Source organism: Coregonus clupeaformis, chromosome 31, assembly GCF_020615455.1.
Source record: "Coregonus clupeaformis isolate EN_2021a chromosome 31, ASM2061545v1, whole genome shotgun sequence".
NCBI classification, from domain to species: Eukaryota; Metazoa; Chordata; class Actinopteri; order Salmoniformes; family Salmonidae; genus Coregonus; species Coregonus clupeaformis.
The window spans coordinates 30135034-30279212 of record NC_059222.1 but is presented as its reverse complement, the minus strand read 5'-3'; the positions used below and the strand labels follow the sequence as shown (position 1 = coordinate 30279212).

Here is a 144179-nt window from a genome sequence, read left to right as displayed (position 1 = left end):
TCATCCCCCTTGGCGTTTTTCCTCATTTTAAATGGACAGACACAAAATAGTCCAAATTGGTGAAGTGAAATGAAAAAAATAACTTGTTTCAAAAAATTCAAAAAAATAAATAACAGAAAAGTGGTGCGTGCATATGTATTCACCCCCTTTGCTATGAATCCCCTAAATAAGATCTGGTGCAACCAATTACCTTCAGAAGTCACATAATAAGTTAAATAAAGTCCACCTGTGTGCAATCTAAGTGTCACATGATCTGTCACATGATCTCAGTATATATACACCTGTTCTAAAAGGCCCCAGAGTCTGCAACACCACTAAGCAAGGGGCATCACCAAGCAAGCGGCACCATGAAGATCAAGGAGCTCTCCAAACAGGTCAGGGACAAAGTGTGGAGAAGTACAGATCAGTGTTGGGTTATAAAAAATATCCGAAACTTTGACCATCCCACGAAGCACCTTTAAATCCATTAATAAAAAATGGAAAGAATATGACACCACAACAAACCTGCCAAGAGAGGGCCGCCCACCAAAAGCTGCAAAGCTCCACAGTGGAGATTGGAGTTTCTGTCCATAGGACCACTTTAAGCCGTACACTCCACAGAACTGGGCTTTACGGAAGAGTGGCCAGAAAAAAGCCATTGCTTAAAGAAAAAAATAAGCAAACACATTTGGTGTTCACCAAAAGCCATGTGGGAGACTCCCCAAACATATGGAAGAAGGTACTCTGGTCAGATGAGACTAAAATTGAGCTTTTTGGCCATGAAGGAAAACGCTATGTCTGGCGCAAACCCAACACCTCTCATCACCCCGAGAACACCATCCCCACAGTGAAGCTGTGGGGATCGGCAGGGACTGGGAAACTGGTCAGAATTGAAGGAATGATGGATGGCGCTAAATACAGGGAAATTCTTGAGGGAAACCTGTTTCAGTCTTCAAGAATTTGAGACTGGGACAGAGGTTCACCTTCCAGCAGGACAATGACCCTAAGCATACTGCTAAAGCAACACTCAAGTGGTTTTAAGGGGAAACATTTAAATGTCTTGGAATGGCCTAGTCAAAGCCCAGACCTCAATCCAATTGAGAATCTGTGGTATGACTTAAAGATTGCTGTACACCAGCGGAACCCATCCAACTTGAAGGAGCTTGGGCAGTTTTGCCTTGAAGAATGGGCAAAAATCCCAGTGGCTAGATGTGCCAAGCTTATAGAGACATACCCCAAGAGTCTTGCAGCTGTAATTGCTGCAAAAGGTGTCTCTACAAAGTATTGACTTTGGAGGGGGGTGAATAGTTATGCACGCTCAAGTTTTCTGTTTTTTTGTCTTATTTCTTGTTTCACAAAAAATATTTTGCATCTTCAAAGTGGTAGGCATGTTGTGTAAATCAAATGATACAAACCCCCCAAAAATCCATTTAATTCCAGGTTGTAAGGCAACAAAATAGGAAAAATGCCAAGGGGGGTGAATACTTTTGCAAGCCACTGTATCTGTATGCAAATACTGTAGCTAGGAAACATTCTCCATGCACTTGCATATCACTCAGGACCAAATTTGACGTAACACTTACTGGAAAGATTCTATGGATATTCTTGGTAAAAAGGCACAAAAACATATTTCATATATATCTATATCTATCTATCTATCTATCTATCTATCTATCTATCTATCTATCTATCTATCTATCTATCTATCTATCTATCTATCTATCTATCTATCTATCTATCTATCTATCTATCTATCTATCTATCTATCTATCTATCTATCTATCTATCTATCTATCTATCTATCTATCTATATATATATACACACTTTTGTACCCTAGCACTACATAGCTGATTCAAATAATCGAAGCTTGATGATGAGTTGGTTATTTAAAAGTAGGGTGGTTGGTCGGGTTGGATGGGTAGGCGTAAATAGCAAACATCTAGCGACCCAAAGGTTGTGTGTTTGAATCTCATCACGGACAACTTTAGCAACTACTTACTACTTTTTAGGTACTTTGCAATTACTTATTATGTTAGCTAACCCTTCCCCTAACCCTAACCTTAACCCCTAACTCTAACCCCTAGCCTAGCTAACGTTAGCCACCTACAGTAGCTAACATTAGCATTAGCCACCAAGCCACCAAGCTAACGTTAGCCACAACATAGCGACCTGATTAGTCAAAAAGTGAACTGCTGATTAACCCTCCCCAGTTGATTGTCCCTCTAGTAGGCTACAGTTCACTAATAAATGACCTGAATAAGGCAGTATCTGCACTTCCACTGTAGTATCTGTCAGACAAGATGGCCCTTACTATTTCCTGATTGCCTAGTCACTTTTACCCCTACCCACATGTACATACTTACCTCAATTACCTCAATTACCTCGTACCACTTGACTCGGTACAGGTACTCCTTCTATATAGCCTTGTTATTGTTTTTATTGTGTTTTTTTAATTAAACAAATATTTGTCTTACAGCATTTCACTGTAAAGTCTACACCTGTTGTACTCTGCGCATGCGACCAATAACATTTGATTTGATTTGATGTGTGGAATAGAGGGAGAGAGGGAGGGGAGGGAGAGGGGATATTGAAAGGGGTTTGTTTACAGTTTTCAGTCTGCTGTAGTCCCCTCTTCATCTCGCCACAGTCTTCTATTTAGAGGACTATGCCTCTACCCATCCTCTTCCCCACCACTCTCTCTCCCTCTCCCCTTCTCTATATCCCTACCATATTCCATCCTTCTCCCCAGGCATCTGAAACTTTCTCTTGTATTTGATGTTCTTAGTCTGCTGTGTAATTTAATCTCAGTGATTCCCTGCAGCCGCAGTCTCTCTCTCCCTCCCTCCCGTCCCCCTAGCTCTCCTCTCCTCTCCCTCTCTCTCTCTCTCTCTCTCTTGCTCGCTCTCTCCCCTTCTCTCTATCCCTACCAGATTCCATCCCTCTCCCCAGGCATCTGAAACTTTCTCTTGTATTTGATGTTCTTAGTCCGCTGTGTAATTTAATCTCAGCGATTCCCTGCAGCCGCAGTCTCTCTCGCTCTCTCTCTCTCCTACCATTCAACCTCAGCTCTAATAATAGGATACCCAGGCAGTCTCCCCTCTAATCTCCTTGCCAGTGTGTGTGTGTGTATATGTGTGCGTGCGTGCGTGCGTTTCTCCTCGCCTCTGCAATAAGGCTTTGTTTGTTTTGGCCACTCAAAGCGCAGGCTAACTTTCACTCTGCTAATTGTAATGGTTCAGTGATGTACAGTATAGGGAGACTAATATAAGAAGAACCAGACCCCTAAAGCTTTTATGTTTAGTGTTACTTTAACACATTATATGGTCTATACTTGGCATGTAGGTTTGTCACTTATGGGTAGCACAAATTGGGATATGGGGGAGGGGAATGGCAGGGTATATGCAAATTAAATAATGTAGTATTTACTCAAGTTAAAAAGTGGAGTGTTTTTGTGGACTGTAGTGGTTTTGCAGACATTACTGCAGTATTTACTACAGTGCTTTTGGGGGGATAATACTGTAGTATTTACTATAGTATTCTACAGTACATTTACATTTTAGTCATTTAGCAGACGCTCTTATCCAGAGCGACTTACAGTTAGTGATTACATATTTTTTTTATTTTTTTATACTGGCCCCCCGTGGGAATCGAACCCACAACCCTGGCATTGCAAACGCCATGCTCTATCAACTGAGCTACATCCCTGCCGGCCATTCCCTCCCCTACCCTAGACGACGCTGGGCCAATTGTGCGCCGCCGCCAATGAGTCTCCCGGTCGCGGCCGGCTGCGACAGAGCCTGGATTCGAACCAGGATCTCTAGTGGCACAGTTAGCACTGCGATGCAGTGCCTTAGACCACTGCGCCACTCAGTATACTACACAAGATCGAGGGATGCTATAGTGTGTAGTATTTTACAGTATAATACAGTTTACTACAGAATTCTATAGTAAATACTGTAGTATTCTATAGTAAACTGTAGTATTTTTTTCATGTGGGTTTCCTTGTCTCCTTCCCTTCATTTTGATCTGAAATAATTAGACAGATAAACGCAGGTGCCCAACATATTACTTTCTCCATGTCTGTTTTTTTCTGAGATGAAGGAAAGGTGAGCATGTGGTGTGTTGTGTGTTATCTGAGCACCTGTGTGTGTCGAAATTCCCTAGACCTAGAGCAGTCCAACAAGGAAACACCCTGTGACCCACAGCAGGAAAATTCCTCTCTGACTCATATACAGGCCAGTGGAATTCCGGTCAGTCAGGTGCTCCGAGGAATGTTAGGAAAACCATCCATCACCATCCATCTGTTTTCGTCTCTTTTCCCCTCCCTCTCTTTCCCCCTCTCTTTTTATTGGCTGAGGTGGGAAGAGATATGAGGTCAGGCATACGGAGAAGTATGTAGAAGAGGTTGACGTTTCCCCCAACCTCTGGTCAAGTGTCAGATCTCATATCACCCCTTAATAGTTAAGGTACCAACTTAGTGGCCTTGTGGTTAGAGTGTCCGCCCTGAGGTTGGGGGTTTGATCCCCCGCCAAGTTATACCAAAGGCTCTCAGCATTAAGGAGATGGATTGGGGGTAAGGCCCTGCGACAGATTAGCGTTGTGTCTAGGGGGTGTACTTGTACATCAAGCTGCCTCACGCTAAAGAAACAGGAGATAGGCTGCCCTATGGGCTGTTCTGGCTCAGACAAAGCTTACTTGTCCAAGGCTTACTTTATTACTGGTTAAGGTTAGGATTGGTGTTAGGGCTATCCTACCACCTGATCCTAGATCGTACCTTGAGCTCTGAGAATGCGGTGTTTGAAGCATGAAAATACTTACTTTTTTGTCAGTGTCAAAGCAGTGTTGTTTCCCCCAGCCATGTTTCATTTATGTCTCAGATCAAAATAGAAACAGTGAGATGGTGAGTGCTGAGCTGAACTGTCATCCATCAACCTGCTGTGGCTGTGCTGTGTGACTGTGTGCTGCTGTTGTTGCATTGTGTTCAGAGAAGGAAGAAGGGGGGAAATCAGTGGCGCTGCAGCACTTAGAGCAGCGTTGGTTTCTCCTGCATTTAAATATTTCAGCAGCACAGAGAGTAAATGGCAGTCTGATGTGCTGCTATACCATATTCACTAAAAGGTCAAGGTGGATGGAAAAATCCAACATCTGGGCTCGTTACCCGCAGCTCTAGGAGGAGAATCTGTCTGTCTGCTGAATGGAATTAAGCCAGCCTCAGATTACTTTCAACTGTTAGTCCACAATAGTGGATCTTCTATTCCCAAACTTTCTGTCGCTATTCATAGCAAGTAGCTCTCTCTGCTACTCACATGTAGGCCCAGTACTGTATCTATAATGGGTGGTTCCTTAAAGATAACAAAGGAAAACAAACATAGATGTCATCTATGGAATGTGGAAACTCCCAGCCCTAGCAAACATGACCAAATTGTTCTTTTTGTGACACCCCCATCTATGACCTTTTACCGTGTTACAGGCATACTTCTGGGAATATTCGTTCAGTGCCGTGGCACACCTATATTCTTCAGATTCCTTCTAGGGCCAGCAACATTGTCTTCCATCTGATGGCGTCATTCTAACATGAAACGCGTTGCCAGGTCAGTGCAGATGGCCGTCACGCTATCTGACATAAGACAATGGGGCCAGCAATAGAGAATACAATATAGCTCTGGTTTCGACACAGTCTTTGAAAGATGTTGTATTCTTGAACAGCATGTAAGTAAGAATCAACCTCATTCTGTGATCAGAATCAAGGTATTCCAATGCTAATCAGTTATAATGATCAAATTGTCCAGGACTAATATCATGTTTAATATGAAGAGAACATGGAACTTTCATGCATTGGTCCAACACATAACTTATAACCCAGTCATGCAGACCCACAGTCTGTAGAGCGGTGATGTGAAATTAACAAGCAAACCTCAGGAGGAGTATCAATATGGAGTATGAATCTGAGATTGAGTTGGTAGCGATGACCTACAACGGTGAGCTCCTCTTAGACAAACAGATGTGTGGAATTTCAGATGGACCTGAGAAGGCATGGAACGGATTAAATGTTTGGAACTGTATTTGGCTCTTCTTCTCTGTCTGTCTTTCTCTTTTTTCTGTCGTTCTCTCTCATTACTCTCTCTCTCTTTCTCTCTCTCATTACTCTCTCTCTCTCTCATTACTCTCTCTCTCTCTCATTACTCTCTCTCTCTCTCATTACTCTCTCTCTCTCTCTTTACTCTCTCTCTCTCTCTCATTACTCTCTCTCTCATTATTCTCTCTCTCTCATTACTCTCTCTCTCTCATTACTCTCTCTCTCTCATTACTCTCTCTCTCATTACTCTCTCTCTCTCTCATTACTCTCTCTCTCTCTCATTACTCTCTCTCTCTCATTACTCTCTCTCTCTCTCTGTGCTCTCTTTCTCCATCTCACCTCTCTGTGCTTCAAGGATGTACACTGTACACACATTAAATATAAACTGAGTTATGTGACAGAAATGTCACCACATTTAATGAGCTTTCATATTCAATGTTTATCACTTACAAGCTCAATTTAACATCCGTGTGAGTTGTTTGCTTCTATAAAAATAAAGTTACGTGCTGGAGAAGCCTGCATGCAATACTGCCGTAACAACACTGAGTAACAGTCTGAAATTGCGCGTTTAAATTGCACGTTTAAATTCAGCTCTAATGCAGCAGCGGAATTCCAAAACAGACCAGATCAGACATGCAACTGTAAAGTCACTCTTCCATAGCGTGTGAATGTGTGTCCTTCCAGCCTGTGTGTCTGTGTGTGTCCTTCAGCTCTGTGTCTGTCTGTGTGTGTGTGTGCGTGTATGTGTGTGTGTGCGTGCGTGTGCGCGAGCATGCTCCTAATCATTCCCCAGTGTTAAGATTTTCATTAAAGCATCAAGTCTTTCAGCCCAGGGTTCAAATCACCGCCCAGGCAGACAGACCCATCGACGGGGGGTGGCGAGGAGAAATCTGATGTCAGATGTCTCTCTCTGTCTCTCTCTCTGAGACTGTTTATCAGTGCGATGTTATTTTTTGCCTACTGTCCTCATGTCTCGTTTGCATTGGCCTTTTCTCCAGCAGGTTATTTGCTCTGTGTAATGAACTGAGAGTTCCTGCTTTGAAATCAATAGACCTTGTTGGCCACTGCATGGCTGCTAATGGTGTGCATATGTGTGTGTACTCCTACTCTGGACCTTGTCGTATTACCTTGTCCTGAGCCAGAGGATTTGGGCTCTGCTCTCACCCATAGAATTAGGATTCTTCTCTTTCAGCCTCCTTCCAGCTTCATCATTGTCATCTTTCTTTGTGACATGTACAGGGGGAGTCAGGAGGTGTCACATTCCATTTGGTTCCAGGTAGAACCCCTTTTGGTTCCAGGTAGAATCCCTTTTGGTTCCAGGTAGAACTCTTTTGGGTTCCATGTAGAACCCTCTGTGTAAAGGGTTCTACATAGAACTCAAAAGGGTTCTACCTGGAACTAAAAAAGGTTCTTAAAAGGGTTCTCCTATGGGGACAGCCGAATAACCCTTTTAGGTTCTAGATAGCACCTTGTAGGACGGTTTCCTCAACCTTTATTATCAAGAACAAAGAGGTCATTGAAACAGGATACAGAGACCTAGAAACATGACCTCTCTCTCTCTGACCAGGAACTGTGTTCCATTACTTTGTATTACTTTGTTTCCTACCCTAGGATTTGATCACAGGGAGAGCTATGTCTTTTAAAGGTTATCAAAAATCCCTCTCTTTCTTGTCTGACATTACATTATTGGTTTGTTTTGGTAACTAAGGTTATGCAGTTCAGTCAATGTATTTGTATCTGGGTTTCGAACCTGGGTCTCCTGCACGCCACAAGTCTGTGTTATCGAACTAAACTAAAGCATAGGCCTTGGCTCGGGGAGATAAAACAAGTTTTCAGGTCTCATTTGTCATCACAGATTTCCATATACAGTAAGTCAATGTACACATACAGTGTGCACTCAACGGACCTTAGTTAAGCAGAGTGCATTTGCACCATCCTACGTCCACAATCTCTTTACATTATGTTGATTAACTGTTGTGTTTGTTTATGTGTGCTGGTTTTTATTGCACTGGTCTCGGTATAAAGTGACCTTGTTGGTTATTGATGTAACGCTCTTCACGCTTTTATGGAGTGTAAAATGAATGAGCTGTCAGCTGTGTGTGTGTGTGTGTGTGTATCTGTGTGTGTGTGTGTTTTTCATGCAGGGGGGCCGTTAAGTGCGTTGCTCTGCATTCTAAAGTGATGTCACATGCTATGCAGACCAACATGCATTGGGCTTATGGGGTGGGTTGACGCCACAGATGGCATGACTAGCTGGGATCACCGTTTGGCAAAAACTCAAACGACACAAAACTCCCAAAGGTTTATATTAATAATGATTTATAACATTTATATTCGGCAATATTATTCAACATCATTTAATTTTATATGCATAATGTTAGTATTCAACAAAGTACATTTTATATGGTTTATGGCAACGTGTTTTCATTAGTAAGAACTACATTACACTGTTTTTAAATGATTAACTCTGCTAGTTTACTGCTTGAGGAAATACCAAAATAAAATCATAAAAACATGATGTAATTGCAATTACAATAATTGCTACCACGATGAAACTATGTCTTAAAGGCAAAACAATAAAACGCTGAACAGATTACATACTCTGTAGAAAACCATGTTTAATGCAGGAGATGTTTTTGGTGCCCGTATGAATGAAACATTAGCGCACCTTGTTTATTCCCATCCTTCAACCACAACTAATTTCCATTGCAGGCAGTGCATCTCAAAGCTTTTTAAATTAAGCCTTTTAAATTAAGGTTCTGGTGCATCTCATTGTGAATAAAAAGTAACATAGGCCCATTTCACTTCCTTGTTGTGGACCAATCGACAGGAGTTAGAACCCAATCTGACCCAGTCAGGGTCATGTTCAGTCGGTGGAAAACCAATTGAAACGGAATAAAACGGGGAGGTAGCCCACTATCTGAACTTGTCCATTGGGTTAAGTTGAGTTAGTAATTGAAATCACCTTTGTGGATGGGAAAGTGCTGTATTTGCATATTTTCTATCATGGCAAGATTGAGATGACCTATTTCCTTGCCCCTATATTTCCCATACCCCCCCTCTCTCTCTCTCTCTCGCTCTCTCTCTCTCTCTCTCTCTGTGTGTGTGAGAGCAACTGGCTGTGTACCAGCTATTCAAGCTGGATGAATTACACAATAAGATGCACTATTCAACCCACACTCTTTTTTCCCTCTCTTTCTTTCTCTTTTTTCTCTCTCTCCATCCATCCCATGTGTGAGGGAGATTTGGTCCATTGTGCAGAGGTGCTTATACAAGGCCATGGCCTCTCCATATGGCAGCAGGCAGGCAATCTGACAGGCCATTAATGATTACATGGAGCCTCACATTAGCATTCTTCAGGTCTAACATTAGTATTCTATCTGAACAGGAACATTTGTTCAGGGGCTTCTAGTGTTCAAGGGCCGTATAATGGATATTAGGTATGAGGAAAACAGATATGCGTCATCAATGACGAGGCCCATTTTTTACCTTAGCAACGACCACTGTACAAAATCCTATAACTTTAATCATTAAACCCTCACTGAACCCTCTCTCTGGCTACGACATATAGACAAACTCTGTGTGACTTTTACTGCTGAGGTAGGCTACCATCCCCCATCTCAGCCTGACCCCATTGTCCAGTGGCAGAGGCCAATTCCCACCTCTATGTTAGGGACTAGGTTGCCAGGATATTAAGTCAGCTGACCTGGTCAGCCAATCACAGGCCATATCTGGTGGGGTAACAGACCCATATTCCTGCCTGTTCTTTAGTTGGACACAAGGGTGCAGAGAGACAACAGGTCAGAAGAACTCTGCACCACCTCAACACAACTCACCACAGGACCCTTCCGATAAGGACAGGCCTCCACCCTGGACCTCCTAACCATGTGTTAGTGCGTGAATGCAGACAAACAAAATATGTAATGGGTCCTCACTCAAAAAGATGTTGCATAAAGCTTACTTCATTTTTTATTTTTTTACTGCATCAGGGATATCGTAAACAGACGTTTCAGCTTTGCAGCCTTCTTCAGTGTGTTGGTAAATTTTTATTTTTATTCAAAACAGAATTTGTAAGGAACAACCGATGAGCAGCAGGTGCTTCTAATCAGGGTTGCCACTCATCTGCCAATCAGGGATATGGCTTTTCTGGTCTACCTGTATACAAGTTAGTCACAAATAAATACAGAATTATAGGGTATGGGAGCGGGTATGGGAGCGGGCACAAAGGGCAATTCATGAATCAATTGACTTACAGTAGTCATCTGCTCACTTCGATACATTATATCAATTCATGAGATAGCTTGCCACAAAGGACATCAGGATCAGTCGTTCATAAATATGTGGGACTGACTCATAAACGATATGCAAAATCTGATATGGACAGTGTTCTTGTATAACAGTCTAAATTTGGCCTATAGGAAGGAGGCGAAATCTAGTTCTTTGTTTAAACTGTGTAGAGATGGGGCTTCCTGAGTGGCGCAGCGGTCTAAGGCACAGCATTGCAGTGCTTGAGGCGTCACTACAGACCCGGGTTCGATCCCAGGTTTTGTCACAACCGGCTGTGACCGGGAGTCACATAGGGTGGCGCACAATTGGCTCAGCGTCGTCCGGGTTAGGTGAAGGTTTGACTGGGAGGCTTTACTTGGCTTATTGCGCTCTAGTAACTCCTTGTGGCAGGCTGACTTCAGTTGTCAGTTGAACAGCATTTCCTCCAGCACATTGGTGTTAAGGAGCACGGTTTGGCGGGTAATGTTTCGGAGGATGCATGAATCGACCGTCACCTCTCCTGAGCCCATTGGGGGAGTTGCAGTGATGAGACAAGATCGTAATTGGATATGATGAGAAAAATGGGGTTAAAATACAAAAAAAATCAACTGTGTAGAGATATTTATATATACACATGGCTTCTCTTTGGAGTAATTTGTTGTCGTAATCACCTCATCTGCGTGGTGGGTGAACTTTTTCAACCCCGATGCAACACAATTTATTAAAATAATGATTTTGTTCTATAAAGTGTCTCGCATCTGGCGAGGTGATATCTTAGTGCATGAATGACCATAAAACCACTATCACTAAACACTATCACTTTCACTTCCACCTAGTCCACTTCCTGTTTGCTGTGTGTGTGCCTCTCTTGTGTGGCAATACACGTGTTCTGTACACCTGTCTCCTACTGGTCATTTCCGTCCTCTTACCGGGATGCTCGGACAGTTGCACCTATAATCTAAACCAGCACCTCTATCGTAGACCACCACATTGTGGCGCTCTTTTTCAACCACTAAGGGTAAAGAAAGCTTCAGAACCTTGGAAAACCAATTCACTTACATGCGTTTTGCTTGAAATTAACATGCTATATTTTTTGCTTTAAAACGTATTCATGCTATATTAACTGGCTGGACAATCAACCTGGTCTCAGAACATTTCGTAGTATTCTGTATGTAAATCTGAGACACTCCATTTAGTATGATATGTTCAGTTTCATATGGTTTGTATACATTTGAGGATGTCCATCACCCATTTCATATGATATGTTATGAATTTGCAAAACGTACAAATGTTATGAATTAGCAAAACGTATGATACTGGCTGCCGTTTTACGGTCTCCTAACCAATTGTGCTATTGTGTGTGTTTTTTCGCGTTGTTTGTAACTTATTTTGTACGTAATGTTTCTGCCACTGTCTCTTATGACCGAAAAGAGCTTCTGGATATCAGAACAGTGATTACTCACCTCTTACTGGACGAACAGTTTTTCTTTAACGAGTCGGACAAGGTCAAATCCCCGCCGTTCACACAAAGAAGAGACAGAGATATAGGGGACTTAGGTCGGGGTACCTTGTAAGGATCCGACGGCGAGTGGGTAATCCACCTCTACCATCGGTCCTATTAGCCAATGTGCAATCATTGGATAATAAACTGGATGAGCTCCGATCAAGACTATACTACTAACGGGACATTAAAAACTGTAATATCTTATGTTTCACCGAGTCGTGGCTGAACGACGACATGGATAACATACAGCTAGCTGGGTTTTACGTGCATCGGCAAGATAGAACAGCTGCCTCCAGTAAGACAAGGGGTGGCGGTCTGTGTCTATTTGTCAATAACAGCTGGTGCACGAAATCTCAAGGTTTTGCTCGCCTGAGGTAGAGTATCTCATAATAAGCTGTAAACCACACTATTAACCAAGAGCACTATTTTCATAGCTGTCTATTTACCACCACAAACCTATGCTGGCACTAAGATCGCACTCAACGAGTTGTATAAGGCCATAAGCAAACAAGAAAATGCTCATCCAGAGGCAGCACTCCTAGTGGCCGGGGACTTTAATGCAGGGAAACTTAAATCCGTTTTACCTAATTTCTACCAGCATGTTACATGTGCAACCAGAGGAAAAAAAACTCTAGACCACCTTTACTCCACACACAGAGACGATTACAAAGCTCTCCCTCGCCCTCCATTTGGCAAATCTGACCATAACTCTATCCTCCTGATTCCTGCTTACAAGCAAAAACTAAAGCAGGAAGTACCAGTGACTCGCTCAATACGGAAGTGGTCAATTGACGCAGATGCTAAGCTACAGGACTGTTTTGCTAGGACAGACTGGAATATGTTCCGGGATTCTTCCGATGGCATTGAGGAGTACACCACATCAGTCTCTGGCTTCATCAATAAGTGCATCAATGACGTCACCCCACAGTAACCGTACGTACATACCCCAACCCTAAGGACCCTGGGACTAAACACCTCCCTCTGCAACTGGATCCTGGACATCCTGACGGGCCGCCCCCAGGTGGTAAGGGTAGGTAACAACACATCCGCCATGCTGATCCTCAACACGGGGGCCCCTCAGGGGTGCATGCTCAGTCCCTTCCTTTACTCCCTGTTCACCCATGACTGCATGGCCAAGCACGACTCCAACACCATCATTAAGTTTGCCAACGACACAACAGTGGTAGGCCTGATCACCGACAACGATGAGACAGCCTATAGGGAGGAGTTCAGAGACCTGGCAGTGTGGTGCCAGGATAACAACCTCTCCCTCAATGTGATCAAGACAAAGGAGATGATCGTGGACTACAGGAAAAGGAGGGCCGAGCATGCCCGCATTGTCATCGACGGGGCTGTAGTGGAGTGGGTTGAGAGCTTCAAGTTCCTTGGTGTCCACATCATCAACAAACTATCATGGTCCAAACACACAAAGACAGTCGTGAAGAGGGCATGACAATGCCTATTCCCCCTCAGGAGACTGAAAAGATTTGGCATGGGTCCTCAGATCCTCAAAAAGTTATACAGCTGCACCATCGAGAGCATCCTGACTGGTTGCATCACCGCCTGCCGGACAGAGGGTAGTGCGTACAGCCCAGTACATCACTGGGGCCAAGCTTCCTGCCATCCAGGACCTCTATACCAGGAAGTGTCAGAGGAAGGCCCTAAAAGTTGCCAAAGACTCCAGCCACCCTAGTCATAGACTGTTCTCTCTGCTACCGCAGGGCAAGTGGTACCGGAGCGCCAAGCCTAGGTCCAAAAGGCTTCTTAACAGCTTCTACCCCCAAGCCATAAGACTCCTGAACAGCTAATCAAATGGCTACCCGGACTATTTGCATTGACACCCACCCCCATTTTTTACGCTGCTGCTACTATCTGTTTATTATCGATGCATAGTCACTTTACCTCTACCTACATGTACATATTACCTCAATTAAACAGCTAATCATGGCTACCCGGACTATTTGCACTGCCCCCCCCACCCCATCTTTTTACGCTGCTGCTACTCTGTTAATTATTTATGCATAGTCACTTTAACTCTACCCACATGTACATATTACTTCAACTACCTCAACTAGCCGGTGCCCCCGCACATTGACTCTGCACCGGTACCCCCCTGTATATATAGCCTCCCTACTGTTATTTTATTTTACTTCTGCTCTTTTTTTCTCAACACTTTTTTGTTTTATTCTACTTTTTTATAAAAAATAAATTCACTGTTGGTTAAGGGCTGTAAGTAAGCATTTCACTGTAATGTCTGCACCTGTTGTATTCGGCGCATGTGGCCAATAAAATTTGATTTGATTTTGATTTGATTTGAATTACCTCGACTAACCTGTGCCCCCCGCACATTGACCTCCTGTATATAGCCTCGTTACTGTTATTTTATTATTGCTCTTTAATGATTTGTTATTTTTCTATTTTGTTTTTGTCTTTTTTTACTTCAGTTTATTTTAGTAAATACTTAACACTTATTTTTCTTAAGACTGCATTATTGGTTAAGGGATTGTAAGTAAGCATTTTGGCGCATGTGACAAATAAAAATAGATTTGATTTGATTTGTATGTTACGAATTCTAGCTAGGTGGCTAACGTTAGCTAGCTGGCTAACGTAGGCTATGCTAGGGGTTAAGTTTAGGAGTTAGGTTAAAGGATTACGTTTAGGGTTAGGGTTAGGGGGTCAGCTAAAAGGGTTAGGTTAGGGTTATGGGAAGGGTTAGCTAACATGCTAAGTAGTTGCAAAGTACCTAAAAAGTAGTAAGTAGTTGAAAAGTTGCTAATTCGCTAAAGTTGTCTGTGATGAGATTTGAACTCGCAACCTTTGGGTTGCTAGACGTACGCGTTATATGCCCACCCATCGACCTTGACGTACCACCCTTATTTCGTTTTTGCCTTAAGTAACCATCTGTCTTATGCAACCATAACAAACATAACATATCAAACTAATTTGAAATGTACATTTACTATGTTACGTCTAGTCTATGAGACCAGGCTGATACAATAGATCCTTTGCTACAGCACCACTACACAGAACAAAAATATAAACGCAACATGTAAAGTGTTGGTCCCATGTTTCAAGAGCTGAAATAAAAGATCCCAGAAATGTTCCATATGCACAAAAAGCTTATATCTCTGAAATTTTGTGCAGAAATTTGCTTACATCCCTGTTAGTGAGCATTTCTCCTTTGCCAAGATAATCCATCCACCTGACAGGCGTGGCATATCAAGAAGCTGATTAAACAGCATGATCATTACACAGGTGCACCTTGTGCTGGGGACACTGACCAGGTCCTGTCTTTACCAATTAGCCAAACATAGTCTCTGTTCCTAATCTGATCCCTGTACTGTATGAAGTGTATACTGTTCAGTTGTAAACTGCTCAAATGGTACACTGATGAGAGTAGAGGATACTGTGGAATGTAGGAGTCTAGTGTGACACACACAGTCACACACACACACACACACACACACACACACACACACACACACACACACACACACACACACACACATTGGAATGTATGACTGGAGCGTGCTCTACTAACTCTCTTGAGTGCCAGCCCAGGCAGGTCAGGTGTCAGTAGGTGTCAGGTGAGGTAGGAAGTAATCAGAGAAGAGCAGGTCAACAGACACAGGCTCCGGTCTCAGCTGTTTAGGTTAATGTTTCCACTCATGCCCCAGCCCTCCACTCAGACAGTACACCTGTTAGTATGTATTCAGGAACAGGTGAATTCAGGTTGAGAGCCCTGGGGTTTCATCCCATGGTCAGTTTAGCATAACCTGAGTGCAGCAGTTTTAACACTGAGGTATTCTTTGTCTTTAGTGATGCTAACATTTAACACAGCCTCCAGACCTGATAGACTGTTATTATTCTGGCTGAACATGTGACCGAAACATTTCACACCACAGTTCAACTGCAAGAGGCAATTAAGTACTAATTTGTACTTGTTAATTTGAAAATTCAGAAGTCACATCATGCGGAAAAAAACAACACGCATACTGAATATGCGTGTGTGCGTGTGTGTGTGGGTGTCTATGCCTGCGTGTGTGTCTGCCTGTGCGTGTGTGATGTGGTTGGGGGGCAGAGCATGTCACATGCGAGTCCTTCACACAACCCTGTGTACTTTTTCAGGCTCCCCAAAATAGAACTGTACTTGTGTCGCCCCTCAATGCCTCGTTATTTTAAGGGTGGGAGACATGGGCTGCAGGGAGCGTCACACACACTCTCTGGAGCCTCTATCCCTCAGTTCTTTCTTACCTCGATTTTCTCTTTCCTTCTCCTTTCCCTGTCTATCTATCTCTCATTCCCTAACCCTTTCCTTCTTTAATTCGCCTTCTCTCCCTGACCTTTTCCTCACTTGCTCCACATTAGCTGTAGCAGCTGTGATTTCTCTCTCTCTCTCTCTCTCTCTCTCTCTCTCTCTCTCTCTCTCTCTCTCTCTCTCTCTCTCTCTCTCTCTCTCTCTCTCTCCCTCCCTCCCTCCCTCCTCTCTCTCTCTGTAATATTAGCAGGCCAGTTGGCTGCAGTGTGATTTATTGGTGGATAGACAGACAGGCTTCTGGTTGTAAACAGAGGTGTTGAACCCTCCTGTTTGTTTTCCTGCATTGGGAGACCAGAACGAATCACAACGCAAACTGAACACTGAGCAGCAGGACACAGAACAGGTGCTTCAAGCCTTACGCACAGTAGGGCGGGGATTCAATCTGATTGCGCTTGTAGACAATGCTCCATTTAAGGGGTTAAAGGTACTTTCCGATTGAGCTTACATCTGCAGCTTTTTACCGTGAATGCGATCTCCACTAATGCGGTAACGCTGCCTTTATAAGCCACGATCGGATTAAATCCCATTCTAGGAACACTGGATATACAATAGAAACATTTAGTCTCTCTATGAGAAAAATCTGATGGCTGTTAAGATATACCAAAACAATAAAGGAGTGCCTTTGAATCCAATTACCCTTGAATCCAAAGAGCACCCTCTCTACTACTATCTAGAATTATTAGCTAAGTAGCACTCCTACCACCAACCATTCTGTACAGAAACCAGCCACGCTGAGCTCTATGTACAACAGTCAGTTAGTGTAATGTATTTTAGCCCTGGAGGTGACCATTATAGACTGCTGTCCCAGACTGCAGTGCCAGCAGGCCAGCGGTCGAAACAGGTTGTTTTTATTCATGAGTCATGGGCCTGAATATACTGTCAGTCTCGTGACTGACTGTCAGGTGGTGTGTGTGTGTATCCTGTTTCAAAGGGGATCCTATTTACACCAACACACACAGTACCTAGTCAAAAACAATACAGTAAGTCAACTAGTGGCAGAAAGGGATCCATAGTTTCCTATATATCCATATAAGGGCGTATCTTTACATGACACCTGATACTGTCAGAACTTTGATCATGTGAGGTAATGGACTGAAAGAAATGGCAGTAAAATCCTGAAAATATATCTTCTATATCTTCTGGTAAATATATACAGAGTCATACTGTATATAGCCATATGTACAGTGGGGAGAACAAGTATTTGATACACTGCCGATTTTGCAGGTTTTCCTACTTACAAAGCATGTAGAGGTCTGTAATTTTTTATCATAGGTACACTTCAACTGTGAGAGACGGAATCTAAAACAAAAATCCAGAAAATCACATTGTATGATTTTTAAGTAATTAATTTGCATTTTATTGCATGACATAAGTATTTGATCACCTACCAACCAGTAAGAATTCCGGCTCTCAGAGACCTGTTAGTTTTTCTTTAAGAAGCCCTCCTGTTCTCCACTCATTACCTGTATTAACTGCACATGTTTGAACTCGTTACCTGTATAAAAGACACCTGTCCACACACTCAATCAAACAGACTCCAACCTCTCCACAATGGCCAAGACCAGAGAGCTGTGTAAGGACATCAGGGATAAAATTGTAGACCTGCACAAGGCTGGGATGGGCTACAGGACAATAGGCAAGCAGCTTGGTGAGAAGGCAACAACTGTTGGCGCAATTATTAGAAAATGGAAGAAGTTCAAGATGACGGTCAATCACCCTCGGTCTGGGGCTCCATGCAAGATCTCACCTCGTGGGGCATCAATGATCATGAGGAAGGTGAGGGATCAGCCCAGAACTACACGGCAGGACTGGTCAATGACCTGAAGAGAGCTGGGACCACAGTCTCAAAGAAAACCATTAGTAACACACTACGCCGTCATGGATTAAAATCCTGCAGCGCACGCAAGGTCCCCCTGCTCAAGCCAGCGCATGTCCAGGCCCGTCTGAAGTTTGCCAATTACCATCTGGATGATCCAGAGGAGGAATGGGAGAAGGTCATGTGGTCTGATGAGACAAAAATAGAGCTTTTTGGTCTAAACTCCACTCACCGTGTTTGGAGGAAGAAGAAGGATGAGTACAACCCCAAGAACACCATCCCAACCGTGAAGCATGGAGGTGGAAACATCATTCTTTGGGGATGCTTTTCTGCAAAGGGGACAGGACGACTGCACCGTATTGAGGGGAGGATGGATGGGGCCATGTATCGCGAGATCTTGGCCAACATCCTCCTTCCCTCAGTAAGAGCATTGAAGATGGGTCGTGGCTGGGTCTTCCAGCATGACAACGACCCAAAACACACAGCCAGGGCAACTAAGGAGTGGCTCCGTAAGAAGCATCTCAAGGTCCTGGAGTGGCCTAGCCAGTCTCCAGACCTGAACCCAATAGAAAATCTTTGGAGGGAGCTGAAAGTCCGTATTGCCCACGACAGCCCCGAAACCTGAAGGATCTGGAGAAGGTCTGTATGGAGGAGTGGGCCAACATCCCTGCTGCAGTGTGTGCAAACCTGGTCAAGACCTACAGGAAATGTATGATCTCTGTAATTGCAAACAAAGGTTTCTGTACCAAATATTAAGTTCTGCTTTTCTGATGTATCAAATACTTATGTCATGCAATAAAATGCAAATTAATTACTTAAAAATTATACAATGTGATTTTCTGGATTTTTGTTTTAGATTCTGTCGCTCACAGTTGAAGTGTACCTATGATAAAAATGACAGACCTCTACATGCTTTGTAAGTAGGAAAACCTGCAAAATCGGCAGTGTATCAAATACTTGTTCTCCCCACTGTATATTTATCTATTGTACTGTCTACGTCTGAGTGTCTGTCTGTTAGGCGTTTGTCAGGGCAAGGTGTGAGAGGAGAGAGAGGAAGATCAGAAAGAGAGAGAGAGAGGAGAGAGAGAAAGAGAGCGAAAGAGAGAGAAATAGAGAGCGAGATAAAGAGAAAAAGAGGAGAGAGTAAATATAGAGTTTGTCTTCGTACTCTGATGGATCAGGGGTACACTGGATTACTGTTGTTGAGTTCCTCTGCAAACATTTGAAGATATCCCCTCTAATCCCTCACACAATCCCCCCTCCTGAGGCTCAGGTTGTGGTCCGCATATCGTGTGTGAGGAGTTTGGAGTGGTGGTTGCGTGGGCCTGCCTGTTCGACCAAAATGCCCTAGCAAGCCGCCAGCCTACTTGAAGGTAATAGCGCTCACCATTGACCCTAGTGCCGGTTTTGAATGCAATTCTAGACGTTGTTGGGACCTGGAAGGATGTCTAACTTTGACTTCAAACTAGAGCGATCTCCCTGGCGTGGGGCATCAGCTCTTCACTGGCACCACAGCAGCTGTAAATGTGTGAGATGTGTTTGTGGTGTGGTGTGTGTGTGCGTGCATGTGTTTGTGTGAGTGTGTGTGTGTGTGTGTTTGTGCCTGTCTGCCTATCTGTGTGTGTTTTGTATGTGTGTTTATGTGTGTGTGTGTGTGTGTGCATGTTCATGTGAGAGAGGTACAGAAATAGAGTTGCTGTTGTTGACCAGAGTTGTCCATGAATCACCCTCTGCTCTCCCTTCAGGTTTACATCAACTCTCTCGCTCTCTCTCTCTCTCTCGCAACCCCTCCCCTCTCTGTTTCTGTGTCTGTTTCTATGTCTATCTCTCTGTCTCTCTCTCACTCTCCCTGGAAAACAGAACCTAATACACCACTTCACTGCATCATCACATGACAGGGGTAAAATAAGAAGTAGCTACAGTAGACTGGTCTAGGGTATGGCCACGATTGTGTCAGTAACTACCATACACCTCTAAAGACACAAACTCCTCATAATTCTCCCCCAGACAGGTTTCTATATGGTTTATAAGCCTGAAAAGACTGTCTTTGAATTCTTTCAGTGTCACTCATTTAGTGAAATGGGATTCTAGCGCAGCTGAAAAACAAGGAGAGTCAATCAGCTATAAACACAGGCGGACCGAATCTCAGATGTATTATACACCAGGGGACAGGCAAATGGCAGGTCAAGGGCAGGCAGAGGTCAGTAATCCAAGGCAGAGTCAAGCATGGACAGAACGGCAGTCAGGGTCAGGGCAGGCAGAATGGTCAGAACCGGGAAGACTAGAAAACAAAATTTGAAAAAGGGGAAAACACGCAGGACCTGACAAGACAAGACGAACTGGCACAGACAAACAGAAAACGCAGGTATAAATACACAGGAGATAATGGGAACAAATGGGAGACACCTGGTGGGGGATGGAGTAAGCACAAGACAGGTGAAACAGATCAGGGTGTGACAGCTGCAGCTCCCATTGCTTGACTCTGTACAGAAGGCGGCCATAGGTCACTACAGAGTACAGGCTCTCTCTTGAGGAAACGCTGGCTAATTATATCATCACACATACAAGCTCAGTCAAGTGTGAATATCATGCACACACGCTCACACATGCGCACGCACACACACACAAACGTACGCAAACACACACACACACATATGCAAACACACACAGACACACACATATGCATGCATGTGCACACACACAAACACACACAAATGCACGCACAGTCGCACACACAGACACACACGCACAGCCTTATCCATTGCGGCAACTGGAAATGAAGCCTGATTTGACCCAACGTTTCTGGAGGGGTTCTATAAAAGGGAACACTCCTCCTGGAGATTGCGTAATGTCTGTGATGTCAGCACTGTGCTCGTCACGGCAACCAGTGACGTTGAATGGCAAGAAAAAGCAGAGAGTGAAACACACACACTCAGATGGAGAGACAGAGAGAGAGCGAGAGTGCCTGTGAGTTGTATATAGCTAAATCAGTAATCTGTATGGGTTATTGAGTTAAGCTGAGCGTGGTTAGCCATGGCTGCTGTTCAGTCTGACTGGCCACTGACACCACAGAGGAAAGCTTCATAGAAAATCATGTGGGACAGTAAGGCACACACAAATAAGAATGTGAACGTCACTGACTCAGCATTCATTATGATCTCTGTCTCTCATTCTCTACAACTGTGTTGAAATGATGCTGTCATATAGTACATTTAAACCAACAACCTATCTATCTAGGTCGTATAACCTAATTGCTGTTATATTAGGCGAAGTCAAAGTGCATACACGTTTCAACTCAGTGTAATTTAGATAGACTGAAGTTGTGAAATTGTGTATAAGGTCATTTAGATCACAATGTTTGAGTGCTGTGGACATCAACATTGGGTCTTATTAAGAAAACAGCTTTTTGTTTGTCGACTGGTTTTGCACCAGATAACTAAACAAATTCTCACTGTGTCAGGAGAGACAAAGCATGCACACACGCACAAAAGCAAATAAGAAAATATCATCATTTTGATATGTAGCTAGTCATCATTTAAGAACTTCTGACCACAGCCAAGTAACAAGAAACTTCTTTGCAGAACATGTTTCATATTTCATATACAGATGTAGGATCTTCATTTGAGATAGTTAGCTACAGCAGGAACGTAATCCTGCAGCAACAGGAAATGTGAATTGTTATGTGGATTATAATTAATGGACATTTTTCTAGGGGTTGAAACATTTCAAGTCTGAAATTTCAAAGTGGAAATTACTAACTTCAGAAGCCTTTTTAAACCTCAAATACACTACAAGTTTTAAATGTCCTACATTGCAGGAATGTTCTCCTGCAACAAGGTGATCGAATTAAGATCCTACATCTGTACTTATATGACAAAATCTTGTGTATATACCAGTATGTCACAATCCACTGGTGACGCAAATAGTAGAACTAATTATTTTTATGATAACTATGCATCCAACATAACCGCACAAAAAAGCCAGTCAAATATCTAAACCAAGTAGCATTGTCATGAAGTGCTTTGTGCCAAACAGGTGATGTAATCACTGGATTGAATACTGATGACAGCTGGTTGAGTAAAATGCCTATTTTTCCTGTGTACGCTCAGTAATCTCTCCATCTCTATACCTCTCCACTCCTCTCCACTCCTCTTCTCTCTTTTAATGTTTGACTAAAAGCCTAGAGATAAATCCCGAAATAGAAGGGCAGGAGAGAGGGATGAGTGAGTCATCCAGATCATCTGCACTGATATATGTGTGTGTGTGTGTGTGTGAATGTGTGTGTGTGTGTGTGTGTGTGTGTGTATGTGTGTGTGTGTGTGTGTGTGTCAGGGGGGAGAACACGGTGTACCCTGGCAGTTTTCCTGGCCAGTGTTCAGCTACAGGAGTCTGCATGCAGCAATGTGCCTCGGGGTCACCGACACTAACATCCTCACCCCTCTCCCCCATCTCTCCCCCTTCCTCTGTCATCCTACCCATCATTACCCCTTCCAACCCCCTGCTCCCCCACTCCACCTCTCATTTTCCCATCCCCTCTACTTACCCCTCCTACTTACCTCGCCTTCTCTCTTCCCCTTCATGTCTCCCTATCTCCCTCTCTCTCCGCCGTGTCCTCTAGTATCTGAGTGGTGTAGTGGAATAGGTCATGTGAGGAGAATGTCGTCTGCTGTGCCAAGCTTGTAAGCTGGCGCCGGTAGCACAGAAACAATGCCTAAAACTTTTCCACCAGAACACCACACACGCATGCGCGCACGCACAAACACAATTATGTGATGACCTGGCATAGCCTAACAACCCTACTCTCTCTCTCTCTCTCACACACAAACACACACACACACACAAACCTTCCACCGCCAAGGACTCTGTGGGAAGGGAACACACTGTTGTAGTCTAACCAGACTCTAACATGGGAGCATGAGGTATGTTGGTGAGTACAATCTGTGTACCTTCTGTTACGGCCTTATGAAGCTATATGGAGGCCAGTATTAACACTTAAGGTCCAATTCCATGAAACCAGATGGGTGGTCAATTGTTTGAATAAAGCATCTTTATATTGTATTAAATTACCTGACAGTCCCAAATTGCCCCTTTAAATTAACTGACAATCCCCAAAATAAACTAGGTTAATAAGGGAAAAAAAGCCATGAAACAACAAGGATGGAACCTCTGAGCGATGCCTCAACTTTTCGGACCATTTTCAGCCCCATTCATTGAATCCCATTCCACAGTCATGCTTCTGATTCCTCTCACTCTCTGTTCTTCAAAGCTGGCAATACCCTCATCAGTGTGTGTGACCCTCCTCAATGTGTGTGTGTGTATGTGTGTGTGTGTGTATGTTTGTGTGTGTGTATGTGTGTGTGCGTATGTGTGTGTGTGTGTATGTGTGTGTGCGTATGTGTGTGTGTGTGTGTATGTGTGTGTGCGTATGTGTGTGTGTGTATGTGTGTGTGTGTATGTGTGTGTGTGTGTGTGTGTGTGTGTGTATGTGTGTGTGTGTATGTGTGTGTGCGCGTGCGTGCGTGGGTCTCTGCTCAGTGTGATCACTCAGAAAGAGGCTGTTCACCTGTTCAGAATTCTCATGTAATTCTACTTCAAAGCTTCTGATCCGAATGCTTCTCCCTCCTCTGAGCCCACTCTCTGGTCCCTAGTCAAGACTAATAGGGAGGGAGGGAGGGAGGGAGGTAGGGAGGGAGATAGAGAAGGGAGGGAGAGGGATAGAGTAGTGAGTGATAGAGAAAGAGAAAGATAGACAGATAGAGAGGTGGGAGAGGATGAATGATGGGATGAACAAGGGAAATCAGGGTTTAAGAGCTTTGCTGTTCTTTAAAAGGAGAAAATTATAGGCAGCCTGCAAACAATGGAGCAGAGAGAGAGTTAGGAGTCAGCCGAGATGTGACCATGTAGGAATTAATGAAGTTCTCAGACAGACGATACACCAAAGAGGGATTTTACAGTCTACAGGCTGGGCCTGAGCCCCACTCCTATAATTGTATTTGGATAAAATGTAATATTCCTTTGCCTCAGATCTATTTTGCTATTATAATTACTGATTATAAATAATGATTTTCCGAGCTCCGGCTATTTGTCATGCAATTATAACTGTGCAAGTCCATACAAGTTTAGTTATTAAGTTACATAGGTACTAAGACTCCATTTGTATTAATTTGTAATATACTGTATAGTCATTATTTTAAAGGGACAAAATATACTTATTCATACTTCATTCATACAGCCTCAAATCAGACCCTATGACACTAGACCAAAGATAACAAATACAGCTTTGTTATACTATATACTGCTATTCACATTCATTGCCGTCACCCAAAAAGAAGAAAGCCAATAAAAAACCAAGAGGAAACAAGAGGATCCAGCCGACACCTACAGTTTGAAAATGTATGCACTCACTAACTGTAAGTCGCTCTGGATAAGAGCGTCTGCTAAATGAATAAAATGTAAAAAATTTATGCCTGTGCTTTACACATATCAATAAGATACAAAAAGCATTAGGAGATTATTGTTGTGGTAGCTAGGCTGTGCTAGTTTTCTCTCCATACTAAGACTTGACTGAAAGATAAAAAACATAATTAAAATGTTCTAGTCTGAAGAGACTAACAAAATAACACAAATCTGTGAATTCCAAGGAAACTGATACAAAAGCAATAGAACTGTAAGTGGAGGAAAAGTGGGCTGGACACTATCTGTATGAGACTGAGCAGAACCTGCAACAGGACAGATAGATTACTGTGTATTAATTGTATCCCCTCTCTCTCTCTCTCTCTCTCTCTCTCTCTCTCTCTCTCTCTCTCTCTCTCTCTCTCTCTCTCTCTCTCGCTCTCTCTCGCTCTCTCTCTCTCTCTGTCTGTGATGGAAAGATTACATAAGAGAGGAGTAGAGATGGATTCAGGTCGAGGGGTGGAGTGCTGGTGTGACTGATTAGACCAGACACTCAAATGGACAGGCTCCAGCTATGGGATGTTAACCTTGTCCTGACCAGGGCCAGAGGCATGGCTGGTTGTACAAGCTGTTCGGTCCATTCCACTCTACTGGACTGTTCTATTCTAACCCCAGTGTGTACTACTCCAAAAATAAACACTATAAAGGAGAGAGAGAGCAATCACATATGCACCCCCACACACACACATGCACGCGCGCAGGAACACACACACGCATACACACATTTTGTGTTCTGTTGAAACTGTCTCTTTTGAGGTAGCATCTTCAAGCAAAACTAAAAGCTAAAAATCCCACTAAGAGCCACACTCACACTCAAATCTCTACTGCTCTGACAAACACACATACTTAAATATTTCACTGTTACTTCTGTGATGTGTTTATGTAATAGAGCTTACTGTAGCAGCTTTGTTGATGTAGTCTTGACTGTTCAGTAGATCACCACACATACAAGACCTGCTTTATGATTCACTCATGCTTGAAAATGCTCTTCAGATGTTGATGAAACGTCACAACTATGAATTTTGACATGCGATTTTAATGCCTTGGTGTTGCTATATTAAGCTAGTGTTGTGTATTAACTACACAAGTAAAACCAAATGTATTTTAATTCACTGCTTTAGTTGCAATTAGTTGTAATTATTTTCTAGTTAACTAATGTGGTTGTATAGTAACTAAATTGCATAAGGGCATGTTAAAGTGATGTCCAAATCCATTAATACATTTTCAAATCAAATCAAATCAAATGTTATTTGCCACATGCGCCGAATACAACAGGTGTAGACATTATCTTGAAATGCTTACTTACAGCCCTTAACCAACAATGAATTTATTTTTTAATAAAAAAGTAAAATAAAACAACAACAACAAAAAAGTGTTGAGAAAAAAAGAGCAGAAGTAAAATAAAATAACTATAGCGAGGCTATATACAGGGGGGTACCGGTGTAGAGTCAATGTGCGAGGGCACCAGCTAGTTGTGGTAGTTGAGGTAGTTGAGGTAATATGTACATGTGGCTAGAGTTAAAGTGACTATGCATAAATAATTAACAGAGTAGCAGCAGCGTAAAAATATGGGGTGGGGGTGGGGGGTGGGTAGGGGGCAGTGCAAATAGTCCGGGTAGCCATGATTAGCTGTTCAGGAGTCTTATGGCTTGGGGGTAGAAGCTGTTGAGAAGCATTTTGGACCTAGACTTGGCGCTCCGGTACCGCTTGCCGTGCGGTAGCAGAGAGAACAGTCTATGACTAGGGTGGCTGGAGTCTTTTGAGGGCCTTCCTCTGACACCGCCTGGTATAGAGGTCCTGGATGGCAGGAAGCTTGGCCGCAGTGATGTACTGGGCCGTATGCACTACCCTCTGTAGTGCCTTGCGGTCAGAGGCCGAGCAGTTGCCATACCAGGCGGTGATGCAACCAGTCAGGATGCTCTCGATGGTGCAGCTGTATAACTTTTTCAGGATCTGAGGACCCATGCCAAATCTTTTCAGTCTCCTGAGGGGGAATAGGCTTTGTTGTGCCCTGTCTTGGTGTGTTTGGACCATGATAGTTTGTTGGTGATGTGGACACCAAGGAACTTGAAGCGCTCAACCTGTTCCACTACAGCCCCGTCGATGAGAATGGGGCGTGCTCAGTCCTCCTTTTTTTTTCCTGTAGTCCACAATCATCTCCTTTGTCTTGGTCACGTTGAGGGAGAGGTTGTTATCCTGGCACCACACGGCCAGGTCTCTGACCTCCTCCCTATAGGCTGTCTCATCGTTGTCGGTGATCAGGCCTACCACTGTTGCGTCGTCGGCAAACTTAATGATGGTGTTGGAGTCGTGCCTGGCCATGCAGTCATGGGTGAACAGGGAGTACAGGAGGGGACTGAGCACGCACCCCTGAGGGGCCCCTGTGTTGAGGATCAGCGTGGCAGATGTGTTGTCTGGGGTGGCCGTCAGGAAGTCCAGGATCCAGTTGCAGAGGGAGGTGTTTAGTCCCAGGATCCTTAGCTTAGTGATGAGCTTTGAGGGCACTATGGTGTTGAACGCTGAGCTGTAGTCAATGAATAGCATTCTCACATAGGTGTTCCTCTTATCCAGGTGGGAAAGGGCAGTGTGGAGTGCAATAGAGATTGCATCATCTGTGGATCTGTTGGGGCTGTATGCAAATTGGAGTGGGTCTAGGGTTTCTGGGATAATGGGGTTGATGTGAGCCATGACCAGCCTTTCAAAGCACTTCATGACTACAGACCTCAGTGCTATGGGTCAGTGGGCACAGGGACTATGGTGGTCTGCTTGAAACATGTTGGTATTACAGACTCAGTCAGGGACATGTTGAAAATGTCAGTGAAGACACTTGCCAGTTGGTCAGCACATGCTCAGAGTACACGTCCTGATAATCCGTCTGGCCCTGCGGCCTTGTGAATGTTGACCTGCTTAAAAGTCTTACTCACATTGGCTACGGAGTGCATGATCACATAGCCATCCGGAACAGCTGGTGCTCTCATGCATGCTTCAGTGTTGCTTGCCTCGAAGCGAGCATAGAAGTGGTTTAGCTCGTCTGGTAGGCTTGTGTCACTGGGCAGCTCGCGGCTGTGCTTCCCTCTGTAGTCTGTAATAGTTTGCAAGCCCTGCCACATCCGACGAGCGTCAGAGCCGGTGTAGTACGATTCAATCTTAGTCCTGTATTGACTCTTTGCCTGTTTGATGGTTCGTCGGAGGGCATAGCGTGATTTCTTATAAGCGTCCGGGTTAGAGTTCCGCTCCTTGAAAGCGGCAGCTCTACCCTTTAGCTCAGTGCGGATGTTGCCTGTAATCCATGGCTTCTGGTTGGGGTATGTACATACGGTCACTGTGGGGACGACGTCATCGATGCACTTATTGATGAAGCCAGTTGACTGATGTGGTGTACTCCTCAATGCTATCTGAAGAATCCCGGAACATGTTCCAGTCTGTGCTAGCAAAACAGTCCTATAGCTTAGCATCTACGTCATCTGACCACTTTTTTATTAACCAGTCATTGTTTCTAGCACTAAAGGTCGAGGGCAATTGTGTGGGTGTGTGTGTGTCCCTAAGTGCGTTTGTGTATGCGTCGAGTGTGTGCACCGTGTGCGTGTGTGTGTGTGTGTGTGTGTGTGTGTGTGTGTGAGAGAGAGAGTGTTGTTTAGGCTATGCCAGGTCATCACATAATTCCATAATACGGACAACACCAGTGAAGTGGAAGTGCTCATTAACTTAAAGGGCTTAAATAGTGAGGTCCTTAGGCTGCGTTTACACAGGGATCCCCATTCTGATTCTTTTTGCATTAAGAATTGGGCTGCCTGTGTAAACGCAGCCTTAGTAGTGTCATCTATCGTCTGTATACACAGAATACATCAGAATACATCAGTCCTGCACTGACACCTAGTGGAGAAAAATCCTTATTGCATCACTCTGCTGTATGTCAGAAAGTTCGGGGTCAGGTCCTTAGTGTACAAGAGCAAGTAGTGCACTATGTTTTCCTTTTTTTATTTTTTGTTTTTCACTCTCAAAATTACAATTGGATTGGATGTTCTGAGTCCATGTCAATGGTCAAATAAATCACATCAGAAGGCCTTTTTGGGGGGGTCTGGAGGAAAACTAACAAATAGATTTTTGATTGTAATTCCCCTTTAACTGCACATCTTGTGAGGGAGGAATGTGCCATCTAATGTTGGTTCTGTTCGCTGCTGCTCATTTCATGACAAAGTTTGCAAACAACAAATAATAGATACAAATGATATACTTACTCATGATTAACTTCTGCCAGGGAAGCCTACTTTGCAGTTAACATTTCATTGAGAAGGTTTTGGGGAAAGTATTTCTGTCAACCCACAAGATGGTTATCACATCAACTGGCTACACACAGAGTGGTTGACAAATGCGCGCACCACACAGACAGACAGAGGCATTATTGCTGAAAATGAAGAGGCAGATATTGTGTTAGGTTGGCTTTTTAAGCCAATAGTGGCTAACCAGGGGTGGGATCATGTCAATGTTGCGTTGATTATAGTAGCTGGGAGCTTGCGGTGTTGGATACTTGTGAGATTTGTTTATGACAGTTTGTGATGGAACACATGAAAAATTGCATATACTTTCAGAATTGTTTGGCGAGCTACTCATAGGTGGGCTGCAAGCTACTGGTAGCTCGCCATCTACAGATCCTGTTGGAGACCCCTGCACTAGAAGATGCTGTGGAACCAACTCTCTCTATAGTCAGACAACAGCACCTGCAATACACTATACTTAAGTATAACACTAACCCTTTATTGTGTTCTTCATTGTTCCACCAAATAGAATTAGGAATGGATCCAATTTGAATCTAATTTAAACAGCAGCTGAGTAACATTAGCTACTGTACAGTATATTCTCAGAAGACATAATTTTGCTGTACCTTTTCAATATTTAATGATATTTCATAATATTGCCAGACCAGATAAGTTAACTACAGTATCTTTTCAACAGAACTTGTCAGTAATATGGCCATACCAGATGTAGATGATGAATCTTGGGGGCGAAAACCACCCTGCTAGATGATCTGTTCTGCAGACACAAACATACCCCAGGGGAGAATGCAGAGGGGTGCAGATAGAAATATACATGTCAGAGAGGACATGGCTCTCAATTCTTCATTAATTGATGTACATTCTGTTTAATCTTTATCTGTGATGTGCCTCATTTAAATTATAATACAATACAACTTTATTAATCTCCTGGGGGTAGTGTTCTGTTATTTCATCCTGGTCCTGTAAACTCACACAGGGTGTGCAGGCTTTTGTACCAGCCCTGCACTAACAAACCTGATTCAGACAGCCTCCACACCCTAGCACTTGGCTGGAACAAAAGTCTCCAGTGCACACCCTGTGGGTCCCCAGGACCAGAATTGAAGAATACGGCCTTAGAAATGTTTCTTTCAGGGTAGGAGCATCTGTAACAGCCACATAGCTATGCACAGATACTTGCAACAACATTGGCTGCATTTGCACAGGCAGCTTAATTCAGATATTTTTCAATTATTTGCACATGTGAACCTATCTGATCTTTTCCCTAATGTGTAAACAGCGAAAAACCCATGGAATCTGATCTTTTGACTTCCGATTTATACCACTACCATATGTGGATCTGAATCCTGATACAAACCTGATCCTCCATATGTGACCTCTGTCTGGACGCTCAGATCGTTTTTTTCTTGTTGCACATGACCTGCCATTACCATGACAACCACCCCAAAAGGAACAGTGACAGGAAGTGAGCGTTGCATCTGTGTGCTACTTCAGAGGCTACATCAGTGTGAATTCGCAAATCTGATAAAGCCCTAGGTCCCATTTAAAACTGAGTGTGGACAGTCAGAAAAAAAGATTGGATATAGAAAGAAAATCAGATTTGGGTTCTTAGGGTGGCTGTGTAAACACAGACCGTGTGTCTATGCCTGAGTTGCAGTGGGTTTTTGAACCCAATCAACCCAATAAGATTTGTTAATGATTATTACAATGAGAACACATCCAACCTAGTGTACCAAAACACAACAATAACTAAATCAGATGTAGAACAAATCACCTGCAGAGAAAATACTAAAAACAAGGCACTATAAAAACATGGTTCACACGTGTTCCTCATATGCCGTCCTTTAATTGGAAATAAATAGTGCTATTGTAGATCCAAACTATGCATTGTTGTTTTTGAAAGTGTTGTTTTAATTGACGATTTGGAAAGAGAGAAGGATAAAAGCATAATTGGTCGAGGTTTACAATTGTTCTACCTGGCTCACTGGCTACATTGAACTGGGTTACCCTTCAATAGGTTCCCACAGTGCACACACTGGTTGAATCAACATTGTTTCCACGTCACTTCAATGAAATTACATTAAACCAACGTGGAATAGACGTTGAATTGACATCTGTGCCCAGTGGGTTGTTCCCTACATGTTCTCCAAAATTCCCATAAATGCTATATAATTCATTAGTTGGAGTCGATCCAACTAAGTTTGGCTTGTTAGGAGATGAAGTCTATATGCTATAAGTGGTTTCTATAGAATGGTATGTATCCTTAAAGAGGGTGCATTTGGGGGAAGGTGTGGGGGGGGGAAGGAAACTTGTAATGGCGGGTTGGAGGATAGGTGGCGGGTAGGGGTGGTTGGTGGATAGGGGTGAGGGAGGGTGAGTGGTGGGGAGGACAGCCAGGAGCGATCTCACTATCTTCCTGGCGGGTGGAAGCTGGAGGGGGCAGGGTTTGGATGGGAAGGAAAGGGGTTCTCATGGTCTTCCACAACGTTTTTATTTTTCACACATGCTATGATTAAATTGTACCATTTGTAACACAAAACAATGTACCAAACTCTGCCTTTGTATACTCTGATGTTTCTCATGATTGGTATCAATAAAACGTTTAAACACAAAAGAGGGTGCATATGATTTACTGAGGTAAAGATACAGTATATCTTTCAAACATAAGCTGTCAGACTATTATTATATTATTATATGCAACTTGTATATTTCTCCCTTGGCGAACATGGAATTGTGTGTCTGCCAAGACATTCCTCAATGTATAGGCTATTCTTTTTGGTTTTGCTGATGGAATTGAGAGATATTTGCCAGAGGGGGGACATTATCATCAAGCAAGTGGTATTTACAGTGGGGAAAAAAAGTATTTAGTCAGCCACCAATTGTGCAAGTTCTCCCACTTAAAAAGATGAGAGAGGCCTGTAATTTTCATCATAGGTACACGTCAACTATGACAGACAAATTGAGAGAAAACAAATCCAGAAAATCACATTGTAGGATTTTTAATGAATTTATTAGCATATTATGGTGGAAAATAAGTATTTGGTCACCTACAAACAAACAAGATTTCTGGCTCTCACAGACCTGTAACTTCTTCTTTAAGAGGCTCCTCTGTCCTCCACTCGTTACCTGTATTAATGGCATCTGTTTGAACTTGTTATCAGTATAAAAGACACCTGTCCACAACCTCAAACAGTCACACTCCAAACTCCACTATGGCCAAGATCAAAGAGCTGTCAAAGGACACCAGAAACAAAATTGTAGACCTGCACCAGGCTGGGAAGACTGAATCTGCAATAGGTAAGCAGCTTGGTTTGAAGAAATCAACTGTGGGAGCAATTATTAGGAAATGGAAGACATACAAGACCACTGATAATCTCCCTCGATCTGGGGCTCCACACAAGATCTCACCCCGTGGGGTCAAAATGATCACAAGAACGGTGAGCAAAAATATCAGAACCACACGGGGGGACCTAGTGAATGACCTGCAGAGAGCTGGGACCAAAGTAACAAAGCCTACCATCAGTAACACACTACGCCGCCAGGGACTCAAATCCTGCAGTGCCAGACGTGTCCCCCTGCTTAAGCCAGTACATGTCCAGGCCCGTCTGAAGTTTGCTAGAGTGCATTTGGATGATCCAGAAGAGGATTGGGAGAATGTCATATGGTCAGATGAAACCAAAATAGAACTTTTTGGTAAAAACTCAACTCGTCGTGTTTGGAGGACAAAGAATGCTGAGTTGCATCCAAAGAACACCATACCTACTGTGAAGCATGGGGGTGGAAACATCATGCTTTGGGGCTGTTTTTCTGCAAAGGGACCAGGACGACTGATCCGCGTAAAGGAAAGAATGAATGGGGCCATGTATCGTGAGATTTTGAGTGAAAACCTCCTTCCATCAGCAAGGGCATTGAAGATGAAACGTGGCTGGGTCTTTCAGCATGACAATGATCCCAAACACACCGCCCGGGCAACGAAGGAGTGGCTTCGTAAGAAGCATTTCAAGGTCCTGGAGTGGCCTAGCCAGTCTCCAGATCTCAACCCCATAGAAAATCTTTGGAGGGAGTTGAAAGTCCGTGTTGCCCAGCGACAGCCCCAAAACATCACTGCTCTAGAGGAGATCTGCATGGAGGAATGGGCCAAAATACCAGCAACAGTGTGTGAAAACCTTGTGAAGACTTACAGAAAACGTTTGACCTGTGTCATTGCCAACAAAGGGTATATAACAAAGTATTGAGACACTTTTTTTATTGACCAAATACTTATTTTCCACCATAATTTGCAAATAAATTCATTAAAAATCCTACAATGTGATTTTCTGGATTTTTTTTCCTCATTTTGTCTGTCATAGTTGACGTGTACCTATGACGTAAATTACAGGCCTCTCTCATCTTTTTAAGTGGGAGAACTTGCACAATTGGTGGCTGACTAAATACTTTTTTTCCCCACTGTATATTGTCATCTAGATCCAGGTGCTTCTGTAAACTGTGTTTTCAGTGCTACTGTAGCATCCCTATATGGCCCCACACAGATTGGTTGTGAAATTCGGATTTACATGCATTGTAATACCAACGCATATCCCAACGGTGGTGAGAGGTTGAGAGAGGACACTTTATTCTCAACATCTGTTGTAATAAGTCCACACACACACACACATAGTTTGTTAGGGCAACAGGTAGCCTAGTGCAGTGTTTCCCAACTCCGGTCCTCGAGTACCCTCAACAGTACATATTTTTTTTGTGGCCCCTGACAAGCACACCTGATTCTACTTGTCAACTAATCATCAAGCTTTGACCAATTGAATCAGGTGTTTTTGTCGCTAAAACAAAAATGTGTGCTGTTGGGGGTATTCGAGAACCGGAGTTGGGAAACACTGGCCTAGCGGTTAGAGCGTTGGGCCAGTAACCGAAAGGTCGCTTGTTCAAATTCCTAAGCTGAAAAGGTGAAAATCTGTAGATGTGCCCTTGAGCAAGGAACTGAGCTCTGTACAGAAAGCTGCCGTCTGTCACTACAGAGTACCGACTCGCTCTTGAGGAAATGCTGGCTAATTACTGTGAGCTCCAAAAGTATGGGGACAGTGACACATTTTTTGTTGTTTGGGCTCTGTACTCCAGCACTTTGGATTTGAAATGATACAAAAAGTGCAGACTGCCAGACTGTCAGCTTTAATTTGAGGGTATTTTTATCCATATCGGGTGAACCGTTTAGAAATTACACCACTTTTTGTACATAGTCCCCCCATTTTAGGGGACCAAAAGTATTGGGACAAATTCACTTACGTGTATTAAAGTAGTCAAAAGTTTAGTATTTGGTCCCATATTCCTAGCACACAATGATTACATCAAGTTTGTGACTCTACAAACTTGTTGGATGCATTTGTTATTTGTTTTGGTTGTGTTTCAGATTATTTTGTGCCCAATAGAAATGGATGGGAAATACTGTATTGTGTCCTTTTGGAGTCACTCTTATTGTAAATAAGAATATAATATGTTTCTAAACACTTCTACATTCATGTGGATGCTACCATGATTACGGATAGTCCTGAATGAATCGTGAATAATGATGAGTGAAAAGGTTACAGAGGCACACTGTATATCACAACATATACAAGCTCAGTCAAGCGTGAATTTCACACACACGCACGCACACACAAAAATCAATAAGCAAAAGTTAATGTTTCTTTGTGACATTTTGAAAAATAGTTTAATTTAGTTTCGCTAGAACCATTGCACAACTGTTTTTGAGCAAACACACTCATCAAAAACATTGGTTGCCCAGTTCTGTCAAAATTGTGGTAAATCCGAATTCCAACAGCAATGCGTACAGACTGGGTCTATGTAAGTCTACTACAGCCTTTGTAGAGAGGTCTGGACCTTTATGGCACAGAACATCAGGAAATGTGCTTGTCCTGCAATGCTGCTGGTTCAATCCCATCTCTTTGAGTGGGCTGTGAATAGTGTGCAGAACAATTACAGAAGGAACCACAATACATCTCAAATAATATCAATGTTTTACTATGTCAATGGTGAGAATGAAAGAAAGCAACAGGTAATATATCCTGCATTATCTTCCTGACAGATAGCTCTAAAGCTCACCTTCTACTTGTCCTTCTCTAACCAAACAAAAGCAGTTCCACGGTAGGCCTGAGGTCCCAAGTGGTTCAGCCTGTAATGGAGCACCATACCTGGGGTTATCTACTGCTTCCCTCCCTCCCTGGGCTCAGAGCTGAGATGGGAGAACCAGAGGCAGGCAGCAGTGGAGGAACACCCTTGTCGAACCCCAGGCCCAGAACAGGCTTCTGGCAGACCTTGAAAGGCATAACTCCTGAATGGGAGGGGACCTGAGGTTTACGGCTTAGCTGCTCTACCCAATTACACAGGAATTGGAGAGGCAAAACAAAACACGGTGGAGTTTTTACTATGCCACTGGGGGCTGTGTGTGTGTTTGAGGGGGGAGGGTGGGAGTCAAGGAAAGAGGGGAGAAAGAGGGGCGAAGGAGAGGAGCGAGGAGAGAGAGGGGGGCGACCAGGGTGGGCTGGGGACACGCTATTCCCCTCTCTCTTTCATCACTCCTGTCAGACAAACCACCCAGGTACAGCACTTTTACTAGATATAGATGCACGTATGGTCTCTGTTACTTTACAGTCTGCGTGGCTCATCGAGGTGGAGAAGAAACAACTAGAGAAATGCTGTACCAGGGTCTTACTGCTACCTCCTTTCACCTTTACAATGTATGCATGTGGCGGTATATACAGTACCTGTCAAAAGTTTGGACACCTACTCATTCAAGGGTTTTTCTTTATTTTCACTATTTTCTACATTGTAGAATAATAGTGAAGACATCAAAACTATGAAATAACACATATCGAATCATGTAGTAACCAAAAAAGTGTGAAACAAATAAAAAATATATTTTATATTTGAGATTCTTCAAATAGCCACCCTTTGCCTTGATGACAGCTTTGCACACTCTTGGTATTCTCTCAACCAGCGTCACCTGGAATGCTTTTCCAACAGTCTTGAAGGAGTTCCCACATATGCTGAGCACTTGTTGGCTGCTTTTCCTTCACTCTGCCGTCCGACTCATTCCAAACCATCTCAATTGGGTTGAGGTCAGGGGATTGTGGAGGCCAGGTCATCTGATGCAGCACTCCATCACTCTCCTTCTTGGTCAAATAGCCCTTACACAGCCTGGAGGTGTGTTGGGTCATTGTCCTGTTGAAAAACAAATGATAGTCCCACTAAGCCCAAACCAGATGGGATGGCTTTTCGCTGTAGAATGCTGTTGTATTCATGCTGGTTAAGTGTGCCTTGAATTCTAAATAAATCACAGACAGTGTCACCAGCAAAGCACCCCCACACCATAACACCTCCTCCTCCATGCTTTACGGTGGGAACTACACATGCAGAGATCATCCATTCACCCACAACGCGTCTCACAAAGACACGGCGGTTGGAACCAAAAATCTCCAATTTGGACTCCAGACCAAAGGACACATTTCCACCGGTCTAATGTCTATTGCTCGTGTTTCTTGGCCCAAACAGGTCTCTTATTATTATTGGTGTCCTTTAGTAGTGGTTTCTTTGCAGCAATTCGACCATGAAGGCCTGATTCACACAGTCCCCTCTGAACAGTTGATGTTGAGATGTGTCTGTGACTTGAACTCTGTGAAGCATTTATTTGGGCTGCAATCTGAGGCTGGTAACTCTAATGAACTTATCCTCTGCAGCAGAGGTAACTCTGGGTCTTCCATTCCTGTGGCGGTCCTCATGAGAGCCAGTTTCATCATAGCGCTTGATGGTTTTTGCGACTGCACTTGAAGAAACGTTCAAAGTTCTTGAAATGTAGCTTATTGACTGACCTTCATGTCTTAAAGTAATGATGGACTGTCGTTTCTCTTTGCTTATTTGAGCTGTTCTTGCCATAATATGGGCTTGGTCTTTTACCAAATAGGGCTACCTTGTCACAACACAACTGATTGGCTCAAACGCATTAAGAAGGAAAGAAATTCCACAAATTAACTTTTAAGAAGGCACACCTGTTAATTGAAATGTATTCCAGGTGACTACCTCATGAAGCTGGTTGAGAGAATGCCAAGAGTATGCAAAGCTGTCATCAAGGCAAAGGGTGGCCACTGAAGAATCTCAAACATAAAATATATTTTGATTTGTTTAATAATTTTTCTTTTACTACATGATTGTATATGTGTTATTTCATAGTTTTGATGTCTTCACTATTATTCTACAATGTAAAAAATAGTAAAAATAAAGAAAAACCCTTGAATGAGTAGGTGTGTCCAAAGTTTTGACTGGTAGTGTATATATACTGAACAAAAGTATAAACGCAACATGCAACAATTTAAACGATTTTACTGAGTCAAAGTTAATGGAATCAGTCAATTGAAATAAATTCATTAGGCCCTAATCTATGGATTTCACATGACTGGGCAGGGGCACAGCCTTGGGTGGGCCTGGGAGGGCATAGGCCCACCCACTGGGGAGCCAGGCCCAGCCAATCAGAATGAGTTTTTCCCCACAAAAGGGCTTTATTACAGACAGAAATGGCATTGTGTTGTGTGACAAAACTGCACATTTTAGAGTGGCCTTTTATTGTCCCCAGCACAAGGTCCACCTGTGTAATGATCATGCTGTTTAATCAGCTTCTTGATATGCCACACCTGTCAGGTGGATGGATTATCTTGGCAAAGGAGAAATGCTTACTAACAGGGATGTAAACAAATTTGTGCACAACATTTGAGAGAAATAAGCTTTTTGTGCATATGGACAATTTCGGGGATCTTTTATTTCAGCTCATGAAACATGGGACCAACACTTTACATGTTGCGTTTATATTTTTGTTCAGTGTAGTTATAGCTGAAATGTGTGACGGTATTTCCTCATACTCTCCTGTAATATTCCCCTTTACTTCCTGCGGTATATTCCAGTAATGTCTTTATTTTTATGAAACAGTTGTTGACAAACTAAAATATCAAAGTATATTTTATTATATATTTACATTACAACTCAGGGATATGGATATCCCTGTTTGAACTTATACAAGACATCATAAAATATTACACAAAAGACAAACAAGGAACATATGTTCCAACAAGAAAACAAATGAAGATAATGTGCTTTGGGAATAAGTATAAAAGCAAGTCAACAGCAGAGCAAAAAGCTTATGGTACAATAAATAGCAACATATCAAAAGGAAGCATTAACATGCTTTATTGTTAATAGATCATTCTGATTTTTGGAAAATGTAGCAATCAACCATTGAGAGAATATATTACAACTTGTCCAAGTGCACTGACAAAACTTAATCATACAGTATATTACACAGACATACTGTCATCGGTTCTACCAGAGAGGTAAGGAAAAAGCTTTATCATCCACAGTGAAATATCAATAACATAAAAACAAACATAAAAAATAAAAAAATAAAAAAATCTTGAAGTAAATTATATACACAAACATCAGAACATTTTGTTTCTGTGCAGTGCTTCAAAAGAGCAAAGTCTGCTTGGTCGATTTCTAGATGCACAAGGAGAGGCAGAGGGGGAAAAGTCATGAGTCTAGAGGGAATTAGACAACTAGAGGGTTTGATGAATGTCTCCTCTGTCCTGATACATGGTTTTTCAATTAGAAGCCAACAGTCAGACCACAACAGAGAGCATTGGGCAAAACAGACAGGTTGGCAGGGTGCTTTAAGAACGTTTTGTTCAAGTGAAACTCTCCAAGCAAGGTACATTATGTACAGAGCTGTGTTACATTTTTCGGTTTTATTTACTTTCTGCTTTGAACTTTGACATCTTCTGTTGAATGCATTGAATGCAATCTTTTGGGTAGGAAAAAGGATAAATAAAAAAAATTGTGTGCATGTGTGTGTGCAGACTGTCACCAAAGCGTCCCCATCCCTCTCCCCCTGGTCTACTGAATGGCGGGGAACTCTTTGAGAATGTCACAGGTGTTCTGAGTGATGACCTCTCTGAGCTTCCGTACCCGGCGTGAGCTCGACGCTCCCACGTAGCTGTCCGGCTGCAGCACGGCCATGCCGTCCCTCACGTCTCCCATGACGATGACCTGACCTTCGCTGATGTTGGGACATGGGCAGTTCCAGTCCATGTTGATGAAGGTCACCTCCAGAGGCTCCTTGCCGAAGAACCGGAGGCCCATCTTCTCATCCTTCAGGATCTCCTCCACTGTGACTAGGGCTTGGCCCGAGTCCCTCTCCTCCATCAGTCCAGACAACCTCCCCAGGATCACAAAGTCACTCTTACAGAAGCTGGTCACCATCTTGCCTCTGGGTTTGCAGGTTTTACAGTGGTGGTTCTTAGGGAAGGGGCACATCTCCTCACAGGCCTCTCTGGACTCAAAGTTGTTGTCGTTGCCACTGCAGCCTCCGTAGATGAAGGACTGGCACTGCCTCAGGCTGCTGCTGTAGGCCCAGCGGGGCTCATAGGCCTTACAGGGACCCTGCAGGCTGGGCAGGCCACAGGGGGCAGACACCTCCGGACCACAGCACAACATACACGCCTCATACGTCTCAAATGGTTTCCTGTTGCTGTTACAGCTGCCGTGTGTGAAGGAGAAGCAGCTGTTCCTTTTGGGCTCGTAGTACCAGCTCACCCTCTCCTTCCCGCCACACTCCTCCACCGTGTCAGGGGGCCTCTGGCACTCCTCGGCCGGGCAGCGGGTCATGTTCCTGGGCTCTTCTCTCCTCAGGGGATCCCTGGGCACCACAGTGAGGGCATGGTGGGCATAGGCCGAGCCAGAGGGGTTGTTTGCAGTACAGGTGTAGACACCAGAGTCCTGAGGCTGGGCGTTGTAGATCACCAGCTGGCCAATGTTGGTGACCACCACATTCCCCCTCACGTGATTGGGCCTCATTACAACCCTCTCCCTTCCGTCTCCCTCCACCTGCTGCTTTTGCCAGCTAATCTCAGGCCGCGGGCGCCCCGTGACGTCACACAGGAAGCTGGCTGTGTCTCCCACGATAACCAACTGTTGTGATGAGCTGCTGGCCATGACTGGTGGCTGGGGTTCTGTCGGGAGTGGGGGCTTCTCCTGGAGGGGGGCTGTGGTTGGCCGAAGGGTGGTCTCCAGGGGCAACGGGGGGCTGGTGTTGGGCCAGGTGAGGTGGAAGCGACAGGTGACCACAGAGAGGGAGATGCCCTTGGAGCAGGCCTCAGCATCCATGTAGCATTTGTTGTAGTAGGTCATGCCGTCGGAGGCGCAGGTGAAGTGAGGTTCTCTCTCACAGCGGTCCCTGCACTTACACACAGGCTGGCCTTCCCATATGTCACACTGAGAGCCCTGCTGGGTGCACATGAAGCTGGCACAGGAAGCTTCTTTGGGCATGCCCACTGGACCCTTTTTCCCATTAACGTCCATGTAGCGTGCCGCCACACAGCTCTGGTTCCCACATACGTTGGGACAACACTTCTCAAACGTCTCACACTCCTGTAGGGAGAGGGATTAAAAGGATTGGTTACTCTAGAATATTTCAACATGTTAGAGAAGCAATTGTAAAAATATTTTTATTAAAATAATAATAATAATAATAATAATAATGTTTATCTTCTCATTTAATAGAAAAGCAGGTGTTGAGTGACAAATTGCAATGTACTTTTTGAATTATATATCCTATAAAATTACAAATTACTCATATTCCATCATGAATTAATTATTTTTAAACCTATAATTTAATAACTTGAATTAAAACAATCATATATGTTATTTCTCACTGAGTAGAGTAGGAGGTGATGACAGGGAACACTCACCTGGTCAGATTCGCACTCCCGCATGCAGGTACTCATGGCGTCTACCCAAAGGTTGGGGTTCATCTCGTTGGGGCAGATGCCGGCATGGGAGTAGGCTACCCCGGCTACAGACATGGCCCTGACCCGCTGGTCCAGCCACAGAACCAGGCACTGCCCCACCAAGAACCAGATCCACCGGGGAAACAGCATCCACCACATCGCCAGCGTGTACCGGTTTCAACGAAAATGTAGAGAGAAAAATGGATGTAGCCTATTTATTGATCCAAAAATATTGATTTTTCAATGTCTGCGCCGATTATTGAGGTTTGAACTAAATACAAAGTTCAAAATATTTAAAATAAACGCGTCTCCAGTAGCCTACAAGTTCAATTGAGTGAAACCAATCGGTCGAGTTTCTGTTCGATCAGGTATCTGAAGTCTTGAGAGATGAAGATGCTCTATTTATACTTCAGAACTTTGCTCCAAAATATCCAATCGGCTTCTTCCCCGGCGATCTCCTGACCACATACCTCGCCCTTGCTCGCAAGTGACAGTTATGAATTGCTTGTGAGATGTTGAAAGAGTGGTAAAGCTGGGCTGGGACTGGCGGGGTACCTGTCTGTTAGAAGGCTTGAGCTGGTATCCCCATTTAACCCAGTACGCGCCTTGTATGCACCGGGATACAGACTTGCGCACTGGAGGACAAAAGACGCACGAGGCACTTGGAGAGACTGAAACTGTAGGCCTACTTCTATAATCTTAACAAAAATCCACTCTGTGAAAAATTCATTTTCTCAAATTTGTTGTTAAGTTTTGTGGACTATTTGTTCCTTGCGTGTGACAGCTTTTGATGAGTTTTGATAACAGTTAGCCTAGGTCTACATGGAACTACGGTTATCACCCTCTGACCGTTAATGCCAATACTTCTGAGAAAGTAAGTTATTTGAATAGTCAATTATTTTGTATACAATTATTAGGCGAACAAATTCTGTCAATGCGCAATTATGACCTTTGTGTAAATTATTTGGCTAACAAATACTGTCAATGCGCAATTATGACCTTTGTGTAAATTACCCATTTATATTCAGAACGAATGGAAAAACTTACTTAATGCATTTTAATGCATCGACTAGGCCTACTGTGATTTATTTTGGTGAGAGAAAAGGGACTACTAGTGCTTGTCATTTATTTATATGAGGAGCCTGAGTGCTTTTCACAGTCATCTCCAAGCCCAGTAGTATGAGGCTGGTGGACACCAGCACTCAAAGGTGTATGGATCAGTATAACACTAGGAGCTGGCATTAGCACTGCCACACACACACACACACACACACACACACACACACACACACACACACACACACACACACACACACACACACACACACACACACACACACAAACCTAAAATGTATTTCCATTCAAAATTTCCCTAACCCCTAAACCAACCCTAACCTTAACCCTAATTCTAACCCTAAAATAGACTTTATCCTTGTGGGGACCTGGGTAATGTCCCCATGAGGGATAATTTTCCTTACTTATAATTGTTACTATCCTTCTGGGGACTAATGGAGTTTTCTGGTGCCTTCAACGATAGTAATACAAGCCAGCTGGAGGAATACAGACAAAGTTCTGCTGAGGACACTGGATGGTGCCCATACTTGTTACTCATTGAGATTTTTTGACTCTCCTTTTGAAAGGGATTACATGTGCTTTGTCTGTCCTGTCTGTTGCTTTATTGATGGATTGTTTATGTTATCCAATCTATGACCTTATAAGGTAATATTGAATGTTGTGTAACTGATGTTTAGCCATGCAAATGATTATGTCCTCCTACAACCTTGAGATGTCTTAAGTGTCTTATATGCAAATAGAATGAATTATCATGATCATTTGAGGGGTTTAACTGGAGATGCGGCTGTGTAAGGTTAAATACTCTGTGGGTGATAGAAAAATACTATACTGGGCTCAAGTACTGTGTTGTGGGTTTACAGTGTCTGCACCAGATCGTACGTGACTCTCGTTGCCTAGCCATTTGAGATTAAACTCCCTCAAGAACATTTAGCTCCCTCCAACTTACAGTACACATACAATACATCCTACAAAACCTGCCTTTGTGCCGTGGATTAGTTGTGCTTCTAAATAACACCATACATCCCTGTTACAGCGGTTCGTGGAACATTACTTGTCCTCAAACACCTTTCTGAAAAACAGCTGACTGTACTTCTCAGAGAGAAAAGAGAAACTTCTGATCTGTGATGCTCAGAGTTGACACATGGACAGTGACAACACAATAACAACAGAGGTGTTACTATAATCCAATCAGGCAGTCTCGTGTCTGCACAATACAGATGATCATTCATACTGTCGGATTGTAGGTAGTATAGCACTTTGGTAATGTGATTGCCATCAGGTGAGGCTGGAAATATGATGGACTACATGCTGAGTTGGATGAACGTCTTTCGCCAGGACAGCTTGATTTACGAACAGAATGAAGAGGTGATACGGGGACAATGTTTCTGTCTCTTTCAGGGGAGGAAGTCACAACACAGATGTAGATGAACCACAAACCAACAAATGCTTGTCACCAACAATGGCATTGACGTAAAATAAATGTTATAGGAATGCACATTCAATTCCCTTAAAAGTATTAACTATTCTGGCTGAATTCCTAAAAAGTCATGCTAATAAGGATACAGAGGCCACGAGTGCATTTTACTGCAACAAAAGTAGACCTTCCTGTGTATTTAATCAAGCCTTAGCTGCGTGCCAGTATGAAAAATTATAGTAGGTCTAACCATTGTAATCCTCTCAGACGGATTGTAGTGTTTACAATATGTTTTCAACCAACAAACAATTCACAAACACGGCTCCTTTCATATGTTATTAAAGCTTTACAGCTGTAACCATCCATCTTTTGTTTTTACAAATTCAGCAATTACCAATTATAATCTACAGTCTGATATTCTGAATATGAGAAATCTTGGCTGGTCACATATAATTTCAATGAGTTTGGCCACAGGTACTGTCTAGTCACTAGAGAACCTAACATCTAGCACTGCAGGTTCAAGTTCAGGCCAGAATGGCCTAAAGCAGTGATATGGCACATTTCTGAAGCAAGAGGGTGTGTGTGTGTGTGTATGTGTGTTTGGATGGGAGGGAATAGATGTGCAGAAACACCCACTTTCACCAGCCAAAGCAACTCAAAGTGTGATTAATGGATAAAGAGGAAGCAACAACATAGTACAATCTGTCACGTACCCCACATAGGAGAGATCTCTTACCTTACATGCCCTCCTCTACTCCATCTGTCATTGATAAATGCAATGTTTCATTTGGAGCCGAAATTAATAAACTCCTGTCATACAGGTGAGGATGGATGGATCTTGAGGCTACAAACAGGTATATAATAATAGGGTGATTCTTTTTAAGACATGAAAAAGTCAACACAGGCAGCTTTAAATGGAATGAAACTCTACATAGAATAAAATCATTAGACATCGCGATAGCAGCTATAAGAGGTTATTTAAGGTGCTCAGAAAAAAACATACACTCACTTCCATTTGGACAGTGAGGCTAAACTTAGAAATGTGGCTCTATATTCCAGTATTTTGGATTTGAGATCAAATGTTTCATATGAGGTGACAGTACAGAATGTCACCTTTTATTTGAAGGTATTTTCATACATATCTGTTCTACCGTTTAGAAATGAAAACATTTCATGTGTCTAGTCACCCTATTTTGAAGAAGTCATAAGTATTTGAAAAAATTAACTTATAGTGTATTAAAGTAGTCAAAAGTGTAGTATTTGGTCCCATATTCCTTGCACGCAATGACTACATCAAGCTTGTGACCCTACAAACTTGTTGGATGCATTTGCAGTTTGTTTTGGATTATATTTGTGGCCCTCTGTAGCTCAATTGGTAGAGCATGGCGCTTGTAATGCCAGGGTAGTGGGTTCAAACCCCGGGACCACCCATACGTAAAAATGTATGCACACATGACTGTAAGTCGCTTTGGATAAAAGCATCTGCTAAATGGCATATTATTATATTTTGCCCAATAGGAGTTGAATAATGTATTGTCATTTTGGAGTCACTTTTATTGTACAGTACCAGTCAAAGGTTTGGAAACACCTACTCATTCAAGGGTTTTTCTTTATTTTTACTATTTTCTACATTGTAGAATAGTAGTCAAGACATCAAAACTATGAAATAACCCATATGGAATCATGTAGTAACCAAAAAAGCACTTGTTTGCTGCTTTTCCTTCACTCTGCCGTCCGACTCATCCCAAACCATCTCAATTGGGTTGAGGTCGGGGGATTATGGAGGCCAGGTCATCTGATGCAGCACTCCATCACTCTCCTTCTTGGTAAAATAGCCCTTACACAGCCTGGAGGTGTGTTGGGTCATTGTCCTGTTGAAAAACAAATGATAGTCCCACTAAGCCCAAACCAGATGGGATGGCGTATCGCTGCAGAATGCTGTGGTAGCCATGCGGGTTAAGTGTGCCTTGAATTCTAAATAAATCACAGACAGTGTCACCAGCAAAGCACCCACACACCATAACACCTCCCCCTCCATGCTTTACGGTGGGAACTACATTTACATTTACATTTTAGTCATTTAGCAGACGCTCTTATCCAGAGTGACTTACAGTTAGTGAATACCTTTTTTTTTTCTTTTTCATACTGGTCCCCCGTGGGAATCGAACCCACAACCCTGGCGTTGCAAACGCCATGCTCTATCAACTGAGCTACATCCCTGCCGGTCATTCCCTCCCCTACCCTGGACAACGCTAGGCCAATTGTGCGCTGCCCATGAGTCTCCCGGTCGCGGCCGGCTGCGACAGAGCCTGGAATCGAACCAGGATCTCTAGTGGCACAGCTAGCACTGCGATGCAGTGCCCTAGACCACTGCGCCACTCAGGAGATCTACACATGCAGATATCATCCGTTCACCCACACCGCGTCTCACAAAGACAGTGGTTGGAACCAAAAATCTCACATTTGGACTCCAGACCAAAGGACACATTTCCACCGGTCTAATGTCCATGGTTCGTGTTTCTTGGCACAAGCAGGTCCCTTCTTATTATTGGTGTCCTTTAGTAGTGGTTTCTTTGCAGTAATTCGACCATGAAGGCCTGATTCACACAGTTGATGTTTATATGTGTCTATTTGCATTTATTTGGGCTGCAATTTCTGAGGCTGGTAACTCTAATGAACTTATCCTCTGCAGCAGAGGTAACTCTGGGTCTTCCATTCCTGTGGCGGGCCTCATGAGAGCCAGTTTCATAATAGCATTTATGGTTTTTGCGACTGCACTTGAAGAAACACAACCAAAATAAACTGCAAATACATCCAACAAGTTTGTAGAGTCACAAGCTTGATGAAGTCATTGCATGCTAGGAATATTGGACCAAATACTAAACTTTTGCCTATACACTATAGATAGGCATAGGTGAATTTGTCCAAATACTTAGCACTTTTTCAAATGGGGAGACAAGATGCATAAAGTGTTTTTATTTCAAAAATGGTAAAACAGATATGTTTGAAAATATGACATTCTGTACTGTTGCCTCATATGAAACATTGGATTTCAAATCCGAAATGCTGGAGTATAGAGCCAAATTAAACGTTTTAGCTTTACTGTCCAAATAAAGTGAGGGAAAAAAGTATTTGATCCCCTGCTGATTTTGTACATTTGTCCACTGACAAAGAAATGATCAGTCTATAATTTTAATGGTAGGTTTATTTGAACAGTGAGACAGAATAACAACAAAAAAATCCAGAAAAACGCATGTCAAAAATGTTATAAATTGATTTGCATTTTAATGAGGGAAATAAGTATTTGACCCCCTCTCAATCAGAAAGATTTTTGGCTCCCAGGTGTCTTTTATATAGGTAACGAGCTGAGATTAGGAGCACACTCTTAAAGGGAGTGCTCCTAATCTCAGCTTGTTACCTGTATAAAAGACACCTGTCCACAGAAGCAATCAATCAATCAGATTCCAAACTCTCCACCATGGCCATGACCAAAGAGCTCTCCAAGGATGTCAGGGACAAGATTGTAGACCTACACAAGGCTGGAATGGGCTACAAGACCATCGCCAAGCAGTTTGGTGAGAAGGTGACAACAGTTGGTGCGATTATTCGCAAATGGAAGAAACACAAAATAACTGTCAATCTCCCTCGGCCTGGGGCTCCATGCAAGATCTCACCTCGTGGAGTTGCAATGATAATGAGAACGGTGAGGAATCAGCCCAGAACTACATGGGAGGATCTTGTCAATGATCTCAAGGCAGCTGGGACCATAGTCACCAAGAAAACAATTGGTAACACACTACGCCGTGAAGGACTGAAATCCTGCAGTGCCCGCAAGGTCCCCCTGCTCAAGAAAGCACATATACATGCCCGTCTGAAGTTTGCCAATGAACATCTGAATGATTCAGAGGAGAACTGGGTGAAAGTGTTGTGGTCAGATGAGACCAAAATGGAGCTCTTTGGCATCAAGGAGGAGGAATGCTGCCTATGACCCCAAGAACACCATCCCCACCATCAAACATGGAGGTGGAAACATTATGCTTTGGGGGTGTTTTTCTGCTAAGGGGACAGGACAACTTCACCGCATCAAAGGGACGATGGACGGGGCCATGTACCGTCAAATCTTGGGTGAGAACCTCCTTCCCTCAGCCAGCGCATTGAAAATGGGTCGTGGATGGGTATTCCAGCATGACAATGACCCAAAACACGGCCAAGGCAACAAAGGAGTGGCTCAAGAAGAAGCACATTAAGGTCCTGGAGTGGCCTAGCCAGTCTCCAGACCTTAATTTCATAGAAAATCTGTGGAGGGAGCTGAAGGTTCGAGTTGCCAAACGTCTGCCTCGAAACCTTAATGACTTGGAGAAGATCTGAAAAGAGGAGTGGGACAAAATCCCTCCTGAGATGTGTGCAAACCTGGTGGCCAACTACAAGAAACGTCTGACCTCTGATTGCCAACAAGGGTTTTGCCACCAAGTACTAAGTTATGTTTTGCAGCGGGGTCAAATACTTATTTCCCTCATTAAAATGCAAATCAATTTATAACATTTTTGACGTGTTTTTCTGGATTTTTTTGTTGTTGATCGATGAATGACAGATTGCCTAGACTAGAGCGTGCATATACCTGGTTTACTAAGTCTCTCAATAAAAGAAAATATCAAAATCCAGACACTGACTGCGTCCCTTGACAGCCGGAGTTCTACACAGTACACGTGTGATCTATACTTGGAACACCTGATTAAGTTATCACAGACAGTGGTGCACAATTCACTCAATTGTCAAGCGTCTGATAAATACATTAATCCATCAACTTCCCCTGTGGCAATCCTATCAATATCAGATCCTGCTAAAGCAATATGTCTGCAACTGTCAGTGTCTTCACACCACCACCCCCACCTGAGAGGCCTTCAGAAAGCAGCTCTTTGATCCAAAAGCAGCCCAGAAAATATATACCGTGCCAAAAGCTGACATATTGGCATTTCTCTGCTACCACAGACATCCTATATTGGGCAATACACTGACAAAGCAGAGGAATCAAGGCCTTAGAAAAACAAGCTTGGCTTTGTTCGATCCCAGATAAACTTCTTGCTTTGTCACCACTTCACTTGAGTTGTTTTCAATCTTGATCTCACTTCTGACTCTAGTGCCTGAGGTGTAAACTCTGTGGTGGGTAGTGGGGAGTGGAGCTCCAAACCAGCCTGTCTCTCATGTGGTTTTGCCCTATAGGCTGAGACGTTACTCAGCATCCTGATTCCTGGCACCCTGAGCTCATCCATCGTCAGCTAAACCAATCACCTGTCAGCGTTTGGTGGGGCTTTTCTGCCCTTAGGCACAGATCTAGGATCAGTTTACTCTCCCCAAATCTTTAGCATAACGATTAGGGGGGAGCTCTGGGAGCAACTTCATCCTGAGTGACCACATCAACCACTATCACACTGCAGCAGTCATGACTAAGCTTAATTATAAAAGAGTAAAAATAGCAGCTGAGTTCTCAGGATGATTGTGGGACAGATTCACTTTCATTGTGCAAATAGACTTAATGAAATGCTTAACATTTCAAATGACTGTTTGTGTTATTGGGTTATTTTCCCTGAAGGAAAGGTGCGATGTCAATCAGTGTCAGGGTGGCTTTAGTGTGCTTGTTTACTGCATTCAAGACAATACTGCTGCAGAGTCTTTAAAGGGTAAATGTGGTCCTTTGTGGCTCAGTTGGTAAGCACGTGGCTCTAGCAACGCCAAGGGTTGGAACACACTCAGACAACACCGGCTCCCATCACTACTGAAGCATGAGTCTGTGAGGAATGATGCAGCGTGATTAAAGAGCCCCCTCTAGTGCTTAGATGCAGTAACTTTAGCATGCATGTATTTACCTCACTGGTCACCAACCCTGGTTCCCTAGAGTTACAAGGGGAGAAGGCTTGGGTAATACCTTTTAATGCTCAAATTAAGCAAACTGTCAATTACGATGGTGGTTTTGGCACCACTACCTCACCTTTGAGTGACAACAGCCTCTAACTTTGCTTGTAACAAGGAGTCCATTGTTCCAGTCAGTGAGACATTCCATGCAGAAGGCTTATAGCTTCGCAAATATTTAAATGTTAATCTAAGTCAGGGTTATTCAACTGGCAGCCCGTGGGCCAGATCTGGCCCGTTTATTAATTTAGACTGGCCCTTTGATCAATTCTGAACATTAATAAAATATCTGGAAAAGCATCCCCACCTAAAGCACACTAAAGCACTATGGTGGTTGTCTATACTATAGCTTGGTGTTTTCCGGTCTCTAGCGCCCATGTGGCATGTTGATTCTTTTTTCTTCATATGAATTTGACTCTAGCATTTGAACGGTTAAAGCTACTAATTTTATTATGACCCTATTTCTGAAAGCTATGACTCTCAGGAACATGTACACGCCTTCTGTTTCCCTCTCTGATGCTCACAAAGACTCGATAGAAGGGAGGATGACAAAAAATGCACCTAATGACCGGGGGAAATTAAATCAAAGCATACTTCCTTCAGACTGGAATTTGGCATTACCTGATTTGACATATTTTTGTTATTTATTGAGATGCTTCGTTTTCAGGTGATTTTAAAATGACCTAATTACTGTTAAGAAGCTTTTAATAGTTGTTGAAATAACAATAAATAATAATGCAAGCGTTGCGCCTTTTCTTTTTCAATTATGATCAAAATAATTGGTTGCACCTCGACTCACATTGGTTGAATGCCCTCCACCTATTTCCTTAAAAACTTAAAGCAACATTTAATTTGAAGAAAAGTGCTTTATTGGTGTGTGTGTGTGTGTGTGTTACTTTCTTATACAGTTCAAAATAATAATAATATTAATAATAATCATCTCTGGCCCACGTAAGAATATAGTTGAATAGATCTAGGCCATATGTTCCATGTATGTACAGTGGGGAAAAAAAGTATTTAGTCAGCCACCAATTGTGCAAGTTCTCCCACTTAAAAAGATGAGAGAGGCCTGTAATTTTCATCATAGGTACACGTCAACTATGACAGACAAAATGAGGGAAAAAAATCCAGAAAATCACATTGTAGGATTTTTTATGAATTTATTTGCAAATTATGGTGGAAAATAAGTATTTGGTCACCTACAAATAAGCAAGATTTCTGGCTCTCACAGACCTGTAACTTCTTCTTTAAGAGGCTCCTCTGTCCTCCACTCGTTACCTGTATTAATGGCACCTGTTTGAACTTGTTATCAGTATAAAAGACACCTGTCCACAACCTCAAACAGTCACACTCCAAACTCCACTATGGCCAAGAACAAAGAGCTGTCAAAGGACACCAGAAACAAAATTGTAGACCTGCACCAGGCTGGGAAGACTGAATCTGCAATAGGTAAGCAGCTTGGTTTGAAGAAATCAACTGTGGGAGCAATTATTAGGAAATGGAATACATACAAGACCACTGATAATCTCCCTCGATCTGGGGCTCCACGCAAGATCTCACCCCGTGGGGTCAAAATGATCACAAGAACGGTGAGCAAAAATCCCAGAACCACACGGGGGGATCTAGTGAATGACCTGCAGAGAGCTGGGACCAAAGTAACAAAGCCTACCATCAGTAACACACTACGCCACCAGGGACTCAAATCCTGCAGTGCCAGACGTGTCCCCCTGCTTAAGCAAGTACATGTCCAGGCCCGTCTAAAGTTTGCTAGAGTGCATTTGGATGATCCAGAAGAGGATTGGGAGAATGTCATATGGTCAGATGAAACCAAAATAGAACTTTTTGGTAAAAACTCAACTCGTCGTGTTTGGAGGACAAAGAATGCTGAGTTGCATCCAAAGAACACCATACCTATTGTGACGCATGGGGGTGGAAACATCATGCTTTGGGGCTGTTTTTCTGCAAAGGGACCAGGACGACTGATCCGTGTAAAGGAAAGAATGAATGGGGCCATGTATCGTGAGATTTTGAGTGAAAACCTCCTTCCATCAGCAAGGGCATTGAAGAAGAAACGTGGCTGGGTCTTTCAGCATGACAATGATCCCAAACACACCGCCTGGGCAACGAAGGAGTGGCTTCGTAAGAAGCATTTCAAGGTCCTGGAGTGGCCTAGCCAGTCTCCAGATCTCAACCCCATAGAAAATCTTTGGAGGGAGTTGAAAGTCCGTGTTGTCCAGCGACAGCCCCAAAACATCACTGCTCTAGAGGAGATCTGCATGGAAGAATGGGCCAAAATACCAGCAACAGTGTGTGAAAACCTTGTGAAGACTTACAGAAAACGTTTGACCTGTGTCATTGCCAACAAAGGGTATATAACAAAGTATTGAGAAACTTTTGTTATTGACCAAATACTTATTTTCCACCATAATTTGCAAATAAATTCATTAAAAATCCTATAATGTGATTTTCTGGATTTTTTTTCCTCATTTTGTCTGTCATAGTTGACGTGTACCTATGATGAAAATTACAGGCCTCTCTCATCTTTTTAAGTGGGAGAACTTGCACAATTGGTGGCTGACTAAAAACTTTTTTTCCCCCACTGTATGCTCTGTGTTGTGTTGACAGGCCATATGTATCAAACCTTAATCCACACCACATGAGTCCTGTTAATTCCTATATTTCAGCTAAACGTTCTACATACTTAATATTGGTTGCCTCCTACATTGTTAACAATGTTGAGGTTGTAGCGTAGGCTATACCAGAGTAGTTAACATGTATTATGATCATAAATGTATATAAAAATGAAATGCTTCACAAAAACATCTACAAGGCAGTCTTAATGTTTTTCTTTTTTTAATAAAGGCATTACCATCTCTCATATTTTGGTAGTACAGAATTCAAGTTTTTACAGATTTGGTTCACAAAGGAATCACACATTGAACGGAGCAAACTTCCCAATCAGACAACTTTTAATAATAAAAAGTATAGCTTAAATAATAAAAACGATACAGTACAAAAAATAGCTGGATTCATCCTGAAACTCACTCGTGGAAATTACAGTGACACAGTTTTTCTGTCTTTTATTTTTTAGAAAAAGTAACATTAAAAAAATCTAACGTTTTTTATCCTGGTTTTGCAGCAGACTGCAGAGTATAAAATGAGACATTCACTGGCACTCTGTGTTCTGACACAAGGCACTATAGGTTTTATGTAGGTAGAGGAGAGGCAGTGCTATTGTGCCAGTCCTGCATCTTTAGCCATACCATAGAAGATTCCTCTCTGGAATAAGAGGTTTGTAGGAGTGTCAAATTCAGCTATCTGTCCCTTGTCCAAGACCAGCACTCTGCAAAGAGGTGAAGAGGGATTAGTAGAATATTTCATAACTGTTTTAGGTTTCTGGAGAGAATATGACCTAACACAATAACATGTAATCTTAGATCAAAATAAGTATTTGTGTGTGTATGTCTGTCTGTTTATGCGTGTGCGCATGTGTAATGTATTGCACATTACCTAGTATAGTCCATGACGGTGTTGAGTCTGTGAGCAATGGTGAAGACGGTGCAGTCCTCAAACTGTGTCCTGATGGTTGACTGGATGAGGTCGTCGGTCTCTAGGTCGATGGCGGCTGTAGCTTCATCCAGGATCAGGATCCTCGTCTTCCTCAGTAGAGCCCTGGCTAAACACACCAGCTGCCTCTGGCCCACACTGAACACACACAAAGGCATTACATTATTTTTGAGAAGAGTAAAATATGAAAGGTATAAAAAGCTAAAAGAAAGATTCAGAGAAGGAATACGTTCTTAAGAGAAAATCCTAATAAAGACATGTTTGTATTCCACATGTTCTTAGTTTTGTTTTCGGTGTTTAATTCCCACCTGAATATACAGGTAAAGGCCTTGTACAGGTGCAAACATGTGTGAATGCAAATGGGTATCAAAGCATGCAGTTGTTAAGTGGTTAGGATTAAGTTACCTGAGGTTCTCTCCTCCCTCTGAACACTCCAGCTGCAGTTTATTCGGCTGGTTGCTGACAAACTTGTTGAGGTGGGATAGTTCCAGAGCCTTCCATACCTCACCGTCACTGTACTTTTCAAAGGGGTCCAAGTTCATCCTAAGACTGCCAGAGAACAACACTGGCTCCTGGGGAGGGAGAGAGGGTAGTGAAGGTGGAGGTGAGGACAGGGTAGGGTGTGTGTGTGTGTGTGTGTGTGTGTGTGTGTGTGTGTATGTACCTGTGGTATAATGGTGAGTTTAGATCTCAGGTCATGCAGTCCTATCTCTGATATCTTGACCCCGTCGATGGTGATCTCTCCCCCAGCCGCCTCCAGAAGCCGAAACAGGCACAGTGTCATAGAGGACTTACCAGCCCCAGTACGACCCACGATACCTATCTGGAACACATACACAAGCCAACTGTTAAATGGCTAATAACTACTGCTCCCACTCACACCTATGCTGCTGCTATAATGACTATTGATTAGATGTATTACTACCACTACGCTGCTGTTCATTGATTATTGATTGCCATTACCATTAGTATCTATCTACAGTGGCTTGCGAAAGTTTTCAACCCCCCTTGGCATTTTTCCTATTTTGTTGCCTAACAACCTGGAATTAAAATGGATTTTTGGGTGGGTTTGTATCATTTGATTTACACAACATGCCTACCACTTTGAAGATGCAAAATATATTTTATTGTGAAACAAACAAGAAATAAGACAAAAAATCAGAAAACTTGATGGTGCTGCTTGCTTGATGGTTCCCCTTGCGTAGTGGTGTTGCAGACTCTGGGGCCTTTCAGAACAGGTGTATATACAGTCGTGGTCAAAAGTATTGAGAATGACAAGTATTGGTCTTCACAAAGTTCGCTGCTTCAGTGTTTTTTGTCAGATGTTACTATGGTATACTGAAATATAATTACAAGCATTCCATAAGTGTCAAATGCTTTTATTGACAATTACATTAAGTTTATGCAAAGAGTCAATATTTGCAGTGTTGACCCTTCTTTTTCAAGACCTCTGCAAGCCACCCTGGCATGTTGTCAATTAACTTCTGGGCCACATCCTGACTGATGGCAGGCCATTCTTGCATAATCAATGCTTGGAGTTTGTGGGTTTTTGTTTGTCCACCCGCCTCTTGAGGATTGACCACAAGTTCTCAATGGGATTAAGTTCTGGGGAGTTTCCTGGCCATGGACCCCAAATGTTGATGTTTTGTTCCCCGTGCCACTTAGTTATCACTTTTGCCTTATGGCAAGGTGCTCCATCATGCTGAAAAAGGCATTGTTCGTCACCAAACTGTTTTTGGATGGTTGGGAGAAGTTGCTCTCGGAGGATGTGTTGTAACCATTCTTTATTCATGTTTGTGTTCTTAGGCAAAATTGTGAGTGAGCCCACTCCCTTGGCTGAGAAGCAACCCCACACATGAATGGTCTCAGGATGCTTTACTGTTGGCATGACACAGGACTGATGGTAGCGCTCACCTTGTCTTCTCCGGACAAGGAGTTTTCCGGATGCCCCAAACAATCGGAAAGGAGATTCATCAGAGAAAATGACTTTACCCTAGTCATTTACATTTTAGTCATTTAGCAGACGCTCTTATCCAGAGCGACTTACAGGAGCAATTAGGGTTAAGTGCCTTGCTCAAGGGCACATCGGCAGATTTTTCACCTAGTCGGCTCGGGGATTAGAACCAGCGACCTTTCGGTTACGCTCTTAACCACCAAGCTACCTGCCGCCCTCCTGATTTCAAGCACCACCCTCCTTTTAAAGCTTCCAGTCTGTTATTCTAACTCAATCAGCATGACAGAGTGATCTCCAGCCTTGTCCTCGTCAACACTCTCACCTGTGTTAATGAGAGAATCACTGACATGATGTCAGCTGGTCCTTTTGTGGCAGGGCTGAAATGCAGTGGAAATGTTGTTTGGGGATTAAGTTCATTTTCATGGCAAAGAGGGACTTTGCAATTAATTGCAATTGATCTGATCACTCTTCATAACATTCTGGAGTATATGCAAATTGCCATCATAAAAACTGAGGCAGCAGACTTCGTGAAAATTAATATTTGTGTCATTCTCAAAACGTTTGACCATGACTGTATACTCAGATCATGTGACACTTAGATTGCACACAAGTGGATTTATTTAACTAATTATGTGACTTCTGAAGGTAATTGGTTGCAAAGGGGCTGAATACATATGCACGCACCACTTTTCCGTTATTAATTTTTTTAGAATTTTTTGAAACAAGTTATTTTTTTTCATTTCACTTCACCAATTTGGACTATTTTGTGTATGTCCATTACATGAAATCCAAATAAAAATCTATTTAAATTACAGGTTGTAATGCAACAAAATAGGAAAAACGCCAAGGGGGATGAATACTTTAGCAAGGGACTGTATTTATCCTGCTACTGGTCAATGTTACTCCTGTTTAAATGTATACAGTGCTTTCGTAAAGTATTACATTTACATCATTTAGCAAACGCTCTTATCCAGAGCGACTTACAGTTAGTGAGTGCATACATTATTTTTTTCATACTGGCCCCCCGTGGGAATCGAACCCACAACCCTGGCGTTGCAAACGCCATGCTCTACCAACTGAGCTACATCCCTGCCGGCTATTCCCTCCCCTACCCTGGACGACGCTGGGCCAATTGTGCCAGCGTCATCCAGGGATGTAGCTCAGTTGGTAGAGCCATGGGTCTCCCGGTCGCGGCCTGCTACGACAGAGCCTGGATTCGAACCAGGATCTCTAGTGGCACAGCTAGCACTGCGATGCAGTGCCTTAGACCACTGCGCCACTCGGGAGGTATTGACCCATTTAATTTTTCCACAAATTCCATTACAGCCTTATTCTAAAATGGATTCTATTGTTTTTTTCCCTTATCAATCTACACAAAATACCCTATAATGACAAAGCAAAAACAGGGTTTTATAAATTTTTGCAAATTTATTAAAAATAAAAAAAATGGAAATATCACATTTATATAAGTATTCAGCCCTTTTACTCAGTACTTTTTCCTTTGGGGTAGATCAGCTTTAATATTGCAGATAGATTGTAACTTCCATCAATGTAATTGTCTGCATCACTTCCAATCCCCCATATGTTGTTTTTTCACGCAATAAATAAATAAATAAAATATATATCTATATATAAATAAATAATATATATATACACACACACACACACACACACACACACACACACACACATATATAAATACATATACAGTTGAAGTCGGAAGTTTACATACACTTAGGTTGGAGTCATTAAAACTTGTATTTCAACCACTCTACAAATGTCTTGTTAACAAGCTATGGTTTTGGCAAGTCGGTTAGGACTTTACTTTGTGCATGACACAAGTAATTTTTCCAACAATTGTTTACAGACAGATTATTTCACTTATAATTTACTGTATCACAATTCCAGAAGTTTACATACACTAAGTTGACTGTGCCTTTAAACAATACGTTGGGTCAATTTTGGCCCATTCTTCCTGACAGAGCTGGTGTAACTGAGTCAGGTCTGTAGGCCTCCTTGCTTGCACACGCTTTTTCAGTTCTGCCCACACATTTTCTATAGGATTTGAGGTCAGGGCTTTGTGATGGCCACTCCAATACCTTTACTTTGTTGTCCTTAAGCCATTTTGCCACAACTTTGGAAGTATTCTTGGGGTCATTGTCCATTTGGAAGACCCATTTGCGACCAAGCTTTAACTTCCTGACTGATGTCTTGAGATGTTGCTTCAATATATCCACATAATTTTACTTCCTCATGATGCCATCTATTTTGTGCACCAGTCCCTCCTGCAGCAAAGCACCCCCACAGCATGATGCTGCCACCCCCGTGCTTCACGGTTGGGATGGTGTTCTTCGGCTTGCAAGCTTTCCCCTTTTTCCTCCAAAAATAACAATGGTCATTATGGCCAAACAGTTTTTCTGAGGTCTTGGCTGATTTCTTTTGACTTTCCCATGATGTCAAGCAAAGAGGCACTGAGTTTGAAGGTAGGCCTTGAAATACATCCACAGGTACACCTCCAATTGACTCAAATGATGTCAATTAGCCTAACAGAAGCTTCTAAAGCCATGACATCATTTTCTGGAATTCTCCAAACTGTTTAAAGGCACAGTCAACTTAGTGTATGTAAACTTCTGACCCTCTGGAATTGTGATACAGTGCATTATAAGTGAAATAATCTGTCTGTAAACAATTGTTGGAAAAATTACTTGTGTCATGCACAAAGTAGATGTCCTAACCGACTTGCCAAAATTATAGTTTGTTAACAAGAAATGTGTGGACTGGTTGAAAAACGAGTTTTAATGACTCCAACCTAAGTGTATGTAAACTTCCGACTTCAACTGTACATACATATACATATCCTTTAAGAAAATATATTTCCCTTTATTACTTTCCAACCCCACCACCCCTTCCCTAATTGGAGTAAACTAGTGAACAACATCGCTTAGGCCTCTACTTCCAGCTTATACAGTGAGGGAAAAAAGTATTTGATCCCCTGCTGATTTTGTACGTTTGCCCACTGACAAAGACATGATCAGTCTATAATTTTAATGGTAGGTTTATTTGAACAGTGAGAGACAGAATAACAACAAAAAATCCAGAAAAACGCATGTAAAAAATGTTATAAATTGATTTGCATTTTAAATGAGGGAAATAAGTATTTGACCCCTCTGCAAAACATGACTTAGTACTTGGTGGCAAAACCCTTGTTGGCAATCACAGAGGTCAGACGTTTCTTGTAGTTGGCCACCAGGTTTGCACACATCTCAGGAGGGATTTTGTCCCACTCCTCTTTGCAGATCTTCTCCAAATCATTAAGGTTTCGAGGCTGACGTTTGGCAACTCGAACCTTCAGCTCCCTCCAGAGATTTACTATGGGATTAAGGTCTGGAGACTGGCTAGGCCACTCCAGGACCTTAATGTGCTTCTTCTTGAGCCACTCCTTTGTTGCCTTGGCCGTGTGTTTTGGGTCATTGTCATGCTGGATATCCATCCACGACCCATTTTCAATGCCCTGGCTGAGGGAAGGAGGTTCTCACCCAAGATTTGACGGTACATGGCCCTGTCCATCGTCCCTTTGATGTGGTGAAGTTGTCCTGTCCCCTTAGCAGAAAAACACCCCAAAGCATAATGTTTCCAACTCCATGTTTGACGGTGGGGATGGTGTTCTTGGGGTCATAGGCAGCATTCCTCCTCCTCCAAACACGGCAAGTTGAGTTGATGCCAAAGAGCTCCATTTTGGTCTCATCTGACTACAACACTTTCACCCAGTTCTCCTCTGAATCATTCAGATGTTCATTGGCAAACTTCAGACGGGCGTGTATATGTGCTTTCTTGAGCAGGGGGATCTTGCGGGCGCTGCAGGATTTCAGTCCTTCACGGCGTTATGTGTTACCAATTGTTTTCTTGGTGACTATGGTCCCAGCTGCCTTGAGATCATTGACAAGATCCTCCCGTGTAGTTCTGGGCTGATTCCTCACCGTTCTCATGATCATTGCAACTCCACGAGGTGAGATTAAGAGTGTGCTCCTAATCTCAGCTCGTTACCTGTATAAAAGACACCTGGGAGCCACAAATCTTTCTGACTGAGAGGGGGTCGAATACTTATTTCCCTCATTAAAATGCAAATCAATTTATAACATTTTTGACATGTATTTTTCTGGATTTTTTTGTTGTTATTCTGTCTCTCACTGTTCAAATAAAACTACCATTAAAATTATAGACTGATCATTTCTTTGTCAGTGGGCAAACGTGCAAAATCAGCAGGGGATCAAATACTTTTTTCCCTCACTGTACATACTATATACATTTTATGGACACAGTTTTTGTTTGTTTTTACTCCTGAACTTCCTCTACCCTCAACCTCTCCGATCATTTTCATGATGTCCATCCGGTTTGCTTCTATATGCCATATCTTTCTAACTGTGCTCTTTCCCAAAAGCTCTCAACCTATTACCTCTATACTTATTATGGACACAGTATGCTTTACATGAGTTATCTTGTTGTTATTAGTTGTCGTTAGTTGTTATTAGTCCCATCCTTCAGCTCCATTCAACACCTCCCATCTATCGCTTAACACCATCCATATTGGATTTCTATTTGCCATATATTTTTCAACTGTACTGTGATGTTTCACAAAAGTTCTGAACCCTTCTAGTCTCATTGTTTCTACAGATTGTAAATTGAAAATAAACATTTTTGCTAAAATTATTATTATAATGTATTATTGATCGATTGACTATGACTTTTCAGATCACCCAGTAGTGCTATCTGCAGGGTTAGCTCCCGGTAAATATTGCAATCCTTCAGCCATTCCTGGACCTGTGACCAAAAGCTACAAATGGACAGTACCAAAACAAATGATCTAATGATTCTATCTCTTCGCAGCAAAATCTGCAGAGCTGGGAAGATGATATGGGGGATACAAATAACATTGTATTGGTAGCAAGAATTTTGTTTAATAATTTTTATTGAAAAATTCAAAGTTTTGAAACCGGCGTCGTTTTGTATATCAGTTCATAAACACTATGCCTTGGAATCGGTACGTCAAAAATCTCTTCAACTATTTTGCAATCTATATGGGATGTCTGTCAATCCTTTGGTCCTTAAATGAAACTGGTATACTTTTTTATTTGTCACAATTTTCTTTAACCGATTATGTTCTTTAATTCAGTACTTTGTTGAAGCACCTTTGGCGGTGATTACAGCATCGAATCTTCTTGGGTATGACGCTACAAGCTAGGCACACCTGTACTTGGGGGGTTTCTCCCATTTTTCTCTGCAGATCCTCTCAAGCTCTGTCAGATTGGATGGGGAGCGTTGCTGCACAGCTATTTTCAGGTCTCTCCAGAGATGTTCGATCTGGTTAAATTCCTGGCTCTTGCTGGGCCACTCATGGACATTCAGAGACTTGTCCCGAAGCCACTCCTGCGTTGTCTTGGCTGTGTGCTTAGGGTCGCTGTCCTGTTGGAAGGTGAACCTTTGAACCAGTCTGAGGTCCTGAGCGCTCTAGAGCAGGTTTTCATAAAGGACCTCTCTGTACTTTGCTCTGTTCATCTTTCCCTCAATCCTGACTAGTCTCCCAGTCCCTGCTGCTAAAAAACATCCCCACAGCATGATGCTGCCACCACCATGCTTCACCGTAGGTATGGTGCCAGGTTTCCTCCAGACGTGACGCTTGGCATTCAGGCCAAAGAGTTCAATCTTGGTTTCATCAGACCAGAGAATCTTGTTTCTCATGGTCTGAGAGTCCTTTAGGTGTCTTTTGGCGAACTCCAAGCTGGCTGTCATGTGCCTTTTACTGAGGAGTGGCTTCCATCTGGCCACTCTACCATAAAGGCCTGGAGTGCTGCAGAGATGGCTGTCCTTCTGGAAGGTTCTCCTATCGCCACAGAGGAACTCTGGAGCTCTGTCAGAGTGACCATCAGGTTCTTGGTCACCTCCCTGACCAAGGCCGTTCTCCCCCGATTGCTCAATTTGGCCAGGCGGCCAGCTCTAGGAAAAGTCTTGGTGGTTCCAAACTTCTTCCATTTAAGAATGATGGAGGCCACTGTGTTCTTGGGAACATTCAATGCTGCAGACATTTTTTGGTACCCTTCCCCAGATCTGTGCCTTGACACATTCCTGTCTCGGAGCTCTACGGACAATTCCTTCGACCTCATGGCTTGGTTTTTGCTCTGACATGCATTGTCAACTGTGGGACTTTATATAGACAGGTGTGTGCGCCTTTCCAAATCAGGTCCAATCAATTGAATTTACCACAAGTGGACTCCAATCAAGTTGTAGAAACATCAAGGATGATCAATGGAAACAGGATGCACCTGAGCTCAATTTCGAGTCTCATAGCAAAGGGTCTGAATACTTATGTCAATAAGGTATTTCTGTTTTGTATTTTCAATAAATTAGCAAACATTTCTAAAAACCTGTTTTCGCTTTGTCATTATGGGGTATTGTGTTTAGATTGATGAGGAAAAACATGTATTTAATTTTAGAATAAGGCTGTAACTTAATTTTTTTGGGAAAAAGTCAAGGGGTCTGAATACTTTCTGAATGCACTGTATATTACCACTAGTATACTACTACAAGTATTTCTATATTCCGCCTATCACGCCTACACTGACACTCTTGCACACACACTCACACTAACACCCACACACTCACACTAACACCCACACACTTACACTTGCACACCCACACTCAACACCACATACTCACCCACCCACCGCTTATGCTGCAGCCATACTGTTTACTATTATTATTTATCATAATACCATTCACTTTGTCCTAATCCCGCCTACATGTACAGTGGGGAGAACAAGTATTTGATACACTGCCGATTTTGCAGGTTTTCCTACTTACAAAGCATGTAGAGGTCTGTAATTTTTATCATAGGTACACTTCAACTGTGAGAGACGGAATCTAAAACAAAAATCCAGAAAATCACATTGTATGATTTTTAAGTAATTAATTTGCATTTTATTGCATGACATAAGTATTTGATACATCAGAAAAGCAGAACTTAATATTTGGTACAGAAACCTTTGTTTGCAATTACAGAGATCATATGTTTCCTGTAGGTCTTGACCAGGTTTGCACACACTGCAGCGGGGATTTTGGCCCACTCCTCCATACAGACCTTCTCCAGATCCTTCAGGTTTCGGGGCTGTCACTGGGCAATACGGACTTTCAGCTCCCTCCAAAGATTTTCTATTGGGTTCAGGTCTGGAGACTGGCTAGGCCACTCCAGGACCTTGAGATGCTTCTTACAGAGCCACTCCTTAGTTGCCCTGGCTGTGTGTTTTGGGTCGTTGTCATGCTGGAAGACCCAGCCACGACCCATCTTCAATGTTCTTACTGAGGGAAGGAGGTTGTTGGCCAAGATCTCGCGATACATGGCCCCATCCATCCTCCCCTCAATACGGTGCAGTCGTCCTGTCCCCTTTGCAGAAAAGCATCCCCAAAGAATGATGTTTCCACCTCCATGCTTCACAGTTGGGATGGTGTTCTTGGGGTTGTACTCATCCTTCTTCTTTCTCCAAACACGGCGAGTGGAGTTTAGACCAAAAAGCTCAATTTTTGTCTCATCAGACCACATGCCCTTCCCCCATTCCTCCTCTGGATCATCCAGATGGTCATTGGCAAACTTCAGACGGGCCTGGACATGCGCTTGCTTGAGCAGGAGGACCTTGCGTGCGCTGCAGGATTTTAATCCATTACGGCGTAGTGTGTTACTAATGCTTTTCTTTGAGACTGTGGTCCCAGCTCTCTTCAGGTCATTGACCAGGTCCTGCCGTGTAGTTCTGGGCTGATCCCTCACCTTCCTCATGATCATTGATGCCCCACGGGGTGAGATCTTGCATGGAGCCCCAGACCGAGGGTGATTGACCATCATCTTGAACTTCTTCCATTTTCTAATAATTGCGCCAACAGTTGTTGCCTTCTCATCAAGCTGCTTGCCTATTGTCCTGTAGCCCATCCCAGCCTTGTGCAGGTCTACAATTTGATCCCTGATGTCCTTACACAGCTCTCTGGTCTTGGCCATTGTGGAGAGGTTGGAGTCTGTTTGATTGAGTGTGTGGACAGGTGTCTTTTATACAGGTAACGAGTTCAAACAGGTGCAGTTAATACAGGTAATGAGTGGAGAACCAGAGGGCTTCTTAAAGAAAAACTAACAGGTCTGTGAGAGCCAGAATTCTTACTGGTTGGTAGGTGTTCAAATACTTATGTCATGCAATAAAATGCAAATTAATTACTTAAAAATCATACAATGTGATTTTCTGGATTTTTGTTTTAGATTCCGTCTCTCACAGTTGAAGTGTACCTATGATAAAAATTACAGACCTCTACATGCTTTGTAAGTAGGAAAACCTGCAAAATCGGCAGTGTATCAAATACTTGTTCTCCCCACTGTATGTACTGTATACCTCAAATACTCCAGTATCCCTGCACATTGTACATTTGGTACTGGCACTGACCCTCTATATAGCTTCCACTCTTATTTATTCTGTTTTCTTTATTATATGTATTTTGTATTTTTGAAATTATAATATTTTGATATTTATTACTGCACTGTTGGGTAGAGCTCACAAGATAAGCATTTCTCTGTACTTGTGCATGTGACAAAACTTCAGAGAAACTGCACGCTGGAGAAGCACACACTCAGTGTAGTTCATTGAAGTTCACCAGTCCCAATTCAAATACTTCTTCCAGATATCTGGATATCTGCATGCTCGATACACACATTAAGTTCTGTTCACTTTATCAGAGCTGGCACTAATCTGTGTATGAAATGGGATGGCAGGAGTACAGCATTCTTTCATGGGGGTACATTCTATAAAATAGTCTGTTAAACAAGCATTTAACTTGTTCTGATTGGCATATGAAGCAATGTTTTTCACCCCAAAATGAACCTTTGCCAGGTGTTTTCATGGTGTCAAGTTTCTCCATTTATTTGCAACTGAAATTAAGGCCTTATTGCAGCATCTATACGCAACATGTTTAATGTACATGTTTTCCTCATCAGTCTACAGAATCTACATTTACGTCATTTAGCTGACGCTCTTATCCAGAGCGACTTACAGTTAGTGCATACATTATTATTTTCATACTGGCCCCCCGTGGGAAACGAACCCACAACCCTGGCGTTGCAAACGCCATGCTCTATCAACTGAGCTACCTCCCTGCCTGCCATTCCCTCCCCTACCCTGGACGACGCTGGGCCAATTGTGTGCCGCCCCATTGGTCTCCCGGTTGCAGCCGGCTACAGCCTATATGTTTATTGTGCTCACCTTCTCTCCTCCTTTGACGCTGAGGGTGAGGTTCTTCAGGACCAGCTCCAGTCCTTCTCTGTACCTCACGCTGTAGTCACTGAACTCTACGTTCCCCTGGGACGGCCAATCAGACGAAGGCTTCTTGTCCTCCACCTCCCATGGAGCCTAGCAACATACACATACAAAATTATACACAATATGCTTTATACACATTTGCAATTCGGTCCACATTTGCAGAAGTTGAGGACAGCCATATTTCAGAAACAAACACGCATGCACACTATAAACTCAATCACATGATCAGTAAAGAGGGTGGCATACTTGTTGGGGGTAATAAACAAAGTGGTCTGAAATGTATAGCATACTAGTGCCCAGCCGCCCAACATCAAAGGTAGGCCCTACATGGCACATAGATCTAGTTATACTTTTATTAGTCTTTTATGGTTATGATTGTGAGTTTGACTTGGCAGCCAAACAGCCCAAAGAATGTGTGTAAATTCCAGATGATTTTTTATGGATTATTTTCCTGGCAAACAGCATGAACAATGTTTCTCTATTAAGAGCAAATAAAAACACACTTCGAATGCCAATTTATAAAAAAAACTAAAAACATTTACAGAACTCAGGTGGTCAGTAAGTAACAAACAGCGGGCAACAACAATATTTCCACTGTCGCTTTCTCTTGTACTTTTGAGCGATTAGACCTGGTTCATTTCCATATGTAATGTACTATCCTAGTAAGCATTGTGTGTATGTATTTCTTTGTACCTCAGTCTTGGTCTCAGAGTACTCCATGACTCTCTCCACGGCTACAATGTTGCTCTCCAGATCTGACGTCATCCTCACCATCCAGTTCAGAGACATGGTCACCTGTTACAAGGACAACACAGTAGCATGAGTGATGGTTATGGGAGAAAACACATGCATGTCATTAAGCTATCAGCCTGAAGTGTCCCCACTTGCACTGCCGAATAGCTTAACCTAGTGTAGCAGAAGGGGATCTTTGAAACTCACACCTCAGCCTGAAGTGTCCCCACTTGCGTTGCTGAATAGCTAACTTTTTGGTGGGGCGACTGGGTAAGACGTTTCAGGAAGGCGGTCACGTGTGTTTGCAAGGCAGAGGTCCTGGGTTCGAGCCTCGGTATGAGCTGAATCAGGAAGAAGCAGTACTCGCCAAGCAAGCAGTGTGACGTCCTTTACACTAGCACTACTGAATAACAGTGGCAGGCAATGAACAACATTTGCAACAGACAGTTAAACGGACAGTAGATGTTGATAGGGGACATGTTGTACTGTACCAGTAGAGCGTAGGACACAGAGAGTCCCACCAGTCCAGGGTTGAGCTTGTCCTTCCCGATCACAGCAAACAGAGCAGCAAACAGCACGATGCAGTTCCCAATGAACTCTATACGCACCCCTAACCACCTACACACACACAGACACAGACACACACATCGTGAACACAACACACAGTTTGAGCAGCGCTGACGCACAGTGTGTTTCTACACAGTAGTTACACTGAACCTGCCTATGTAACTACACTGAACAAAAATATAAAACGTAACATGTAAAGTGTTGGTCCCATGTTTTATGAGCTGAAATAAAAGATCCCCAAAATATTCCATAGGCACAAAATGTCACACCATGGCCTTAGTGATCTTTGTTTTCATTAATATTTTAGTTAGGTCAGGGTGTGACATGGTGAAGTATGTGTTTTGGTTTGTCTAGGGGTTTGTAGGTTTAATGGGGTAATGTCTTGTCTAGGTGTTTGTATGTTGATGGCTGCCTAGATTGGTTCTCAATTGGAGACAGCTGTGGTTTATTGTCTCTAATTGGGAGCCATATTTAAGGCAGCCATGGGCATCATGTGTTTGTGGGTAATTGTCTATGTTGAACGTTTGTTGCTTGTCTGTGCACTTACGTTATTTAGCTTCACGGTCGTTTGTTGTTTTGCAAGTTTTGGATAGTGTTCGGTTTCGTGTTTTCTCTCTTCCAAAATAAAGAGATGTATTTTGCACACGCTGCGCCTTGGTCCACATCTATGCTTGACGATCGTGACAGAATTACCCACCATCAAAGGACCAAGCGGCGTGTCCAGGAGCCAAGGGTCTGGACATGGGAGGAGATTTTGGAAGGTAAAGGGCCTTGGACTTGGGAGGAAATCCTGGATGGAATGGATCGACGGCCATGGTGTGAAACAGTGGAGAGGCGACTGAGAGAGGAGCAACGGCGTCAGCAGGGCCATCGTCGGAAGGACGAGAGGCAACCCCAAAAAGTTTTTTGGGGGGGGCACATGGCTTGGGCGGCTGGGCAGCAGGAGGCTGCCACAGGGAGACGTGGAGAGAAGGCTACCGGTTTACGGGAGCCATTGGCGAGTAGAGGGAGGGAAGCAGTTGAGGCACGGCGTAAGAGACTGAGGTGTGTTACCAGTCCGGTCCGGCCCGTTCCTGATCCCCGGTTAAGGCCAGTGGTGTGTGTTCCCAGTACGGACCGGCCTGTTCCTACTCCACGCATCAAGCCCACGGTGAACGTCGCCAGCCCAGCCCGGCCTGTTCCTGCTCAACGCACAAAGCCTACGGTGTGCGTCGCCAGCCCAGCCCGGCCTGTTCCTGCTCCACGTACGAAGCCTACGGTGTGCGTCGCCAGTCCAGCCCGGCCGGTTCCTGCTCCACGTACGAAGCCTACGGTGAACGTCGCCAGCCCAGCCCGGCCTGTTCCTGCTCAACGCACAAAGCCTACGGTGTGCGTCGCCAGCCCAGCCCGGCCTGTTCCTGCTCCACGTACGAAGCCTACGGTGTGCGTGGCCAGCCCAGCCCGACCTGTTCCTGCTCCACGTACCAGACCCACGGTGTACGTCGCCAGCCCGACCCGGCCTGTTCCTGCCACTCGCACCAAACCTACGGTGCGCGTCGCCAGCCCGGTCCGGCCTGTTCCTGCCACCCGCACCAAGTCTACGGTGCGCGTCGCCAGCCCGACCCGGCCTGTTCCTGCCACTCGCACCAAACCTACGGTGCGCGTCGCCAGCCCGGTCCGGCCTGTTCCTGCTCCCCGCACTAGCCCTGAGATGCGTGTCCTCAGCCCGGGACCACCAGTTCCGGCACCACGCACTAGGCCTTATGTGCGTCCTGTTGCTGCTCCCCGCACTAGCCCTGAGATGCGTGTCCTCAGCCCGGGACCACCAGTTCCGGCACCACGCACTAGGCCTTATGTGCGTCCCCAGGGTCCAGCATGCCCTGTTCCTTCTCCCCGCACTAGACCTGAGATGCGTGTCCTCAGCCCGGTACCTCCAGTTCCGGCACCACGCACCAGGCCTATAGGGCGTCTCGGCCGGCCAGAGTCTGCCGTCTGTCTAACGGCGCCTGAACTGCCCGTCTGCCCAACGCCGTCTGAACTGTCCGTCTGCCAAGCGCTGCAGGAACTGCCCGTCTGTCCTGAGCCTGCTAAGCCGCCCGTCTGCCATGAGCCTTCAGAGCCGTCCGCCAGACCGGAGACGCTACAGCCTTCCGCCAGACAGGAGCCGCTAGAGCCTTCCGCCAGACAGGATCAGCCAGAGCCTTCCGCCAGACCGGATCAGCCAAAGCCTTCCGCCAGACAGGAGCCGCTAGAGCCTTCCGCCAGACAGGATCAGCCAGAGCCTTCCGCCAGACAGGATCAGCCAGAGCCTTCCGCCAGACAGGATCAGCCAGAGCCTTCAGCCAGCCATGAGCAGCCAGATCCGTCAGCCAGCCATGAGCCGTCCAGCCAGGATCCGCCAGAGCCGTCCAGCCAGGATCCGCCAGAGCCGTCCAGCCAGGATCCGCCAGAGCCGTCCAGCCAGGATCCGCCAGAGCCGTCCCAGCCGGGATCCGCCAGAGCCGTCCAGCCAGGATCCGCCAGCCAGCCAGGATCCGCCAGAGCCAGCCAGCCAGGATCCGCCATTCAGTCCGGTGCTGCCCCTTAGTCCGGTGCTGCCCCTTAGCCCGGTGCTGCCCCTTATCCTGGTGCTGCTCCTTATCCTGGTGCTGCCCCTTATCCTGGTGCTGCCCCTTAGTCCGGTGCTGCCCCTTAGTCCGGTGCTGCCTCTTAGTCCGGTGCTGCCCCTTAATCCAGTGGGGTTAAGTTGGAGGGTGGTCATTTGGAGGAGGCTACGAAAGCGGGTAGTGACTATGGTGGGGTGGGGACCACGACCAGTGCCAGAGCCGCCACCGTGGACAGACGCCCACCCAGACCCTCCCCTAGACTTTATGCTGGTGCGCCCGGAGTTCGCACCTTAAGGGGGGGGTTATGTCACACCATGGCCTTAGTGATCTTTGTTTTAATTAATATTTTAGTTAGGTCAGGGTGTGACATGGTGAAGTATGTGTTTTGGTTTGTCTAGGGGTTTGTAGGTTTAATGGGGTAATGTCTTGTCTAGGTGTTTGTATGTTGATGGCTGCCTAGATTGGTTCTCAATTGGAGACAGCTGTGGTTTATTGTCTCTAATTGGGAGCCATATTTAAGGCAGCCATGGGCATCATGTGTTTGTGGGTAATTGTCTATGTTGAACGTTTGTTGCTTGTCTGTGCACTTACGTTATTTAGCTTCACGGTCGTTTGTTGTTTTGCAAGTTTTGGATAGTGTTCGGTTTCGTGTTTTCTCTCTTCCAAAATAAAGAGATGTATTTTGCACACGCTGCGCCTTGGTCCACATCTATGCTTGACGATCGTGACACAAAAAGCTTATTTCTCTCAAATTGTTTACATCCCTGTTAGTTAGAATTTCTCATTTGCCAAGATAATCCATCCACCTGGCATATCAAGAAGCTGATTAAACAGCATGAGCATTACACAGGTGTACCTTGTGCTGGGGACAATAAAAGGCCACTCTAAAATGTGCAGTTTTGTCACACAACACAATGCCACAGATGTCTCAAGTTGAGGGAGCGTACAATTGGCATGCTGACTGCAGGAATGTCCACTACAGCTGTTGCCAGAGAATTGAATGTTAATGTCTCTACCATAAACCGCCTCCAACATCGTTTTAGAGAATTTGGCAGTATGTCCAACCGGCCTCACAACAACAGACCACGTGTAACCACACCAGTCCAGGACCTCCACATCCGGCTTCTTCACCTGCGGGATCATCTGAGACCAGCCACACGGACAGCTGATGAAACTGAGGAGTATTTATCTCTGTAATAAAGCCCTTTTGTGGGGAAAAAACTCATTCTGATTGGCTGCGCCCCTGCCCAGTCAAGTGAAATCCATAGATTAGGGCCTAATGAATTTATTTCAATTGACTGATTTCCTTCTATGAACTGTAACTCAGTAAAATCGTTGAAATTGTTGCATGTTGTGTTTATATTTTTGTTCAGTGTACATTACCATGCAAATACATAGATTAGATACAGTATTTTGAGCACTTATTGTAAAGTGGGACACTCATGTCTTATGTACTTTGCGATGGAATGTGTAATTGTGCCTGTTGAGCATGCTTTCAACATGAGCACCAGTCAGTGGCTATGTTCCAATCCTCAAAATCCAATGGACAGACAAATACCGTACACTGAATGAATCCGTCATTTTGAAAAGAGAATCCTAGGGCCCTTGGGATCATTACCCAGAACCTTCAGATCAGTAGTAGCCAAAAAAGGGAGCGAGGAAAGGAAGCAAATGAAGACTTTTACATTGGAGTTATTTAGCAGACGCTCAAGGGCACATCGGCATATTTTCCACCTAGTCGGCTCGGGGATTCGAACCAGCGACCTTTCGGTTACTGACCCAATGCTCTTAAGGCTAGGCAACCTGCCGCCCCAAAGTCAATTGGAACACAGCCACTGTCTTCCAGAGTCCATAGTGAAAGTACAGTAACAGATAGACACCACCTACCTGTTGGACACTATACCAGGGTAGTAACTCTTTTGGTTCTCATCCACCTTCATATCACTCATTAGTACAAAGGCATTGTGTCTGCCATAGGCTCTGATAACACTAGAGCCAGTGACGGTCTCAGAGAAATGGGAGTATATAGGAGACCTGCTGACCGACTCCAGACGCTTTAACTGCCGAGACGTGGCCACATAAAATCTCTACAGCCGTGGGGAAGAGAGACAAACACAGCATTATATAGTAACTGAACACTGGGATACAAGCTGTAACAGTGAGCAACTAGGAAGCGCACACTGCAGTAACACTATAGTAAGGTCAGGGTTCACAAAACATCTGCAGAGTTCCTTTGATAGATTAATAGAGTAATAGATTCATTTGATAGTGATAGATATCATATTTAATATTCATATTTAGCTACCGTTTACATGAATTATCATAATGCCATTTCTTGAACTCTGCGGATGCTCTTTCCACCTGGCCCAAAAAGCATTCTACGAAATAAGGTATATTTAATTTGATTATCAAATCAATTTATAAATCATCCAGTACTAAACACATTTGATTAAAATTTAAAAATCAACACTTCAATTTCCATTAGTGCTCAAATGCCATCATAATATTGTAGTGTATGGTTTGGCTTTTAAATGTTAACACTGTAAAACATTATTAAGGTAAAACTCATACATGTAGAATAATTAAAGTCCCAGTGAGTAAGAAATTCCCCTTTTCAATGACACATGGAGAAGGTAAATAAAAGACCATGCAGATAAAAATCAAAAAGGAGAAGGAATATATGCAGATGTTAGATGATGGCAACCCAGTTTACAGCATTGAAGTTCCAGTTAGCAGGCATCTCACAGAAGCACATGTGAACACACAGAAACCCGCTTATATTCACCCTAAAGAACTACAGTTTCAAATGTATCACCGGCAGAAATATATAGAGCCCGACCAATATGTTTTTCTTGGTCCGATACCAATTCCGATTTATTAGGGGACAAAACTTAACAATATACAGTGGATTAAGTTTCTATAGCCAAGATACGCTGATAAGCTCCAGGGAGTTGGCATTGGCAATGGCTACAGCCTGCCATGAAGTAGACTAACACACACACACTGGGATTTTTCTGCCATTGAAATCCTTGGGCAGTGTTTTTTCAGGTCACCTAAATCCAAACAGTGAAATTCATTTTTGGGATGGAAAAATGCTTTCAGTGTAAACTTAAATGACAAAAACCAGATTAAAGGTATGTAGAAATAGACCTATATATTTTTTTATTATATAATCTTTGAGAACTAACAATTGTAAATTCCAAAACAATGAATTTAGTAGTATATCTAGAACACAGCAATTAGCCATGGCTAAATGCAAAGAATTGCGGAAAATTAGCTTTAAAACTGCAACATTTTCTCTCAGCTGTAAGGCATAATGTGTACAATTGCAGGAAATTGGCTTAAAAATGCAAAAATGTCTCTACACTGCCAAGATGGGGACCTCTAAAATGTTCTCTAAAATTCAGCCGCACCTGTGGGCCGACCGCGCACCTTGCCATGCCCACCACCTAAGCCCCTTTTCGATCCAGAAAAAACCCTGCACACACAAATCAAATTGTATTTGTCACATGCTTCGCAAACAACAGGTGTAGACTAACAGTGAAATGCTTACTTACGGGTCCTTTTCCAACAATGCAGAGTTAAAGATAAAGATAAAAAATATACAGTACCAGTCAAAAGTTTGGACACACCTACTCATGCCAGGGTTTTTCTTTCTTCATTTTTTACAATTTTCTACATTGTAGAATACTAGTGAAGACATCAAAACTATGAAATAACACATATGGAATCATGTAGTAACCAAGAAAGTGTTCAACAAATCAAAATATATTTTATATTTGAGATTCTTCAAATAGCCACCCTTTGCCTTGATGACAGCTTTACACACTCTTGGCATTCTCTTAACCAGCTTCACCTAGAATGCTTTTCCAACAGTCTTGAAGGAGTTCCCACATATGCTGAGCACTTGATGGCTGCTTTTCCTTCACTCTGCGGTCCGACTCATCCCAAACCATCTCAATTGGGTTGAGGTCGGGGGATTGTGGAGGCCAGGTCATCTGATGCAGCACTCCATCATTCTCCTTCTTGGTCAAATAGCCCTTACACAGCCTGGAGGTGTGTTGGTTCATTGTCCTGTTGAAAATCAAATGATAGTCCCACTAAGCCCAAACCAGATGGGATGGCGTATCGCTGTAGAACGCTGTGGTAGCCATGCTGGTTAAGTGTGCCTTGAATTCAAAAAAATATATATCACAGACAGTGTCACCAGCAAAGCACCCCCACACCATAACACCTCCTCCTCCATGCTTTACGGTGGGAACTACACATACGGAGAGCATCTGTTCACCCACACCACGTCTCACAAAGACACGGCGGTTGGAATAAACAATCTCCAATTTGGACTCCAGACCAAAGGACAAATGTCCATTGCTCGTGTTTCTTGGCCCAAGCAAGTCTCTTCTTCATATTGGTGTCCTTTAGTAGTGGTTTCTTTGTAGCAATTCGACCATGAAGGCCTGATTCACACTGTCTCCTCTGAACAGTTGATATTGAGATGTGTCTGTGACTTGAACTCTGTGAAGCATTTATTTGGGCTGCAATTTCTGAGGCTGGTAACTCTAATTAACTTATCCTCTGCAGCAGAGGTAACTCTGGGTCTTCCATTCCTGTGGCGGTCCTCATGAGAGCCAGTTTCATCATTGCGCTTGATGGTTTTTGCGACTGCATTTGAAGAAACTTTCAAAGTTCTTGAAATGTTCTGTATTGACTGACCATCATGTCTTAAAGTAATAATGGACTGCCATTTCTCTTTGCTTATTTGAGCTGTTCTTGACATAATATGGACTTGGTGTTTTACCAAATAGGGCTATCTTCTGTATACCCCCCCCTACCTTGTCACAACAAAACTGATTGGCTCAAACGCATTAAGGAAAGAAATTCCACAAATTAACTTTTAAGAAGGCACACCTGTTAATTGAAATGCATTCCAGGTGACTACTTCATGAAGCTGGTTGAGAGAATGCCAAGAGTGTGCAAAGCTGTCATCAAGGCAAAGGGTAGCTATTTCAAGAATCTCAAATATAAAATATATTTTGATTTGTTTAACACTTTTTTGGTTACTACATGTGTTATTTCATAGTTTTGATGTCTTCTCTATTATTCTACAATGTAAAAAATAGTACAAATAAAGAAAAACCCTTGAATGAGTAGGTGTGTCCAAACTTTTGACTGGTAGTGTGTATATATATAATAAATAGTGACACGAGAATATAATACACAGTGAAAAACTAATAACAATAATGAGTCAAAATAACATGGCTATATAAAGGGAGTATCAGTACGTAGCTATGTACATATACAGTGGGGAGAACAAGTATTTGATACACTGCCGATTTAGCAGGTTTTCCTACTTACAAAGCATGTAGAGGTCTGTACATTTTATCATAGGTACACTTCAACTGTGAGAGACGGAATCTAAAACAAAAATCCAGAAAATCACATTGTATGATTTTTAAGTAATTAATTTGCATTTTATTGCATGACATAAGTATTTGAGCACCTACCAACCAGTAAGAATTCCAGCTCTCACAGACCTGTTAGTTTTTCTTTAAGAAGCCCTCCTGTTCTCCACTCATTACCTGTATTAACTCCACCTGTTTGAACTCGTTACCTGTATAAAAGACACCTGTCCACACACTCAATCAAACAGACTCCAACCTCTCCACAATGGCCAAGACCAGAGAGCTGTGTAAGGACATCAGGGATCAAATTGTAGACCTGCACAAGGCTGGGATGGGCTACAGGACAATAGGCAAGCAGCTTGGTGAGAAGGCAACAACTGTTGGCGCAATTATTAGAAAATGGAAGAGGCTCAAGATGACGGTCAATCACCCTCGGTCTGGGGCTCCATGCAAGATCTCACCTCGTGGGGCATCAATGATCATGAGGAAGGTGAGGGAGCAGCCCAGAACTACACGGCAGGACCTGGTCAATGACCTGAAGAGAGCTGGGACCACAGTCTCAAAGAAAACCATTAGTAACACACTACGCCATCATGGATTAAAATCCTGCAGTGCACGCAAGGTCCCCCTTCTCAAGCCAGCGCATGTCCAGGCCCGTCTGAAGTTTGCCAATGACCATCTGGATGATCCAGAGGAGGAATGGGAGAAGGTCATGTGGTCTGATGAGACAAAAATTGAGCTTTTTGGTCTAAACTCCACTCGCCGTGTTTGGAGGAAGAAGAGGGATGAGTACAACCCCAAGAACACCATCCCAACCGTGAAGCATGGAGGTGGAAACATCATTCTTTCATTCTTCTTTTCTGCAAAGGGGACAGGACATTTTCTGGATTTTTGTTTTAGATTCTGTCTCTCACAGTTGAAGTGTACCTATGATAAAAAAATTACAGACCTCTACATGCTTTGTAAGTAGGAAAACCTGCAAAATCGGCAGTGTATCAAATACTTGTTCTCCCCACTGTATCTGCCGATATACTGTTTTACAGCGATCCAAAAGAGCCATTGTCCAATAACTATGCTTCAAATGTTGATTTCATATATCGTGACAAGAATGTATACAAATATTCTCATTCTGAGAATGGCCGCAAGTGTTCAGAAAAGCATGAGATTCCCATTATTTTATCCTATTTACTGAATATCGGTTAATGTTTGAATTATCATCTGATACCAATATAGCGGTAAAAGGCCAATATCGGCCGATAATATTGTTGAACTGATATATCAATCGGGCTCTAGAAATATATCAGTTTTCCAACTTCAGGAAACTGCTAGGTACTGTACAATCGTTAAAGGAAATTGCCAAGCACAAAACCAAGCACAAGCCCCAATAGCCCTCAGCGAAACATCCAAACCCAGATACTACAAACTACACAATTTTCTAGTCAGGATCATGTCATCTCTTTAGATCTTTTCAATCAATCTGATCGGAAGGGTGAAAGGAGGTGATTGCTTGGAGCCAGGACATGGTGCATTTCAAACTGATCAAAATCAGATCAAGACCAGTCATGTCAATTGATCATTATCATTAACCAGCAATCTGAAGCAGCCTTGTGGCTCCTATCAAATGTCGTAATTTTGTGGCTCAAATCTCCAGACACACACAAAAGAAAACACATTACAAAGCCATAGGAACCTTAATGAGCCAAACCATCTTAGCGTGTTAGTAGTAGATAAAATGATTGCCAAACCGTTATTCAAAACAAATGGATGCTAAATGGATGTTGGATGATTTGAAGTTTAACTGATTAGGATGAGTTATAAACAGCAGAATGAACATTCTGTAACCATGATGACACGATAATACCTATTCCTATTCCCCCACACACACACACACACTACAGTATTCACTACAGATACCGAACAGCTGCTCACCATCTACCCCCAGGTTGTTTACCTGCACTGATTCAGTCAAATTCAAAATTCAGTGCATCAAATTATCATAGTGAAGCCAAGTCAATAGAATATCAACAATAGTGTTTCTAATGACATTTGCTGAAGTTCCAGATCCATATACCTTGGGGTGGTGTTTAGTAGAACAGCCGTTCCACACAAACCAAACAACTAGAGATTGGAGCCTTAGCCTACAGACTGAACCTCCACTCACTAGTCTTCTACTGTATCTACCCACCAACCAAACCACACTGCCACTACAACACTAAGACAACTAGACAATGAGAATGATGGTCACATCTACCACAGCAAACTGCACACACAACAACAGCAATCTACCAGCCACACACACACAACACACTCTCAGTCACGCTGTATTAGAGTTATTAATGAGTTGTGTCCTATTTACCTGGACCCACCAATAGAACACCATTAACGGCACTATGACTAGAAGGAACAGAGGGGTGAGGGCAGAGCATACGATCAGCACATTCACTGTGTACCAGAAAGTGCGCATCCATATATCAATATTGTCTGGGATGTGCGAGTCTATAATATCCACGTCTTTGCTGAAGCGGTTTAGGACGCGCCCCGTGGGGGTGCTCTCGAAGAAGCCCTGGGGTGCCCTCAGCACCCTCTGGAGCATGTAGAGGTGCATGAGTTTGGCTGCCCGCAGCATGCTGTAGGCCTTGGACAGCAGACAGTTGGCCAGCAACAGCACACCTGGGAGAGGGGGAGGGGCACAGGTGACAACCACACTACTGTTAAATGGATCTCTATCTCTCTCTCTCTCTCCCTCCCTCCCTCCCTCCCTCCCTCCCGCCCACTGGTATAGAAGCCTTTGGCATTATAGAGTAAATTGGCACAAAATGACCCTAATATTCACATCCTGGGTCAAACGCTAAAGGCACTGCATGGAAACCCTGAATACCAATACCCTGTAGAGTTGGACAAGAAACAAAAGAACCTCAAACTCTCTAATGTGCGGCTGGATAACTGTAGCATCATCCTACTTGCCTTTCCATTCATTCACTGCTAGAGGGCAGCAGCACACCAGAGTTCTCATGTTTCCTGTAAGCACAAATCTAAAACCCTCGCCTTTAGATCAGGTCTGGGGGCAACTTCATCCTACGCCACTCTAGTCTAAATCAATGTTCTCCAGCTACACTACATTCTCCAGTGTGTCCCTGAGAAGGATGTTGGGTTGTAAAGAACACACAGTAGTGTTCTGAGCTCTCAGCTTGACCGCCTCAGAGGGCCAGAGTCAACAAACACAACTCAGCTCAGCTGAACTGAAGCCTCCTTCACTACTGTGTGTACACAGCACCGGCTGTGGGTGAACCAACCCTGCTGTGTGTGTGTGTGTGTGTGTGTGGAGGGGGGGGTTGGGGGGGGCAGGGCAGGAAGTGCTATAGGGCCGCTGAGAGGGAGAGAGAGGAAGTTAATGCATGGTTAGGGGAGAGGAGAGGAGACAGGGAGGAGGAGGAGAGCAAATGCTCAACGGATAACAGGAACACAAAAAGCTGCAGAGAAACAGAAAGCCAAAGGTCACAGAAACTGCTCCAACAATCAGGGTGCTGCATGCTGCATTCAGGAGCATAAGCAACCCACTTTGGCACAAATTGAAATGAACGGTATTACTTGACACCATAAACTCCTGCCCTAGAGAGTAGAGCAACCAACCATTAGCTCTTCAGAACAGAACCAATACCTGGACAAAGACGTATATGAAAGCCAGCGGGGCTATGACCACAGCGAAGATGGGGGTGCTGGCCACTATGACTATCATGGTGGAGAGAGAGGAGAAGAACGTCCCGAGGAACATGAGAACGGTGGAGGGCAGTGCCTCGTCGATGACGTAGATGTCCTTAGAGAAGCGGTTGATGACCCTGCCTATGGGGGTGGTGTCAAAGAAAGACTGGGGGGTGTGAAACTTGTTGTCTAGGAGGGCATAGTGGAGCTTCCTGGCTGCTCCGATGTTCCCCATGGCCAGGGTGAAGGAGGAGACCATGACCAGTAGCCCTGAAATGGAGGGAGGAGGAAGAGAGGGAGGGAGCGGGGAGATGAGGGTTGAGGAGACAGTGGGTTCTATATGTGTCCCCTCTCCTGAATGTTGAGACCCTTTTCAATACAATTCAAATCAAGCTCCCAGTGTTACTGAAAAGGACCTGAGGTGTTGAGGCCAAGGTCCTCACACAAAACCAACCACTCATAGTTAGCTTCATACAGTAATAAAGTAAAACATACAATGTTCATATACACAGCAAAACCTACAACAACAAAACCTCTCTTTGGCACAAATGACCCAAACACCACAGACAAATTGTATTATTGAATATTGAACTGTAAAGGTACTTTCAGTCATCTTAAGGTGGATAGGTATCCTTATCCTAAGGTAATGAACAGCAGGTCTCCTCACCTTGTGCCATGCCCAAAGCAGCATACACCCCCACCCTCATACTGACATTCTCCTGGGTCACGTTCTGAGCTGCGTCATTGGTCCACTGGCTCAGCCAGACATTGGCTCCAATGGCGGCAGCACTCTGGCAGCCATACAGGAAACAGATGAAGAGGGACAGCAGAGGCCCTACTGCCTTGGCATACTCCCAGAACACCTTGATCTTCACCTGAGGACAGGGAGGAGAGGGAGGTTAGAGGTCAGGGGTTAGAGATCAGAGTCTCTACAGCTTTGGAATACTCCCAGAACCCCTTAATCTTCACCTGAAGAGAGGGAGGAGACAGAGGTTAAAGGTCAGGAGTAAGAGGTTAGACGTCAGAGACCGTACTGTCTCGGAATACACCCAGAACAACTTCACCTGGGGGTAGGAGAGAGTAGAAGTCTACATCTTCAATCAAATTGACTAAACTATGTATCCCAATAGCTCTACTCACCCTGCCTGTCTCAGCGGTCTCTGCCTGGATGAGTTTCTCCACCTTCGGTAGTTTCTTCTCTGGGTCAGACTCAGCATGCTTCCTCTCGCTGCACAGACGCTTCCGGACAGACCTGCTCTTCGGGTTCTCCAGGTCCCCTGAGATGATGCTGATCTGCCTGCAGGGAGGGAGGAAGTGATTGATCGGTCAATCAATCGTTGTGTATATCATACTTTTCAAAAATACATTAGTCCAAAGCCCCATAAAATATGGCATTTATCTATTAAAGAGGGGGTAAAACATACCTTAGTCCCTTCAGAATTTTGCGACTCTGAGATCGCAGAATCTTTTGCAAAATCAACAATCCCTTCATATTAAGCGAGGGCTTGCAATTTTAAACAAACACTGCATTTTTACCAAATAAAATGGTTCAATCAAACAACACTTTAACAAACTTTTCCCCTGTCAGCTTGGGTGACCACATGTCCCGGATTGTGTGGGACAGTACTGCATTTTGGCCCTTTGTACCGCAACCAAACAATCATGTTCTGCATTTTATCAACAAATTAAAACACCACTAATTTACAAAAAAAGGTTGATTTGGCCTTTATTTTATTCAGACTTCCCATTCATTTGATGAGAATTGACATTCCAACCTCTCACTTTTGCAGTCACATTGTGCTTATGACAAGATATATACCATAAGGATGTGGTGGTGGTGATGTTAAACACACTCCAATCTGTGTTGAGATCTGATATTCTGCGCAGTGCAAGACGAGACGCCAATGTCATATTGTCAACCAATCACATTTGTCAAATCTTTTCAGGCTAAATTCCAGCTGAACTTGGAGAGGACAGTTATAACAACTTACAAAAAGTGTGCTTCTAACAAAGAGCTACAAAATAAGTAAATAGCTGTATTAGACAGAAAGATATAAGTTAACTTGTGAGGCTCTCCATGCTCATTAGTTGCTCATTCAACATATTTGCCGCTACTTCACTCAATCCCATTTTAAAAGTCTCCCTTCCTAATTGTTGTACATTCCCTGAGACCAACCAGAAACCTTTCCTTGGCCAAATATTCCCCGATTTTCATAACAACCACACGTGGTCTATCGTTTCTGCATCACCACATTATGCGCGAGGCAAACGAGGTGTGCTTCAATTCACTCGCTTGGTGCAGCGGGAGGGGGATTTTTGCCCGGGGGAGGTGCCCCCGTTGACCCGCATTTGGGTATTTTAAATGACCCTACTGACACATTTTATAAAAACATCGCAAATTGGCATGCAAAATGTCCGAATTGCCGCAACAAAATCAAGCATTTTGGCCCGCAACTATCACAAAAAAACACATAAGTATCCTGGAGGGACTGCCTTATGAACTGTTACAGAGACTTATAAGTACCTTATGAACTGTCTCTTTGCCTCATTGACCACTGGTTCATTGTCCACCATGTCTGTATGGTTGCTAAGGGCGTCGTCAGGGAAGTCTTCTTCTTCGTCAATCAAAGCCTCTGTGGGTGTTGAGTCACAGTGTTACCGTGGTAATTATGGAGCAGGTGTACACACTCCTAGAGATGTAGGGCATACTGGGTATGTAGGGTTTTGTTCCAACCCTACTCTAACAAACCTGAATCAGCTAATCAGCCAGTAGCTTGCACACCCAGTAGCCTTCAAGGACACATGTTGGCAGGCACTGGTGTAGGGGGATTAGTGGAACCCCAAGGGCATTAACATCAATAGTATCTGCCCTTCTGCTTTAGCCCTCAAATTCAAATCTGGACCTCGAAGCCAGTTCCACTGCTTTTGTTCATTCTTCCCCTCTAATCAGGGACCAATTTAAACCTGGGACCCCTTACAGAACACTGGGGGGGTGTATGTGGTTTTTCTGTAAGGGACACCAAGTGGGTGCAATTAATTAGCAGGAAGTGGAACAGAAAACCAGCAGTGCTACGGACCTCGTAGGGTAAGATTTAAATACCCCTGTGCTATACTAGCAGGTAGTTCTACCTGTTGCCTCGTCCTCCTCGATGATGTCCTCCAGGGAATAGTTCCTGAGGAACTCAGCGAATGCTCCGTTCTGTTTGAGCAGCTCCTGGTACGAGCCCATCTCTGACACCCTGCCCTCCACCATCACCACTATGTTATCCACCTGCGGCAGGAAGCTGATGCCGTGCGTCACCAGGATACGTGTCTTGAGGGAAACGAAAAGAGGATCTGTCATGAAGGCTGGGAATTGCCAGGGATCTCACAATACTTTATTATCACGATACTTAGGTGCCGATATGTATTGTGATTCTATACGTTTCACTATTCTATATGTATTGCAAATAGATACTGCGATTTTATTGCAATTCGATGTTCTAAAATAACTGCTTCTGGGTTAAGCGGGCATTGTGTCAAGAAGCAGTGCGGCTCTCGACTTTTTCCCCCATCCCTTACTGTCATGTTAGTTCACTTATTCTTAGTGTATTTCTCTCTGCTATCACTCAGAATGTGTCTCTCTTCTTCTGTAGTGTATGGAGAACAGAGCAGAGTGACTACTCTCCTCACCTTGCCCTGCAGTGCCCCCTCTGGGCCAATGACGTGGTCGAAGATGTGTTTGGCCACGTGGGCGTCCACGGCAGAGAGAGGGTCGTCCAGCAAGTAGACATCGGCCTCGTTGTACAGAGCTCTGGCCAGACTCACCCTCTGTCTCTGACCACCCGATAGGTTGATACCCTGAGAGAGAGAGAATGGGGACAGAGAGGGGGGGGGGGGGGAGAGAGAGAGAGAGAGAGGGGGAGAGAGATCAATGGAAGCATTCTACAGACACAAGCAAATCACTGATCTCAAAAGAAGTTGCTTTGTTTGAGACTCGAAGACTCATCTTAGCTCCTAGAGCTGATACCTTTAGTTGTGGGCTAACATGACCGTTAGCCTCAAAAAACAACCCAGGTTAGATTCTATTCCATCTCCCTACCTTCTCTCCGATCTCGGTCAGGTCTCCTCCAGGTAGTACTTCCAGGTCCGGGGTCAAGGCGCAGGCCTCCAGACAACAGTGGTACTTCTGCTCGTTGTAGGCTTTGCCAAATAGGATGTTGTCTCTCAGAGTGGCATTCTGGATCCAGGCTTGCTGGGGGACGTAGGCCACCGAACCCTGAAACGAGAGAAGGAGGGAGAGAACTCAGTACAGCTGAAAACTACAACTAGACCCAAACAATCAATCAATAAAGCAATCGACCCACTAATCAATTACTCAATCAAGCAAATGACCCACTAATCAATCAATCAATCAACCTTCAGTTAGCATAATTGAATTCAGTGGAAATACCCGTATGGAGATGTCTCCCTCCATTTTCTCCATCTCTCCCAGTAGAGCTGACACCAGAGAAGACTTTCCACAGCCTACATGTCCTACCACAGCTAGCAGTGAGCCCTGGGGCACCATCAGGTTTATACTGGGACACACACACACACACACACATACAGTCAGTGCATTCTTTCCCTTGAATAGTTATTGTCCTTTGCATGATGCAACTTGCCAACTTACTTGTGTAGAGCAGGATGATCTTGTTTTGCCCAGGTGAACGTCCCATTGACAACAGTCACTGAGCTATCTGAAGGGGAGAATGCAGTGCACTTACAAAAACAGGAACCATGACACAGCATTACCAAACTGGTAAGTCAAAATCACTCAGCGACACAAACTGGCTCAGAGCCAAAAACAGAGGGAGTTACAAAAGGAAAAGCGATGACTGTGGAATCCAGCCATCTAAATCCCTTAAGTCACCTCAATTTACAGTCTAAAATGTTAATATTACAAAAGCCAAGAGTAATAACGATGCAAAACTGAAATGGATTACAAAATCCCTCATAGTTCCTTATTGAAAACCCAACCGCCTACAATAATGGCAGGCAGTGGCGCCATGGTAACGGCCCATGTAAGGATGACTCAGCAGTAACCATAGAATTAGGAATTAGAATAGTAATTTAATAGGATCTCTTTGGCAGAAACATAGACCATTAGAATGCCTCAGAGGCCCCATCCCATTAGCCTTCTTCTATACCATCCCTTCATGTCAGTGAAAACCTAAGGGGTAACGGAAGGGCCTAGGGGGTGAAATGGAACCAGCCCAGCCAAGTTCAGGGTGGTTCCTTCTTCAGCTGGTTCAATGTTTACCTGTGGCAGTGTTATTCCGGTCCACAGACTCTGGGTCCAGCTCATCATGACTCAGGAAATCCTGGATACGCTTCAGGGACACGCTGGCCTTGGAGTAGCAACAGAGTCAACACATGCACACACACACACACAACGCAAAAGCATGCACAACATCCACAGGAGGAATGAGAGAAGGTATAAGAGGAGGAGTGAGAGAAAGAGGAATGAGAGAAGTAGGAGAAAGAGAAAATATTGCGAGGAGTGATACAAGGAGAGAAAAGAAGGAGTAAGAGAATGATAGAGGAGGAGAAGAGCCTACCTGCACGATACTGCTGATGACTTGGGGCAACATATTGAGAGGGAATCGTAAGATGTTGAACAGAGACAAAGATACAAAGGCTTTCTCCGCGTCTAAAATGTTATTTTTATCCACAGTCACATATACTGCAAACGTTGTCAAGGCAACCTGAGGAGACATTAAAAAAAAAGCATGGAAATAGATCGTCTGGACAGTTCATTGATCTGCAGCTTTCAGTTGCACTATCTCCATCTAAAATACCTAGCTAATAGTCTTACAAAGAAATACATCAAAGCGTTAACCTTCCTTCAAAGTGATATAGCGCGTAAAACAAGGATAATATAGGTGTGTGTGTGTGTGCGTGCCATAGTGTGTCCCGTACTAGGAATGGTGCACTGGTCCATGCCATGGTAGACACGGCACTGAGGTAGGCCGTCTTGCGGAGCATATTGAGCTCTTTCTGTCTGATCTCCAGAACCTTGTCTTTAAAGGAGTTCTCCCATGCGTACAACTTCAACACTTTGATCCCGTTCAGAATCTCGTTCATTAGTTTGATGCGAGCGTCCTTGTACTGCATCTGCTCCACCTTAGAGACAAAAGGAGAGGGGTGGAGAGAGGGAGGGGAGGAGACAGACAGACAGAGGATATGTCAAAACAATGCTACTTTAGAGATGAAGACCACTTGGCTGTCGAAACGTTGGTAAATAAATGATTGCATCGGAGCAACTAGTGTGCAGCGTTTCCTTTTCTTTTAAAATACTGTATTTTAACACTCGTTAAAAGAGGCTTAGAGATAGCTGCTCAAAGACAAAAAAAGCACAAACATCTCCAAGCAAACTGACACACCACAAACAGAGTTTTTGAAGCACAGAGGCGCAAAAAAGGTACAGAACACTTCACTCATCTTTCCACCCACAAGCCAACTTGTTTAAAGAGCAGCATGCTCACTATAGTACAAACTCACAGGAGATCTTTACATTGCTTTGGAGTTTGATCATGAGCATTTATGTGGTAAACAGTTGCACACATTTCTACTTTGACACACTTGGATAAGAAGCTGTTCGTTCAATCATCATCAACACCATCCTTCTCATCGTGATCATCACCATCACCAGTACTTCAACTCCATGTCACCAACAATAAGCCCTCATAGAATAGCAGAGGGAGGTGTGTATACCTGGTAGGCTCGTGTCTTCACAGCGATGGCAGCATTTAAGGGGATCAGCAGGATCATCACAGCAACACCAGCCAGCACTGACGGACCCAGGTTCTACAATACAGAGATAAGGCATGACCAATCAACACAGACACTGACCAAGGTTCTAGAATAGACAGACAAGGTATTAGCAATCAAAACAAAAACAAGGCATGATCAATCAACACAACAGAGATGGACCCCAGACAGACCACGTATGACTAATCAACACAGAGAGCAGGGGTGTAATCATTAGTTGGATTAAGTTGCAAAACGTTTAGTCTGTTGCAAAATGTTTTGCATTGGAAAAACGTTTACCGCTGACTCTAGGAACCAAACGGGAGCAAAAGGAATGAAACGAAACAGGGAGGGACCTAGAAACTCTTGTTTCCGTTGCTAAATGTTTTCCGTTTGGAGTAGACGGTTTCCGTTGCCAAACATTTTCTGTTGTAAACGGAATCCCACTAATGAATACGCTCAAGGCACAATCATTCTGGATCTCATCTCATTAGATCTATTCCCCATACAGTGCACTACTTTTGCTATGGTGGAATAATAAACCCACCTCCATGGTAAGAACCCACCTGCCACAGGAAGTATAGTGCCAGTATGATCTGAAGTGGGGCGGACCACAGCATGTTGAGAAAGGTGGTGAGATCCATGAAGCGCTGAGCGTCGACTGACATCAGGTTGACTATCTCTCCCACTGTAGATGTACGCTTGGCCGCGTTAGTGATGATCAGAGACTAGGGAGAGAAAGAAAGGACAGAAGAGAAAGACAGAAAGACTCAGTATTTTCATGTGTGTGTGTGTGTGTGTGTGTGTGTGTGTGTGTGTGTGTGTGTGTGTGTGTGTGTGTGTGTGTGTGTGTGTGTGTGTGTGCATGCTTCGGCTTGTGTACCTTCCTGTAGATGGCTCCTATGATGGAGGTACGAAGCCTCATGCCAGTGACGAAGCAGTACTGGAAGTGTTGGTGCAGGATGAGAGTCTGGAGGAAGGCGGTGAAGAACATGAGGAAGGCCAGGGCATAACCCCACCAGGTGGGAGCTCCCTTCTGCTTTGTGAACACGATCAATAACCTGGAGGGAGGAGAGAGGAAGAGGGGGGGGGGCGGGACAGGAGGAGAGAAAAAGATAGGAAAAGAAAAGGAGAGATGGAGAGAGAGTGATGGGGCAGGGGGCAGGGGGCAGGGAGAGCAAAGGGAAAGAAGTGGAAGTTTATTATTCCTGTCAAGAAAATGTCTTGCAGCTCAATTGGTAGAGCATGGCGCATGTAACGCCAGGGTAGTGGGACCACCCATACGTAAAAATGTATGCACACATGACTGTAAGTAGCTTTGGATAAAAGCGTCTGCTAAATGGCATATTATTATTATTATTATTATTATTATTATAACATACTCAATATATACAGATAATATGTGATCCGAAAGAGCAAGCTCTAGGGTAAGCTCTTACATTTGAGTCATTTAGCAGACGCTCTTATCGAGAGTGCAGCTTTTCCTTTCCTTTTAAAATACTGTATTTTAACACTAGTTAAAAAAGGCTTTGATAGCTGCTCAAAGACAAAAAAGCACAAACATCTCAGAGCAAACTGACACACCACAAACAAGAACAATGTTGTCCTGTCACCCTGTAAAGCTACAAGGAAACAAATTCTCAAATTCTAAAATATATCTCTGTATTCAGATCTTTATCTTTATTCAGACCACATTCAGCATGTTCATCTGCATTTGACATATACGCTTCATAAGGGTTTATAATGCTGCGCAGTGCTCCATTTACTTGAGGAGCTGTGGGTTAACAAAGGTGATGAGGTCCTGTAGGAGTTTAAAGGCAGATCCGATGAGGAAGTAGGGTCCAAAGGCCTTGATGAGGGAGCGGAGGAAGGAGGGCTTCTTGGGGTCTTTCTGTTTGGACAGCAACACCTCCACCTCCTCAGGACTGCTCTCCCCCCCTACGTGGTTGGACTCTCCCACTGGCGGAGGCTTGTAGTACAGAGCCTGGGTGGACTGGTCCTTAGCACTGTGGAGAGAAGGGGTGGAAATAGGTTCCAAGTAGAAGAAGCATTCATCAAAATCAGCTTCTACCCTTGAACATGAAATTAGCAGATATACTGTATATTTACGCATTATTTTCTCACACAATCTGAATGTGGAGGGGTTGGATTCCAACAGTCAATGAAACACAACCCTCCCTCACACCTCCAAACAGGTTTGAGCAATTACAGGCTTAGGTCTCTCTTTCATATCACTTTACTGGTTCTTCTGTTTACTGAAGGAAAACCAGACAGAACTTGGCAGAGAAACTGAAGATTAGTGAAAGAGAGAGAGAGAGAGCACGAGAGCGAGCGAGAGCCAGAGAGAATGTTTGGAACAATGATGGAGGTTAGAGTTCAGCATTCAGCAGACACTCCCAAGCTGGTGTCAAGTGTGTTTGGACAAGAGTTATATTGACTTTTTTGTCATTTCCCAGACGCTCTTACAGTTAGTGCATTCATCTTAAGGTAGCTAGGTACAACAACCACATCTCAGTTTTTGAAACTTAAACTTTCCTCAATAAAGCAGCTCTCTGCAAAGTCAGTGCAGGTAAGAAACAACAAAAGCACAACGTACTATGGGGCTCATGGCTATGTAGTCTGGTAGACATATGTCCAGCTTAATAAGCTGAAGCAGAAAGCAGTTTCAGCTAATTGTTTTTTGCTCTTGAAAGCTTGTTTGACAAGTTTAAGCAGAAAGCTTTCTAGTTAAAGGTTTTTGTGGTAGCCACCTGCTTTGATAAGATAAAGTGGAAGACAAGACATTTTCAAAGAGAAACTTTATATAAATCCAATCAATTATTAATATCGTAGGATTGGGATGAATTGTAAAAAATGGTTGTCTTTTATCAGAGAAAAAGCAGGTACTTTCTATTCAGAGCAGAAAGCAGGCTTAATCTGGCTACCAGCCAGGCAATGACAGACAGATTTTCACTCCGCTGCTTTCCAGTCACGTTCCAGTCTTCTTCATTCACTGCAGCAGCCTGTTGGAATGCTCTGTATGATGTAAACAACGTACCAATGTTCCATCTGTGTGTTTTGTTACGATTTCTCTCCAACTGATCTTACTGATCTGTGGTGCGATTTCTATCTTTGATAGTAGCATGTTTAATTTACACTGACTCAACATATTAAATGCTCAAAAGGTGCTGCACAATCCAGTGGTTTCTATCCTAACATGTGTTTGAACAGATATGAGAGATACTGGCTGGCGCCACATGAAAAACACTTTATCTTTCTCACACACGTGCACATGCACAAACACAAGCATGCACACTCAAGCCAAGCCTATGAAGACAACTTCCTCCCTCAGCTCTCCACAGTTCTGGGAAAGATGTGAAAGGGCAAACTACTGTTGACTTAGGCTGTGTCATTTGGCTGTGTAATCTTAAACAAGAGCATGAGAAACCCTTCTCTACACATTCGTACTACTGGGTCAATATTGTTGTAACAAGTAAAATAAGGAAATAAGGGTACTGATTTTCAAACTGTGTATAATAAAACATTGTATTGTTATGTTTTTACTAAGAAGTAGTGAAATTATTGGAAGCCTTTGAGATAAGAATCACCAAATAGAATGTGTCCATTGCAGGAAAGATTGAGGAAATGTGGATGCTGGTCTCAACTCAAAATTTCTTAGAAATATACACTGAACAAGAATATAAACGCAACATGTAAAGTGTTGGTCCCATGTTAATGAGCTGAAATAAAAGATCCCAGAAATGTTCCATACACACAAAAAGCTTATTTCTCTCAAATGGCCACTGGCATGCTGGAGAAGTGTGCTCTTCACGGATGAATCCCGGTTTTTAACTGTACCGGGCAGATGGCATTGTGTGGGCGAGCGGTTTGCTGATGTCAATGTTGTGAACAGAGTGCCCCTTGGTGGCGGTGGGGTTATGGTATGGGCAGGCATAAGCTACGGACAACGAAAACAACTGCATTTTATCGATGGCAATTTGAATGCACAGAGATCCCGTGACAAGATCCTGAGGCCCATTGTCGTGCCATTCATCATGATAATGCACGGACCCATGTCGCAAGGATCTGTACACAATTCCTGGAATTTGAAAATGTCCTAGTTCTTCCATGGCCTGCATTCTCACCAGATATGTCACCCGTTGAGCATGTTTGGGATGCTCTGGATCGAACGTGTACGACAGCGTGTTCCAGTTCCGCCAATATCCATCAGCTTCGCAGAGCCACTGAAGAGGAGTGGGACAACATTCCACAGGTCACCATCAACAGCCTGATCAACTCTATGTGAAGGAGATGTGTTGCGCTGCATGAGGCAAATTGTGGTCACACAAGATACTGACTGGTTTTCTGATCCACGCCCCTACCTTTTTTAAAAGGTGTCTGTGACCAACAGATGCATATCTGTATTCCCAGTCCTGTGAAATCCATAGATTAGGGCTTAATTTATTTATTTAAATTGACTGATTTCCTTATATGAACTGTAACTTTGAAATTGTTGCATGTTTATATTTTTGTTCAGTATAATAATACTTTTTCAGTTTCCTATACTACCTCCCACCCTCCCTCTATCTCCATCCCTCCCTACCTGTGAGCCTTGGCCTGCTCCACCTCCCACTCCCGCAGTAGCTTGGGGACGATCACCTCTGAACTGTCCCCCTTGTTTAGTGACCACAGGTCTTTGGCTTCCAGAGGGTTCTTATAGCCCTTGATGGCCATGCTGGGACAGAGAGGGACACAACACATTAGTGGAACTTCATGAAGAGCAGGTTCCTGGAAATGGCTTTATCCGTGTCCAGGAAACCAGGGCACAGAGAGAAGACTTGTTTGCAGTTCCATTGATTATTGATCAAATCTACTGATTGCTTGTGGGAATAAAATACTTGAACATGAAGTAGAAACAAGCCATACAAATGTATAGGATAGACACAATGACGACACCAAGACATCATTTTTGTACAGTATGTGTTGTATGGGGGAAATCGTGTTACCTAGTGAACCACCAGAAGGTCATAGTGGAGAGGAAACCAGCAGTCGATTGAGGACAAGGATTCTGAGGAGAAAATGGCAGAGTAAGAAGAGGCCACTGAGTGTGTGTCTGTGTGTGTATGTGTGTGTGTGTGTGTGTGTGTTGACTCACGGGGTCTGTGTCTATGTTGGAGAAAAGTGGGGGTTTCTCATTGAAGCAAGAGAAGATAAGCTCGGCAACGATCAGACTGAAGTAGAAATAAAATGTGGTGAAACGCAGCTTGTCTGAAATCTCACTCTGAAACACAAGAACGCAGAAAGACTTTATTGACCCGTTGGAGGACATTTTGTTATGAAAGCCATTTCTTAAGGAAGCTGACAGACAATACACTAACTGTCTTAGTCTCCTAAAATGCTCTCTTAGATATCTATGATCAGTCCCCCAAACCCTGCTGAGCTAAAAACAACTAAGTCATCCAAAATCATTCCTTTGTCTCCCTGACCATAAGCCATTCAGTCAAATGAAATATATAAACACAACTAGGGGCTATTTGGTAGGATCAATGGGATTATAAATAGCCAGAGCGAGAGCACAGGACTGATATTGGCCTGGTTTGACCCCACTGTTAGGGCATTAGATTATGTTAGAGTATTAGACAGCCCTCAGTAGTTTAGGTTAGATAAGACGGCTAAGGCCCTGCAGGTCGCTAGGACAACAGATCGATCTCTCTCTCGCTCTCTCTCTTTCTCTCTCTCAATTCAATTCAATGGCTTTATTGGCATGGGAAACGTATGTTAACATTGCCAAAGCAAGTGAAGTAGATAGTAAACAAAAGTGAAATAAACAATAAATATTAACAGTAAACATTACACTCAGAAGTTTCAAAATAATAAAGACATTTCAAATGTCATATAATGTATATATACAGTGTTGTAACAATGTGCAAATAGTTTAAGTACAAATGGGAAAATAAATAAACATAAATAGGGGTTGTATTTACAATGGTGTTTGTTCTTCACTGGTTGCCCTTTTCTTGTGGCAACAGGTCACAAATCTTGCAGCTGTGATGGCACACTGTGGTTTTTCACCCAGTAGATAAGGGAGTTTATCAAAATTGGGTTTGTTTTCCAATTCTTTGTGGATCGCTGTTCTCTCTCTCTCTCTCTCTCTCTCTCTCTCTCTCTCTCTCTCTCTCTCTCTCTCTCTCTCTCTCTCTCTCTCTCTCTCTCTCTCTCTCTCTCTCTCTCTCTCTCTCTCTCTCTCTCTCTCTCTCTCTCTCTCTCTTCTCTCTCTCCCTCCCTCCCTCCCTCCCTCCCTCCCCCTGCGTAACCCCCCAAAAAACCAACCGTAAGTTCTTTAGCCAGGGAAGGAAGGGGGATGGGGAGAGGGAGGGAAGGAGGAAGAGGGGGGCGATAAACATGTTTTGAGAGAGGGAAAAGAGGAAGGAGAGAGCTGGAGGGAGATGATGGAGACTATACATTTTAAACATCTCCTTCACCTCCTATACAGTACACGTTAGGGGAAACCCTGATCTTACCTGATATTTGGCCTGTAGGATCTTGGAGCGGAAAGGCACTATGGCACACAGCACTGACAGGAACCAGAATATAAAGAGAATTCCTGAAGACTGGACCCCTCTCAACCTCTCAAACTGTATCAGAAACGTAGCTAGCAACTGAGAGAGAGAGGAGGGAGAAAGGGAGAGTGAGAGAGTGAGGCGTTGAAATAACACGATTTAGATAAGCACAGAAACACACAGGGCATGTAAGATGAACATGCATCTCAGCTCTGCTCTCTCCTTCGCTCACTCATGCATAGGGCATGAGAGAGAGAGAGAGAGAGAGAGAGAGAGAGAGAGAGAGAGAGAGAGAGAGAGAGAGAGAGAGAAATGTGAGATATAAAAACAACAACTTGTGAACCAGCATAGCAACTGCTCCACAACGATGCCTGTGAATAACAGCACGTTCACTAGGCTTATTCTACACCTTAGAGAACGCAACATACTGTAAAGGCTACTGGAATACAATGACAATCTAATCATCTACAACACATATGTCAGAGTCAAGGCCCGCGGGCCACATCCGGCCCGCGAGAAGGTTTTTTACGGCCCCTGGGATGATCTTGATTTATTATTAGAACCGGCCCGCAGACCGCAGCAAGCCGGCAGCCCGCAGATCTTTTACACGCACCAATACTACATTTCCCACAATGCAACGGTGACGCACCGAGCAGTAGGCTGCTTCATTTCAATATTTATTGGCACAGCAGTCGTCAGCATCACAGTAAAATTAACTTTCAGATACCCATCAAAAATGGCAAAACGGAAGGTGGACACTGAGAACCGGGGGTTTCAAACAAGGTGGGAGTCGGAGTATATGTTCACGGAGGTAGCTGGAAAACCTGTGTGTCTTCTGTGTGGAGAAAGTGTGGCGGTACTGAAAGAGTATAATCTGAGACGACATTATGAAACGAAACACGCGGACAAAAACAAGAATATGGACATGGAACAAAGGCTACAAAAGGCAGAGGAATTAAAACGAGGCCTCAAATCTCGACAGGCTCTGTTCAAAAAAGCCAAATCACAAGGCCAGGCTGCTGTCAAGGCCAGTTTTATTTTGGCAGAAGAGATCGCTAAATCAGCCCGGCCATTTACTGAGTAGGTAGTGCTGAACACCTCCACTCAATTCTGAGGATTTCCTCAGCTCAGAGCCTTACCCCGAACATTGATGAACTTGTGGAAAAGATGGGACACCACCAAGTATCACCCTCAACCTCAAACAAGTGAACATTACTGTGCAATCACATATTTAGAGTTTTTACTCAGTTCAAGTTTAAAAGTTAAAGTTTAATATTTGTTTTCACTGCATGTTACTTCTCCTTAAACAAAGTGTTGTTTTTGATTAATAGATTTTTGCACTTTATTTTATTGTATTTCAATCCAATTATATTTTAAAAATATTTCAGTTGAGTGGATGATAGAAAATTGCTATTATTGTTTTTTTCTTTGAAGTAAATTTAGCCCACTTTTGCTAAAATAGAAAATATAGGCTACTGATGGTGCCTTGAATACCGGTTTCTTTCATTTAATGTTCATGTTATGGGGATTTTTATATAAAGGAAATTTGTCTTTTGTGTCTGTTGAAAATTAAAGATTACTGACAGAGCCATAAGAAAATATTGCTTTATTTATCTGATCATATTGGAATATATTTGTTAGGTTTTCAGTAGGTTCAATTAGGTTCACTAGACTATATGCGTCATTTAAAAAATTTTCAATGAACATTCGAACAGTCCGGCCCTCGGCTTGTAGCTAAATTTTTTATTTGGCCCTCCGTCCATTTGACTTTGACACCCCTGATCTACAACAACAATCAGGCTGGTCTCCCAGACTAGACGTAACATAGTAAACGAAAGTCCGGGACTCTCAAATTAGTATGATATGTTACCTTTGATATGGTTACATAAAAGGGAAGGTTACTTAAGGAAAAAACGAAAGGAGGGTGGTTGGTCGTTATGGATGGATGAGCGTATAACACCAATGTCTAGCAACCCAAAGGTTGCGTGTTTGAATCTCATCACGGACAACTTTAGTATTTTAGCAACTTTGCAACTACTTACTACTTTTTAGCTACTTTACAACTACTAAGCATTTTTTTGCTTCCCCTTAACCCTTTAACAACTCCTAAACCTAACTTAGCTAACGTTAGCCAACTAGCTAACGTTAGCCACCTAGCAACCTAGCTAATGCTAGCCACAACAAATTAGAATTCGTAACATATAAGTATTGCAAATTCGCAACATATTGTACGAATTGCAATTCGTAACATGTCATACGAATTGAAATCGTGCTTCCACCCATCCAGGACATCTACTCAAAATGGTGCCTGAGGAAGGCACGCAGCATCATCAAGGACCCCACACACCCCAGCCACGAGCTGTTCTCTCCCTTAGCATCGGGCAGACGGCATCAGACCATGAGGTCTGATACCAAAAGGCTCAGAGACTGTTTCTATCTATAAGCCATCAGACTGCTGAACACTTGAACTGGACTGACCACCTGCTCTGAATCTCCGCACCTTAGCACACATCACAACTGCTGCTACCAGACTCTTATTATACTGCTCAGTTTAAACACTTGCTCCCCATCCCCCCCTTCCCCAAAACACATGTAAATATTGTACTATAAATTGTGCCTTCCTGTATTATACTTATACTAAAATTGTTATTCTATTCTACTGCCATTTACTTCATGTTCGTATTCTTATTTTTTTCAATTTCTTATGGTTGTTGCATTGTCGGGAAGGAACCTGCAAGTAAGCATTTCATTGGACAATGTATACCATGCATATCCCGTACGACTAATAAAACTTGAAACTTAAATTGTAAATCGTAACATATCATACGAAATGGATGATGGACATCCACAAATGAATACATACCATACCATACCAAACCAAACAACATATTATACTAATTTGAGTGTTCCAGATTTACGTTTACTATGTTCCGTCTACCCCTGAGTCCAGGTTGCAACAATACATACATGATTGATTGACTATGACAAGTTATGGATTCAAAATACTGGTCACTAAGCAACAAGGTATATAAGGTATTTTTCAGGAAGTGAGTTGAACGGTGTACTGTATGACTGTACTGTATGTTTACAACGCCACATCCCTGTTTGTTGTGTACAAGTACCATCGTCATGCCGACCACCAGTGGAGTGACGAAGTAGATGGGTGGCTGTGTGTCCCCCTGCTGCAGCTCATGGAAGGTGCCGAAAAGATCTGTCCAACACACGATCCACAACGCCAACCCAAAGACCTAGAGGAGGAAAGGGAAGGGGGGAGAAAGAGAGAGAGAAATAGACCCAAAACTGAGCAGGAGTCTGGTACGTTTCCCAGTACTGGTCATTAGCCTGTCTGATAAATATTTCCACTATTCCCCTATCGTGCATCAACTAACTCATCTAATAAGGGCCTCAGGCAACAGACAGTATTGCATCGAGAGAGAAAGACAGAGAGATGGAGACAGAGAGATGGAGAGAAAGACAACCGGACAGACAGTGTATGCATGTCCACCTACAGCAGTCCAGTGCGTGGTGTGGTCCCTCACCGTTTTGACTCTGTTGAGGATGGACATCATGATGTAACCCTTGTTGTTCCTCTGGAGGTAGAAGAGGTATGGAGGGCAAGCAAGCCACAGGTACACACAAGGCAGCCATGACAGCACTGACAGCTGGAAACACTCCGGCAGGTCTGGGCTGTCTGTGTGGAGCGTCTGATTGGCTACCTGGAATCAAATAAGACGGAGACCAATGGGATGAGACCAATACCCTTTAAATGTCAAATCATCAAACACTTATCCAGTGGGGCATGACATTAGCTGTCTTAGGGGTCGAGAGAGGGACACGCACACGCTTGTGAAAAATGTGATAGGTTGTTGCTGTACTTAGCCTAGTTACGTACAAGGGACAGTGTTCATACTGTAAACTTCCATGCAAATGTAGAGGGGAAAACCACAACTTGGCGGCTAGGTTGAATCACGGACACTAAGAACTGAGTAGTTCTTAGAAGCATCTTGTGATACTGAAACAAACTGCATTACTCTCAAACATCCTATTTCATAATAAGAATAGTTTATTACATTTTTAAAGCACTTTTCATTATACAAGAATAATCTCAAAGTGCATAAAAGATCAAATAGAAAAATAGTTTAAAAACTAAACAAATACACTGAGTGTACAAATCATTAAGAACACCTGCTCTTTCCATGACATAGCTTTCACCTGGATTCACCTGGTCGGTCTATGATCCCTTATTGATGTCACTTGTTAAATCCACTTCAATCAGTGTAGATGAAGGTTAACAAAGGATTTTTAAGCCTTGAAATAATTGAGACATGGATTGTGTATGTGTGCCATCCAGAGGGTGAATGGGCAAGACAAAAGATTTAAGAGCCTTTGAACGGGGTATGGTAGCAGATGCCAGGCGCACTGGTGTCAAGAACTGCAACACCGCTGTGTTTTTCATGCTCAACAGTTTCCCGTGTGTATCAAGAATGGTCCACCACCCAAAGGCCATCCAGCCAACTTGACACAACTGTGGGAAGCATTGGAGTCAACATGTGCCAGCATCCCTGTGGAACGCTTTCGACACCTTGTAGAGTCCATGCCCGACGAATTGAGGCTGTTCTGAGGGCAAAAAGGGGGGTGCAACTCAATATTAGGAAGGTGTTCCTAACGTTTGGTATACTCACTGTATATGCCATTTAGCATATATTTATAGCTTATGGTCATAGTTAACTCCATTCTATTTCAATAAAGCGAAGTTAAAGGTCCAATACAGCTCAATATCAAAATAGCTTCTTAGCAAAGAGCCATTTCTCAAGCAAGAATTTGGTAGGACTGTCTGGGAGTGGTCTGAGTGGGGAGGGGAGAACTGAAAACTAGCTGTTATTGGCAGAGAGGTTTGGAACTCTTTCTTATTGGTCTATTAACTAATTTACCGCCTGATGTCACCAGGCAGGCCAAAACTCCATCCCACCAAAACAGACTGAAGTTTCAGCCAGTCTTTTCAAACAGCTCTTGCACTAAAAGGGCAATTATCATTTTCACAATATTATTCCAACCTCATACAGTAGTGTGGAAATGTATACAAAACACAGTATAATCTCATTTATGACTGCACTGGGCCTTTAATTAAACCAGAGTCAGTGAGACTGGACAACAAGGCAGGGACTCATAATGAAGACAAGTGACTGCTTATTACATTTCTGTCAGAGCTTACTTCCTTTTAATCATTTTAGGGCTCAAAAGAGAACAAATATAATATTACAGGTTAGCATATGTACAGTATGCAAATAAGGTCATTTCCCAGTAAAGTTACGGGACCCGGTAAGTCATCATAGTCATAAACAGACATTTGCTGTTATAACTCCTAATGACAGCTGCTATGTCAGTCTTATGACTGTGGTCCTCTGTAGCTCAGCTGGTAGAGCACGGCGCTTGTAACGCCAAGATAGTGGGTTCGATCCCCGGGACCACCCATACACAAAAAAAATATGTATGCACGCATGACTGTAAGTCGCTTTGGATAAAAGCGTCTGCTAAATGGCATATTATTATTATGACAGTGCTATGTAGGCATTATAGCATAACTAACACAACTAAAGTGCTACCGGTTTTGTGAGGCCTGATAACAATCCCAAAAGCCAGTGTGAGTATCTATGGAAGTGTTTACCATGAATAGCTAAAGGATGCAGCCATATCTCAAAGACATGAGAGGAAAGCATATCATATCAAACTTCATATCTGCAGTGTGGCAGGCAGCCAGTGGTGAATGTGCTTTTAAGGACCAGCCAGTGGTGGAACAGAGTAGAAGAGGCCCAACCCCAGATACTTTGCTAGATAAACACAGCTGCCCATGTTTCTGCCTGTCGGCACCCATCAGGGGAGTGTGTATGAACGTGTGTGCATGAGTGTGTGTACACACGCCGTGTGTATATGTGTGTGTGGTGTGTGTGTTTGTGCGCATGTGTGTCTGTATGACCACAGCTGGACAGCAAAATTTATAAATATTTGTGAATATGATAAGCAAGACGTCATTTATTTGTAGATATTCACGTTGCCAGACTTGATTAAGGCTAATTTGTTCAGATGCCCTTTTAAAGCCAAAGAACTCACATGTACCATACCATTCCTTCCAATTAAACCAGTATAAATCAGTTGACAACAATGAATGCGGCACTTTGGTCTCCAGTAGGCCTATAGTTATACATATAATTACTTTACATTTGGCCCATCTGCTTAAATGGCCAGGATGAAAGAGCAGACCATGACTGAAAGAGCAGAGCATCATGACTGAATCATATTATATGACAGGACACAGTAATACACAGTATGGTTGTGTAAATCAAACTGAACTGAATGAAGTGACTGAATAAAGTGAAGGTTTGCCCCTAGCCTGGCTAACAAGCCAAACTCTGTATAACCATGTTGCTAGTTTTCCATTGTACCACGTGGTATGTTGCGTCAGGCTAGGCACCTCCCCAGTGTGGTCATTATTTAGCTGCATCACTAGCTCAAATAAATATCACACTAGGGAACAGCCTGAGCATTAGAAAACAAAACACATTGACTTTGCGCTCAGTGAGTCACAAAGCGTGGCCTTTGCCTTTCCTCTCTATGTGATGAGAACAATGGCCAGGTCTGCGGATAGGTTGTGGTGTGTAGAGTAGAAGCTACGGTTGGATGGTAGGTTGTGGTGTGTAGAGTAGAAGCTACGGTTGGATGGTAGGTTGTGGTGTGGTGTGTAGAGTAGAAGCTACGGTTGGATGGTAGGTTGTGGTGTGTAGAGTAGAAGCTACGGTTGGATGGTAGGTTGTGGTGTGGTGTGTAGAGTAGAAGCTACGGTTGGATGGTAGGTTGTGATGTGTAGAGTAGAAGCTACGGTTGGATGGTAGGTTGTGGTGTGTAGAGTAGAAGCCATGGTTGAGCAATACTGTAGGTTGTGATGTGTGTGGTAGGTTGTGTTTTGTAGAATGGCAGCTATGGTTAGCCTAACTGTTTATATCTACTGTAATGACCGGCTGGTACATGTGTGATACACCCCAGCCCTTCCTTTCTGTAGAGTCTGCTTGTCTCATCAACCTTCAGTACAGATGGCGGATGGTTAGCAGCACTAGTCAGTATTTACTGTATGTTTTGCATCTAAAATCAGGCCTGCTGGGTTGTGTTAACCAGTTTGAGAGCGGTAGCTAGCAGCCATCTCTCTGCTAATGACTTTAGTGTCCTTGTCCTGGAGAACAAATATTACATTACGGGGGTGATACTGAAGTATGTAGATAAATAGCTGTTTGTCCAAGGAAGGTCACCTTCCTTTGATGCCAGTGACAAGGCTGATTCGAGAATGAATGCAAATGTTTGGCCGGTTATTATTGCTCAGTTTATCATTGGGACCAATTCTAGAATCAAACTCTACTTTTTGGTGTAGTAATTAACATTAATAGTCCTTTGACATCAACACGTCAAGAGTTATAGCGTCGCAGTGTCATGGTGAGTCTAGAAGCTAGCTTTTTTCTCCCATCCCCCATCTAGGGAAATTAATGTATGTAACACCCTCTGTGAGCATGATTGATAACTTTGCATTGTCAAGGTAGTGTATGCAAATAAATCATGGGCTGACACAAGTAAGGCAAAAGGAGACAGAGAGGAAGAAAGAGTAGCGGGAAGCATTGCTTTTGCGGAGCACGAGTCCCATCTCCCAAATGGCTAGAATGGCGGAAACTGATAACTGACAAAATTGTATGCACTCACTATTGTAAATCACTCTGGATAAGAGTATCTGCTAAATGTCTCAAATGTAAGAGAGATGGGCAGATGTATTTCTACATACAACAAAGGAATGGTGTAGGTGTGCGACTACACTGTAGAGATGTGCTATCTTAATTTGACCAGTTTCTCACAGCAGGAAAATAATCCTGCAGCAACAGGAAATGTGAATGATTATGTGGATTATTTAAGTGATAATGCCAGAGAAGCCGGTGTTTGGAGGATATATTGGCACGGGTGTTGTTAGGCCCGAGCTGAAGTTGAGGGCAGGCAAACCGTGCCAATATATCCTCCAAACACCGGCTTTGAGGGCATTATCACTTTTATACAATGGGTTACCAACATAATAATGGTTGAAATATTTTCATTAAAAACGTTATTTTTATGAATTTATTCATACCATTTCATCCTTCCACAAGATATAGTCCCGACACAAATCTAGAGTTGATACCCAAGCCGGCTGGTCGTTCGTTCTATCGGTTCGGTTGCCAGAGACGCGACCCAGTCGTTCAGTCTTTTTGTTCTGTATCTATGGACACGACCCAATCGTTAGTTCTAAATGTTCTATTGCCATACTAGCTGGTAACGTTCTTATCCCTTGCTTGCTAGCTAGCCAACTACGGTTTACTTACAGTCACGTCAAACAATGCAGCCAGAATAACAACAAAGTAGCTGCATTTGCATTTGTTTAAGCTGTTTTCTAGTGACATTTATTTGGAAACATCCATAACAATGAGCTAATGAGGCGCGATTTTTCCTGGCATAGAAAATGTGCTCACTCGTCAGGACACTGTTGTTCAGAGGAGCTAGCCAACAACAGAGCTAACACAATCACTGCAAACTGAAGCTGGAAAAACTGCAAACTAGCTGCACTTTGTTTCGTTTTACAATTTTTCAATTGACATCTCTTTGTATATATCCATAAAAGTGAAGAGGCGACTCCGGGATGCTGACCTTCTAGGCAGAGTTGCAAAGAAAAAGCCATATCTCAGACTGGCCAATAAAAATAAAAGATTAAGATGGGCAGTGTGAGATATGGCTTTTTCTTTGCAACTCTGCCTAGAAGGTCAGCATCCAGAAGTCGCCTCTTCACTGTTGATGTTGAAACTGGTGTTTTGCCAGTACTATTTAATGAAGCTGCCAGTTGAGGACCTGTGAGGCGTCTGTTTCTCAAACTAGACACTAATGTATTTGTCCTCTTGCTCAGTTGCGCACTGGGGCCTCCCACTGCTCCTTCTATTCTGGTTAGAGCCAGATTTCGCTGTTCTGTGAAGGGAGTAGTACACAGCGTTGTACGAGATCTTCTGTTTCTTGGCAATTTCTCGCATGGAATAGCCTTTATTTCTCAGAACAAGAATAGACTGCAATTTGTGGTTGAAAAACGAGTTTTAATGACTCCAACCTAAATGTATGTAAACATCAGACTTCAACTGTATATTATATATATATATATATATTATATTATATATATATTATATACAGTGGGGGAAAAAAGTATTTAGTCAGCCATCAATTGTGCAAGTTCTCCGACTTAAAAAGATGAGAGAGGCCTGTAATTGTCATCATAGGTACACGTCAACTATGACAGACAAATTGAGAATTTTTTTTCAAAAAATCACATTGTAGGATTTTTTATGAATTTATTTGTAAATTATGGTGGAAAATAAGTATTTGGTCACCTACAAACAAGCAAGATTTCTGGCACTCACAGACATGTAACTTCTTCTTTAAGAGGCTCCTCTGTCCTCCACTCGTTACCTGTATTAATGGCACCTGTTTGAACTTGTTATCAGTATAAAAGACACCTGTCCACAACCTCAAACAGTCACACTCCAAATTCCACTATGGCCAAGAACAAAGAGCTGTCAAAGGACACCAGAAACAAAATTGTAGACCTGCACCAGGCTGGGAAGACTGAATCTGCAATAGGTAAGCAGCTTGGTTTGAAGAAATCAACTGTGGGAGCAATTATTAGGAAATGGAAGACATACAAGACCACTGATAATCTCCCTCGATCTGGGGCTCCACGCAAGATCTCACCCCGTGGGGTCAAAATGATCACAAGAACGGTGAGCAAAAATCCCAGAACCACACGGGGGGACCTAGTCAATGACCTGCAGAGAGCTGGGACCAAAGTAACAAAGCCTACCATCAGTAACACACTACGCCGCCAGGGACTCAAATCCTGCAGTACCAGACGTGTCCCCCTGCTTAAGGCAGTACATGTCCAGGCCCATCTGAAGTTTGCTAGAGTGCATTTGGATGATCCAGAAGAGGATTGGGAGAATGTCATATGGTCAGATGAAACGAAAATAAAACCTTTTGGTAAAAACTCAACTCGTCGTGTTTGGAGGACAAAGAATGCTGAGTTGCATCCAAAGAACACCATACCTACTGTGAAGCATGGGTGTGGAAACATCATGCTTTGGGGCTGTTTTTCTGCAAAGGGACCAGGACGACTGATCCGTGTAAAGGAAAGAATGAATGGGGCCATGTATCGTGAGATTTTGAGTGAAAACCTCCTTCCATCAGCAAGGGCATTGAAGATGAAACGTGGCTGGGTCTTTCAGCATGACAATGATCCCAAACACACCGCCCGGGCAACGAAGGAGTGGCTTCGTAAGAAGCATTTCAAGGTCCTGGAGTGGCCTAGCCAGTCTCCAGATCTCAACCCCATAGAAAATCTTTGGAGGGAGTTGAAAGTCTGTGTTGCCCAGCGACAGCCCCAAAACATCACTGCTCTAGAGGAGATCTGCATGGAGGAATGGGCCAAAATACCAGCCACAGTGTGTGAAAACCTTGTGAAGACTTACAGAAAACGTTTGACCTGTGTCATTGCCAACAAAGGGTATATAACAAAGTATTGAAAAACTTTTGTTATTGACCAAATACTTATTTTCCACCATCATTTGCAAATAAATTCATAAAAGATCCTACAATGTGATTTTCTGGATTTCTTTTCCTCATTTTGTCTGTCAAAGTTGACGTGTACCTATGATGAAAATTACAGGCCTCTCTCATCTTTTTAAGTGGGAGAACTTGCACAATTGGTGGCTGACTAAATACTTTTTCCCCCCACTGTATATATATATATATATATATATACACACACACACACATACACACACACACAGAGTGAGGGAAAAAAGTATTTGATCCCCGGCTAATTTTGTACGTTTGCTCACTGACAAAGAAATGATCAGTCTATAATTTTAATGGTAGGTTTATTTGAACAGTGAGAGACAGAATAACAACAAAAAAATGCAGAAAAACGCATGTCAAAAATGTTATAAATTGATTTGCATTTTAATGAGGGAAATAAGTATTTGACCCTCTGCAAAAACATGACTTAGTACTTGGTGGCAAAACCCTTGTTGGCAATCACAGAGGTCAGACGTTTCTTGTAGTTGGCCACCAGGTTTGCACACATCTCAGGAGGGATTTTGTCCCACTCCTCTTGCAGATCTTCTCCAAGTCATTAAGGTTTCGAGGCTGATGTTTGGCAACTCAAACCTTCAGCTCCCTCCACAGATTTTCTATGGGATTAAGGTCTGGAGACTGGCTAGGCCACTCCAGGACCTTAATGTGCTCCTTCTTGAGCCACTCCTTTGTTGCCTTGGCCGTGTGTTTTGGGTCATTGTCATGCTGAAATACCCATCCACGACCCATTTTCAATGCCCTGGCTGAGGGAAGGAGGTTCTCACCCAAGATTTGACGGTACATGGCCCCGTCCATCGTCCCTTTGATGCGGTGAAGTTGTCCTGTCCCCTTAGCAGAAAAACACCCCCAAAGCATAATGTTTCCACCTCCATGTTTGACGGTGGGGATGGTGTTCTTGGGGTCATAGGCAGCATTCCTCCTCCTCCAAACACGGCGAGTTGAGTTGATGCCAAAGTGCTCAATTTTGGTCTCATCTGACCACAACACTTTCACCAAAACTTTCACCCTCTGAATCATTCAGATGTTCATTGGCAAACTTCAGATGGGCATGTATATGTGCTTTCTTGAGCAGGGGGACCTTGCGGGCGCTGCAGGGTTTCAGTCCTTCACGGCGTGGTGCGTTACCAATTGTTTTCTTGGTGACTATGGTCCTAGCTGCCTTGAGATCATTGACAAGATTCTCCCATGTAGTTCTGGGCTGATTCCTCACCGTTCTCATGATCATTGCAACTCCACGAGGTGAGATCTTGCATGGAGCCCCAGGCCGAGGGAGATTGACAGTTCTTTTGTGTTTCTTCCATTTGCGAATAATCGCACCAACTGTTGTCACCTTCTCACCAAGCTGCTTGGCGATGGTCTTGTAGCCCATTCCAGCCTTGTGTAGGTTTACAATCTTGTCCCTGACATCCTTGGAGAGCTCTTTGGTCTTGGCCATGGTGGAGAGTTTGGAATCTGATTGATTGATTGCTTCTGTGGACAGGTGTCTTTTATACAGGTAACAAGATGAGATTAGGAGCACTCCCTTTAAGAGTGTGCTCTTAATCTCAGCTCATTACCTGTATAAAAGACACCTGTGAGCCAGAAATCTTTCTGATTGAGAGGGGGTCAAATACTTATTTCCCTCATTAAAATGCAAATCAATTTATAACATTTTTTACATGCATTTTTCTGGATTTTTTTGTTGTTATTCTGTCTCTCACTGTTCAAATAAAACTACCATTAAAATTATAGACTGATCATTTCTGTCAGTGGGCAAACGTACAAAATCATCAGGGGATCAAATACTTTTTTCCCTCACTGTATATACATACACATACACACACATTGCCTACGGAAAGTATTCAGACACTGACTTTTTCCACATTTTGTTACATTACAGCCATATTCTAAATTTGATTAATTGTTTTTTCCCCCATCAATCTACACACAATACCCCATAATGACAAAGCAAAAACAGGTTTTTAGAAATGTTTGCTAATTTATTTAAAATAAAAAACGGACAGTCTGTGGTGCAATGTGGCGTTGGTGGATGGAGCGAGACATGATGTCCCAGATGTGCTCAATTGGATTCAGGTCTGGGGAACGGGCGGGCCAGTCCATAGCATCAATGCCTTCCTCTTGCAGGAACTGCAGACACACTCCAGCCACATGAGGTCTAGCATTGTCTTGCATTAGGAGGAACCCAGGGCCAACCGCACCAGCATATGGTCTCACAAGGGGTCTGAGGATCTCATCTCGGTACCTAATGGCAGTCAGGCTACCTCTGGCGAGCACATGGAGGGCTGTGCTGCCCCCCAAAGAAATGCCACCCCACACCATGACTGACCCACCGCCAAACCGGTCATGCTGGAGGATGTTGCAGGCAGCAGAACGTTCTCCACGGCATCTCCAGACTCTGTCACGTCTGTCACGTGCTCAGTGTGAACCTGCTTTCATCTGTGAAGAGCACAGGGCGCCAGTGGCGAATTTGCCAATCTTGGTGTTCTCTGGCAAATGCCAAACGTCCTGCACGGTGTTGGGCTGTAAGCACAACCCCCACCTGTGGACGTCGGGCCCTCATACCACCCTCATGGAGTCTGTTTCTGACCGTTTGAGCAGACACATGCACATTTGTGGCCTGCTGGAGGTCATTTTGCAGGGCTCTGGCAGTGTTCCTCCTGCTCCTCCTTGCACAAAGGCGGAGGTAGCAGTCCTGTTGCTGGGTTGTTGCCCTCCTACGGCCTCCTCCACGTCTCCTGATGTACTGGCCTGTCTCCTGGTAGCGCCTCCATGCTCTGGACACTACGCTGACAGACACAGCAAACCTTCTTGCCACAGCTCGCATTGATGTGCCATCCTGGATGAGCTGCACTACCTGAGCCACTTGTGTGGGTTGTAGACTCCGTCTCATGCTACCACTAGAGTGAAAGCACCGCCAGCATTCAAAAGTGACCAAAACATCAGCCAGGAAGCATAGGAACTGAGAAGTGGTCTGTGGTCACTACCTGCAAAACCAGTCTTGCTAATTGCCTATAATTTCCACCTGTTGTCTATTCCATTTGCACAACAGCATGTGAAATATATTGTCAATCAGTGTTGCTTCCTAAGTGGACAGTTTGATTTCACAGAAGTGTGATTGACTTGGGAGTTACATTGTGTTGTTTAAGTGTTCCCTTTATTTTTTTGAGCTATATATATATATATATATATATTTTTTTTTTCTCCCACAGTTCAACACAGGCAAACTTTAGAATTTGACGTTTTGATAAGGACACTAAAAGGTGTATTTCCATGAAGATTAGGGCTGGGTGACATGGCCAAAAAATCACATCTCGATTTTTTCAAACTTATGGGCGATTCACGATACACACTATATATACACAAAAGTATGTGGACACCCCTTCAAATTAGTGGATTCGGCTATTACAGCCACACCCGTTGCTGACAGGTGTATCAAATCAAGCACACCACCATGCAATCTCCATAGACAAACATTGGCAGTAGAATGGCCTTACAGAAGAGCTCAGTGTCTTTCAACGTGGCACCGTCATAGGATGCCACCTTTCCAACAAGTCAGTTCAAATTTCTTCCCTCCTAGAGCTGCCCGGTCAACTGTAAGTGCTGTTATTGTGAAGTGGAAACGTCTAGGAGCAACAACGGCTCAGTCGCGAAGTGGTAGGCCACACAAGCTCACAGAACAAGACAGCCGAGTGCTGAAGCGCGTACCATTCGTCTGTCCTCGGTTGCAACCCTCACTACCGAGTTCCAAACTGCCTCTGGAAGCAACGTCAGCACATGAACTGTGTGTTGGGAGCTTCATGAAATGGGTTGAGATGGCCGAGCAGCTGCACACAAGCCTAAGATCACCATGCGCAATGCCAAGCGTCAGCTGGAGTGGTGTAAAGCTTGCTGCCATTGGACTCTGGAGCAGTGGAAACGCGTTCTCTGGAGTGATTAATCAAGCTTCACCATTTGGCAGTTCGACGGACGAATCTGGGTTTGGCGGATGCCAGGAGAACGCTACCTGACCCAATGCCTAGTGCCAACTATAAAGTTTGGTGGAGGAGGAATAATGGCCTGGGCCTGTTTTTCATGGGTCGGGCTAGGCCCCTTAGTTCCATTGAAGGGAAATCTTAACACTACAACATACAATGACATGTTCAACGAGCAGGTGTCCACATACGTTTGGTCATGTTTATTTTATTATTTTATTTCATTGAACCTTTATTTAACTAGGCAAGTCAGTTAAGAACAAATTCTTATTTACAATGACGGCCTACCAAAAGGCAAAAGGCCTCCTGCAAGGACGTGGGCTGGGATTAAAATTAAATAACTAAATAAAATATAGGACAAAGCACACATCACAACAAAAGAGACACCACAACACTACATAAAGAGAGACCTAAGACAACAACATAGCATGGCAGCAACACATGACAACACAGCATGGAAGGTGCACAACATGGTAGCAGCACAAAACATGGTACAAACCTTATTGGGCACAGACAACAGCACAAAGGGCAAGAAGGTAGAGACAACAATACATCACGTGAAGCAGCCACAACTGTCAGTAAGAGTGTCCATGATTGAGTCTTTGAATGAAGAGATGGAGATAAAACTGTCCAGTTTTAGTGTTTTCATGTAGTGTATATCTCTAAATAAGCATTGTTGTACAATTAAAAGGTCACATACACTTCAAACAGTCAGAAATAATCTAATGAATTCAGGGCTTGTGAATTTATACCTAGGCTAAATATAAGCCTTCCACAACCATAAGACCCACTCATTTTTTAATTATTTTATGAAAATAATTGAACCTGCTTTTCTTTTGCAAAAATCACTGATCTGATTTTCAAGTCTGTCTATGAAAATGCCCTTTTATCTCAGAAATTTTACTAGAACCATGAATAATGCACATTCACTAATAATGATAACTTCTTGTAGCAGGCATTAGGCTATAGAAAATGAACACTCAAGGCCATGTGCTAGTGATTAGCCAGCTAATCTTTATATTTCAAGTTAGATCTACAGTATTTGCTAGCTAACAAGGTTGAACAGTTGAATTGTTATGAACACACCCTTCTGTCTGTCTCCGACTGTTTGAAAAGCATGTTAGCCTGTCCACTTAGTGTGTGTGTAAACCATAGAGGAAGACGCAAAGATCTAAAAGAGCTCAAATCTGTCCAAAATAAGGCCAATGTGTTTCTATGGGCTTATTTTAGACCTAAGTTTATTGCCCGTCTTCCTGCCTTTGGGACAACAACTCCGGAGATGTGCATCTCGTCATTATATACAGTCGTTGTCAAAAGTTTTGAGAATGACACAAGTATTGGTCTTCACAAAGTTCGCTGCTTCAGTGTTATGAGATATTTTTGTCAGATGTTATTATGGTATACTGAAGTATAATTACAAGCATTCCATAAGTGTCAAAGGCTTTTATTGATAATTACATTAAGTTTATGCAAAGAGTCAATATTTGCAGTGTTGACCCTTCTTTTTCAAGACCTCTGCAATCCGCCCTGGCATGCTGTCAAATAACTTCTGGGCCACATCCTGACTGATGGCAGCCCATTGTTGCATAATCAATGCTTGGAGTTTGTCAGAATATGTGGGGTTTTGCTTGTCCACCCGCCTCTTGAGGATCGACCACAAGTTCTCAATGGGATTAAGGTCTGGGGAGTTTCCTGGCCATGCACCCAAAATGTCGCCCTGACGCCTTCTTCACAACAATTGAACCTCTCTCCTTGAAGTTCTTGATGATCCGATAAACGGTTGATTTAGGTGCAATCTTACTAGCAGCAATATCCTTGCCTGTGAATCCCTTTTTGTGTAAAGCAATGATGATGGCACGTGTTTCCTTGCAGGTAACCATAGTTAACAGAGGAAGAACAATGATTTCAAGCACAACCCTCCTTTTAAAAGGTTCCAGTCTGTTATTCTAACTCAATCAGCATGACAGAGTGATCTCCAGCCTTGTCCTCGTCAACACTCTCACCTGTGTTAACGAGAGAATCACTGACATGATGGCAGCTGGTCCTTTTGTGGCAGGGCTGAAATGCAGTGGAAATGTTTTTTTTGGGATTAAGTTCATTTTCATGGCAAAGAGGGACTTTGCAATTAATTGCAATTCATCTGATCACTCCTCATGACATTCTGGAGTATATGCAAATTGCCATCATCAAAACTGAGGCAGCAGACTTTGTGAAAATTAGTATTTGTGTCATTCTCAAAACTTTTGACCACGACTGTACAGATCTCTGCTGTAAATGGGAAGGTGAGGACAGCAGAGGAGTGAAGGAGACGAGACCAAAAATAGAACACGAGAACAAGCGGACATAAACTCTCGTAAAAAGGAAAAATAACAAAAACGTGATTCTTGTGATACAGGTATTTGGAAAAAAACATACATTCGAATTAATCAAATTAATTTGGATATATCATCCAGCCCTAATGAAGATCTGTCGGCAATTAGATGGAAACCTAGCTACTGATCGAAATTATTTTTCTCATGGCTATCTCTTGTCCCTCTGCAGCAGACATATGGTGAGCAATATTTTTGGAATCACAATAAAATCACAGTATCAATCTGTCGTGACAGCCTTCATTTTTCAACTTCATATTCATGTCCAGCACCACCCCAACATCAACATATGTGAAAATTGTGTGTTTCTATGTTTTGTATTAAAAAATATAGAGGGAGATACTGTAAGTGTTTCCAATGACATCATTGGTGTGCATCGTGCTGATTTTAAAACCAATTATGAGTAGGCATTGCCCACTAACTGCCTACTAATTGGTTGATGATGTTATTGGAAACACTTATCTTCCTCTATCTTTTTTACTACAAAACATAGAAACTAGCCATTTTCACAAATGTTGATGTTTGGGTGGAGCTGGAGATTATGAATATGAAGTTGAACAATTTAGAAATGTCCCTTTAACAGTAGCTGATTTGGTTCTGGGTGCCAGGATTACTCAATCGCTGCAGTCAGTGGTTACGGTGAGTGTGCAATTTCCCGATGGTGATTAAAAAAGTAATGAGCTATCTACACTGAGTATACAAAACATTAGGAACACCTTCCTAATATTGAGTTGCACCCCCTTTTACCCTCAGAACAACCTCAATGTGTCAGTGCATGGACTCTACAAGGTGTCAAAAGCGTTCCACAGGGATGGTGGCCCATGTTGACTCCAATGCTTCCCACAGTTGTGTCAAGTTGGCTGTAAGGCCTTTGGGTGGTGGACCATTCTTAATACGGGAAACTGTTGAGCGTGAAAAACCCAGCAGTATTGCAGTTCTTGACACACTCAAACCAGTGCGCCTGGCACCTACTACCATACCCTGTTCAAAGGCACTTAAATCTTTTGTCTTGCTCATTCACCATCTGAATGTCACACATACACAATTCATGTCTCAAGGTTTAAAAATCCTTCTTTAACCTGTCTCCTCCCCTTCGTCTACACTGATTGAAGTGGATTTAACAAGTGACATCAATAACGGATCATAGCTTTCCCTTGATTCACCTGTTCAGTCTGTCATGGAAAGAGCATGTTTTGTGCACTCAGTGTATTTGTTTTGTTGGCATTGGAAGAAAGCATTGATTTGTCTGATATCATCAGTCTTCTCTAATGAGAACTACTGTACATTGTGAGTGTGACTGGAATCTGATATGAAGTACAGTAAAACGCTGCCTTGTTATCGTGATCTCTGTCTCAACTCAAGTTAATTGTGCCCCTTATGAGTTCTGAACATAATAATTGTTGTATGAACATAATGATTGGTGTATGAACTTAATGATGGCATAGAAAGTATATATCTACAGTGCCTTGCAAAAGTATTTATCCCCCTTGGCATTTTTCCTATTTTGTTGCATTACAACCTGTAATTTAAATGGATTTTTATTTGGATTTCATGTAATGGACATACACAAAATAGTCCAAATTGGTGAATTGAAATGGTGGTGTGTGCATATGTATTCACCCCCTTTGCTATGAAGCCCCTAAATAAGATCTGGTGCAACCAATTACCTTCAGAAGTAACATAATTAGTTAAATAAAGTACACCTGTGTGCAATCTAAGTGTCACATGATCTGTCACATGATCTCAGTTTATTATACACCTGTTCTGAAAGGCCCCAGAATCTGCACCACTAAGCAAGGGGCACCACCAAGCAAGCGGCACCATGAAGACCAAGGAGCTCTCCAAACAGGTCAGGGACAAAGTTGTGGAGAAGTACAGATCAGGGTTGGGTTATAAAAAAATATCAGAAACTTTGAACATCCCACGGAGCACCATTAAATCCATTATTAAAAAATTTAAAGAATATGGCACCACAACAAACCTGCCAAGAGAGCGCCGCCCACCAAAACTCACGGACCAGGCAAGCAGGGAATTAATCAGAGGCAACAAAAAGACCAAAGATAACCCTGAAGGAGCTGCAAAGCTCCACAGCGGAGATTGGAGTATCTGTCCATAGGACCACTTTAAGCCGTACACTCCACAGAGCTGGGCTTTACTGAAGAGTGACCAGAAAAAAGCCATTGCTTAAAGAAAAAAAGAAGCAAACACATTTGGTGTTTCCCAAAAGCCATGTGGGAGACTCCCCAAACATATGGAAGAAGGTACTCTGGTCAGATGAGACTAAAATTGAGCTTTTTGGCCATCAAGGAAAACGCTATGTCTGGTGCAAACCCAACACCTCTCATCACCCCGAGAACACCATCCCCACAGTGAAGCATGGTGGTGGCAGCATCATGCTGTGGGGATGTTTTTCCATCTGCAGGGACTGGGAAACTGGTCAGAATTGAAGGAATGATGGATGGCGCTAAATACAGGGAAATTCTTGAGGGAAACCTGTTTGAGTCTTCCAGAGATTTGAGACTGGGACGGAGGTTCACCTTCCAGCAGGGGAAACATTTAAATGTCTTGGAATGGCCTAGTCAAAGCCCAGACGTCAATCCAATTGAGAATCTGTGGTATGACTTGAAGATTGCTGTACACCAGCGGAACCCATCCAAAAATCCCAGTGGCTAGATGTGCCAAGCTTATAGAGACATACCCAAGAGACTAATTCCAGGTTGTATGGCAACAAAATAGGAAAAATGCCAAGGGGGGTGAATACTTTTGCAAGCCACTGTATAGGAGCCAGCTTGTCTGTACTGACTATACTCGCTCTCTCTCCCCTCCATACATTATAACCAGATAGTGAGTAATCAGAGGTGTTTTGTTAATCAGATGTGTTGTGTGGGGGTTCTGTAAGCCCTACCAGATGGTTAGCACTACACCATAAACACTGACAACTCCAGTTATGTGGAGTTCACAGATTATGTTTTTCAGTGTTTAGTATCAAAGAACGTTGAATCATGTCTTTAAAGCTCACTTTTCTACTTGAAGTAGAACACTCCAGTGAACGTTGTACTCTGGTTTCTTACATAATTCATCTGAAGTCATTAATCTGAAAATGTGGAAGTTTTCAATCATAATTAAGTAATCAAAGAAATGTGAATAATCTCTGAAAATAATATATTTTACTTGTGAATAAGTGGTGTTAGGAGTAACATTCTTTAGACTGGATGTCATGAAATCATCTGAGGTTGTAAAAAAAAAATGTGCACAGCACCATCTGTTCCGTGTTACATTTTTACATTTACATTTTAGTCATTTAGCAGACGCTCTTATCCAGAGCGACTTACAGGAGCAATTAGGGTTAAGTGTTAGACCACAGAGCTCTCTACCGGGGCAATGGGATATTAACTACTGTACCGGGAGTTGCCCTTAGACACTGACCTAAGGTCAGTTTTACATTCCACCCCCTAATGGTTAAGATTAAGACTTGGCTAGGGTAAATTGATCCTAGACTTGTGTCTAAGGAGGACCCTGCTAAAACAGAGGAAGTGCCCGTCGCCATGCTGTCTGTTTGTATGGTTTGGGTCTGAGAGCTGGCTGCAGGCATAGAGTAGGGGTCGGGGAGAAGAGGCACAACTGCTAGAAGTCAAAACAGGAAATGGATGAATTTGTTGGTACTTCTTTAGGTTTAGGGTTAGGGTTGCAATTGGGGTTAGAATTAGGGTTAGGGGTTTAGGTTAGGGAAAATAGGATTTTGAATAGGAAGGAATCAATTGTTTGGTCCCCACAAGGATAGTAAAACGTATGTACGTGCGTGCATTTCATATTTATTTTCCTGAGAAGATGACCCAGTGAGACTGTTGTCATTCTGGAGGTATGAGTGTGACTGTACAGCCAGCAAATCTCATTTCCTGATGTTTTTCCAGATCAGCAGAATCTCAAGAGTTCAGAAAACTTTGATATTGAGGAAAGAAAATAAGCCACAGTGAGAAAGTGTGTTCATAAACTGAGGGGGTAAAAAAAAATAAGGTTACATTTCAGAAACAGCAAGACTGTTTTGAGAAAAGTCGACATTTCTTAACAATAGAAAATAAATGTGAAAACTGAATATAATTATATAGACAACATTAGCGTTTGGACATCAATAGATGACGAAGGAAAAATAGCAAAATTACATGACATACAGTGACTGAAAGATAATAAGATCCACCATGAGGGAAAGGTTAGGAGCATGGAGCTGGCAGTTATTAGATGAGTCATTGAGCTAACCCAGCACAGGGCTGATTTCCTTTCTAGAAAAAGTCCTTTGTTAGTTTGTTATCAGTGCTTTGCCTCCCTCACAAGACAGAAACGATGAATGAATGAATTCATGAAAATAACACATGAATAAAATATAGACGTAAGCAGCATTAACAGGGTCCTAGCAATAGAAATAGTACCACTTGGTCCCCAGTTGTGTAATAAAGGGCAGGTTTAATGGACACAGCCTTTCCCAGACACAACCATGGATGTTTCCCTGGTCATTAATTAACCAATGAAACGTCTATGGTGTGCTCTACATGACAAGATGCATCCTTGACAAAATATTTTCATCAAAGTAAAGTGAACATTTGCAGAAAATCTCAACAATTGACCAATTAAACATCCATGGTGTACTCTTCGGGCCGGTTTCCTGGACACAGATTAAGCCTCTATTCCTGGACTAAAAACCATGCTCCATGGTGTCCGGGAAACTGGCCCTTCATGACACAATATTTATTTAATAACTCAACAACTACAAATTGCCAGTCAGGACTGAATAAGTGGGTCACTTTAGAATTACAAAAGATTACAATAAGATTGCTGTTATACATAATCTCAATAGACCAGCAGGCTTGCTATTCCTGATGAAATGGATGAGAGTTGTAGAAAGAAGGTAAATGTAATCTTCTAATTATTTGCTGCTCGGAAAACCTAGCTTTCCCTTAAATACATTACAAAGTCAATGGAACTAAAACTGTATGTCCTTAAAGTAACGGTCCAGTGTTTCTTGATTTCTATGAAATATGACCTATAATTTAAGGTCCAATGCAACCATTTTTATCTCAATGTCAAAGAGTTTCTGGGTAACAATTAAGTACCTTACTATTATAATTTTTTTTCAATTAAAATGGTCAAACAAAAATAGCTTCTTAGCAAAAAGCTATTTCTCAAGCAAGAATTTTGGTAGGACTGTCTGGGAGTGGTCTGACTGGGGAGGGGAAAACTGAAAATGGGTTGTTATTGGCAGAGAGGTTTGGAATTCTCTTTCTTATTGGTCTATTAACTAATTTACCCCCTGGTGATGTCACCAGGCAGGCCAAAACTCCACCCCACCAAAAACAGACTGAAATTTCAGGCGGTCTATTCAAACAGCTCTGACACTAAAAGAGCACTATCATTATTTTCACAATTTCACAGTATTATTCCAACCTCAGTGTGTAGACACTGTATATATAAAACACAGGGAAATAAAATGTTTGACTGCATTGGGCCTTTAATTACAATATGAGTGAAATTGTTTTCCTTCCAAAAATGTTTCATTAAGTATGGATGTAGTGAACTACTTTTTCAAAGTTACTTTAGTAAACTGTATTTTTCTTAAGGGTAGCTTTAGTGCAGCTTAACTTATTCCAGTGTGAAGTAAATTGGTAGCTTGGTAAACTATATTTTCAGAATAGCTTTCAACACTTAAGTTAAAAAGCAGATTTTCTGTGTTGGAGTCAGGGTTTCCATGAGCCGGTAATAGCAGTCTTTTGTCTGATAAAAAAATAGAAATGTCAGAGATTTCCGAGTTCCCAGTTCCCAGTTGTTTTGAACACGGCATCAAACGGCAGTGGAAGTGTCACGTTCGTTCATGAACAGGTGACAGTACCCCCCCCCAAAGGTGCGGACTCCGACCGTGCAACATAAACATAACAGGGTAGGAGCCGGGTGGGCATTCTGCCTCGGAGGCGGATCCGGCTCCGGGCGTGATGACCTCTTACTCTCCGCCTCCCTGTTGCGCCCCTGGTCTGGTCTGGACCTCGGCACGCTGCTTCCCCTCTCCTTCCTCCCACGAAGTACCAAGCCTTGTCTGGACCCTGGTGTGGGAGACCCCGAACCTGGAGAGGGGCTGACGTCTGGGTCTGGACTGGAACGCTGACTGGAGCGGGACCCGACGACAATGGAGCGAACTGCTCTGGCTCCGGAGTGGAGCCGCTGACCGGAGCTAGATCAGGCACCGGTGGAGCGGACTGCTCTGGCTCCGGATTAGAGCCGCTGACCGGAGCTGGATCAGGCACCGGTGGAGCGGACTGCTCTGGCTCCGGAGTGGAGCCGCTGACCGGAGCTGGCGACGCGCACCACTGGTTTGGTGCGAGGGTCCGGAACAGGCCGGACCGGGCTGGCGACGCGCACCACTGGCTTGGTGCGAGGAGCATGAACAGGCCGGGCCGGGCTGGCGACGCGCACCACTGGCTTGGTGCGAGGGACAGGAACAGGCCGGACGGGCTGGCGACGAGCACCACTGGCTTGGTGCGAGGGACCGGAACAGGCCGGACCGGGCTGGCGACGCGCACCACTGGCTTGGTGCGAGGAGCAGGAACAGGCCTGGCCGGGCTGGCGATGCGCACCACTGGCTTGGTGCGAGTGTCCGGAACAGGCCGGACTGGGCTGGCGACGCGCACCACTGGCTTGGTGCGAGGAGCAGGAACAGGCCGGGCCGTACTGGGAACACGCACCACTGGCTTAGTGCGGGGAGCAGGAACGGGTCGGGTCGTACTGGGAACACGCACCACTGGCTTAGTGCGGGGAGCAGGAACGGGCCAGACCTGACTGGTGACACGCACCACTTGCTTGGTGCGAGGAGCGGGACTGGGTTCCTTTATTAATCCCCGCTCCTTCTGCTGCCTAACCAGCTCCTCTCGCCGTGTCTCTACACTTTCCTTCTCCCTTTTAGCCTCGTCATCCACCCCGTGTGCCCCTCCCCAAAAAATTATTGGGGTTGCCTCTCGGGTCTCCGTCGTCTGCACTCCTCTTCCCGTGAGGACTCCTCCGGGAGCCCCCACGAGTTAGGGAACAGAAACTCGTCGTCGTCGTCATCCTCCGACTCCTCAATATAATACTGTTCCCACTCCTCTTCCCATGGTCGTGGGGACCCAATCTTGAAACCAACCGGGTGCAGTGGTCGGGGCTCTTCTCTCTCGCTCCCTGACCACCCCTTTAGCCCCCCAAAACATTTTTCTTGGGGCTGCTTCTCGGGCTTCCTCCTCGGCCGGCTTCCGTGTTGCCGTTGCTCCTCTCCTGCCTGGGCATCTACCTTCGCCCATGGCCCTTTCCCCGCAAATATCTCTTCCCATGACCACAATTTGCCCACCAACATGGAAATACACAACATAGAACATACACACCCTGACTCAACATATACGAGTCCCCTGAGTCAGGGCGTGACAGGAAGGTAGGCTTCATCAGCACGTCACACAACACTTCGCAATGACCTGGAGGCAGTATGCATTTCGAAACATAATTATTTGTTTGAAACCTGGATGTTTTAATACATATTATGAGGCTTTACCTTGCTTCAAAGTTGCCTATTAGAACTCCTCTCTAAAGGATATTTTCATAACGGATATTTTCATCTCGGTCACATCAAACCGCTCACATCAGCAGTGCCCTTTTGACAACAGTGTTTTCCCACGAACTGCATTATGGAACAAACATTTGCGCATAGCCTACTGCCTTGTGCACAATGCTGCGCTTATAATGTGAATAAATAATAGTTTATCAACATTTTAAGCTAAACTTTCTCATCTGTTGCATCAGACTCATTGCTTTTGAAAGTTTTTTTTATTTTTATGTAGCCTAGGCCTACTAGTTTTATGCAGGTGAGATCTATCTCCCCACAACTGTCCCAGAGTCTGTTCGGAATAGGCTATTTCTTTCTCGACAAGCTGACCAATAGAACTTTTCTACTATAGTAGACTGACATAGGCTAGTGATTTTGCTGTTCGTTACTCGTCTTGTTGGCTGAGGAAAAGTAACTGTGCACAGTTATTCTAACATGTTCACCACTGGGTGGACACCCTAATCAGGTTATGCACCCAATGCATATGGGTCCGGTAAATTACTCAAATGTCCGGCAACACATTTTCCTTATGGAAACCCTGGTTGGAAAAATATTAATGTGAGTAGACCGCTGATTGGCCAGCTCATCCTCCTCAGGAGGATGACATTATCCTCTGAGGAAATACCAAACATTTTTCAACGGTATGTTTGAGATACAAGTTTGAGATGGAGTTTTTGAAATGTTTTTCCCCCAATTTATGCTTTGGTTCCAAATACAAGTATAGCATGAGTCAACAACATTATTTGGGTATGAGTTAACAAAATATGAACTTTTAAAAGTGAGAGTTTCACTGGACAGTTACTTTAACATTCAACATTTTACAAAATGGTTCACTCATCTCACAAAAGGACAAGCTTTACCGCATGTCAACAGTACACCTGTTGCAGCAAAGAGGGCATTCAAGTGGTGAAAAACTGAAACCATACTACGTAGCTGTAATGAAAAGCTTTAGGTGTTGAGTTACATGCTGTCCTCCTGTGTCAAAGACATTACTATAATCCTTCCTAGCCTACGAGCCTAAAACCACCTTGAACTCGTTTCAAATTAGGCCTTAGGAGCCACTACTGCACTGCAGTAAAGCTCTTCAGATCTCCCTCTCACACACATTCACACATTTCGCTTTCTCTCGTCTCTGTCGGTCTGTCTCTCTGTCTGTTCTCACAGCATAAGGTTTCTTAAGGACAAGAAGAACTAGGTTAGTCTACTGAATAAAGGAGGAAACATACTGTATATTGACTTTACACACACACGCTCAGAGAGAGAGCAGGAGAGTGGGGGAGAGAAAGAGAGACAGACATCATATATGTTCATTTGCTGAGAACATCATTGGTATGATGAGCACATGCCACATGCTACACACTCTGCAGGACTCCATCTACGATCTGAGATAGAGAGCGAGAGCAGAGAAAGAGAAAGCCGAGAGAAGGAAGGTGAGAAGGGGAAGAGCGCTTCTGTGTTAATCTAACACCTCAAACACACCTACAGCGTTATTGTGCAAAATGGTACGCAGCATCATCTGGATATGTGTGCAACAAAAGTTCAACATTCACCTTCTGCTACAATTTCTGTCAAGCCGTCTACGCATAAAATTTTATGCATACGTATGATTTATCCAATGCATTTGGAAAGTATTCAGACCCCTTGACTTTTTCCACATTTTGTTACATTACAGCCTTATTTTAAAATTGAGTAAATTGTTTGTTTACAACATCGAGTCTTCTTGGGTATGACGCTACAAGCTTGGCACACCTGTATTTGGGGAGTTTCTCCCATTCTTCTCTGCAGATCCTCTCAAGCTCTGTCAGGTTGGATGGGGAGCGTCGCTGCACAGCTATTTTCAGGTCTCTCCAGAGATGTTCGATCGGGTTCAAGTCCGGGCTCTGGCTGGGCCACTCAAGGACATTCACAAGACTTGTCCCGAAGCCACTCCTGTGTTGTCTTGGCTGTGTGCTTAGGGTTGTTGTCCTGTTGGAAGGTGAATCTTCACCCCAGTCTGAGATCCTGAGCACTCTGGAGCAGGCTTTCATCAATGATCTCTCTGTACTTTGCTCCGTTCATCTTTCCCTCGATCCTGACTAGTCTCCCAGTCCCTGCCACTGAAAAACATCCCCACAGCATGATGCTGCCACCCCCATGCTTCACCATAGGGATGGTGCCAGGTTTCCTCCAGACGTGACGCTTGGCATTCAGGCCAAAGAGTTCAATCTTGGTTTCATCAGACCAGAGAATCTTGTTTCTCATGGTCTGAGAGTCCTTTAGGTGCCTTTTGGTAAACACCAAGCGGGCTGTCATGTGCCTTTTACTGAGGAGTGGCTTCTGTCTGGCCACTCTACCATAAAGGCCTGATTGGTGTAGTGCTGCAGAGATGGTTGTCCTTCTGGAAGGTTCTCCCATCTTGTCAGAGTGACCATTGGGTTCTTGGTCACCTCCCTGACCAAGGCCCTTCTCCCCAGATTGCTCAGTTTGGCCGGGCGGCCAGCTCTAGGAAGCGTCTTGGTGGTTCCAAACTTCTTCCATTTAATAATGATGGAGGCCACTGTGTTCTTGGGGACTTTCAATGCTGCAGACACTGGCAACCAACTGCCAAGACCATAAACATTTGAAGGAACCAAATGTAAGATGGATGTGTCCTTGAATGTGAAGAGCTGTTAGTGATGTGTTGCTCTCATACCCTGTGAGCTAGACCCTGAGTCCAGGGGGATTACAGGCGTTTTAAGTAGCCTAGACCAAGCAAAGGCAGGCAGCACAAACACTTGAGCCCTCTCGTAACCTCATAAACAAGGCGTTTTTGTGGAATACCCTCCAGAGTGAGGGAAATCAGGTGCCTAGTCTCATACCAAACAGACTGGCACAATTAACCTATATTGTGCTCATGCACTGTGAACTTTAAAAAAGGTTGTGTTGACTGAGGTCACTGTGTGGTCTCACGCAGAGATTAACAGATTTAAAGGGTAGGTTCCATGTTCCTCAACATTGTAACAATTACATATTGATTTCCGATTTGGTCCGCTCCGGACAGGCCTTGATATGGACCTAACATGTACATCTATAATTGGCCCAAATATGTTTTGATTCAAATTTGATCCGGTCTGGACTGACCAAATTTGGTCTTGTTTGGGGGCGGAGCTCATTAAAATAATATCCAGTGTTCTTTACAAGTGTTCATTTTTACATTTTGGTCATTTAGCAGATGCTTTTATCCAGACCGACTTACAGTCGGTGCATTTAACTCCAGTAGACAAACAACTACATAGGAAGTAAAAAATGTCTGTAACCATTATATATAATATAATATTCCATTTAGCAGACGCTTTTATCCAAAGCAACTTGATAATTTTGTTGTAGTTAAAAGTGTTCTGTTGGTGTCAGCAAACTTGGAACATTAACTACATTTTGCTCTATTTCGCTATTTAATTAGGAAATAAAACTTTTGAAAGTGACATAATCATTGACATGTACATTAAAATGAAATTATTTACTGTTGAAATTTGGCCCAAGAAACAATGACCAAAACAGATGTCTTCTCAATGTCTGTAAAATACGTATTTACAAATCCTTTTCAACATAATTCTGCTTACTGGGTAGGCTACCAGGACCGAATATTTCTTTCCTTGTTGTCTTATAATATCAGCTTTTTTTTAGACCATGCTAGAGTAGTAAACTATACAAAATAGTTGTTAAAGCGAAACAACTATTCTTATGTCTGAGGTGAGGAACACTGAGGCCAAGGCAATGGATTTATTTCAGATCCTTGTGATATGCACGAGGTGATCACAACCGCAAACTCAACTGACTGCCATCCGACAAGCCCTACTTACCCAGAACGGGAGCTTTGGTCCGCATAAACGCTCCATGTCCACGGTGCTTCCGTACAACGAACGAATTACCTTATCCCGGCGTTAACAGGTCGCTCCCTCTCTTTACCTTCTTTTGTTATTGCACATACAGAGACTTTCAACAAACACACTAGTGGAGCTCGTTTTTGATTTAATCTGGATTAGTAGTTTGTCTCTGCTTCCGAACAACCCTCCTTCTCTCTCTCCTCTTCCGAACAACCCTCCTTCTCTCTCTCCTCTTCTGCCTCCAGAGTGTTGTAAGAGGGAGAAAATCATAGGGAGGTTGTCATGATGATATGACGAGTCTGCCCACTCCCTGGCTGTAGCCTAGGTCCCGCCCATCACTCACTCTCTCTCACACACACACACACACACACACACACACACACACTGGTGGAAAAAGTACTACATTTTACATTTTTAGTCATTTAGCAGACGCTCTTATCCAGAGCGATTTACAGGAGCAATTAGGGTTAAGTGCCTTGCTTAAGGGCACATCGATAGATTTTTCACCTAGTCGCCTCGGGGATTAGAACCAGCGACCTTTCGGTTACTGGCACAACGCTCTTACCCACTAAGAGTAAAAGTAAAGATACTATCGTATCTGAAGATTATGCCTTTGTTAAATGTTTTTCATGAAGAAATGGAATGTTGGTTATGTTAGTATCAGAAGGCAATGTTTAGTATGATGACATATGACAGACAGGAAGGGGTTTGTAAGATATGGGGATTGGACAGTAGAGGGAGCTATTCAACTCTTGGAAGGCTATATAAAGGGGAGACTGGTGATTGGCCAGAGGAGGGAGTTTCATTGTTTATAAATAAGGGGGTTAGGCGCGGGAGAGTTAGAACGGCCATATCAATCTGGGGAGCCGTTCTCCGGACATCGCGAGTCTGTACCTATGCTGTAAACTCGTGATTTTAATAAAAGCCTCTAACACGATGCAGCATAGCGGACTTTTTGTTGACAGCAATAATTGCCACCATTCATCATATACGACATAATGGCGCCCAACGTGGGGCTGGGTTTGCGTCTCTTCCTTGTTTCAGTCAACCGCCGGCCTAACTCTCTCTGAAGCATGGCCGAAAAAGGGTGAGTGTCCTTATCGCTTCGGAGTTTGTTAGATTGGATATGACTTGTGTACACTGAAGAGATGTTCCATTTCGACCTGGCCTCGGTGGCGTTGTTGCTGGTCGACTGGAGTCTGCTAAAATGTGATTTCATTGGTAACTATAGACAATGATAATTTAGAGTGATAAGTTTATATTTCATTGGTAACGGATGGCAATGAGGATTTAGAGCATAAATTTATATTTCATTGGTAACTATGGGCAATGACAAATTTAGGAAAACGGTAGGAGACATTTATATTTCATTGGTAACTATGGTCAATGATAAGGTTATATTTCATTGGTAACGGGTGACAATGGATTGGTAGAGAATAAATGTTGGAAGACGTCTGCATAGTTAGGGCACCGGGAATCTGGAAAAGCCCTCGGATCGAGGCGATTCTTTAGGAATGGGCCATAAAATCCTTGCAACGCGTTATGTGGTGTAAGGTTAATTCTGGGAATTATTAAACTGGACGAATTATATGCATGTTATATACTCATCGTATGGTTGACGAACTATAATGCTTGGGGTAACCTCTCTATGATTATCCAGAACTTACGGCAACACAAAGTTAGAAGGAGATATTACTGATAGACAATGATTTGGCCACGGTGCGGGGTGTTCATTTGTATAGCTAGTAGGCCGCTGGAGGCTGAAGCTAATGCTTGATTGTTTCAGGCCACGTGGTACATCGTTGCTAAGGCTAATTTTTGTAAGGCTAAAGTGTGAATCATGCTACATTCTACATGGTGGCTGAGGTGGATGCTAATGCTACATGCTAATTGTGTTTTGTGCCGCAGTGTACCTTAGGCTAAGCTAAATGCTAATGCTACATGCTAATTGTGTTGCGTGCTACATGCTAACGGATATCCTTAGAGATTCCATTGCGATGGATTAAAGTCTCTTAAACTTGTCACTGTCTGTAAGTCAGGTTGTATGTTTTGTGAGCGCTGTTAAATGTTGTTTGACTAGGAGGGGAAAACGAGAGTTACAGTTGGACGGATATTCTGTCTGTTTGGGGAGAGATCTAAAATCTTCCATGGTGAAAACGTGTTTTTGAATGGATGTGCGCATGCGTTTAATTTTGCGATACTACCCTACAGAAAGGGGGAGTTTATGACACGAGATTAGGACACGTGTTGATTTTACGGGGCTAAAAACTACGAAATGAGGTCGTGCTGAGCCTACGAAACAAAATGGTGGCGTAAGGTCATATGTTGTTTGGGGTTTCTTGTCAGGGGTTTAATGGCTACCGGAAAAGAAAGGTGACCATGACTCTTTTAAAATCGTTAAAGTAACTGTTATGTGAACGTTAAACTATTTGTAGAGATGTAGTAAATTTATAAATTGAATATATGTTGACGAAGTATAATGCATTAATTTGAATGATGGATTAAAATAAAAAATGTTTTTGAGCGATCTATTTAGTTCTGAGTTTAGTCTTAGAGTGAATAATGTAGAACGAACGAATATTGAATGGTTGGAAATACTCAGTGATTGCATTAACTGCTGAAATCGTGTGTGTTTCTATGTTTTTGTGAAATATGAGAGGAACATGGAACGAGAGGAGAGAGAGAGAAGGGGCTGACGTGTGCGTCACGTGACAAGGTGTGACGAGGCAGACGAGAGGATCGGATCAGGCTAGTACACAAAATCATCCTAACAAAATATGTGATGTTATGACAATTTCACATAGGCTTGGCAAATACTATTTCATTAAAAATTGCATTTTGAAGGCTCTGTGTATCACTGGGGTTTGATGGGAATTGGAGTATTGAAGGGTTGTAGGGTTAGAAGGCTTTGTTTATGGGTATTTTAGTCTGAAGATGACTAACTTGCATTTACTTGCAGTTGATGGGTTGTGGTAAGATAGCCAACACTAATTGATAAATTGGTGATATAGGAATAAAGAATTGGTTTTAAATTATTCATAATTTTTAATTGAGTTTTTAATTGGTTTTTTATTTTTAATTAAATGGTTTTTGAATAAGGCATTTAATTGAATTTTTTAATATTCATATTTGATTTTATTTGATTTTTGGGGAGAAAAAAAAAAAAAAAAATCTAACAATTTTTTTTTGGGGGTTCTTAGGGTTATATTAATAATTTAAGGGGGGAAGCCATAGGCTATACAGTCTAAAATAACATAGTTCACAATAAAGGAATATAAAAGGCTTGATATAGGGGAAAATTGATTAAAATAGTCATTTTTAATCAAAGTAGGGTTAGAGTAGTGTTAGAAAGACTAATGGCAGATGTTAGTACACCTTTCTCACATATGGATTCAGCAGAAAGACACCCACCTTACGAGAAGGAAGCTTTCAGTGATCATCTAGCATGGTGATTATGGCATCAGAGATGAAGACGAATACGAGCAGAAACGACGATGAAGATGAATTCAAAACTCCAGAAGGAAGGAAAACCGGGATGTCTGGGAACTTAAGGAGATGAGGATGATGAAGATGAGAGTGATTGAGAGAGGTCATGGGTGGATATGACTCTGTGATCAGAAGGAAGTGGCAAGAGAGGAAAGAAGGATACTGGAGACTTGATCTCTGATGAAGGTTGAAGAAAGAAGGGTACAAGAGCAAAGAAGAAATGGAGATATAGGCAGATTGCTTATCATGCCTGGATAAATCGAATAAGAAGTAACACGATTGGATGAAGAATTCAAGAATGGAAGGAGAAGAACACATTGAGGTCAAGAAGAGCCCACTAGTAAGAAGATGATGGAAGATGATATTTCGAGGACAGAACTTAGAACTAAGGTTGAAGAATACTGATATGTCAACGACGAGAAGGAACAGGACCAAGAAAACTGCTGAGAGAATCCCAAGAACAGGAGAAAACAACAGAGGAAGATGAAGGAGAAAGTGAAGATCACCTGTTCTAGAAGAGATGAAGGGGGGTGCATTGCTGAGAGCATCGATTAGAGGAGAAGAGAAAATAGCTAACAGTTGAAACAACCGGCCATTAGAAGTGATAGTGAATAGGGGAAAAACTTATTTGGGTTTAGGCCTAAAGAGGTTAAACATCTCACTAATTGATAACGAATTAGGATAGGGATTTGAGGTAGTAAAACAGTTAATCAAAATAGACATACTAATATTAGAAGATACTGTTATTGCAGTGTTGGGGAGAGAATTGAATTGTACAATAAGATGTACACTAGACTGTCTATTAAGACAATCTGTCTGAAAAGTTAAAAGGGGTGATTATTATTCTGGGTTACATTCTTACACTAAGGGATGTCAGGCTAGGCTAAAAGGTGGTTAGTCGTTTTGCCAAGTCTGTGTGTAATGAGTCAGAAGCAGGTGGGGAACTTTCCCAATCACATATTCTACAAATTTGGTGGTAAGGATTTTGTGAAAATCAGGGGGAAAAGTTGTAAATGTTATGAGAGAAAAGATTAGATTAAAATAAGTTAGGAGTAGATTAGGGTTGAAGGAACTCTGAGACAGTAAGCTAAGTTTTAAGGTTAGTAGTAAGAGAGAGAGAACAGTAATGAATGACACTTTAGAGTAGGGAGATCCAAGGTAATTATGGGTGTATTTTGTGTAATCAAAAGTTTGAAAGTCAGGGATTTAGAGAAAGGACTGAGATTTGGGGAAAAGAACTAGGAGTAACTAAGGACATTCACACTTCAGTCTATTATAACAACAGTGAGAAGCAAGTTAACTCTTTCAACATTGATAGGTATTAAAGTCATAAATATATTGCATTTGATTATAAGGGAACCAATACAGCACCAATTTTAGGGGGAAAAATACTTATTAGGGTTTAGGATGGGGACGTTTCTCCCATATGGAGAGATAATTATGGAGAATAAGTATTGTTATCAGGACCAGGAGTAAAAGGAGGTATAGTTTGGAAGAGGTTAGGAGGGACTGTTCACTTATTTGGCGTAATGTTACAAAGAAAGGTCAGGGAGAATATATGTGTACTTATTTAGGGCAAGCATTAGAATTTGTTCCGGTTCAGAATTATTGGTTAAAGGGCTATGTAATTCATAAAGTAACGCTTATAATGGAAGAGTTAAGGTTTGAAGCTTCTACAGTCACCAAAGGAGTTCAGGAAGAGTAGATTACAGTCACTCCAACAGTAGATAATACACAGAGGATAATGGGAACTTTTGCACTAGAAGTAATTAGGGTTGATACAGCAATTAAGTCAACTACTTTAATGGTAACTTTGGAAGGGATTAGTGATACGATGGCAATAGCAAAAGAGGGAGTATGACATCGACAACAACTTTTCTGAAATTAAATGGGGAATTTTAGACTCTATGGGTTGATGTTACGGATGGAGAGTGCTGTCAATGATAGTACGAATGGGGTTAAAATAGGAAAACAGATAGTAGTAGAGAGAATATAGATTCATCATGGAGGACAGGATGAGATCTTTGATTTTGATGACAGACAGGGAGAGGTATCTGATCAGTACCGCTCGTTCTTCTGTTGTGGAAATTAGAGATAGATTAACTCATTCTGTAAGATCAGTGAGGAATCTTGAAGGTCCATGTCTGTTGAGGATTCCAGCACCAGACATGTTAGACGGTCGCGCGGCCTCTATCAGGTGTGGTTCAGTCTTATGATTTGTCATGACTGTGGTATCAGCAACAGTCATTGACAGATAGAATAATGTCGTTGTCAGAACAGTGGTTTAAGCCTAGGTTTAAGTAGTGTTCTTGGGTAAATGGTTTACCCTATGGGAATTGTTAAATGGGAAAGGAAAATCAGGTAACAACGGAACCATGAAGTATTCAGGTGAAACATTGAGGGCTAAAAGTTGTTTTTGTTCTAATAAAACATATGAGGTAAGGGGTGTGTTCCTGGGAAGATCAGATTGGGATGTTATATGATAACTTTGGATAAGCATGACCTTAAGGGTAGTAATGAGAAATATGTTACTTTTTAGGTAGCAGGTAGTAAGAAGAGCAGGACGTTGATGGTTAAAAGATTAGCTTGTGCCTGACAATTTGACTATGGGGAATTTTAGAGATATTTAGAGGGTTTGGGATGATAAAAGCATATATATTCTTACATTATGGATGGAAAGGATTTTGTTACATGTTAACGTTGAAGCTTCCATATGAGGTTTTACCATTATAAGAGGGATAGCATTGGACACAGCTAAATCTAGGGTTAAAAGGTGACATGGCGACATGTCATAGTCTTCAAGCTTATCATTGAAGGATAAGGTCAGGGAGAAGGGGGACTTTATTCATGGTATGGTGTAACATTTGGGAAGATCATATTGATAAATATTAGTTATACTTTGAGTCCAGATAGTTCAGATAAGATCACTGGGGTTATAGATGCATTATAAGGGATGTGTTTGGGAGATCTGAGAAGATTTGGTTGCAAGATCAATTAGGCCAGTAGGGGCAATGATGGGTCAGATTTTAGTTTCACTTTGATAACACTGTGTGATGTTTGTAATTTGTTACTGACCTTTGAGAAAGCTTTGATATTGAGATAGGTTGGAGAGTGATTCCTGGAGACAACACTCAGATGCCGGTGTTGACTGTTCCTGATCTGGAGGAAGATGGATGGACTACTGATGGATAAATATCATTTTATGATTTAAAAAAAAAAAAAAAAAAAATTTTTTTTCTCAATAGTAGGGTGATGTTGGTATGATTTATGAATCAAGGGGGATAGGTTAATGTGATTCATACATCATTTATATGTCATTTTTATATTCTTAAATTGATGTTGAGGTTTAATTTGAAAATGTTGTTTTGCAAAAGATACTGTTTGGTCGTTTATTTTCTTGTCATTCCAGAAGCATTTGGGAGAACATGTGGAGATTGGAATACTCAAACAAAGACAATATGAAGGGACAATATGACTGGAGGAGATGAAACAAGGAGGGTGTGGCTGATTCCATCATCAACAAGTCCATTGGAAGAGGACACTACAGGGAGATGAAGTGTAGTGGACTACATTCCAGTGTTTGCAATGAAATATAGACATGTGTAATACATAATTGTGTCATATTTTTAGGTATTAATTTTGGTAGAATGATGTTTGATGTTATTGACTACATGTAAGGATCTTAGATGTTTTTGTTTATTTCGGTGAATGTTTAGGGACAGAGAGGCTAGGAAGGGAGAGTTTCATTGTCCGGTCCAATGGGTTGACCAGCCGTACAATGAATGTTTATGGATAGGATTTTGTTTGCAGGGGCTTACATGTGTATTTAATTGCATCATAGTTTCAAATGCATTTACATGGTTAATGAGGTTATCTGGAGTACCGACGGTGGTTGCCTGGGGCAGAGGGACCGTGAGAGAATTTTACTGTCTTGATTGATATGGATGGATGGCTGCCAGACAGTTTTTCGCTCTTACACTCCATAGAGATTTCTTCATATGTCATAGTAATGTATTCACACTTCATAAACAGGTATTTCATAGAAAGGTATTTACACTCTAGAGGAGAATGTGTTTGGTTTAATGTTAAAGATACTCAATAAGATAAATGGTTAATAGTCATAATCTTATTCTGTTTATTTTCGAGACGTTTATTTCGTCTCGAAAGGGGGGAATATCGTATCTGAAGATTATGCCTTTGTTAAATGTTTTTCATGAAGAAATGGAATGTTGGTTATGTTAGTATCAGAAGGCAATGTTTAGTATGATGACATATGACAGACAGGAAGGGGTTTGTAAGATATGGGGATTGGACAGTAGAGGGAGCTATTCAACTCTTGGAAGGCTATATAAAGGGGAGACTGGTGATTGGCCAGAGGAGGGAGTTTCATTGTTTATAAATAAGGGGGTTAGGCGCGGGAGAGTTAGAACGGCCATATCAATCTGGGGAGCCGTTCTCCGGACATCGCGAGTCTGTACCTATGCTGTAAACTCGTGATTTTAATAAAAGCCTCTAACACGATGCAGCATAGCGGACTTTTTGTTGACAGCAATAATTGCCACCATTCATCATATACGACAATACCTTAGTAGAAAATGAATCAAGTAAAAGTGAAAGTCACCCAGTAAAATACAACTTGAGAAAAAGTCTAAAAGTATTTGGTTTTAAATATACTTAAGTATCAAAAGTAAATGGAATTGCTTAAATAAACCTTTTCAAATTCCTTATATTAAGCAAACCAGATGGCACCATTTATTTTTTATTTTTAGGAATAGCCAGGGGCCCTGCGTTTTGCGCCAGTTCTTTTCTACCATGAATATGATGGTGGTGGGTTGGCGGGCCCTATGGGAGTTGACGGTGCTGCTGTTTGAAAGAAAAGCTGACAAATCTACTCCCGCTTAAACCCCGCTTGTTCTGTGGGTTTATTTTTCGAGGTATGTTTCGCATCTCTACTTTTTGTTTTGAGGCTGTCATTAGTGGGAGCGCCAGCCAGGAGGCAGCCCCTGCACTCTAAACAGGCTAAACCTCTTTACCTGGAAACTCAGAGGCTTTGATGACGAATGACAACTCACATAGTAAATATTCTCACCGTCTGACACAAGGACTCTACACACTCAGAAGGGTGCATGCATGCGTGCACATACACTATGGAAGAGGTGCACTTATTTTATTTTGTCTCTTCGAATATTTTCTTTTTTGTGTAATGTTCTGCCTTGTCCTATATTAATGTACAGTAGCTATGTCCTCTCCATTATTGTTGTTTGAAGAGGCTTGTATTCCAGGAAAGAGCTACAGTAGTCTACTGTTTCTCAGAACACTTTTGTGTTGGATCCCACAAATACAGTGGGGGAAAAAAGTATTTAGTCAGCCACCAATTGTGCAAGTTCTCCCACTTAAAAAGATGAGAGAGGCCTGTAATTTTCATCATAGGTACACGTCAACTATGACAGACAAAATGAGATTTTTTTTCTCCAGAAAATCACATTGTAGGATTTTTAATGAATTTATTTGCAAATTATGGTGGAAAATAAGTATTTGGTCACCTACAAACAAGCAAGATTTCTGGCTCTCACAGACCTGTAACTTCTTGTTTAAGAGGCTCCCTCTGTCCTCCACTCGTTACCTGTATTAATGGCACCTGTTTGAACTTGTTATCAGTATAAAAGACACCTGTCCACAACCTCAAACAGTCACACTCCAAACTCCACTATGGCCAAGACCAAAGAGCTGTCAAAGGACACCAGAAACAAAATTGTAGACCTGCACCAGGCTGGGAAGACTGAATCTGCAATAGGTAAGCAGCTTGGTTTGAAGAAATCAACTGTGGGAGCAATTATTAGGAAATGGAAGACATACAAGACCACTGATAATCTCCCTCGATCTGGGGCTCCACGCAAGATCTCACCCTGTGGGATCAAAATGATCACAAGAACGGTGAGCAAAAATCCCAGAACCACACGGGGGGACCTAGTGAATGACCTGCAGAGAGCTGGGACCAAAGTAACAAAGCCTACCATCAGTAACAAACTACGCCGCCAGGGACTCAAATCCTGCAGTGCCAGACGTGTCCCCCTGCTTAAGCCAGTACATGTCCAGGACCGTCTGAAGTTTGCTAGAGTGCATTTGGATGATCCAGAAGAGGATTGGGAGAATGTCAGATGAAACCAAAATAGAACTTTTTGGTAAAAACTCAACTCGTCGTGTTTGGAGGACAAAGAATGGTGAGTTGCATCCAAAGAACACCATACCTACTGTGAAGCATGGGGGTGGAAACATCATGCTTTGGGGCTGTTTTTCTGCAAAGGGACCAGGACGACTGATCCGTGTAAAGGAAAGAATGAATGGGGCCATGTATCGTGAGATTTTGAGTGAAAACCTCCTTCCATCAGCAAGGGCATTGAAGATGAAACGTGGCTGGGTCTTTCAGCATGACAATGATCCCAAACACACCGCCCGGGCAACGAAGGAGTGGCTTTGTAAGAAGCATTTCAAGGTCCTGGAGTGGCCTAGCCAGTCTCCAGATCTCAACCCCATAGAAAATCTTTGGAGGGAGTTGAAAGTCTGTGTTGCCCAGCGACAGCCCCAAAACATCACTGCTCTAGAGGAGATCTGCATGGAGGAATGGGCCAAAATACCAGCAACAGTGTGTGAAAACCTTGTGAAGACTTACAGAAAATGTTTGACCTGTGTCATCAACAAAGGGTATATAACAAAGTATTGAGAAACTTTTGTTATTGACCAAATACTTATTTTCCACCATAATTTGCAAATAAATTCATAAAAGATCCTACAATGTGATTTTCTGGATTTCTTTTCCTCATTTTGTCTGTCAAAGTTGACGTGTACCTATGATGAAAATTACAGGCCTCTCTCATCTTTTTAAGTGGGAGAACTTGCACAATTGGTGGCTGACTAAATACTTTTTTTTCCCCACTGTACATTTAAGTCATGCTCTTACCTGAGCAATTAGGGTTAAGTACTTTGCTTAAGGGCACATTGACAGATTTTTCACCTAGTCGGCTCAGGGATTCAAACGAGCAACCTTGCGGTTACTGGCCCAACGGTCTTAACCGCTAGGCTACCTGCCACAGTTAAAAGCTAACTGTTACAAGCTAGCTGTCATCATGGAGTCAGCTAATGGGAATCCAAATCAAATCTAATACCAATACTTTCACCAAAATGGCTCTGTCTCGCTCATTCACATTGTAAACACACAATATCCAGGCCATGGAAACCCCACCTTGGCAAATATATGACAGTAGAGTTGGGTAGGCCTACATGAGCTGCGCTGGAGGTCATTAAACAATGTGCTCGCCCCAAGGCTCTTCTTCATTATTTGACACTCGTTATGTATGAGAGATGAGTTTTTTTTTTTTTTTTTTTTTTTTTGATGAGTAATGAGTAATATAGGACTTCAATTGGAGACGGCTCTCTCCATGGCATTCAATTAAAGTTATGTACAGTAGGATGGTATAATTCTTAGAAGAGAGTGAGAACAATGTGAACCAAGACACTTGACATCAAGAAGATGATTCATTCAAATAAAGACCACCACTTATTTGACTTTTTTGCATGTGTAACAATGAAGCATTCTTATTGGATGATTAACGTATCATATTATCAGTTTCTCTGGTTTTACTATTTATAGGTATGTGTTTGGGTAAAAATAACATTTTTGTTTTATTCTATAAACTACTGACAACATTTCTCCCAAATTCCCAAAAAAAATATTGTCATTTAAAGCATTTATTTGCAGAAAATGACAACTGGTCAAAATAACAAAAAAGATGCAGTGTTGTCAGACCTCAAATAATGCAAAGAAAATAAGTTAATGTTAATTTTTAAACAACACAATAGTAATGTTTTAACTTAGGAAGAGTTCAGAAATCAATATTTGGTGGAATAACCCTGATTTTCAATCACAGCTTTCATGCGTCTTGGCATGCTCTCCACCAGTCTTTCACATTGATGTTGGATGACTTTATGCCACTCCTGGCGCAAAAATTCAAGCAGCTCGGCTTTGTTTGATGGCTTGTGACCATCCATCTTCCTCTTGATCATATTCCAGAAGTTTTCAATGGGGTTCAGGTCTGGAGATTGGGCTGGCCATGACAGGGTCTTGATCTGGTGGTCCTCCATCCACACCTTGATTGACCTGGCTGTGTGGCATGGCGCATTGTCCTGCTGGAAAAACCAATCCTCAGAGTTGGGGAACAATGTCAGAGCAAAAGGAAGCAAGTTTTCTTCCAGGACAACCTTGTACGTGGCTTGATTCATGCGTCCTTCACAAAGACAAATCTGCCCGATTCCAGCCTTGTTGAAGCACCCCCAGATCATCACCGATCCTCCACCAAATTTCACAGTTGGTGCGAGACACGGTGGCTTGTAGGCCTCTCAAGGTCTCCGTCTAACCATTAGACGACCAGGTGTTGAGCAAAGCTGAAAATTGGATTCATCAGAGAAGATGACCTTACTCCAGTCCTCTACGGTGCAATCCTTATGGTCTTTTGCAAACCTCAGCCTGGCTCTTCTTTGCTTCTCATTGATGAAGGGCTTTTTTCTAGCTTTGCATGACTTCAGCCCTGCCCCTAGGAGCCTGTTTCGAACCGTCCTCGCCGTGCACTTCACCCCAGCTGCCGTTTGCCATTATTTTTGTAGGTCACTTGATGTCATCCTACGGTTGTTGAGTGACATTCGAATGAGTTGGTCATCCCGGTCAGTAGAGAGTTGTTTTCGCCCTCTGCCGGTCTGTAGCTTTGTTGTCTCCAGTGTCTGCTGCTTGACGTTGTTCTTATGAACCGCCGTCTTTGACATTTTAAGGATGGAAGCAACCTGACGCTCACTGTATCCCTCTGCCAGTAAAGCCAGAATTGAACCCTTCTTTTCCTCACTCAAAACGTTCCTTTTCAACTCTTTTGGCATGGTCAATAGTTATTTTTTGATTAATATTACTTTTGAGGTACTATTAGCACTTTCTTTGCCATCCAGCTGGTCCTATTGCAAGAGGATAGTGATGACCACAGTGGTTTTTATACCTTTCCTCGTTAAATAAGATTTGGTTCAGGTGATCACCTAATCAGTATCTAATTCAGTAGAATGAGGTGTGCCTGTGTTGGAATTCAACAGACACTGGAATGGAATGGCTGTCAAACATGTAGAGATGCTGATTTAAGAAAAAATTGCAGTGGTCTCTTACTTTTTTCCACAGCTGTATGTTATCCTGTTTCAGTGGAAAAAGTTGTGCGTTAACTGTAGGGGTGCCCATGTTGCTCAGGATCGGAGGTGTCTGGTGTGAGAGAGACAGGTTGAGGTGGCCAGGGTCAGAGATGTGCAGAAGGTGTCGTATGCAGAGGAAGTGAAGAAAGTAGAGGAGGATGGATCAAGGGTGAGGGATTCTGAGAGGATCACTGTGAGTAGTAAATCTGTGCCAGCACAGAGGGATAGGCCAACGAGTGATATATGCTTCGGTAAGGTTGGCTTCTTAGCGTTCATAGCAATGGTTATCAGCTGTACCGCAAAGATGGAACATAAGTCACAGAAAATAGTGTTGTGGTGGCAGCTACAGAGAAGTACTTGGGTGTACGAGATTTGACTTCAGAAGAGTTGCCTGGTGTTGGACCAGATAGAGTTAAAATAGGGTTGTGGGTTTTAATGAGTGTAGGGCTAGTTATCACAAATTATAATGGATTTATACTATAGTCCAGTTGGGGGCGGTAATGCAACATATTGGATGCCAACTGCCATTAAACCCCACCGAAGAAGAAGAACAACGTTTCCGGGCTGCTGCCCACAGGAAGTGATTCAGTCCAGAGTCATGGTGGATAGTCGTTGTCACTACAGAGCTTATAGCTGAAATGTTTGCGAGCACATGGCAAATGCTGTATGACTAAATCTGAGAAAATATGGATACCTGCCTGTTGGCCTGCGTCACTGCCTGTGCCCCTTTGTTTCTTCATGTTGTATGTGTGTCTTATGATTTTAAATATCCATGGTTTAAAAGTTAAAGTAACTGTCCAGTGAAAATCTCACTTTTTAAAAGTTCATATTCTGTTAACTTATACCCAAATAATGTTGTTGACTCAACCTATACTCGTATTTGTGGCCAAAGCATACATTTAAATACAAATTATTTAGAAACCTCACCTCACTTGTATCTCAAACAGACCATTTAAAAATGCTTGCTATTTCCAATCAGCGGTCTACTCGCATGAATATTTTTAATGACCGATATACGTCCACACCATTCTGTTGGTGGGGTATGCCCACACCATTCCAACACAGAAAATCAGATTTTTAACATGTTCAATGACAATTTTTTGGAAGGGAAACTATTTCACTCATATTGTAATTAATTGTAGGTCATATCATAGAAATCTAGAAACAGTGGACAGTTACTTTAAAAGTAAAGAGAAAAGGGTATAGGCCTACCGAAATAAAGCATTATAACTGAACTGTGAAAACGAATTGAGAATGTGTTTAAACTTGATTGCTGAAACTGGGGACTATTGAAAACCAGGCCTTGTGAAAATACATTTTGAAAACACTTTTTGTTGTCTGCCTCTGATTCACTTTGCCTGCTCAACCCAGACCGTAGAACCTGTCACTTTTCCACCTAGTGACACTTCTAACACCAAATCCTATATCCAACAATGCACGACTACCTCTACAATACATGTTCTCCTTTAATGAGCCACTGAAGAAAACTCAGTAGTTGTGAATAGCCATTATGAGCACTACGTCTTATAATGACTTCCAGCTGTTTGAGGTTGGTGTACAAAACAAAGTAAAAGTGGCAAAAACTAAACTTAAGAACAGGAAGCATAGAAATAGCACCCATAGAACAGCTCTACCGCTTCTCAGACTCGCTTTCAATGAGAATGACAGATCTATGACTCACATTTCTATGTGGATTTGATTGGGTCTCCGAAAAAGTTACATATTGCAGCTTTAAAGGTCCAATCCAGCTTTTTAAAAATATATATTAAAGGGTCACTTTCAACCCCAATTTCAGCCTTTGCCCAACCCCTTCAAATAAAAAATAAATGCATTCAGGTGAGAAGTTGTGGGTGGGAGAAATTGCTCATAAATATTAATTTTGGGGGTGGGTAAACGTAGTTGTACCTGATCCCAACAATTTTCACTAAAGCATACTTACCAGAAGTCCACAACTAGCTGCAGGCTTAAAGAAACATTCAATCATATACTTTGCGTAGAAACCCAAATAAAAGCATGTATATACAGTGCTATGAAAAAGTATTTGCCCCCTTTCTAATTTTCTCTACTTTTGCATATTTGTGATACTGAATGTTATCAGATCTTCAACCAAAACTTAATATTAGATAAAGGGAACATAAGTGAACAAATAACACAACAATTACATATTTATTTCATTTATTTCATAAACAAAGTTATGCAACACCCAATTCCCCTGTGTGAAAAAGTAATTGCCCCCTTACACTCAATAACTGGTTGTACCACCTTTAGCTGCAATGACTCCAACCAAATGCTTCCTGTAGTTGTTGATCAGTCTCTCACGTTGCTGTGGAGGAATATTGGCCCACTCTTCCATGCAGAACTGCTTTAACTCAGTGACGTGTGGGTTTTCAAGCATGAACTGCACGTTTCAAGTCCTGCCACAACATCTCAATTGGGATTAGGTCTGGACTTTGGCTAGGCCATTCCAAAACTTCCAATTTGTTGCTTTTTAGCAATTTTCATGTAGACTTGATTGTGTGTTTTGGATCATTGTCTTGCTGCATGACCCAGCTGCGCTTCAGCTTCAGCTCACAGACGGATGGTCTGACATTCTCCTGTAGAATTCTCTGATACAGAGCAGAATTCATGGTTCCTTCTATTAAGGCAAGTCGTCCAGGTCCTGAGGCAGCAAAGCATCCCCAAACCATCACACCACCACCACCATGCTTGACCTTTGGTATGATGTTCTTACTGTGGAATGCAGTGTTTGGTTTTCGCCAGGCAAAATGGGACCCATCTCATTTGTTGCATAACTTTGTTTATGAAATAAATATGTAATTGTTGTGTTATTTGTCCACTTATGTTCCCTTTATCTAATATTAGGTTTTGGTTGAAGATCTGATAACATTCAGTATCACAAATATACAAAAGTAGAGAGTAAAGGGTCTGAATACTTATGTAAATGTGATATTTCAGTTGTTGTTTTTTTATAAATGTGCAAAAATGTCTAAACCTGTTTTTGCTTTGTCATTATGGGGTTTTGTGTGTAGATTGATGAGGGTAAAAAACTATTTAATCACTTTTAGAATAAGGCTGTAACGTAACAAAATGTGGAAAAAGTCAAGAGGTCTGAATACTTTCCGAATGCACTGTACATACGAACAAAGAACACCATCACAAATAGTGTTTCACCCTTTATTGAATACAGAGATAAATAGCAAAGGTGTCTTAGGCAGTATTTGAAGTATCTAAATATGGTGTAACTTATCAATCAATGTATAGCAAGTGTTGTGGAGGGCATAATCTTACAATGTTGCAGTGCAGAAATGGGAGCTTTACCATATATGCCAAAAGCCTGGGCCTCTGATGGAGACTGTGTAGAACTGTGATCAATACATGCTTCAGTATTCCCCCTTCTCTCTAGGAGCATTTGTGTGCCCAGGCCCCATAGGCGTATCAAAAGGATCCCACCCTGGTCACCAATGTAGCTGACCGATGTAGAGAGAGACAAGCGCCTTAGCAGAATGCAATCTAAAGCTTGTGTGGTCCAGAGACAAGAACTCTACTATCAATGGCAAAAGCCTGGGCTTCTGACTGGGACAATATAATTCTCACCACTGCAAGTTACAATAGTCAAATAATCTGTTTGTGACCTGTTACGCTGATTCTACATTGAATTTAGTCTTTGAGATGCTAAAACAAGCACTTGTATCTGTAGTTGGTGTTCTTAAATGTTTAAATGCACTACACTGTGTAAGTAAAAACCCACAAAGAAAAGACAACAGGCATTTGTGGTTTCAACATCTAAATAGTGACAGCAGGGCTAGTTCAAACTGCAGTAGGATAGTTCTCCTCACAGGTGAATGAATCAACCCATGCTTGGTGAGTAGCACTTAGTTTATCTCTGGGAGCAGGACACAGGAGACCTAAACAGATCGTGTGAGACAAAAGTGAGAGACGAATGAATAAAATAAATCACAGCAAAAGGAATGTAGTTTGTGAGCTAGAAAATTAACATCCTGACAGTCTGAGGCAGGGTGCTATGCAATCATCCTACTCCAACTATTGACAGGGATAATGTGGCATTTCTTATTTGTCAGTATGAATGAAATTAGTGGTTCCTGCTGTGATGACTGTATTAGATCTACTTGTCCTATAGATTTTTGTAGTCTTAAATTATTACTAAATTATTACTAAAAAACTGATAGCTAAAATGCTCCTTGTCCTGGAATGACATTTTATAGCTAAGATAGACCACAGCCTGTCATTTCCAATAGGAACAAATTAGTCTTAGTGGGCAGAACAAGCAAGGAGGTGGGCAGAGCCAAGCACGAGCTAGCGACATCCTATTGGCGTGTTCTAGCATGCATTTGCATATTTTCATTAGGAAACGCTTACTCTGTGAAGTGTGCGTGTGCAATAACTAAATTCACCTTTGCACACCTTCTAAACAATGCTTTTCTTTTTTACTTTGGCAAAGGGTAAAGACTACAAAACTTTGTCCACTCTGTTCGGCACAGATTCTAGTTTTGGGAACAGAAAAAACTGTATTGAGATCAAATGTTTCATTGATGAGAAAATTTGCAGAATGTCGGCCAAAATCCATCTTCTTCCATCTTCTCCCACTGCCATATTTGGTAGTGAGTGGAAACGCCAAGCGGATGTTTCACATTTATACATCCAGTGAAATATCTGTCTCATTGTTCTATCTGTGATAAAGCTATCTGCTCATGGTAGCTAACAATTGATATGCTTGTTGTAACTAGCTAGCTAACTAGCAAGCTAGCTACATTACTAAGGTTCCTGTGTTCTAAGTTAGGAGTAATTTTACAGCTTGCATTGATGGTATCACGTTTCTATAACTAACTAGTTAGATTACAAATAATTGTAAAATACTTGACCTGATAGCAGTTTATCAGATAGAGATCTCTCTCGAGCTGTTGTCACCAGCTGTCTACTACCTTATATACATACTAGTACCATAAAGAGTACATACATTTTGATTGGTTTACAGTTTAGTACTCTGAGGGGTTTGCCTGTCCTGCTAGCAAACATAAAACTAAGTATTATAATTTTAAAAAATGTTAGCCAACAAACGGAAATGTGTTCAGAATAAATAAATACAAATAATATGTAAAAACCAGCTCCTCCCTCGAAAGAGATCGATCATCTCGAAAACTAAAGCAGATAGCTTGCTACAGCCCACCACCCATACATCACAATTTCAATGTTAGAGTTAAATCGCTAGGGGCAAAAAGAGCTAGATTTACTAATAAAATACTAAAATATATCCATTATGCAACGAACTGTCTAAATGATGACCAGAATTGACGTGTTTCACTATAACTAAGCTTAAAACATCTGGTTTTCGATGAAAAAAATGTGTTTTCATTAAAGTTACTCTAATACTTGAGTCAACAGTAGGTTGACCCAAGTATTAAAAATTACTATAGCTGTTACATTGACAAAGTTTATCATAAAATTACTGGTCTCCTCCCCCCATGTCAAAAGCTTGGATTCAGGAGGCAGTTATTACTTCTGGCTTTATGCAACGTAATTTATACACCAATGGTAGGGTCTTATAATCTTAACTAACTTAAATATGTAAAACCTTAAAACCTTCATCACATGTGCGCATCATACGGCTTTGTTTAAAAACTGTAAAATAGCTTATGCAGAATGTGGCAGAATGATACTGGTAACTAACCCCTCTGTACTCATGCACGACATTAAAACTTGAAACTTCATCTCTGTTTTGACTTTTAGCTAGCAAGCTACTTACCAGCATGTCGAAAAAAGCACACTGTGCTGTGACTGAATGCCATAGTGTTAATTTCACATTAAACTATTTTCCGAAGAATGAAGACATCAGACCAAAGAGTGCAGTGTATAAAGTCAGAAAATATGCTGTCTCAGCCACCGTGTGTCACCAAGGGACCAAGGCTCGATCCTAGGCCACACGCTCTGCTCAATTTACATCAACAACATAGCTCAGGCAGTAGGAAGCTCTTATACAGTGGCTTGCGAAAGTATTCACCCCCCTTGGCATTTTCCCTATTTTGTTGCCTTACAACCTGGAATTAAAATGGATTTTTTGGGGGGGGTTGTATCATTTGATTGACACAACATGCCTACCACTTTGAAGATGCAAAATATTTTTTATTGTGAAACAAACAAGAAATATGACAAAAAAACAGAAAACTTGAGCGTGCATAAGTATTAACCCCCCCCCCCCAAAGTCAATACTTTGTAGAGCCACCGTTTGCAGCAATTACAGCTGCAAGTCTCTTGGGGTACGTCTCTATAAGCTTGGCACATCTAGCTACTGGGATTTTTTCCCATTCTTCAAGGCAAAACTGCTCCAGCTCCTTCAAGTTGGATGGGTTCCGCTGGTGTACAGCAATCTTCAAGTCATACCACAGATTCTCAATTGGATTGAGGTCTGGGCTTTGACTAGGCCATTCCAAGACATTTAAATGTTTCCCCTTAAACCACTTGAGTGTTGCTTTGGCAGTATGCTTAGGGTCATTGTCCTGCTGGAAGGTGAACCTCCGTCCCAGTCTCAAATCTCTGGATGACTGAAACAGGTTTCCCTCAAGAATTTCCCTGTATTTAGCGCCATCCATCATTCCTTCAATTCTGACCAGTTTCCCAGTCTCTGCAGATGGAAAAACATCCCCACAGCATGATGCGGCCACCACTATGCTTCACTGCGGATGGTGTTCTGATCTGTACTTCTCCACAACTTTGTCCCTGACCTGTTTGGAGAGCTCCTTGGTCTTCATGGTGCCGCTTGCTTGGTGGTGCCCCTTGCTTAGTGGTGTTGCAGACTCTGGGGCATTTCAGAACAGGTGTATATATATTGAGATCATGTGACAGATCATGTGACACTTAGATTGCACACAGGTGGACTTTATTTAACTAATTATGTGACTTCTGAAGGTAATTGGTTGCACCAGATCTTATTTAGGGGCTTCATAGCACGCACCACATTTCCGCTATTTATTTTTTAGAATTTTTTGAAACAAGTTCTTTTTTTCATTTCACTTCACCAACAATTTGGACTATTTTGTGTATGTCCATTACATGAAATCCAAATAAAAATGAATTTAAATTACAGGTTGTAATGCAACAAAATAGGAAAAACGCCAAGGGGGATGAATACTTTTGCAAGGCACTGTACTCAGCTGGCCCCTCCCTGGATTTTTTGTTAAACGCTCTACAACTAAGCTTTCTTAGTGTCTAACAAGCTTTCTCTGCCCTTAACCTTGTTCTGAACACCTCCAAAACAAAGGTAATGAGGTTCGGTAAGAAGAATGCCCCTCTCCCCACCGGTGTGATTACTACCTTTGAGGGTTTAGAGCTTGAGGTAGTCACCTCATACAAGTACTTGGGAATATGGCTAGACGGTACACTGTCCTTCTCGCAGCACATATCCAAGCTGCAGGCTTAGGTTACATCTAGACTTGGTTTCCTCTATCATAATCAATCAATCAAATGTATTTATCAGTAGATGTCACAAAGTGCTATACAGAAACCCAGCCTAAAACCCCAAACAGCAAGCAATGCAGATGTAGAAGCACACAAACTCCCTAGAAAGGCAGGAACCTAGGAAGAAACCTAGCGATGAACCAGGCTCTGAGGGGTGGCCAGTCCTCTTCTGGCTCTGCCGGGTGGAGATTATAAGAGTACATGGCCATTTAAGGCCAGATTGTTCTTCAAGATGTTCAAATGTTCATAGATGACCAGCAGGGTCAAATAATAATCAGTGGTTGTAGAGGGTGCAACAGGTCAGTACCTCAGGAGTAAATGTCAGTTGGCTTTTCATAGCCGAGCATTCAGAGGTCGAGACAGCAGGTGCGGCAGAGAGAGGGAAAGAGTCGAAAACAGCAGGTCCGGGACAAGGTAGCACGTCCGGTGAACAGGTTAGGGTTCCCTAGCGATAGGCAGAACAGTTGAAACTGGAGCAGCAGCACGATCAGGTGGACTGGGGAAAGCCAGGAGTCATCAGGCCAGGTAGTCCTGAGGCATGATCCTAGGCCTCAGGTCCTCCGGAAGGGGAGGGGAGGGAGAGAGGGAGAGAGAGAGAACTAGAGGGAGCATACTTCAATTCACACAGGACATTAGATAAGACAGGAGAATTACACCAGATATGACAGACTGACCCTAGCCCCCCGGCACATAGACTATTGCAGCATAGATACTGGAGACTGAGACAGGTGGGTCGGGGGACACTGTGGCCCCGTCCGAACGATACCCCTGGACAGGGCCAACCAGGAAGGATATAACCCCACCCACTTTGCCAAAGCACAGCCCCACACCACTAGAGGGATATCAACAGACCACCTACCTTCTAACCTGAGACTAGGCTGAGTATAGCCTACGAAGATCTCCTCCACCGCATTCCTCTTTCACCCCAGCTGCCAAATGAACCCTGATTCAGATGACCATCCTACCAATGCTAGATTATGGAGACGTAATTTATAGATCGGCAGGTAAGGATGCTCTCAAGCGGCTAGATGTTCTTTACCATTCGGCCATCAGATGTGCCACCAATGCTCCTTATAGGACATATCCCTCTGTAAACTGGTCATCTCTGTATTCCCGATGCAAGATCCAGTGGTTGATGCTTATTTATAAAACCCTCTTAGGCCTCACTCCCCCTATCTGAGATACCCACTGCAGCCCTCATCCTCCACATACAACACCCGTTCTGTCAGTCACATTCTGTTAAAGGTCCCCAAAGCACACACATCCCTGGGTCGCTCCTCTTTTCAGTTCGCTGCAGCTAGCGACTGGAACGAGCTGCAAAAAACACTCAAACTGGACAGTTTCATCTCCATCTCTACATTCAAAGACAATCATGGATGCTCTTACTGACACCTGTGGCTGCTTCTGGTGATGTAATGTTGTCTCTACGGAGGGAAAGGACGGGGTGAGCGTCTCCTCCAGCTACAACAGGGAGAGGGGCCCGCGTCCGAGTATGCTCTGAGCTTTCGCCCGTCTGGAATGAGCGCACGGCCTGCACACGGCCTTCAGGAGGGGCTTACGGGAGGACATCAAAACGAACTTGCATGTTGGGACGACGAGATGGACCTTGATACCCTCATTGCCACGTCCATCCGTCTTGACGACATGTAGACAGATTGCATTCCCAACACCTCCCGGAGCCTCGGCGCTCAACCCATCTGAGCTATGACTCCCGTCGCCGCTCCGTGAGTGTTACATCATCTCCTATCACAAAACCATTGTTTTTAGTTCCCATAACGGTGACTGGTTATTCCTTCTCTTCCATTTACACTGCAATGATAGATTCCAGAACAGCGGGAAACCTTATAAATAGGGAGCTGGTCTCTGAACGGGGTTTGCCCACCGTGTCACTGCCTTCTCCGCTACACGTCACCTCGCTGGATAATAAACCACTGGGATCAGGAACCAGTACGCACGTCACTCTCCCCATCACCAACACCATTCCCACACTACCGGAGCACCACGAGGAGCTGTCATTCCACATCGTCACGTCACCCCTTCACCGGATAGTCTTGAGATTGCCCTGGCTCAGACTACACAACCCCACCATCAATTGGATCACCAAGAGGATCACAGCCTGGTCCACCTCATGCCGGAAGACCTGCCTGCCGGTGGTTTGTTGTTCCACGTCAGTGGAGAGTCCGGAGTCCGCCCTCCAGCCCAACATTCCACGTGAGTACGCAGATCTCTCTGATGTCTTCTCTTCATCAAAGGCTACGTGTCTCCCTCCTCACAGGCCCTGGGACTGTGCCATTGACCTGCTGGAGGGACAACACCCCCTGAAGAGTCGCATTTACTCCCTTTCCATGGCGGAGACTGAGGCCATGGAGAAGTATGTGGCGGAGACCCTGAAACAGGGGTTCATCAGACGCTCTACCTCTCCTGCCTCCGCCAGCTTCTTCTTCGTGGCCAAAAAAGACGGAGGACTGAGGCCGTGCATTGACTACAGGGGGCTGAACGCAGTCACCACCAAGTACCGGTACCCACTCCCTCTGGTTCCATAGGCCATCGAGTAGCTACGAGGGGCCCGGTACTTCACCAAGTTGGACCTGAGGAGTGCCTACAACCTGATCCGAATCTGGGACGGAGACGAGTGGAAGACGGCATTCAGCACTACCTCAGGCCACTATGAATACTGCGTCATGCCCTATGGCCTTGCCAACACACCTTCTGTGTTCCAGTCCTTCATCAACGACGTGTTCCGAGACATGCTGAGTAGACAGGTGGTGATGCACATCGACGATATCCTGATCTACTCGGCTACGTTCGAGGAGCACGTCAGAGCGGTCCTATTCCGCCTCCGGGAACACAGCCTGTTGGTGAAGGGGAAGAAATGTGAATTCCACCAACAGGCCATCTCCTTCCTGGGATACAGGATCAGTCCTCAGGGGGTGTTCATGGAAAGAGAGAAGACGGACGCCGTCAGGTCATGGTCAGTCCCCACCACCAAGGGCCTACAGAGCTTCTTGGGCTTCGCCAATTTCTACTGGCGTTTCATCAGGTCCTTCAGCTCCATAGCTGCCCCGCACACCTCTCTCCTTAAGGGTGGGCCTCAGAAGCTAGCCTGGAACCCTGAGGCTGACGCTGCCTTCAAGAGGCTGGAGGTTCACCACAGCGCCCATCCTAAAACACCCAGATCCATCTTGTCCTTTCATCCTGGAGGTGGACGCATCTGAGGAGGGCGTGGGTGCGGTCCTCTCCCAGCGGCAAGGTAAGCCAGAGAAAATGTATCCCTGTGCCTTTTTCTCTAAAAAGCTTACCCCCACAGAGAGGAAATATGGAGTTGGAGACAGGGAGCTGTTGGAGTGGTCCTCGCTCTGGAGGAATGGAGACACTGGCTGGAGGGCGCAGTCCATCCATTCCGGATTCTTACTGACCACCGGATTTTTGAAGCACATACTGGCAGCGAAACGAATGAACTCTCATCAAGCCAGGTGGGACCAATTTCTTACTCGCTTTCAGTTCATTCTGTCGTACCGCCCAGGATCCCAGAATGTGAAAGCCGATGCACTCTCCAGGATGCACCATACCGGAGAAAAGAAGGATCTGGGGGGTCCTATCCTGCCCCCGTCTCTCATCGTTGCACCTGTCGTTTGGGATGTGGACGAAGACATCTGCCTGGCGGCTCAGGAGGACCCAGCGCCTGCCAATGCCCCTCCGGGGCGCGTGTATGTATCCACCAGTGTCTGTGGCCGCCTGCTGATCTGGGCGCACACCACCCGTACGGCAGGGCACTCCAATATTACGCACACCCTGCATTCTCTATCACAAAAATACTGGTGGCCCACCTTGGCTACTGATGTCTCTCGCTATGTCAACTCCTGTTCCGTATGTGCCCAAATGAAGACACCTCGGAAAGCCCCGGCAGGCAAACTAGTTCCTCTACCAGTGCATCAGCGACCTTGGTCACACCTGTCCATATACTTTGTCACCGACCTCCCTCGTTCTGACGGCTTCACCACAGTCATGGTGGTCGTAGATCGATTCTCAAAATCATGCAGTTTTTTGCCACTAACTGGTCTTCCGGCACTATGGACTTCCGGATGACATCGTCTCGGACCGTGGCCCCAATTCACCTCCCGAGTGTGGAAGGCTTTCCTGGAGAAGATCGGGGCCACGGCCAGCCTCACTTCCGGGTATAGGCCTCAGTCAAATGGGCAGGTTGAGCGCATGAACCAGGAGCTGTGGAGGTGGTTCCGCAGGGTCGGACAGGTCTGGGACGCCGCCCATGTCAGTCTCCAGAGGGCCATTAGTCGGCAGAAGGACCAAGCCAACCGCCACCGCAGTGAGGCTCCTGTATTCCAGCCTGGTGATCGTGTCTGGCTCCCCTCCGGCGCTCTGATTCGCCGGTCTACTGAGCCACTGATCTGATCGCACCACCTCGGCAACACAGGAATGGAAACCCTAATCACCTCCAGCGCACCTGCAACCTCATCATCTCATCACCACCACTATATAGCCCTGGACTGTTCAATCATTGTTGTGTGTAATTGTTAGCATCGTGTCGTTTACTCGCTCTTTGTTATTTTCTTTCTCATGGTAAAGTAAACCTTTACCTTGTTGATTCCTGCGTCTGCGTCCTGCCTCTTCATATCCTCAGTACTCATCACAATATTTAAGGTTCTTCAAAGTAGCCACCCTTTGCCTTGATGACAGCTTTGCACACACTTGGAATTCTCTCAACCAGCTTCATGAGGAAGTCACCTGGAATGTATTTCAATTAACAGGTGTGCCTTGTTAAAAGTTAATTTGTGGAATTTCTTTCCTTCTTAATGCATTTGAGCCAATCATATTATGGCAAGAACGGATGATCTCCGCATGTGTGGTTCCCACCGTGAAGCATGGAGGAGGAGGTGTGATGGTGTGGGGGTGCTTTGCTGGTGACACTGTCAGTGATTTATTTAGAATTCAAGGCACACTTAACCAGCATGGCTACCACAGCATTCTGCAGCGATACACCATCCCATCTGCTTTGCTCTTAGTGGGACTATCATTTGTTTTTCAACAGGACAATGACCCAACACACCTCCAGGCTGTGTAAGGGCTGTTTGACCAAGAAGGAGAGTGATGGACCTGGCCTCCACAATTCCCTGACCTCAACCCAATTGAGATGGTTTGGGATGAGTTGGACCGCAGAGTGAAGGAAAAGCAGCCAACAAGTGCTCTGCATATATGGGAACTCCTTCAAGACTGTTGGAAAACCATTCCTCATGAAGCTGGTTGAGAGAATGCCAAGAGTGTGCAAAGCTGTTATCAAGGCAAAGGGTGGCTATTTGAAGAATCTCAAATATAAAATATATTTTGATTTGTTTAACACTTTTTGGGTTACTACATGATTCCATATGTGTTATTTCATAGTTTTGATGTCTTCGCTATTATTCTACAATGTAAAAAAAATAGTACAAATAAAGAAAATCCCTTGAATGA

At 43.2% G+C, this 144179-nt stretch overlaps 2 protein-coding genes across 8 annotated transcripts; both read right to left on the bottom strand.

Annotated features, from left to right (window-relative positions):
• Nucleotides 1–37663: 37663 nt before the first annotated feature.
• On the bottom strand, nucleotides 37664–40944 carry LOC121547443 (WAP, Kazal, immunoglobulin, Kunitz and NTR domain-containing protein 2-like). The gene is made up of 2 exons (XM_041858735.1): nucleotides 40465–40944; nucleotides 37664–40144 (listed from the first exon to the last, which is right to left on the bottom strand). The coding sequence occupies exons 1-2, from the start codon at nucleotides 40660–40662 to the stop codon at nucleotides 38612–38614; spliced, it is 1731 nt and encodes a 576-aa protein (XP_041714669.1). The 5' UTR covers nucleotides 40663–40944; the 3' UTR covers nucleotides 37664–38611.
• A 10790-nt stretch (nucleotides 40945–51734) lies between these two features.
• Nucleotides 51735–118773, bottom strand: abcc3 (ATP-binding cassette, sub-family C (CFTR/MRP), member 3). 7 transcript variants are annotated; one of them, XM_041858730.2, is made up of 31 exons: nucleotides 118518–118773; nucleotides 93595–93771; nucleotides 93178–93303; nucleotides 90017–90154; nucleotides 88651–88776; nucleotides 88502–88563; nucleotides 88099–88230; nucleotides 85283–85522; nucleotides 84400–84577; nucleotides 84083–84244; nucleotides 83481–83573; nucleotides 82686–82889; nucleotides 82325–82471; nucleotides 82027–82114; nucleotides 81397–81463; nucleotides 81178–81304; nucleotides 80827–81003; nucleotides 80418–80585; nucleotides 79875–80058; nucleotides 79270–79378; nucleotides 77886–78042; nucleotides 77413–77620; nucleotides 76705–77015; nucleotides 69532–69731; nucleotides 64984–65110; nucleotides 64454–64555; nucleotides 63704–63850; nucleotides 53130–53288; nucleotides 52871–53037; nucleotides 52409–52603; nucleotides 51735–52241 (listed from the first exon to the last, which is right to left on the bottom strand). In XM_041858730.2, the coding sequence occupies exons 1-31, from the start codon at nucleotides 118551–118553 to the stop codon at nucleotides 52130–52132; spliced, it is 4626 nt and encodes a 1541-aa protein (XP_041714664.1). In that variant the 5' UTR covers nucleotides 118554–118773; the 3' UTR covers nucleotides 51735–52129. The 7 variants fall into 7 exon arrangements, 6 of the variants coding, with proteins under 6 accessions (XP_041714664.1, XP_041714663.1, XP_041714665.1 ...); XM_041858729.2 differs by lacking the exon at nucleotides 76705–77015 and adding an exon at nucleotides 75403–75716; XM_041858731.2 differs by lacking the exons at nucleotides 51735–52241; nucleotides 52409–52603; nucleotides 52871–53037; ... (3 more) ...; nucleotides 64984–65110; nucleotides 76705–77015 and adding an exon at nucleotides 75403–75716 and having other exon boundaries at nucleotides 69528–69731.
• Nucleotides 118774–144179: the final 25406 nt, after the last annotated feature.

What these genes read in the sequence shown, in the direction of transcription:
- LOC121547443 (XM_041858735.1), bottom strand. Translation starts at nt 40,662, where the DNA reads ATGTGGTGGATGCTGTTTCCCCGGTGGATCTGGTTCTTGGTGGGGCAG. An exon ending in GGGAGTGCGAATCTGACCAG is followed by an intron (nt 40,145 to 40,464) that starts GTGAGTGTTCCC and finishes CTCTCCCTACAG; the next exon opens with GAGTGTGAGACGTTTGAGAA.
- abcc3 (XM_041858729.2), bottom strand. Translation starts at nt 118,553, where the DNA reads ATGGAGCGTTTATGCGGACCAAAGCTCCCGTTCTGG. An exon ending in GACCAAAGCTCCCGTTCTGG is followed by an intron (nt 93,772 to 118,517) that starts GTAAGTAGGGCT and finishes ATTTGATTCCAG; the next exon opens with GTAGCCAATCAGACGCTCCA. An exon ending in CACTATACTTCCTGTGGCAG is followed by an intron (nt 83,574 to 84,082) that starts GTGGGTTCTTAC and finishes TCTGTATTGTAG; the next exon opens with AACCTGGGTCCGTCAGTGCT.